Raw genomic sequence first — 144,179 nt, 5'->3', positions numbered from 1 at the left:
TTCCGCCACCACAAGATATATATTTTAAAGAAAAAAATGTTAGTATTGTTAGTGGATGTTTGCCCTATTAAAAAAATCCTATACACTCCTAGATCCCTCCTATCATGAAGACGCAGCGGCCGCCAGAGACTTGAAATCAGCACGGTCATCATTACACCCATTACCTATTTTAGTTTTCAATTTAATAATATTAGTTCAGCACTACTATATGCATTTACTAATTTATTTTTATAATAAATACTACTATATACATTTATCCTAATATGTACATCTACCTACAATGGATGGGATTTCTGCCAGTTTTGCATGGTCACCCGCAGGGCCCTTATCTATAATGAATAATGAATTTCTAATTCCAAACGATCAAACAAATCACTGTGGGGGCATCAAAGCGGCAAAAGCAGTCGTCCCACGTCTTGGGTAGCGATTAACTTTTTTATTAAGCGAATTATTAAGCAAAGAATTCAGAAAGTGATAGAGTAGGGTTGACAGGATAGCGGGAAAGAGAGCGAGCAGGTAAGGGAACATAAACTAATTTACAAAGTACTGATGAAAGGGGTACTACCACCCGCCGAGACGGAGTGTTTTTATGCATTTTCATAAAGGAGGACGATAACTGGATAGGTCCAGCATCGTCCTCCGTATTGATTTCATACATCTCCGTCTGAGCAGTGTACTGGTTTCCAAGCAAAAAGACGTGCGTACTTTTTTTTTTGCTTCCAAAAACTTAACTATGCCATTGGATCTGGTCAAAAACCATTGATCTTTCTCATTTGGCAAAAGAACGAAATCGGCTGTTACGTGCACCGCAGCACCCTTCGCCTTCAAGATAGGAAACTTTGGTGGCTGGCAAGCGGCAGTATGAATTGATGCATATAGATGCGTTCGTACTGCCACTTGCTCCAAACATCTCGCTCCCGATTTCACACAGCGTTTGAGGTGTTGTAAATGGTTCTCAAAGCAATACGCTGAAAAATTATCAAGCGATCCATGTACCACAACGTCTCCATGCACGTGATGGAGATTGTGGACATTGCTTGTCAAATGGGATCGACTATAGTGCGTCTTAAACTCCTTAACAAATTTTTTAAGGAGTCTTCCCGCTAATGGCCAATAGCGTTTATATGCCGATGATGAAAATATCGTCACAGCGCTAAAGTAGAGCAAGTAGTGATTATATGCATCCAAATACATAAAATCTCTGTAGACCAGTGATATAATGCAGGATGGACCTATATTCGGTTCCTTTCCAAAGTGGGACATGATTGAGGGACCGAAATGGTCGGTTCATCTCAGAAGGAAGCAGTGTATTCGAAATGTACATTTTGCGGCTAACTCCCAGATCAATCAGATGGAGTCGGTCGCTAATTGGAAAATTGACTATCATATCTACATTTTGCAAATCTTCAAGAGGTGTCCCTATTCCCTTATGGTGGTCCTTATCTTCTCTAGCCCGAAAGTCAGCGTTCGTACGCAATTCGGCATGCACGGAGTCAAATATAACTTTATTTTCCGGTTTGATGTGTACTCCTAGGATGGTACACTTTGTGCAACCTTGCTTAGCAGAAAATCCCATCACTGTTTTTATCAGTGGCGTCTCGTGAGAAAATGAGATGGTTGTGCACCTTCAAAAAAAGTAATACCTTCTTAGGTAAACCATATAACGTGGTTTATTAGAACCAGAACGACACGACACACGAGGACGAATTTGGTCAGGATGTTAAGTGAAAGAATAGTTTGAGGAACCGTGAATGGTCTATTTAGTTCTGCAATCTTTAATTGCTACTAAATGGATCTACATGAAAAAAAGAGTTTAACAGCTCCTCTACGATGCTCAATGTTGATGTATAAATTTACTGGTAATTTCACGCTAAATAGAACAATTGCATGAACAATCTTTCAAATGAAACTGTGTGCACCAGCAGTATTGCCCAGTCCAGCGTGCCTGCTTAGACATTTTTTAATTAGCTTCAAATTGTTGGCTATATTTGCGTGTTTGTTTCTTCGATTTTATTCCAAAGTTTTATTTTCTTCCAAATTTACTTCACGAACGTCAATATCTACTCGATAAATATATCCGCGGTTAGTCAATGTCTGTGAATCAAATTCTTATTTGGCAAGTCAGGCTCACTTCGGGTCCGGCCTGGGTACAATCTAATGTGCACAGAAAAGGCACCTATACATCGACAATTTCACATGGACGCATTCAACACATGCACGAGAGAACTAATGTGTACATATACGATTGGCTAGTGCACTGGCAGAAGTGCCCACCCGTAAACAAAACTGATCGACTTTCCAACTGGATTTTGACTCTTGCTAATAAGAAAACTAGCGCTTCTTGACCGTTCGTAATGAGAATGGTATTATGAGACTGTGGTTAAGAGAACTGCTCTTATTTGATTAAAGATGCTCGTTTGTAGCAGCGGTGCACCAGCAGAAGTGCCCAGCGCCACGTTGTAAAGCGTTAAGTAGATTTTGAACGGAACTATTGAGGGTGGAAATAACAATACCATAACTAAACAAATAATTTTGTGATTCTTTTTATAAATTCATGACTGTGCAGTGCACAGGTTGCTCAGGTGGACGAGACGCCACTGGTTTTTATGTATGACCGTGCTGGAGAATCGGCGATAAATGCACTTATGGATAAATGTACTTCTTTATCGCCGAATTTCAAGCCTCTTTCCATTAGAATGTACATTTCCTGAACAAACGGACGCAAATACTGTTCGACACTCTCCGGTTTTGTTTGCCCGCAGAAAATAGCTACGGGCATAACCGGAGCGTCTGGCAATTCTTCCACTTTTATAAGAACTGGCCAAAATTGAGTAGCCGAGCTCTTAAAAAGTGGAAGCCCGTCGACTGACACTTGGATGGTAAAATGTGATACTTGCGGGATGATGTCTCTAAAATAGTTTCTTAGAACCGTCTCCACCCCTTGATACCACAAGTTTCCACCAACAATCGGTGCTAACTGCTTTCCGACGTTGGTGGGAGTTTGGAGGAATGTTCGTGAATCGCGTGGAAATTTCAATTTAAGAAATTTCCAGCACATCACCAGGAGCAGGCTAGCTAGTTCACGGGACAAGCAAGAAATAGTTAAAAAATGTCTTACCGCTTCCTCGAAACTAGCAAAGTTATTGAGGAAGTGATATTTTTTGTCCCAGTAAACATCGCTTGCATCTTCATAATTGCTATCTACTCTAGCTTTGTTGTTATTTTCCCTATCACTATTCCCTTCGCTAGCTCCTACATTATCTTCTTGAACTATTCTATTACCACCACCGTTTAAACTACCACCATTACCACCATTACCAGTACTTACACTTTGTACAATATTTACAACGTCCGTTAACATCTGGTTCGAATCATGCTCATGATCTAAAATAAAAAGAGATAAAAGAAATTAGAAATCATTTATTCATGAGTTCGAAGACAGAGAAGTATTAAATTTCTATCAAAATTGAACGAATTGTAAAAAAACAAAATCAGTTCTTTTTTCACAATTTTTAAAAATTTCACTGAAAAAAATCCATGGTTTTATACTATAGTTAGTTGGGAAGCATAAACTTTACAAAATTGTTATTCGTTCTTGAAAGTGTATAGCCTTTCACCCGAAAAAACCGGTTTTTTTTCGCTTCACCATCGTTTTCACGACGCTTACCGTGGCCGGGCTCTTTATGTCACCTACAATAACTGACCGAATATTTGTTTATCTCTTTTACACATATGTTACTGTATGGTAGAGCACTCACAGCACTCTCTTCTGTCTTGCTTTACGACTCTCAAACAACGGTTTACAGTGTATTGTAAAATATGTACACATGTTGTGTATACATACATTTCCTTTTTAAATAAAGTTTTGTTGGTTTAGTAAGATTCATGATAAAGGTAAATAATTATTGACACATTTTATTGAGGGTGGTCAGATATTTCCAAAATAATTTGTTGAAAATATAATTAAATTTAAATACACTGTAGCTAATTAAAACGCAAACAGCTGATAATGGTAACGGGCGGAATACAGAATCTGCTATTAATAACTTCTATATTGTTTAGGTATCGGTTAGATCCATCAGCGCATCATCCTTCAAGTTTGCAAAGCCATTGTTGCAGCTCTAAAGGAATACGTTCGGGTAAGAAAACGGTTAGACACATTATTCACTGTGTAAAGACTTGGTTAATTGTTTATTTTCTTCTGGGAATTTCGTAATTTTTATGAAACATTAACTAAACTTAATCCATATTGTAGCGAAAAGTTCATATATTTGTTTTGATAAAGTTTTTTTGTTCTTTACATTTGGAGGATCTATGTGATTATGGTTAATAATATTAATGTGACGAAAAAGATGATGATTTTATGATGGTGTTTGTTTATTTGAATTCACATCATTAATCAATCGTACTATTGATGTTGCTGCACCAACGATGTGTTCGAGGATAAAACACAACAAAACGGCAAATTTGAACTAAAACGACTCAGAACCATAAAAATTAAGAAACGCTGCACCAAAAGGAAGACGAAAGGGTCGATAGGCAAAATCCCACCTTAAATTGTAACATTTTAGTATCCAGTACGATCGTTTGTCCAAATAAATAACTTTCCGAGAAGGACACGACGTACCGGAATCGAGATGCCCAAATCAACATACATCGAGCGCATGGGTCGATCGCGCATTTGTTTAGGACGAACCGAACACGTGGCATAGGGAACAGCGATTACGCAATGTACCAACGGAATAAATATGTAGATCGGCGCCGTAAACAAATCCAACATGTAAACTCCCGTTACCGATCGCGATCCTGATCCCAAATAAACATAGAAAACGGACAAAGGACATAACGCAACGATAACGGGATGTTCAGGCAATGCGTTGCATCATAAAGTGGATAGGAAGAAAAACCCAAAATAAGGATCACGAAAAATTCTCGCCACCTACCACACACATACATTTAAAACATTGTATTGTATAAGCACAAATACCATGAAGAAATTCTGGTATATAAACGGAATCAATTTTGAAATAAATTTAGTGTTAAATCAAACTCCGACTAGAGTAACCTCGTTGGTTTTTATCTCACTCACTGCCATATCCGAAAGCTTGAAGCACCCAGTCTCCCTTTCCAAAGCATAGGCCTCCACCACACGCAGAGGCAACTAGCTGGAAAGTATTAGAGTCCAGGGACTTTGACAATATGCCGGCAGAAATATAACTTCCCGTTACACACCGATAACCAAGCTAGGAGGTTTTCCTTCGCGGGACCTACTTGGTTAGAAGTGCGTTAACAATTGAATTATATAAAGTACGTCGTTCAGCTGACGGTGTGTGTTGGAGCAAATATTTTAGGCTTTCGCCGTACTCCACAACCTCTTGATCGAAAGTATTGTCAAATACTCTATACTCTAATCTGTCACTATTTGTCCAAAAGCAACAGCTACTTCGTCAAGAATAGCAGATGCATCTTGGTTTAAATTTTGCAATAGTGTTATTATTTCTGCTTCGTTGTCGAGGAACCTGGACATTTGGATGGTTCTACCATTTCTACGATCGGCTGGTGTGCTTCTTCTTGCAGACGGCTGCGATACCGTAGGTTGCGAATCAGGAGATGGTGATGTGGAACCGGTGGACCTGGTTGTGGAACAGGAGATAGTGTAGGGGGATATGGAACCGATGGACCTGGTTGTGGAACAGGAGATAGTGTAGGGGGATATGGAACCGATGGACCTGGTTGTGGAACAGGAGATAGTGTAGGAGGATATGGAACCGATGGACCTGGTTGTGGAGCAGGAGCTAGTGTAGTGGGCTATGGAACCGATGGACCTGGTTGTGGAACAGGAGATGATGTTGTACGGCTAATTTGCATTGATTGTATGTGATAGCCTTTTAATTCATCCGATGTTGCGTGATTCTCGCTTGTGTTTGGTGCTATTTCATCACAACAAATCTGAAACAATAGCATAAAAGTATTATTTTTATCTCTAAAACAACGGCCACACTGTGTTGCTTACATAATACAACATAAATACTACATAAATAGAACATTAAAGTAAATAAATATTTAACAAATGGTATTCTATTGAAACCCGAAATTAAAAATTTAAAACTTTGTTTAAAACAAATCGGTTTTTATTCGATAATGTTTTTAATGTTCTGTCAATTTTATTTCATTTTAGCTTCCTTCTAATGCAGAGGAATGGTTGGAAATATCCGAAGTGTTTGAAAATCGTATTATAGTATTGTGTTGCTAGCTGTGGTGGATGCCAAAAACAATTTATTGTATGCCGATGTTGGAAGTCAAGGACGAATTTCTGATGGTGGAGTGTTTAAAAATTGTCAATCGTATAATTTTTGCGCATATTTTCATAGATGTGAGGGGTGAAATTTTTGGATCCTCAAATTAACATACTTAATGAATTTTTTAAAATTATAAAAGTTATACAATATTTTGGGAAACACTCTCAAGTCACACTGAAAATTGCAAATCGATCCGACGTCTAGATAAAAAGTTTTTAGCCTGAAGTACAGGAAAACGGAGTCTCCCATACAAAATGTATACCCGGGTAGTCCGGTTGAACGGCTACGTAGGTAACTTTGTTTGAACGGGTGACGGTTAATTTAATGTATCCATTATAACCATCAACATACAATCAACAACCAGATTCAAAAATTACAATGAATTATCTTGGAAAGATAAAAAATTGACAAATGATTACGGTGTAACCCGCCACAATGTAAACCCGTCGCAATGGTAATCGTTTTGGTACACTTTGGAAATCACGCGTATTGTACATTCTCTTGTATAATTGTACAATACTTTTCCAACTCAATTTCACTTCACTGACACAACCAATAAACTATTTTAATACTTACCACCCGGCCTCCGAAATGTTGAAATTCCTATAGGCAAGCGAACTTGTTCCGCAATATTCCCGGCTTTAAATTCTGCCTCCATTTCCAACTCCAGTCGAGCTGATCAGCTCTGCTGCTTGCTTGGTGATTTCACGACGGTTTCTTCTCTCCATCTTTGTCCAAATCCGCCAAAAACTTGCTAAAATCTGCGAAAAAATAAAACTCGGAAAAAGTTGATTAGTCTCGGATCGTAAACAATCTGCTATGAAAACAAAGTCATACTCACCAAGCTTGCAAGCACTCAACACATACACATTCAAACACTGTGTGTACACACCGCGGCCGAATGAAAAATATTCTAACCCAACTGGCGGATTTTATCTTGTTAACATATTGTTATCATGTTGTTAGTTAATTTTTTTGATGGATAACAAGACAAAGTGTTGCACCAAAAAAGGGAGTGGGGTGCAACATGCAATCGGTTATTTTGTGGTGGTGTTAGTGTCAAACAGGGGGTTCTGAAGGTGTGCGTGTTATCCCAACTGACGGTGACATGCAACATTGCCCCGTTTCCCCACATTCCAACCCCCTTAAGTCCAGTACTGTCAGCTTTCTCTTGCACACTTTGTCTTCCCACTCGTTCTAATGATGAACCGATGTGCTAGGGGGGAAGTCACATCTGCCCTTTCACATCTTCCCTTTCAGTCTGGCACATTGCAATAGCGGAACCGATCGTGTAGCATTCCCATACTGCACAGTAACCCGTGTGTGTGTTGGTGCACTTCATGTCGGTCAATCATGTACAGAATAAAAAAGGGCGTTTGTATGAATGCCATCACGCACCGACTGTCAATCGCGACGCGGTGAAGTTTTCAGTCTTCAAAACAACTAGCGCCAGAACAGTCAGAACAGATGGTGCCCAATGGAAAACTTATAGAAGAAAAAGTGCATCTATCAACAAGTCCGCGACGGCGTCAGCTCATGGACGATCTGGTCCGTAAAACGGATGAGAAGTTTGATCGTTTGGAAGGATCTTGGAATCGGTAAGTAAACAGTGTGATAGAGCAACATCATGACCAGCACCTGGTCATTGCTGGAGACTTCAACGCATGGCATCAGCATTGGGGCAGCTCGCGTACAAAGCCAAGAGGGGTTGAACTGTTTGAAATGGTGGACCATCTCGGACTGGCAACACTTAACCGAGGAACTACTCCAACATTCACCGGTAATGGAGCGGCTACTCCAAGCATAGTGGACGTCACCTTCGCCAGCCAAATAGTGACTCTACCTGACACATGGCAGGTACTAGTGAACCGCTATTCATACAGCGACCATCGCTATATGCAGTTTGAAGTCAGCAGCGCACCAACATCGGCGGCCTGGGTTGTTCGCCACCACCAGGGAAGAACAACAACAACCAGACAGCGTGTAGCGGGGATTCGGTGGAAACAGCGCCAATTCGAACCGGAAGCGTACAAGCTCGCGCTACAGGCTAGCAACTTTCCCGAAGCAGCAAACTCTCCTGAGGGGCTAGTGTCGGGCCTCACTAGAGCCTGCGACGAGCTCATGGAGAGGAACACCTCGTCAAGTTACCTCATACGACCGCAAACCTTCTGGTGGACAGCGGAAATTGGACAATCCCAGGAGGAATGTCTCGCAGCCAGCAACCGGTTACTCTCCATCCGAGACCCAGCGGGAAGAGTCTCCGCCGAGAACCACCTTAAGGAATTGAAGAAACAACTTAGCCGTGCCATCAAGGCCAGCAAAAATGAGCAGTTCAACAGACTTATTGAGGAAGTCCAGGAAAACGTCTTCGGTTCAGGATATCAGGTTGTGATGACTCGTCTGCGAGGTAGCCGAGTACCTCCCGAAAAGGACAGAGCAGCGCTGAAATGCATTGTCAATGACCTGTTCCCGGACCATGAACCATTCGAGTGGCCCTCGTCGCAGCGCATCGCAACAGAGAGCACCGTACGGGAGGTCGGTGAGGAGGAGATCCGCGTCATCGCGTCCAACATGTCCTCCAGAAAGGCACCAGGATTGGACGGCATATCCAACGCGGCACTTAAAGTGGCAGTTAAGGAGCACGTTGGAATCTTCCGCAGCGTGTATCAGGATTGCTTCGACCGGGGTGTCTTCCCCGCCCCTAGGAAGAGACAGCGCCTGGTACTTCTTCAGAAACCCGGCAAGCCGCCTGGCGAGTCTTCGTCCTTCCGCCCTCTGGGAATGTTGGACGGCGCAGGGAAGATGTTGGAGCGTCTAATTGCCGATCGTCTGAACGAGCATCTCGAGGACTTGGAGACACCTCGCTTGTCTCCCAACCAGTTTGGGTTTCGCCGAGGACGCTCGACTGTGCAGGCCATTCAGCGGGTGGTAGACGCAGGAAAGCTTGCCAGGTCTCACCGTGCGACGAGCAGAAATGCAGATCGGTGTCTAATGGTCGTTTCTCTGGACGTTCAAAATGCGTTTAACTCCGCTAGCTGGTTGGAGATTGCCAAGGCCCTACACGAGAGGGAGGTCTCAACTCCGATTATGCGAATACTGAAGAACTGGCTCCAGGATCGCCAGTTGGTCTTCGACACCGACCAAGTCGCGGTTGAAAGGCCGTTGTCAGCGGGGGTTCCACAGGGGTCCATCCTTGGCCCCACCCTGTGGAACTGTATGTACGACAGCGTGTTATCGGTTAATCTACCGGAGGGGACGGAGGCAGTGGCCTATGCTGACGACAGTCGCCTCCCGCCGAGCAACCGCAGCCACAGAAGCCGTTAACCAGTGGATGATAGCCCACCGTCTAAGTCTAGCACCTCAAAAGACGGAAGCTGTTATGGTGTCAAAGTTGAGAACAGGACATCGGAACATCCCAGTGGAGATAAACGGCCAGCAGATATCGACACAACAGGACATTAAGTATCTGGGAGTCCGGATACATGAGCGACTATCGTGGATTCCACACATCAGGGAGGTCGGAGAAAAAGCAACAAGGGTTGCCAACGCAGTCACGGGCCTGATGCGGAACCACAGCGGACCGAAAGATGCCAAACGGCGTCTCTTGTCCGCGGTCGTCGAGTCGATATTGCGCTATGCTGCTCCCGTGTGGCATGAGGCCATGGAGACCACAACGGCACGCAGGACTCTTTGCCGGGCCCAGCGGAAATGCACTCTTAGGACGGCCGCACGGTGTCGTACAAGGTGGCTGCCGTGATAGCCACCGTAGTGCCGATATGCCGCCTGGTAAAGGAGGATGCGAGGTGCTATGCCAGGCTGCAAACAGAAGGAAATCAGATGAGTGCCAAGCAGGTTCGCGAGCAGGAGCGGATGACCACTCTCCAAATCCTGCAGGAGGAGTGGGTCGAGAAGGCGGCCAGACCGGGAGCCTCACGCTTCGTTAAGTGGACACAAAAAGCAATCCCAGACATCACGGCCTGGATGCAACGAAAGCATGGAAGCGTTAACTTCCACCTGTGCCAGGTTCTCTCTGGACATGGATTTTTCCGAGATTACCTGTGTCGCATGGGTTTCACGCAATCCCCAGACTGTCGACGATGTCAGGGAATTCCAGAGACTGCCGAGCATGCCGTTTTTGAGTGTCCACGATTTTCTCAAATTCGCCGGGAGTACATCAACGGACTGGAGCCTGGCATGCTACAGACATTCCTCCTCCGAGGACCTGAGGAGTGGAGTAGCGTGACGGAACTAGCAACACGGATCACGTCGATCCTTCAGTCGGAGTGGAACGAGGAGCGCGCCAACCTAATCACGGCACGGCAGGGAGATGCAGCCCAGGCAGTAGGAAGCTTACGAACTCGTGATAACCACCGGAATGCTCAACAAAATGAGCGGGTGGCAGCGGGCAGGGCTGAGCGCACGAGGCAACAACCATCACAAGCCCCTCTATCTCCGGGGACCCTTGCTCGCAGAGCGGCAGCTGCAGAGCGAGAACGTCGATACCGTGAGCGACTCCGGCTCCGCCAGGCTGGAGAGCAGCAGCAACACCATCAGCAACAACAACAGCTACAGCGACAGCAACAACAGGAGCAGCAGCGGCAGCATCAGCAGCAGCAGCAGCAGCAGCAGCAGCAGCAGCAGCAGCAGCAGCAGCAGCAGCAGCAGCAGCGGCAGCAGCAGCTCCAACAACAGCGGCCACACCAGCAGCAACAGCTACCATCCGCACAAGTCTCTCGTGAGGAGCGACGACGTCGTCGCGAGCTTCTGGAGCGCGTGAGACGGATTGCTCTTGCACGGGGATCTTTTGAGGAGCTATTCCTACTCACGCTCCCTACTATCGACGCTGCTGGTGGCAGTGACAGCTTGGGCAGCAGTAGAAGCAGCAACAGCAGCGACAGCGACGGTGAAAGCGGTGAAGAGGCTGACGGTTCACGCCGACGAGCCCTCATCTCCGACGAGGACGCAGCAATCACCGAAGCCACAACGTCGGGCCGCTAGCTCGTGCATCACTATCGCAGAGCTAACGTAGAGACAAGACACTGACGCCGACCAGCGAAAACAACGGGTGGCAGTATCCACAACTGGATAGGTCCGGCGGAGTCAGCGCAAGGGCTTGGCGCGAGCCCCAAGCGGGTCGCAGCGTTAAAGCTCCAGAAAGGAGCCATACACCTCCCCCAGTAACGCCTCGCGGCACCAGTTGGGGGGGATGAGGGTTGCGCCCGTCAGGTGGTTTAGTCAGTAAAAATCCGGCATACGGAGTCGCGCCCGTATCTTCAGAAGATTTCCCTGACGTTAAACAAAAAAAAAAAAAAAAACCCATTTTGCGATTGTCTTAACCCCCGAAATGTCATCAATTAAATAAACACAAACATAATCATATTTTGTTCATTATATGTATATTATATACATAAGTTAAAATTATTTAATTACCTATGCATTAAAGGCTTTTCCAGCCATGCATGCATCAGCCGTTCGCACTACATATAAAAATCAAGCCCCTGTTGTTACCCTGCATATCCGATTCCGGCACTTCGGTGTAGCTATTCCGCATGGTTGAACGTAAGTATTGGTGGCGACGCGCTGAATCTGAAAATAATACCAAAATCAATTGAACGAAGCAATCAAAATCCTAAGGAGCATTTGTATCTCACCTGACTGAGGTACTGCTAAGCCGTATGTACTGCTAAGCCGTATGTTTCCGTATGCCTTAATCCGTATGCCTTAATCCGGATGCCAGTTTTCCGTTTCAGCATTCGTGGAAGAATATGGCAAACTTGTTGAATAACATTTGGACGGATGAAATATTATATGTTGAATTAACTATTGTGTTCCCCGATTGGATTCCTGATGAAAATCTTAGGAAACTAAGGTTACTGGAACATATTACCAGCAGGCTTTAACTTCAACTTAAGATTGAAGATTAACTTCAACTTTTACAGGTAAGGGTACAAACAGAACAAAATGTTAGAGTAGGGTACATTATTAATCAGAATTTTGGGTATAAAAAGATGGGTTTGTGAGCTGTAGAACAAGAAAAAGCGACCTAATGCATTCAAAGCAAACCAAACCAAATTTCACTCTTTGTTATTGACTTGGCTTTTACGTGATGTTCAACCACTACCCTGCTTCACATTTTTACGATACGATCATCGACCTACATTTCATTGAATGAGAATTTCATATATTTCTTACCACACATGATGCTACATATGGCATGATGGAGACGCCTAGTAGGTGATAGGGTATAAGCTTCACATATAAAGTACAGAATAACGTAAAGATGCGCGCGTATGCGCAAAAAAAAACTATCATTTATTGTTACAAAACATTCTAGACTATAAGTGGGTATGCATCATATTACAATCTTTCACAATCCTTAGCGATGGCGTAAGGTTAAAAACAGAAAATTGAAAAATTTTCCAGGAGTTTTGCGAAACATTGCTTAATATTTTGTGACAATCAATTTCAATTTGCTTAAACTATCAACAATTTTAAAGCATGATAATAAACCTTTCCAAAACTGTGCTTGAAATTTGATTCCGGCCATTATTATAGGAGTTACAGACCTTCAAAGTTGATGGATTTTTTTCAATTTTTCACGCAATATTTTCACAAATCTTGACTTTGACGGGCTGTTTCTCAGAACCTGGAAGCATAGAGGCTCTAGTTTTTGGGTCATTTCTTAGTTTCATCTTGTAGTTTAAGAAAACATATCTCATTTTTCTGAAATCCAAAAATGAATTTTTGATTTTTATCCCGGCTTCGCTCCATCGTGCCGCGGTCGCACCACCACGCCAAATTCACTTAACACGTTAAGCGCTATGCCCAAATTGCACTGCTTTCCGTTCTGCCATCGATTCGTAGAAACGCCGGCCTACCTAACGGCTCTGTCGGTCCTAGCAGACCGACGCTGGCTTACGGGAAAGAACACTGTCGGCCCCACGGGGCCGACGTAGCGCTTAATCTGTTAACAGTTCTTTTTTTAATTTGGAGAACCTTGTACGAGGGCTGACAATAAAGTAAGGTCTCCAATTTTTTTTTTCATAGAAAATGACATTTATTTACAAAAAGCGATACACCGTTGGAAAGGCCAAGGTCTTGCGCATCGTGCGGATGAATTTGTCTATGCCGGCAGAATACCACTCTCCGTCCGCCTCGCGCAGCCAGGTGTTGATCTCTTTCTGAACCTGGTCAGCTGTTTCGGCACCCATCGGGCAGAAACTTTGTGATACTGCAAGTTGTTCACAAGGATATGACGGATTGTTTCGCTGCTACAAACTCCTCCAAGCTTCTCTTCCAAGTCCCTAATTGTCGCACGGCGGTTTTTGAGCATTTCTGCCTCCACTGCTTGAACAATCGCATCCGAGACCGACGGTTGGCCACTTCTCTCCTCGTCGTGAACATTAGTGCGCCCGGAATTGAACTCGCGGCTCCACTTACGTACGTTTTTAATGTCCATACACTTTTCCCCGTAAACTAGTTGACGATGGATTTCAATAGGTGTCACCTTTTTCGCACTCAAAAAACGTATTACAGAACGCAATTCGCACTTGGACACTGACGTAAGGGGTACCTCCATCGTTGACGGCTGCTCAGCCAAGACTGAGCGGTCGGAGAAGCCTCACCCAGCAGCAAAGTGGTAGTGGGGGAACCAAGGAACACGGCGGTGTTGCCAGATTTCGCCTAGCGCGTGATCCGGCGAAGTTGCAACGTTGGAGACCTTACTTTATTGTCAGCCCTCGTGACTCCCGATAATGTTCTTAGAAAACTTCGTGCTGTTCCCACGAGTTTTTTCCGACACATTACGAAAAGTTGTTAGTTGTTCCATCCTGCCATACGACCGACATCTTCTAAATCATTCAACCAAATTGCGATATTCTGCGTTCGTTCTCCAGCGAACTCTTCGACGCTATCTTCACTATCGCGTATGGAGAATGAGTTTACGTACGTAGTATGATGCACGATATCTTAATCCTCCATGTACGGTTCCTCATTTGCTGGTGAATGCATTGTTTCCTCATTAGCATTGTTGTGAAAACAACGGTCCGATAGGGCCAGTTCAAATTGAACCGGTTGGAGCCGTCAACAGATGGCAGTAGTCCCCGGCGGCAAAATCAGCATGCTTTCTCGTTCTGTCGGTATCAATTGTCAATTGGACAGAACGAGAAAGCATGCTGATTTTGCCACTAGGGGTCGTGGTGAAGGGCCGCGTCCGCTAGCTGGTCCAGATCCGTAGGGTCTATTATCCGGAAGAAAGAGACGACCAGCTGACGGACGCGGCTGATAAAAATGATAAAAGGGCTCCAGCCGGGACAATGGCCTTTTTTGTCGGTTCCGAACGGAGAAAGTAAGCACATGTAAATTTTTTAACACCACTCATTTTCGCTTGAAATAAAAATAAATTAGAGTAGAGAATAAGTGTTTAAAAAACGTGTGAGAGAAAGAAAGTAGGAATCGAACCGAAAACTGTTGCAGGACGCAACAAGCATTGACTGATCGATTCGGGTTGCTTTCCACTTCATCCATACCAGCCTCGACTAAGCGGGATGCTAAATCTTGCTTACTTCCGGTCGTTGCTAGTCTTGCTGCTTTACATTTTCGCACTAATTCCGAACGAGAGTATTCTTCCATCAACCGTACAGATTCCATATCGACGATTCACACCAAGCAGATTTCAGCGCACAGAGCGTAATCTTCAGCACGCACAGTGCAATCTACAGCGCACACAGCGCAAATCACAGCACACACAGTGCAAACCTAATAAACTCCGACGAAAAACTTCAGCGCACACACTGGACTACTTCTGCTGCTGACCTCCGTCTATATTTTGACTGCGGAAGACTCCTTACTCCAATCTCCGAAGACCGTTCAAGAACTACGCGGATGACTTCAGACCCGGTATGCTTCTTACTCTCATGACCAACTATTCACGGACGACTTCTGACGACTATCTTTCCTCAAAACGAATGTATGAATAATTCTTATTCCAAACCGAAGACTTCTTCTTGGTTGAGCCCGTTAATTTCTATTAAGATCCGATGACCTCTTCTATGGTTGAGCCCCCATGTAAGGTTTAAAGGTGTAGCTTCTATAGTCTTTATTACCTTTTCCTTCCAAACTCTGACCAAAACTCACTCTGCTACTGCTCGTTGCTCCTTTTTATATCCTACCTTTTCTATTTCCATGTCTACTCGATTACTGTTTCGCCCAACTCACATACATACCATACGATGTGCGGACCGGTTGATCTATCGGCGATGCTGGAAGTGAGTTGATTGTCTTTTTAATTTTACGTAACGATGGATAAATTTTCTGAAAATTGCACGCATGGAATAAAGTAGGCAGTATAAAATCATGAAACCAGAGGTTGGTAGTTGAAAAATTTGACGAAGTTTATGCAGTTTAATAATGTGATTGATTTTTACATTGTGCTGTTTTTCAGATTTTAACACTTAACACTAGAACCGCCGGACTTTTCAACCTTACTAGAACCGCCATATGGGACAATTTTGTCCCATTCGTTATGTATACATATTTAGACATGTTTTTTTACCCAAGGGTTTTTTGTGGTTAAATAATTAGTAAACATGATAATAAGGTATAATAAAGTCTTATTACAAACTCAATCAGTAGTAAAAAAATCGAAATCAGACCATATCAACCGCATACCAAGGGTATCTAATCCAGTTTTCTTTACATTAATAGAACGTAATAGGGTATTAAGTGATAAATGCTTATATTTATTCCTTACAGGATTGAACGACAGTAAATCTAGGCTAATAGATATAAATTATTTAATCAATCATCTGATAAGTAGGGTTTTTAAATAAGACAAATCTTTAGTTCTTATTTTTTTGGGTCTACGCGGGCGTCTGCGACTCCCTTTGAAAACCTTATGAAAATTTGATGTCAATACAGCTCTTAATGGCCAAAAGAAGAGGACAAAGCTTTTTTCGAAAGCAAAATGAAACACCTAGATTAATTGATTCAAACATCTATAATACATTTTTAGATTTCATGGTATAAGGACAAAATATTACATTGCTTCATCAGAACCTGGCTCACATGAAACGCATACGTACGAAACTCTTTTAGTACATTTTTTACATACTGGTCTGTTGCATGTGAAGCATTCGTTAGCACTTTTACCCTCGTGACAAGACATTCGAACCTGGCAGCGCCGACGAGAACCTCCAGTACCTGGCACAGGGAAGTTAGCGTTGGCGCTCTTATTTTCAACGTACTCTTTGGAAAGTTCTTCGCCTAGCTTGAAAAGAAAATCGCGTCTAGATATCTTCTCTTTAGTAAGTTCTTTGTACAAGACCCAAGCATTGATTCCCGCCAAATCCAGAATATTAAAAATAGAATGAACAGGCCATCTTCTACTGGCACTTTTCACGGAGTACTTTCTACACATTTTGTCACGAATGGAAACAAGGCAGGGTTGACACTGCTGATATTCGTCAACAAGCCGGCGCAAACTACGGTGTAGTTACACCGATTACACCGATTTAGGATTACGCCGACCCAAGGTTTGCGTATATAAGCGGGAGAATTGTAGAGGCAAGCCCCATTTAAAAGTTGTAAATCGAATAATCGTGAATAAAGCACTAAATTTGTGGCGCATCCACAAGCGACCAAAATTTATCTTTTACTGTTCCAAACGATTTGCAACATTCCACAAATTTATTGTGCGTTCCACAAGTCACAGTCGCGCGAATTAATATAATCCCGGAGAGTGTTTAATCCGCGACGAAAATCGTTCAATCGATCAATCCGTACGAAGTTCGTGTAATCCCGGAGAGTGTCGGACCGGCGGAAAGAAATCGATAAATTTCGCGCGAGAAGTTGTTATAATTCCGAAGAGTGTGCAACCCCGCGAAAACGATGGCGACGGAACGATATCAAATGGAAACCGTAGAGCAGAAGAACGCTCCCATTGCCAACCCCCCAACCAGCAGCGGACGCTGTCGCGACCATCCGCCTGGGTCACAATGCGATCGGAGCACCCGCGGACATGGTGCTTCCGAAGCGGCAACGCTAAGCTTGGCCCGGCGCGAGTTCGAAATCGAGAAACGACGATTTCGGATCGAGCGTCGCGAGCTTGAGCTCGAGATGGAGCGCCGGGAGCTGCGGTTGGCGGAACGACTGTTGGCAACGGAAAGGGGCGAGTCGTCCAGAACGGATGGCCAAAGGTGGCCAGCGCCGTGGCGCAGCGCTGAGCCAAACGAAGGTGTTACTGGGTGCGTCGACCGAGGGGCATCTAGCGCGATGGCGTCAGCTGATCGTACCGTGAGCGTTGACCACAGCGAGGATAGCGCGATGGCGTCGGTTGATCGCCCAGCCGAGTGCATCGACCGGGAGGAGCGAGGCGCGATGGCGGATGTGCACCAGCAAGACGAAGAAGGCCTCGCAACGATTTGGCGCTTGACGACGCCGACCGCATCCCGGCATCACACAGACGGCACGCAAATCACAGCACTCACGAAACACGGATGCGCGGATGTTCATCAATGTCTTCTTCACGGTGAGATCAACGACACGGGCACACGGACACGCGAACTCATCGACACACAAATCGCACCCACTAAACACTGTTACACTCATACGACGGCCAACGATGGCGTGCTGCTTCGGTACGTACCTATCACAATCCACGGTAAGGATAAACCCGTGGACACTTTTGCCTTCTTCGATGAAGGAGCTTCATCAACACTTGTCGATCAGGAGTTGATTGAACGGCTGGGGTTGAGCGGAGCGTCTAGTCCGTTCTGCTTGAGTTGGACTGGAGGGACGACCAGGTTGGAGGCGGAATCGGTGGCAGTTTCCTTGCGCATCTCCGGCGTTCACGAAACTGCGCAAATATTCACGCTACCAAAGGTGCTGATAATTGCCATCTTGGCAAGGCTTTGCTGTACCACGACGGAGGCTGGGATAAACCTACCGCGACGCAAACTCCATTGGGTTGGACGGTGTTCGGACCCTGCGCGATCGACTTCGCCAAGCCTGCATATGTGGATTCCTGCGACAAAAAACCGACTAGTGAGATCGATGCTTCCCTTGGACAGTATGAGCCCACTATCTCACTGCAGTCAGACGACGAAGAAGAGACGACTACGAGTGTCGGGCAAAAGAGTTGGCACTTACCAAAAATTGCCAGCGCGATCAGCCCAACCAGTACGACCGATCCAGCCAGCGCGATTGATTTCAAAGCTCCATGGGCGCCTGCGGCCGAAACTAGTGAAGGCTTGGACATCCTTTCATGACCATTGGCAGCAGCAACAAAAGCAACTGCTACTATCGGCACAGGATCCATGCCGCATTGCGATGACTCCGAATCCTAACTGTTATTCTCGCCGGCACTACCATCATCCACGACCGAGCGGCAGCGAGCAACCGGGCAGCCACCAGCATCACAACATGCAACTGTGCCCCACATCGAAGGCTGCAAAAAAGGATGGTTGTGAACGGATGATGCGGTCAGGCGATCGGTCGCCCGCACCTGCGAAGGCGTTGGTGTGTTGGTGCTCGGCGGCTTCGAAGGCAGGCGCGACGGTTGGAGCACAAATGCTACTGGCATTTTTTGGTTGCCCCGACGTGTCTCGTGGGGTCACTAGCTTTGTTGCTTTGTGTTGCTAGGTGCAAGGGAATCGACGTTATCGTTATCACTGGTCGATACCAGTGTCATCAATTTAGGAACTGCGACAAATACCCTATGGCAGTTGTCTAAAAATATAGGAGGCGTGTTAATGAAATTCTTAGTTAAACTACACTTACCTGTTAGGTTACGGCTAGGCGCAAAAAAATCAGCATGTAAACTTAATGTTTCCCCACGTTCCAAGATTAAAACAATAAAGTGGCACTATGTGCCACGAGGGGAGGAATGTCACGAATGGAAACAAGGCAGGGTTGACACTGCTGATATTCGTCAACAAGCCGGCGCAAACTACGGTGTAGTTACACCGATTACACCGATTTAGGATTACGCCGACCCAAGGTTTGCGTATATAAGCGGGAGAATTGTAGAGGCAAGCCCCATTTAAAAGTTGTAAATCGAATAATCGTGAATAAAGCACTAAATTTGTGGCGCATCCACAAGCGACCAAAATTTATCTTTTACTGTTCCAAACGATTTGCAACACATTTGGTCAACTACATCAACTCCGTACTTGGTCGAGTTGTAAAAAGATACAATTTCAGGTTTTGATTTTTCATCGTTTCCAGTTCTTACATCACGATGCATTGAGCTCAGCAAAACGACATTTTTTTTAGTTTTACCTTGATATACTGTAAGAGTTGTGTCGTCGCTTACGAACGCTTTGGTGAAGTAAAGTTTTTCCTTTGCTTTCTTCACGCAGATCGGCACTTCCCTTCTAGCCTTGTTGACTGTGCCAACTAAGCTAGTTTTTTTGGATTTTAAAAACTTCGCTAGTTCTAACGAGGTGAAAAAATTATCACAAGTAACGTTTCTTCCTCTGTTTAAGTACGGATCTACTAATTTTTTTACTACAAAGTCTCCGAGTCTCTCCTCCGCAGGACGGTCATCATTTTTCCCGAGATAAGGAAATATGTTGATAACATATTTAGAATCTACGTCAACAGCCATCCAATACTTTTGCCCGTACTTATCCGGCTTCGATGCCATAAACTGCGTAAATGGGCACCTTGTCTTGGATGGAAACAATTGCTCATCGACAGAAATATGAGGACCCGGGACGTAATTACTTTGACAGTTTGACACAAATCTTGAAAACACATCTGATATCAGGGCAAATTTATCGGTTTGCAATCGTTCCGATCTAGTCGATTTTTCGTCAAATCTGAGGAATTTCATGATCTCGCGAAACCTATTACGCGACATTACATTCTTGTAGAATGGAAGACCGTATTTTTCGGACCACATCAGATCAATCTCCATGCCTTTGGACTCAGTAGCTCCGCGAATGTACAAAATCGCTAGAAATGCATCCAGCTCAGCGGGAGGCAAAGTCCAGTTTTTAGTTTGCAATACTCTTCTAGCTTCAATTTCAGTGCACTTTCGAATTCGATTTAGAATACCATTATCAATGATAAGACGCCATGAACTCGAGACTACACCGCCGACTACGTATCGTTTAGCGTAAGGAGACGGACCGGGTACGTCTCTTATAACGTTTAGTTCAGCAATTCTACCTCCATTAGCATTGTTAATTTCAACTACTTTCCACTGTGTGCCATCAGGTGCCTCTACGATCGATCCAACAACAAGTTTATCTAAAGAACCTCCCAGTTTGCGGTTCGTTTTAGCTGCTACTTTTGACTGTATGTCAACTTGGTCATTTCTTGATTTTGCAGGGGCTACCCGTGGAGCTTTTCCAGCGTTAGAGTCTGCAGTTTGAGTGCCGCTGGCCCGACGAGTTTCTTTTGAAGGCCCAGTGCCGATGTCTGTGACAGATGTTTGCTTTCTTCCAGCGCCTTGGCTTGCAGATTCCTTATCTGAAATAAACATAAAATAAGATAATTTTTGTGAATAGCACATGTGTGAAAAGTTAATAAAAGTGGTTTGACAGCCAAATTACTTTTGTATAATACTTGCCTTCAACTGAGTGCTGTACTTGTTCTGGAACACAATCTTCAAGCTCGTTGTCGGATGATTCACTAGATGAGCATACCAATGGATCAAATAAATCGCAGTCAGAGATATCAGACAGAGGATCCCCATCTGATTGATCACTGGAAATGTCGTTCAGAGCAGCAACAATCTCTTTGGGTCGTAAATCAGGCTGGCGTGCCATATTTAGATACTACTGAAAGAGCACAAATAAATATTGCAACTTGCAAACACTTGCAATGTCCTAAGTCCACCAGACAGACTGGTTGCGCGGATATTGGGAGAGCACACACAACGACCAGGCAAGCCGTTATGTCGAAACGTGTTGGCTCCTTGTTCGGACCTGCAAATATTGCAGTGCTGCCAGACTTGCAAAAGCACTCCGTCACTCGTTGACAGCAGGGATACCAGTCATCACAACTTATTTTGCCTATAGGACAAAAATGTCCCATATGGCGGTTCTAGGTTGGAAATGATTTTTTAAATGTACCATATGGGATGCACATTTTTTTTCTGGGCGCATTCGAAAGATCGTTAAAAATAAATAAAAGTCAGAAAATTTCTATAGGATGTCACGACGCCAAGCGGAAATGCACGGTTTTTTCGAGTGCGATGGGACAAAAAAGTCCCATCGGCGGTTCTAGTGTTAATTGACGGTGACTGCATCATATTTTGGTCAGAAATCACCCGCCAATAAAGTGTTAAGAGAAGAAGTATTCATGCTACGACATCCACCGAGACAATCCATGAGAAACCCACCGAAATTACTGAAAACGGGCTCAGGACATTTCATCAACATTGTGTACCTTTTCAAATTCCCCCAGCATCGACAAATACCGGTAATTATTAAAATCATGATACAAAGATACAACTTTTTATTTGTGCCATTTATAAGAAAAATACTGTGTATCACTTATTTTTAGCAGGAACATGTCGTGATCTCCACGAAACATTTCTATATTTTTTTATTCTAAACTCAAAATTCGACAATATTATTCGTGCTTCTTTTCTTTCTAAATTTCATCCGCTCAATTCAACTTCTATCACAAGACTGCTCTTCGTTTGTTCTCGTTTCAATATATATACTTTTTCTTCCTTTGTTCCAAACGCAGATCTATCTCCGCTCTAGTAGGCTACAGTTCCAAATTGTCATAGCCATCTAGCTTGCGAATAATTTCACTCATTCATTTGCTTGTTTCGATCAATTATTTAATTTCTCTCTTATCTCGGCTCAATCCCTACAGAACCTTCACAACCATTAATATCATATCAGCATCTCAGCCATCGATTGCTCTTCTATCATGAGTTGCATGAGTTTTGTCGTCTGCAAGGCTTCCGTTATTACTTTACATTGAGTTTGGTCCCATTTTCTCTTTCCTAGTGTTTCGTTTTGCCAGCCCACCAGCAGTCGCTTCATGATGCTTAGATCGATAAGATGCAAACGATCCGCTACCACGACATCCTGGACTATGTAAAAAAATTAAATCTTAAAAAGGTGTAATCGTTCTTTGGTGTCCTGGATAGGCGCCTTGCCTGAATCCTCCATCAGTTCGTTGTGTCCCAGAAAATACAATGGAGCGAGTAATAAAACGCTGACGTATTGACCAACGACAGTACATTTCTGGCAACTGCTATAACCAACATGTCCTACTACACCTGTGAAAATTAAATGAAAGAACAATTAAATACATGTGAAATTGTCTGCTGATAAGTTTTGTGGTCAACCTGTTATGAATGCTCTTGCTGGAGTGTCTGCAATAATAGCTCTTACTACTTAACTTCTTAACTAGTTTAGAAAGAGAAAGATAGGACACTCAATAATTTAGGGTAGAAATTTGCGAACTCGCCTAACTATGTGTAAAAAGATTGTTTCACTTAGAAGTGACACACAACGTAGGAAACCTTCGACCAGTGAACATCGCGATCCAGAGAGAGAAGAAAATAAACACCAGTTCTTTTCAGAACTTCCAATACGGAATTATTTGTCTTCTTTGCCATCCAGCGCCGTAGCTCTGCGCATCCGCTTCACTGCGTTTGACGATCACCCAACAGTTGCAATGTGAAGAATTTAAATAAGAACATACGGCAGAAAACATAGCCGAGTGGCTTAAAACAGTTTTAGATAAATTTGAAATAGCAAACAAAATTAAGGGTCTAACAACCGACAACGCTGCAAACATGAAACCAGTTGCAACTAAATTAAACATTCCACATTTTGCTTGTTTTGCTCACACACTAAATCTTGTTGTTCAGGGAGCCATACAAAATAGCATTAAACCAACAGCTGAAGAAGTTAAACAAATAGTGATGCATTTCAAAAAAAGTTCTGCTGCTACAGGAAAATTATTAGAAGTACAAAAAAGCTATAACATGGAGATATTCAAGATGAAACAAGACGTGCTAACACGTTGGAATTCAACATTTGACATGCTCAATAGGTTTTCTAAAAATAAAGTAGCTTTGATGGTATGCACAGAGGCTTTAAAAATTGAAAATAAGCTACAAAATGAAAATCGGACTACAATCGAACAATCTTTCAGATCTCAGATTCAGATCAATCAGATTTCAAGTGACTCGTAGCAACGAAATTTACAAGAAAGCAATGCTACTTGATCCACGCATAAAAAACATTCCGTTTAAAAACGATGAAATTGGTTATAGAATACTCAAACAAACGGTTATAAGTAAAATGGCATACATATATCAACAGGAAAGCAATAATTCAATTACTGAAATAGTACCTTGCCCAGAGCAACCACCTCCTTCAACATCAATTTGTGCCGATTTTGTAAAAGAAGTTAATGAATCACGAGACATACTAAATCCAAAGGCAGCAGCAATAAATGAGTTGGGTGGTGGAAGAAGGAGGATATGAGTTATCCCAAAATATATACATTGGCTCAAAACAGATCAACTTCTTTTCGAATTTCGAACGATTTTTTTCGAAGGCGGGCCAAATTTACACAGAACGAAGAAACAGGCTCAAGCCAAAAAAGTGAAATGAAATTTCATTTGTACAACATAATTTAAGTCTAGAGGAGTATTCTTGATTTGGCCCACATTACACGTGAACTTATGTAAATCATTTGAGTAATGAAATTATGATAATAAATTGGAATTACAACTGCTTCACTCAAAGAGACCAATTTGAAGTATTTGATTTGTTAATTACAAATAACGCAAAACCCAGGAAAGAAAAAATATCACTGTGTGACTAATCATCAGTATTTAAAGCACGGTTGTGAGCCAAAATATACCTTGGCCAAAATAAGACTTGGTTGCTCGATTGCCTGAAGGGTCTTTGGAGAATTGAAAAACGAACTTTTGACGACTGACGTGCAAAACCCCGTGCAAAAACCGTTAATCACTCTGACAGTGTGGGAATGAAAGTACAGTATTTTTTATTGTCGTTTTCTGGAGGTACTAACAATTCATCACAAACATCGGAAGGTTGGATGTGAATACAGACAATACGAAAATGTTTGCGAATAAACTCACAACTCACTTTTCCTGTTGAAAAACATACAGTTGCGAGTATTGCTGCGGTATTCGGATAACCCTCACAACCGTCTGTTTTTTTACAGAAAAAGTGGTATTTTGCCAAGGTGAATAAACATAAATCTAATTTATATACCTGTAGAATTGCTTTTAGGTAGAATTCTTATTTTTATTTGTCCATAGGATAATGCCACACAAACCACGCGACCGTGCCGACTTTACTTCGACTTGCCACTGACTCATATCGCCTACTGACCCCTCTTATATTTCCACTCCCGGACCCAGTTCCGTTCCTATTTCGCATATGGAACTCCCTATCCCACACAGCCGTTCCTGACCTCACAGTCGTCCCGACTGCGGCCACGGTTTCAACGTATCCGCCGACGTCGTAGTGCACCGCTTCTACGTCATCGACGTAGAAATTATTCTGAAGAGCTTTCTGAGCAAGAGGAAACTGCCCTCCATCGACTGCTGCTAATTGATGTAGGACTCTTGTGGCCAGGAAAGATGACGGTGCTAAACCGAAAGTTACACGTTGCAATTCGTGGGTCTTCAAAACTTCATCCGATCCAAAACGCCATAAAATACGTTGCAACGACGTGTGGTCAGGATGCACTTTAACTTGTAAATACATCTTCTCGAAGTCCGCTGTTAGTGCAACCTCTCTGCATCGGAAACGTAACACCAAGTTAAATAGCGTATCTTGAATCACTGAACCGGTCAACAAACAATCATTTAACGACTTTCCACTGCTTGTCTTTGCGGAGCCGTCGAAAACTGGACGAATTTTAGTTGTTGAACTGCTCTCTTTTATAACTGGATGGGGAGGAAGATAGTAAGATGTTAAATTCCTACTATCGTTGGTTACTTCGTGCAAGTAGCCGGTGTCAAGATAGTTCCGCATTACTTCGTCGTACCCGGTTCTGATCATCGGTTCACGGTTTAGTAGCCTTTCTAACTGCATGAATTTTTTGTAAGCTGCTTCGCGTGAATCACCCAGAACATTCGCATAGCCGGGGCGCAACGGAAGCTTGACGACGTATCTCCCGTCTACTTCACGATAGCTATGCCTCTTGAAATGGTCTTCACATTCTTGCTCTTCTGCTGTGAGTGTCGGCGCAGGAAATATTTCCTCTGTCCTCCAAAACCGTTCCATGATTTCTTCCAGCTGACTTCCAAAAAGTGCATTGACTTTTCCTGACGCTACCCATCCAAACTTGGTATTGACGAACGTTAACCCGTCTTCCTCACGGAATTGTATACTCGGACTTTTCATCTGATGGACGTCGTAAGACAACTCTTGTCCAAGGAGAATGTCTATCGCACTTCGTTTGTTGAAATTCCGATCGGCCAAGCGCATGTCCCGGGGTGGTATCGCGATATTATCTGGCATGGACATGGCTGGTTGGTCGCCCGTAATCTTTGGCAAGGCTAGGAAGTTCATCGTTTTCTTATAATCACCCACCCTAGATGATATATCGGTGGTGACTACTGCTGCACAAGCCAAAGATTGGTCTCCTACCGCGCTCAGCATTACATTGGCCCTTTTTCCGACACAGATCTTCTGTTATGAGATTAGACTGCGCACCACCATCCAAAAGCGCGCGTGCCGGTAGCCATTCCCCGAACACGCCGCGAATATGCACTACGGCAGTCGTCATCAGCTGATACATCTTATTTTCTTTTGTAACTGTGGCTGATGCTGAGATTACAACGTTTAGCAGTGACGGATCTGGCGATGCACTGTCCAACTGACCAATGCCGTGCATTGCCGTATGATGCCGTCCCCACTACTGGCACCGAAATTTGGAAAAACAGTTTCTGCTGAAATGCCCCGGCGACAGGCAGTTGCTGCATAGTTTATTCTTGCGTACAATTTCGCTCTTCCGATCGCCTGGAAGATGCCGGAAATCTTCGCACTTTGGCAAATTGTGTGACTGCGCGCAGACTACGCAGGGCGGTTGAGGCTCCTTTTCTGCGGCCAGATGTACTGCCATCTTCAGCGGCTTCCGGCTGAGCGCCACTGGTTCCACAGACTTGTTCTCTTCGACCGCATGGAGAAGCCTGGTTTCGTTCTTGAGAAATCTCATAAGCTGCGGGTAAGATGATGATGGATCCGCTAGCACTAGTTTCTCCCATTCCAGCTGCGTCTTTCCGTCTGGCTTCAGCAAGACAATCTGGGTTAAGAGGATTCCCCATTGGGAAGGATCCTCCCCCAACTGAGCCAGCACCTTCACCTGCGTCTCGCAGCAATTAATAAGCCCGTCGATGGCCTCGACAGTGGTGGTTTTTATTCGAGGATACAATATAAGCTCGTTGACGTGTTTCTTTTTCAGCAGGTATTTGTTGGCATACCTGTCCACCTCACTAGATGGCTTAACACACAGCTTCGCAGCGGCCTGGCAGTAGCACTCCTCAACCTCTTCGTCCAGGTCACTTTCCTCTTCGAGCAGTGGTGCAGCTGCACGGAACTCTCCCAAGAACTTCTGTTCCAGAAGTTTCCGCCGAACTTCTACATCTCCTTCTGTGGTCGCTTTAGCGCTGGCGACCCATTTCGCAATTCTCCTAATAGACTTGGCAACTCGGTCTCGAGCAGAGATTGTCTTGCCTCTCGCCATTCCCTCTTCCTCACTTACCGCAACCTTCGGTACGGTTCGCATGTTGGAAGCCAGGGAGCTCTTGTACTGCACTTTGCCTACGATGGTCGCCGCGTCGTCATCCGAGCTCGGGAATCCGTGAAATGCGTCTTCCATTTTAATTAAGATTCAATCCTGGTCACTTCCACCAATGTTTCGTTCGAACTGCCTCTGGAAACTATCGCTCCTAGTTTCTTTGAATTCCTACGTTGCGTTTTATTACTCAATTCTTAAAATGAAAAACGCCTGCTTCTCGTGCCACAATCCAAACGCAAGAGAACTACCACGATGCTGAAAAAGCTTCCTGATCTGTGCTTATCGCTTATTAGCTGCCGCGATCTCCTCGGATAAAAAACTGCCCAAACGTAGGCGCTAGCTATCCCTTTTTTTCGCTATTTTCTCTCTTCCCCGTTCCATACATTTTGCCCGCGGCACTTTGCCCGCTACAGGGTTTTTCCTAACAATTTTAGATCAGCGGCCCGTTGCTGGCTGCAGCAAGCCGTTTCATTCTGAACAGTACTTGTCAGAGTTTGCACTCTGGTGCTTTTCTTCTGCGTTTGTTCGGTATTTGTCACCAAATGTGTACCTGTTGTCGGCTGGCGCTTTCGACACTCTTTGGCGTGGTGCCCGACATCGCCACAATTGAAACACCTAGATGTTTTTTGCCTTTCACGGATCTCCACCGTCGTTCCTTCGTGAACTTTTGTGTGGCTCTCTGATGTTCTTCTTTTCTTCGCCGTTTGCAGCTTTTCAAACACTAGGAGTTTTTCTTTAAGTCTCCCTATCGTGGTTGCCTCGTACAATGTGGAATGATGGTATTCGTTGTCGGTGACGCCGTCCACAATATACTCACACAAACTAGGCTCATCTAGCCTGATCTGTCGAGCGATCCGCTGCATCTCGTACACATAGTCAAACATCTTTTCGTCAGATCTTTTTCTCCGATTGGTCAGCGCTCGATGCACATCGTTCGCCCGCACATGAGGAGCGAATTCCTGAATTAGTGCCTTTTTAACAACGCTATAATTGTTTGCACTTTGGAGGGTGAATAGGAAGCGTCTCGCTGTTTCTGTTGTTTTCTTCCGGCACATTATCAACGTTTGTTCGTTATTCCATCCAGCTGCCCGAGTCAACGACTCCAATTGCTCGATCCATCCGACTTCCAAGTGTCGAGACTTTCCTCCATGTCTCGGAACGAGTATATTACTGACTTTGCTATTTTCTCCTTTTTTGAGGTAGAGTTCAGCATCGCTGTTTCGGACAACCCTTCATTCTCCCCATCGTCTTCTTCCTCGTCATCGCACTCATCTGGCTCTTCCTCATCGACGTCCTCAACATTTTCTAGATCACGCACGATTACACTTTGAAAGATTCGAATCAAATTTCTCATCACTAGACCGGAGGATCCCCACCGCGGGTCGACGGTCGTCCACCGCGGGTAGACGTTGCCGCTATCGTAGCCGAATCTGAACGAAATGAATCGGTTTACCGGTGAGGATGAAATATCGGAATTTCAGTCATTCTTTCAGAATGTTTGCAGAATTCACGCTCCATAGTGAATAATTCATTTTGTGTTTACAGGGAATGCGATGTCATCGGAGAAGCCGATGAGTTCTGTGCCTTGAGGGAGGTCGAGTTCAAGCAGCCCGTCATACATTTTGTTCCAGAGGATAGGGCCCAGAATGAAGCCCTGTGGAACACCTGCAGTTATGGCCATGGACTCTTGGCCTCGCTCTGTGTCGTAGACTAGTTACCGCTGGCTGAGGTAGCTAGCCAGGATCCTGCACAGGTACTCGGGTACGTTGTGCCTGCGCAGAGCTAAGCCAATCGCTTCCCAGCTGGCATTGTTGAAGACGTTCTTGACGTCGATGGTGACAATTCCGCAGCAACAATCTCCAGTCCTCTTCTTCTCGTAGGCTGCTCTCGCCTTCTCCAGTACCGCAAGGATTGCATCCACCGTGGATCTCCTCTTGCGGAAGCCGAACTGCCGATCGGAGAGCCCACTTGGATCCTCAGCGAAAACGCTGAGGCGGTTCAAAATGATCCTCTCCAGCAGCTTACCGGTTGTGTTCAGCAGCCCCAGAGGTCTGGGGGAGGGTCACCAGCAACTTTCCCTGGCTTCGGCAGGAGAACCAACTTCTTCCTCTTCCATATAGCCGGGATCTCTCCCGTATCCAGGAGCCACTGAAACGACTCTCTGAATACTACCGGATACGCCTGCACCGCAGCCTTCAGCGCCACATTTGGAATTCCGTCCGGTCCCGGAGCTTTGTCCAGCTTCAGCAGCCTGACCGCGTACTGCATCTCCTCATTGGTCACCTGCACTACCTCCGCTGACAGCACCACAGCTGTTAACGACGAACTGACCGGGGCGAAAGATCGTGGCATCATCGAGGAGCTTTTTCCGCAGCACGAAGTCTGGTTGGGCACCTTTCCGGCGGTAATTGCTGGCCCTTCAGCTTGTCCATAACGACTCGTGTTTGATCTCCCTTTTCAGGGCCGAGCTGCTTAATGGGTTGGTTCCACCAGTACTTCGGCCGACGTTTTGAAGTGGATGATCTCCTCCTTGGCATTGTAGCATCACACGCGTCCGATAAGACATCCTCCAGTTTAGCGCCACTGGTTGGTAAAGCTACCAAGGCCTAGAGCCGGAAAGTGTCCGTGTGGGAGCACTGTGTCCGCCATCCTTTAGTGACCCCATATCCGCTTTTTGATGGTCCACGGGTGTACCCCACCGAGACGCGAATGGCTTGGTGGTCAGTGAGGGTATCGTCCACCAGCACTCTCCAATCCGCTCCTGATGCCAGCCGTTGACTACAAAAGACCTGCCATTTCTCCGGATTGTACTTGCTCCACCGTCGTTGAGCAGCTGGAGGTCCAGCACCGCGAAGCACTCTACAACACTTGATCCTCGCTGGCGACCACTACTGATCCCCTCCCGACTAACTCCATCGATAGCTTGGCCAGGAACTCCTCGAATTTCACGACCGGCCAGCTAGGGGGAGCGTAAACACTCCAGCACACGACCGAGTTAATCATGGCTACGACGAACCCCTCGTGCTCACTGCAGGCGACACTCTGGATAGGGTACCTACCCCCGGCTAGGATTGCTGCCTTTCCCGTCTTGTCCACGATCCAGCTAGGACCATCAACGGGCACCTAGTACGGCTCCGTTAGCAGCGCCACATCCACTTTCTCTTCCACCAGCGTTTGCTACAAAACCTGCTGAGCCACCTCGCAATGGTTGAGGTTGAGCTGGATCACCTCCATATGCTTCTCTGTTACGAGCCCGCCTTGCAATCCGGTCCTCCCATACGATGGTTGCACCTATCTGCCGGGCATAGAGCACATTTCGGCTCCTTTCTGCAACCCCGTGCTCGATGGCCATCTTCTCCACTCTGCATGCAGGCGTTCGTACCATCCGGCTCCTTGCAGCTCCTCTGTTGGTGACCTAATCCCCAGCATTTGAAGCACTCCTTGGGGTTTGGTACCAAGCGCAGGGGGCATACGGTCCATCCAACTCTAATTTTTCCTGTCTCCATAATCTTGGAAGCAATGCTAGAAGCCACTTTGATGGTGGCCTCCGTACGCCATGCGTAGCTTCACTTGTTTCGACACTCGATGGTTTCAGATTGGCTGAGCATTTTTACCTGCCCAGCATTCCCTACCGCCTTTTGTAGCGCTTCATGACACTTCTCCTGACACACATGACGATCTCCTCTAGACTTTACAACTCGGGGTTACCCTTTACGCGACGCTAAATGTCTGCAGACGAACTATTTTTTCTGCATCCACTAGTATCGCGTCTCCTCTTTGTCTCGGATGCGAAATGTGAAAGACACTGGTTTTCTCTTTTTTCCGCCATTTTGGATCTACCACTCCACAGTTGACGCTGGGCCGGCTCCCCCACTTTTCGGTTTTTTGCTGGTTTCAATCGAGTCCTCGTGAGATCTTGTAGCACGAGGTCTCTTCACCGTTCCGATCGGAGTGGGACTCGGAGCAAACGATCCATCCCTGCCGGTGGCGCACATCTCTACGCCTCTTTTGCCAACGCCCCCCCTCTAGCGGCTCGGTAGCCGGTTTCTCCCTTTTATACGCCGTCAAAGCGACCACAATATTAATAACCATCCTTTTGATGTCCTTATTGATATTATTTCTGCCTTCGGTATACCGGTATATCGTGAAGAGCTTTTGCTGTTTCCAGCGCTTCCGCGAAATTGCTCCCATTTTTACTGACAGCGGTCGCCTCGCCCCACTTCCACTGTGGGTTTCGCCACTGGCGTTGTCGCTACCGCGCGGGTGCTCAAGGAAGCTTCTTCGATGGCCACCACGTCTGCGGCGTAGCTTGGTGGAGTCCTCCTTTCCAAGATCCTGTATGGCTATGTCAGGCGGATTTATGTGCCCGTTGGTGTTCATCTTGCGATCATCCGGGATGACAGCGCTTGTAAATGGGGCTAGAGAACGTCAACGGTCCTGCCTGTACACACTCGCACATACTACACTTTCTCAATAAGCGCGTTTGAGAAGCATCCTCCAATACAAGCCATCAAGAATTAATAATGCTAGTCGTGGTGAATTGCTTTAAGCAGAACGGATAGCATGGAGAGACACGGATGTACTCCGGAAGTATTCGTTTTTCTGTCAGCCCAGGTAGCGAGTCATCGATGCAGTGCTCTTCACTTCTCTTAGTTTTTGTCGCCCTTTTCGAGGGTTTTATCCAATGACCGCAATCATGTGGTTTATCATGCGCAGCAAGGAGTTGGCAATGATAGCGACCAAGGAGATGGCAATGAAACTCGACTTGGCAATGATAGCGACCTCCTGCTGAATTAACCGAGATGTTTGGTAGCCGTGACTTCATGAGTCACAGGTGATATAACAGTACTACTTCATTAACGTCGACAGGGGCTTTAGTTAAAGCAACACTCCTGTGCGCCAAGATCAGGCACTGGTCGACCAGGAAGAGGGTCGCATCTAATTTTTGATTCCGCTAATCGAATTTGTTTTTTAACCCGATTACCGCCATTTTACGCAATAGACCTTCTACAAAAAGATTTAGAAAGTGTAATGTGAACGACATGGAACCATCCTTGGGGTATCCAGGTACCTGGCCTCAAAAAAACTAGTTCTGATCCGAATGATATCGTTTATATCGTTCTTCTGCCGTACTATTTGCTCTGTTGAATTTTTATATTTCTGCCTGAAGAACGATGTGATTCTCTGAACTCGCAAATCTCCAACCAATAGTCTCATGATCAGATATCCGGAGGTTTGCGAGTAGTCAGTGCTCGTCCTATAAAAAGCGTATAAAATGTTTAGAAGTTCACAGCTTTAAAAAGAAAGCATATAGAATTGTTAATGTCCTTGAAAATAGTATGAAGGAATTGATTTATGAAAAAGAGATAAAATTAACGATCATAAAAAGTAGTATACAAAAAGTTGTTAAGAAGCAATAGACCTGCAGATTGGGATGCGTATAGACAACTCCAAAGTCCAAAAAAAATTCAATAAGCCGGAATTAAAACTGAAACAGGACGTCACAACAAGATGGAATTCTACATACGAGATGATAGAACGCTGCTTTTCAAAAAAGAAGGTAATAAGCTTGGAACAAAATGTAAAAAAATAAGTAGAAGAATTAAGTGGAGGGTTAGCAACGCGCTTTAGAAATTTAAAACTAAAATCTCAAATTTGGCAGTTGCTGTCATCTTACTGTCTCTCCTTGGCGCTTAATAACGTCCGTTTTAAATCGGCTGTTTCTTCGTTTTAATATCGCGTTTCGGTCCCAAACTGTTTATTTTTGTTATCATAACGACCACTGCAAATTGTGTTTTGTGAAGTAACTACGATTTTCGCCCACTTTTGTAGCGTCTGAATTAACAGGCCAAACCCTGTATGGCCAGGGTTAGGATAGAAAAGTGGCTGGGGGTCCTTGACAGCTGGTGGAAGGAGATTCGCGGCTGTCAAAGGGGCGGATCCCCAGACCAGTTTTCCAGTTCCTCTGTTCCGGAGCATATCCTGCAAGAGATCGTCAAATACAAACAACTGCATTGGAGTTGCAACGGCTGCAATGCCGTAATAACAAACCCGCCAAGCAAGAAACTTAAGGAAACGGGCCTCCAAGCAGGCTTCCAAGCGGCCCTCGCAATTGCCGTTGATTCAATGAAAAGCGTCATCCATTGACAAAAGAGCTTCGAGCTAGGTTTGCGGCTCTCAACAACACTGCCTCTAGGATTCCTGTAAGCGAACGTCGATGGCGCGTTATCTCGGCGACTGTTTGCTGACATTACCCGTGGCGATGTCAACCGAGAGGCTCCGCTTGCGGCAAACATCACCGCGGCAAACACTGAGGAAACAACATAATCTGAACGACCACAAAAAAGTCAGTTGGGCACTGTATTTATCCCGGATCGCTCCGCAGGTCAAGGTTGTAGCGTAACGAACATTGCGCTCAGTTCAAACGCCACCACGGAGCACTCGACCCACACCCCTAAACGGGCGACATAATTAGGCCCCATAATTATTTTAGAACAAGGCACCGCCTTGGCATAGTTAAGAATAAAATTAATCCTCTTCGAATCTGGACATCAAGCGAGTAAGACCTGTTTTCCCAGCGACCATCCAAAATCCGAAATCGATCCGAAATCGATCCGAAAAGGCGTAAGCCCCCAAACTGGTGACCCCGACTTTCCGAACACGAAACACCGCGATCCGAGAATATTACGTGCCGCGAGCATCCCGTATCGGCGAATAACCCGGTGATCGTATCGAAACCGCGAAAGTGTTCCGCTCGATAACGCGAACGTTGTCACCGAACCGCGAGAAATTCGTGCGTTAAGTTTTTTCGCCGAAACAGTCAGACTAGTTACCACACTACCCTTCACGCGATGACAGACCCAAATCCCGCGTTCGCGAAGGAAGAAAACGAGGATGTCGCAAATGAGGAGGTCGCAAGCACTACCACGCGAATCTACTACCCTACATTCGATGCAGAAGATGTAGAAACCTGGTTCGTGTGCCTGGAAGCCGCCTTTTATGTCAATGGAGTAAAACTCGAACGCCAGAAATTCAGTGCAATAATTGTGGCTCTCGGCACTAGAGCAAAATTCTTTCATGCCGCCATCGCGAAAGGTAGAAAAACGGAGACGGCAGAAAAGTACGAGTTACTAAAAAAAGCGGTCATAGATCATTTCCGACCGTCGGAAAACCAAAGGTTGACGAGCCTTCTCTCAGGCGTCTCGCTGGGCGACCAGAAACCTAGTCAATTGCTGTCGGAAATGCGTCGAATGGGCGGAGTAGGTTGTTCCGATGCAATTTTAGCAAACATTTGGCTACGAGCATTACCGACAACCGTACGCTCGATAATTGCAGCCATCCCATCGGCAACATTAGACGAGCAATCCACGGTCGCAGACAAAATTATGGAGGCACCCCACGGTGACATCGCGGAAATTAAGCATTCGCGCCCGCGCTCCCCAGATAAACAATCTTTCACGCATGAGAATGCACATATTGCGGCATTAGAGAGCAAAATTGATGCACTCTCCCGTCGTTTCGACGAGTATCTATGCGTACAACGACCCCGATCAGATGATCGACGCCCAAGATCCCGTGCTCGAACGAGAGAGCGTACCCGTGACTCATCACACGCACACGAAAAACCACCGCGGCGATGGATATGTTTTTACCACTATCGCTACGGCCACCTAGCCGAAAAGTGTGAGAAGGAGCATCCAAAGGACGCAGCCACCCAGTGCATTTTTTTCTGCGAGCAAATACCGGTGGCAGCCAGAAGAAAATAGTGCGTTTTTGTCTTCCACAGAAACGTACGAGATCCCGAGATGCACCAACACCATCACAACTTAGTAAAACCACAAATCCTTCAGCCGAAGAACCCATAGGCACTTACACTCATTATCACTCACCATCATTAGCACCACACACCACAAATAGCAGCACCGACTCCGAGTCATTTTCACCACAAGTTTGTCGTATCCATATCACTGATAATACGTCACACCGTCGTTTCTTAATTGATACCGGAGCCGAGATATCGGTCATCCCACCTACCTCAAAAGAACGATGCAATCCGTCACCATCACGGAAACTATATGCCGCGAACAACACCGAAATTAAAACATACGGCCAAAAAACATTAAATGTTGACCTTGGTTTATCGAGGAAGTATGCATGGTCGTTTATTGTTGCTGACGTCACAGGCCCAATAATCGGTGCTGATTTCCTCAGGCATTATGATCTACTAGCCGACGCCAAGAGACAAAGATTAATCGAAAACAAAACAAACAGAAACAACAACTTACCAAACATCTCAGCTTTAAAAACATCCAACCCATTCGTTGCGATTATGAAAAACTACGAAGATATTACAACTTTCGACTCGAAGCGAAAACCAACTAATGCGGTAGAGCATCAAATCATCACCACCGGTCCGCCAGTTTTTTGTAAGCCACGGAGAATAACCGGAGAAAAGTTGCAGGCAGCCAAACAAGAGTTCCAATACATGATAGAACAAGGAATTTGCCAACCATCGAAAAGCAGCTGGGCTAGTCCGTTACACCTAGTGCGAAAAAAGAACGGCAAGTGGCGACCTTGTGGCGACTACAGAGGTTTGAATGCGATTACCGAGCCAGACAGGTACCCAATACCACACATACAAGACGTTGGAAATATTTTACACGGCAGCGAGATTTTTTCTTGTATTGACCTACAACGGGCTTATCATCAGATCCCGCTGGCCAAAAACGACGTACCAAAAACGGCAATTACAACTCCTTTCGGGCTTTTTGAATTTTTGTTCATGACTTTTGGTCTAAGAAATGCCGGACAAACACTACAAAGATATCTGCACAGCATCCTTGGTGACCTTCCATTCGTATTCCCATATATCGATGATTTGTGTATTGCATCCGTAAACGAAGAGCAACATAAAAAACACCTCGAAACCGTATTTGAACGATTACGACAAAACGGATTAGCAATAAATGTGGAAAAGTGTCAAATTGGAAAATCCACTGTTATCTTTCTAGGTCACGAGATAACACCACAGGGAATTAAACCAAACCCCGCAAAAGTCCAAGCGATACTTGATCTTCCCAGACCAAAAATTGCAAAGAAATTACGAAAATTCTTAGGTGCAATTAATTTCTACCGACGTTTTATTCCACACGCGGCAAACAACCAGCGCATTCTACAAAGCATGATAAAAGGCAACGTGCGAAACGACAGAACCGTACTACAATGGGACGAAGAAACCGACAACGCGTTTACGAAGTGCAAAGAAGACCTGGCAAATGCAACACTTCTTGCACATCCTTCACCTGATGCAAAGCTATGTTTACACGTCGATGCATCAAACGTAGCTGTAGGAGGAGCGTTACATCAAATCACCGAACGCGGCCTCGAACCCCTCGCTTTCTTTTCGAAAAAACTCAACTCGACATTGCAGAAAGCAAGTACCTACGACCGCGAACTTTACGGCATGTACGAAGCAGTGAAATACTTCAGGGACCTTCTTGAAGGACGCGTATTCTCAATCTACACCGACCACAAGCCTTTGGTGACAGCATTTCTTCAGAGACCCGAACGCGCAACTCCTACCCAGCAACGCAGGCTTAGCTTTATAAGCGAATACTCAACGGACATAAGACACATTCCAGGAGATGACAACGAAGTTGCAGACCTGTTGAGCCGTATAGAAACCATCGCTTCACAACCGATCGACTACGAACTGATGGCAGAACTGCAAAAGACGGACGCCGATATCCAGGAGTTAATTAAAAAATTACCGAAAACCAGCACCATACGCCTGAAATCGCTCGAGTTACCATCGAAAAAGGGCATCCTTCATTGTGACGTGTCCACTGACGAGATTCGACCGTTAGTACCAGTTTCTCTGCGGAAGCAAATAATCGAAAAAATGCATAGCAACGCGCACCCTGGCATACGAGGCACAACGCATCTTGTGTCGCAGCGATACGTATGGCCAGCCATCAGAAAGGATTGCAAAGAATTCGTCTCCACATGCATTCAATGCCAAAAGAACAAGGTAACAAGGCACAATTTCACCGAAATAGAAAAGATCACGGTGCCATCAGACAGATTTCAACACGTACACATGGACCTCGTCGGACCACTACCACCATCCGATGGATTCACCTACTGCCTGACGATCGTCGATAAATTCACCAGATGGCCGGAAGTAATCCCACTGACGAACATGACCGCGGAAACAGTAGCACGTGCATTCCTAGCAAACTGGGTAGCAAGATTTGGAGTGCCAGCTAAAATTACCACCGACCGCGGCAGACAGTTTGAGAGCGAACTATTCAGGAAACTATCCGAAACCCTTGGAATAGATCACTTTAAAACTTCTCCTTACCATCCACAGGCAAATGGACAGATCGAACGTATCCACCGACAACTCAAATCAGCCCTTCTCTGCCACGATCGAACCAGATGGACGGAAGCATTGCCGCTAGTGCTGTTAGGTATGCGTTCAACTCTAAAAGAAGATCTAGGAGCGACAGTCGCTGAACTAACATACGGAGCAAATTTGCGTTTACCGGGAGAATATTTTGATAGCTCTACGAATGTTAACATAGCGACCCCAGAATTCGTAACCAACCTCAAAACGATAATGTCTAGCATCAAACCAGTAGAAACCTCAGATCATAACCCAACTAGAAAAACCTTCGTTCACCCAGGATTACTATCTTGCACACACGTTTTCGTCCGCGTGGACAGCGTTAGGCCAGCTTTAACACCTCCTTACGAGGGCCCATTCAAAGTTTTACACAAGAGAAGGAAAACTTATACCATTGAAAAGAAGGGAAAGAAAACTAACATCTCAATAGATAGACTCAAGCCAGCTTTTATGTAAAAAATTTTTAATGAAAGGGGGAAGTGATGTAGCGTAACGAACATTGCGCTCAGTTCAAACGCCACCACGGAGCACTCGACCCACACCCCTAAACGGGCGACATAATTAGGCCCCATAATTATTTTAGAACAAGGCACCGCCTTGGCATAGTTAAGAATAAAATTAATCCTCTTCGAATCTGGACATCAAGCGAGTAAGACCTGTTTTCCCAGCGACCATCCAAAATCCGAAATCGATCCGAAATCGATCCGAAAAGGCGTAAGCCCCCAAAAGGTCGACCAAGTGGTTGACATGGTGAAACGTCACCTCGGGATTGTTGACGTTATCGCACGTTGCTGAGCAAGGATATCAATCCTACGACCCGGCGGTTCCTTTCTTACAAGGTTTGGATCCCGAAGGAAAGCTTGGCACTGGCACTGTCTCCACGGACCTGGCCCCGCGGTCTGCTCTTTAGAGAGTTTACCGCGGATGGCCCTAACGCTTCACCGTACCACCACATGGATTCACTGCCTCAGCACACCTAGGCCAACAATAATCTGAACGCCACAATTGTATCTTCACGGTATTTCACGGTGGGCACAATTGTATTTCCTATATTGTAACTTCACGGACATATGTACAACACCAAAAAAGGGCTGGCTTTGACAATGAACCTAAGCTCACTATTTACTAACAAAATGTCAGAGGCTTGGGAAAAAAATTAGATGAGCTTCGCTTATCGATAAGTGACATACCGTCCGGCTTTATTTTTGACGATGATTATATGGTGTAAAGATGCGATCGTAACGTAGATAATAGCAACAAGAACACCACCACGGCTGTACTGGCTATTATCTTTCTTTCCTCTCGTTTTATATCGTCCGAGGTTTCTACATACACTACCTGCCTGGAGCAGGTATAGGCTAGGATTAAGATAGTTTGTGGTTTCCTATATATTGGTGCATTCTACATCCCTCCGGCACTAAGCTCTAATCCAAACACAATACGATAGCTTCCAATCAATCGGCGAGTGTTTGACCGATAATGATTATCAGCTGATTTTGGGAGACTTCAACTAGCCATCTCTTTCATGGCACAGCGTACATGCATCGTTGCACTATGAGCCTGAATCGCATTCTACTGGCCATCATGCATTTCTGGATTTAATCAAGCTTCACAACTTAAAACAGTTCTCACCGATAAAAAATGAACGCAGTGTGCAACTGGATCTGGTTTTATTTAGGACGTCGAACTTGGTACAACAGCATGCCAAGATAGATTGCCGAGGCTGGAAACGTTCGTGAGTTCAAACGCTTGTGTTGCCGTGTACGTTAAGTACACGTTAACAACGCAGGTTGTTAAGTAGAACCCAGTACAATTTGTAATGTCTTTTAGTTGTATATTGTCAAAATTTAATGTTTGTAAGCATCGAACTTGTCATCACGATCTCACAGATGATGATGATGAGATTTTTGTTTTGCAAATTTAAATGTAAATAAAAAAAATGGAACAACATATCTTTGAGACACGCGCGCGTAAAAGTGGAAATTTGAAGTTGATCTTTCTGTAGGAACTGCATCAGTCGCTCTTGTGCAATCACGTGGCAGGCGCCTCGAATTCATCCATTGATGATATTTTCGACGTGACCAACTGTTTCACGGATAAGGTTTGCTTAATTTGCCAATCCTGGAAAGTGGTAACTCCCCTCTACATGTTGGACACGGGAGATACCGACTACTCGAATAGGAGAGAGCATTTTTTGGCCGCGCACTCCGGAGAGTGGTTCCACGCTTTCTATCTTTTGGAAGTTGGAGATGGGACTCATCATCATATAATTCAAGCCTTGTTCCCTGCACCAGGAATAGTAATGCTCCAACGGCTTCACGGTACGGCACATCTATTTCCTTTCCGTTTGATTTTGAGGTTAGTTTCTCCAAAACCTCGCATGGTGACGACACAGGTTTGGAATTCTCCATACCAAAACGTTTTAGTATATCTTCTGGATATGCTGTTTGGTTTATACTAATAACATCCTCCTCATATTCTATCATCATCCAGACGCAGGTTCTAGCTTTACCTAAATCCTTCATGTGAAACTTGCTGTTAAATTTTGTTTTTAACGCATAGCGTACAGTCTCGTTTTTCCAAAATATCAGTATATCGTCTACATAAATGGCGAAAATTAATGTTCTGTCAGCATTAAAATAGACGCATGGGTCCTCCACTGAATCGGTCAATCCAAATGATCTTAATGCGTCGTTCAGACATGTGTTCCCACATCTGTCGTTTTGTTTGAGTCCGTACATAGCCTTGTGCAGTTTTAATACCTTTTCAGAACCAACATCATTACCTTCGAGTTGTTGTATATATATTTTTTCATCAACTGCACCTTGTAGGTAAGCGGTTACAGCATCCATTTGATCTATTTTCAAGCCTCGCTGAGCTGCCAACGCGATTAACAGTCGTATGGTTCCATATCTGACAACTGGGGAAAATGTTTCACCATAGGCTATACCATATTTTTGGCTGCACCCTTTAGTTTTCAATGGTTTTTTGCCAGCAGGAAGTTCAACCAATGACCAAATATTATTCTTCTCAAAAGACGCTAGCTCGTCTTCCATTGCCTTTTTCCATTGGTTGCCATCATGCTCACCAATGGCTTCCGTCCATGTCAATGGATCGTCTGTATTACAGTCTCGCGCAAAATATGAGACAAAATCTTTTCTTACTACTGGACGAGGAACTCTCTTGGAGCGACGTAGTGTGGTTGTTCCTGGGTTTGCATCATCTGAAGATTCTTCATCAGGATCTGTTTCAGCATCCTCGTAATATTCTTCGTCTGCTGTTCCGGTGGTAGTGAAGCGACCCAGCTGGTCCACCACCCTGCCTTCCCCTAACCCTTCCCGTCGAGGCTCGCAATCGCCATCGCCTGCACCAACGCAAGCCGTACCCATGAGCAGCGTTCAGCCAACACAACGCAAGACTCGGAATCCGCCAACCGCCACCTTCACCCGCGCTCACGCATCGAAGGCAGTAACGGTCGTATGAAGCGCATAATCGCCACCAAGGAAGCCAGACCGCCGTCAGCAAAACACCGAAGGTCGCACCATCCAAGCGGCCGCCCGAGTTAGAGAATGCACCGAGTCAGGTTACATCCTGCGCACATCGCTTTGACCAAGATTCTAACTGGAAAGGAGAATGCAGGTCACGACGCGTCGAAACAAAGCCAGACCACGCGTCAGCAAAATGCAGCCGCTACGACACCGCCTGATTATGTAATGCTCCGAGAGGCGCGAATATATGCGCTGAATGCACGGAATCCCGACAGCTTCGATTTGGGTTACATCATGAGTACGTCGCTTAGGCTAGGAACCCAACTGGACAAGATAATTCCTGTCGCGACATGTTCTGATCGGCGATCAATGCACACAAAATGATGGAAACGCTGCGGTAGCTGGTTTACTTTCGAAACGTGGGAGGCGCTGCTGTGGCCGGTTGTGCACATCGGTTATGTTTGGGCGAAGCCGGGAAGGTTGATAAACGGAAGATGGAAGAAGGGTATCGGCCCAGCGGGGTTAGCAAAATAGTATACAAGGAACCAAAACATTATAATAAAGGCTCCCAGTTTGGCGCGCAGTTTTGACCTGGAAGTCCCAGGGAACAGTAGAATCCGAAATTTGTCGACTTTTATCTACAGGTCCTCACGTCGTCAGTCCGTTTCTTCGCCGTTTTCGTTCTCAACGGTTAAAGTTTAAGGAAATCGGTAGAAGCCATTCTGCCTGGCCTTTCAGTTCGTTTCAGTAGTCTCCGTAGTTTCTATCTTCCTATTCCATGTACCCCAACCCAAGCACCTGTTTTTTCGCTGTCCGTCAAGCTATCCGTCTTGCTAAAGTCGATATACCGGTTTAAAAAAAATGGCCGTCCAAGCTGTCAGAACGTGTGGAGGTGGGCACATACGCGCACCTAGGGTTCGGACTCGCATCAGCACGGATCTGAACCCAGACCAAGCGGCTTTTTGCCACTATCATGTGGGTTCATTTTGGCTGCAATGTTGGTTCGTTCATAACCATATGATTTTGGACTTATGTATTTTTGGTGCCCCTCTCTATTGTCCCAATTTTTATGATGTGTTGTGCTTTCGTGATGTTTCTCTGTCTGTGTTATGGATGTCGTGGTTTCGAACTACCGAGGTTATGAGATACTTACGTGACAGCTGCAGAAGACCGGTCAACCATATAGGCCACAGCGGGTGCCTTGATTGACCTGTCTATTGCAGAAATATGAATGCAAGCATCTCGACACCAAGATGCCTCAATATGTATACAACGGTGTGTAAAACGTTTACTACATGGTGGTTGCACCAATTATGATTTTATTGTTAGTTTCACCAGTCTAACTTATAACTGGGAAAATATGCACATTTACAAAAATTAAATGTTTGGTTGTTTTCCCAGTTCATACCAATAATTCAATCATTAGCATTGTGTAGTTTAGTTTAGTTTTTAGTTTAGTTTAGCGAGAGTCGTCGATTGCTCAACGATGGGTATCAACGACGCGCGGGTAGGCAACGGCGGGTGTGCGAACGGTTCAAAAACGAACACATTCAAATTCCCTATAGTGAGAAGAATTGCTCGGGTCGGATAAGCGTCTCACCAAGTGCTTGGGAACTGACGTCTGTGTATCCACACAATCTTCATCGTCACTGTTGAATATGAACTGATTGGGCTCATTTTTCGATTGTCATCGCTATATGTCCATAGTGCTGGATAAAAATCTTGCACTTCCACTGGTGCAAATTTTTCCGCTGGTCGGATGAAAGAATCTGAATATCTTGTCGGTTCCCTCAAAACCCACAAACTGAATTAACTCTGCTTTAGGGCTCCATTTCGGTCTCTTTACTTTCGGGACATGAACCATAGCATTTTGCCCGAAAACTTTTAATGAAGATAGATCGACTTTTCTTCCAGACCAAGCTTGTTCGGGGCAACAGTAACCAGGAGTGCGGTTTACTGATCGGTTAACTACAAAAGCAGCATAATTTACCGCTTCTGCCCAAAGCTTCTGATCGACTTTAGAATCGGAGAGCATACATCGCGCGCGTTCCACTAGGGTCCGGTTCATCCTCTCTGAAACTCCGTTTTGTTCAGGAGTGTATGGTGCTGTGAGTTCGTGTACAATACCGTGCAACTGTTTGAATACTTCGGGTAATTCTGATTTTTCTTTTGAGAAAGATACAAAGACTTTTCGCGAAAAATCGTCTACAAACACTGCGATCCACCAAGCGACTTACTCATTGGCCCACAGATGAGGTTCTTGGGCCGACATTTTGTTTCTTGTGCGAGGCACGTGGCTGTTTGCCCTCTGCACAACTGACGCAATTTTTAATATACTCTTTGTTCCCGGAACATTTTATTTCGCTGTTCGTATTCTGCAACATCTGCAATCCGCTGTAACTGAGATGGCCAAGTTTGCGGTGCCATTTCAGTATCTCACTGTCTCGAGCAATCATGCAATTCACTTTGTCCGCTCTTATTTTGAAAACGCCGCCACTTGATTTTATTATTATCGGTTTTTGAAAACCGTTTCCAAAAATCTTACACATACCTTGATTTATTTCGATACGGTAACCCGAGCGTGAAATGCCAATATCCAATATCTATTTGTGCGGTTCCTGAGCACGTTGCATCAAGCTGCCTGTCGTCTGCCACGGTCACTTTTATTCCCGGTACTTCCGTTATATTCTGAAGCCTAACCTGGGTGTCATGTGGCGTGACGCGTGACTCCTTCTGTCCTTTTGTCCACTAGAAAGCAGCCTATTAAAACTTCGGTTTTAACCCCTCTTAACCGTGCTCCATTTCCCTCGTCCATCAATTCTACCGAGTCACCCATTTTTACTTCGCCAGACCCGATAGAGGATCCTCCTCTCCACCTCCTTCCATTACCGCGTCTATCAACGCAGTCGGGCCAGCGAGATGGAAGAATTGTCGTCGTTTTAAAGTTTACCGATTCCCCACCTCGTCCCAACACCGCCGCTTCAGGTTCCGCACACCCGGTCCTCGAATGTTCGCTCCGGCAGTTCACTTTCTAGATTCAAAACTTTGGCAACGGCAGCGATCGATTTTTCAAATCAATTGATTGATTTCCAACTGATAATACAACCGTTTACAACGTTTTCAATGCACGGTGCTAGCCAAATATGATTCTCAAAATATTTGTTGAATTTATCGTGATGCGGAAAATGTTTGCTCGCAGATCAGACAATAAGAAATCTATCATGAAATACATTTGCTTCACAGAGTAAGAAACATAACTTGAACTTGTCGCTACAAGATCTATGTTATTCACTGGAAAGTTAACCACCTTATTTGAATGAGCGGGAAATTTTTTTTTTTGTACAATTCATATCGCGTCACAAATTCACAAAAAAATGCTCGCCATTTTGTCAAATACCTGATCGATTTAATATTCATAATTTCATAAAGTAATCAATCCGAAATAGTTCGATTCACATGGTCAACGAACATCTGATCAAAAAGCACGACGTATCGGTGGGTAAAACAAAACCGATGCAGAGCTTTGATACAGCCGTTGCCACCTATGTTCAGCTCTAACGCACCGATGATTGAAATAGCTCATCAACTGTTGTCTCTAAAGCAACTGGTATTGAAATAGCTCATTGACAGTTGCCTCTAACGCATCTCATTTTGTCTCTAACTCATCTGACTATGTCTCTAACGCATCTGGGTTGCCTCAAGCCGAAAAACAACGAAAAACCAAAGTAGTTGTGATTATGAGATGTTGTAGAACTCGAAGAACAATACACATTATTAGTTTTGTATGCTATAAAGCTATTTTTATGTATTTTTAAACAGTTTTGCGTATGCTTTTCACTCGTGCATGTATACGTATGTCAACTTAGAAGGCTGCACTGTGGTGTTCAACCCGGTGGCATAAACGCACTATCTTAACTGTCAAGTGACATACATTAATCCAAGCAATTACGTTTATGCCGCCGAGTTGAACACCGCAATGCAGGCTTCTTAGTTGATACGTATGCAGGCACGTATAAAAATTAAACGCAAAATTGTTTAAAAATACATAAGAATAGCTTTAAAGTATACCAAAATAATAATGTTTATTGTTCTTGGAGTCTTACAATGCATCATAACCACAATTACTTTGATTTTTCCTTATTTTTCGGCTTGAGTGGGTTGCCTGCGATAGAGGCATAGTCAGATGAGTTAGAGACAAAATGAGATGCGTTAGAGACAACACGTCCGTACACGTCGGCGTCCACGATAGAAGAGAATGCTTTTTATTCCGTACAGTATTGACAGTTGCTCGCTCACTGACATTTCGTTCAGTTTACAATACTTAGTTGTATACTCTAACACTCCTCCTCAACTTCAATTCATTTCAATCCTATCAATCTTCGGAGTTGTTGGAGTTTCTCCCTTCCTAACGGCTTTGTTAACAGATCAGCTTCCATCTGATCTGTTGGACAGTACTTCAATTTTACTATTCCTTTCTTTATTAAATCCTTTACAAAGTTGTACTTTGTATCTTGTGCTTTGACTTATTTGTTGTCCTATCAGAAGTTGCGAGCGCAATACAACTTTGAACCATTGAGCAAACCTGTAATAGTTTTCCAGGATAACCATACAGATCTTTTGTCAGCTTTCTAACCCATAGTAGTTCTTACAAACATTCTGCCAAAGCTACATACTCTGCCTCAGTGCTAGACAGGGCCACTGTCGTATGCTTCCTGCAGGTCCATCCGATAAGACCACCACCTAACTTGAACGTTAATCCGGTGTTGCACTTGCGATCACGAGTATCTCCAGCCCAGTCCGCATCTACCAAGCATTCAAAATTATCTTTCTTTCCGTTTCCTAAGTGTAACTCGTAGTTCTCAGATCCTTTAAGATACCGTAACAGCCGTTTGCACTCTTTCCAATCTGCCACGGTGGCTGTTGTTACACGTCTACCTAGAATCGATGTCGCAATCGAAATATCGGGCCTAGTGTTAACGGCGATGTATAACAAAGCTCCTCTAAGACTCTGAAATTGTGTTTTACCCGTGAGAGTCTCTCTATGCTCCTCCCTTTGTTTTACAAAGCCGCTATTCATTGGACTCTTTGATGTCTTACAGTCATTCATACCAAATTTAATCAGTAACTTTGAAAAATACGATTTCTGGCTGAGAACATAATGATCATTTTCCTTCCTGAATACCCAAAAAATGCTTTATGTCTCCCAATTCAACGACCTTGAATTCCTTACTCAGCGTGTCTACAATGGATTTATATTCGGCAAGTGTTTTGCATGCAATCACTATGTCATATACATAAATGAGAACATACACTGAATCACGAATGTACAAACACGGATCAGCGCTCGATGCAACGAAACCAATTTTGCTAAGTGTCTGATCGATTCGCTGGTTCCATACGCGGGCTGCTTGTTTTAGACCGTATAAGCTTTTTCTTAGTTTGCATACGACATTAGAACCATACATTTCTTCTTCTAAATCACCGTATAAAAAGGCGGTTTTAATATCCAGGTGTCGCACTATCCCTTTTGCTAGCTAGCGTTAGCACAGTACGGAACGTCATCTGCTTCACCACTGGGGCAAACACCTGATCGTAGTCGCTCCCGTATTTTTGGAAAAAACCTTGGGCTACCAACCGTGCTTTGTGACGTATGATTTTCCCACTTTCGTCAACTTTCCGCTTGAATACCCACTTGCAGCCTATCGCACGGCGGTTAGCAGGCAACCCAAGTATTGTTAGCTTTTAAGGATGACATCTCTTCTAACCGCCTGCCACTTGTCGCTCTCGGGACTAGCTTCAGCATCGTTGGTTCGCCAAGCACTGCTGCAACAAAGCCAATAGCTTCTCTGAACCTCTCCGGTGGAACTCCAATGTTCGGTCTTACAGAACGACGTAATCCTTCTTGAGAATCTTCCCGTTGCTCATTGACTGGAACAACCGCATGAGCCAGTAGTGCTTCCAGCTCCTCCTGAACGGGAACTGCTTCTAGCTCCTTCTGAACGGGAACTGCCTCAAGCTCCTCCTGAACCGAACCTGCTTCCAGCTAACCGCCATCTCTAATAGCCTCCTGCCACTTGTCGCTCTCGGGACTCGCTATAGCTTCAGCATCGTTAGTTCGCCAAGCACTGCTGTAACAAAGCCAATAGCTTCTCTGAACCTCTCCGGTGGAACTCCAATGTTCGGTCTTACAGAACGACGTAATCCTTCTTGAGCATCTTCCCGTTGCTCATTGACTGGAACAACCGCCTGAGCCAGTAGTGCTTCCAGCTCCTCCTGAACGGGAACTGCTTCTAGCTCCTTCTGAACGGGAACTGCCTCAAGCTCCTCCTGAACCGAACCTGCTTCCAGCACGTCATCGCATCCGAAGTATTCCTCATCCGAATCGACATCTGGCGCGGGATGGTTTATCAATTGGATCTCTACCTCTCCTTCATCTTTGCAGCTTGAGCCTCTGTCGACTTCGAGTGTTCTCTTGTTGCTGTTACTATTACTTTTGAAGTCGGCTTCGACGTCCTTTGACTAGTCAAGTTCTTCGAACCGCAAATCCCGGTTTATGACTATCTTGCCGGTACGCATATTCAGCAAACGATAAGCCTTATGTTCTGTAGAGTAACCGATAAAAGTAAGTTTTTCAACTTTGCTCTCAAACGTCTTCCGCTTCTGAGGTGGAATCCAAGCGTATGCCGTACAGCCGAAGGTCTTCATTCCGGTTAGATCTGGCTTTCTACGAAACCATAGTTCGAAAGGGGTCTTATCGACAACGCTAGATGGCAACCTATTGTGAATAAATACTGCTGCATTTATAGCTTCCGCCCAAAAACGTCGCGGCAAGCCAGCATCCAACAGCATGCACAAAGCCATTGCATTGAGCGTTCGAATTTTTTGCTCAGACACCCCATTTTGTTGAGGCGCGTACTCAGCCGTATACTCGGGTTTGATCCCCTCCTCGGCATAGAACTTTCGAATGCTGCTGCTTGTGTATTCACACCCTCTGTCGGAACGTATGGCTTTTGGTTTTTTACCGAATTGATTTTCAGTAAATCGAACATACTCTCAAATTTTACTTTCGACTTCCGACTTTTGCCTCAAGAAGTATACCACTGTGTACCTGCTGTGATCATCCGTCAAAGTCATATAATACCGACAGCCACCAGGAGTTACGGTCATCGGACCGCAGACGTCGCTGTGTACTAAATCAAGTATACCCTTTAACTTCTTCTCGGCATGCTTCGGAAACGATGGTCTCGCCATTTTCGCCTTAACGCAGCACTCGCATGTTACTCTGACTCCGCAGTCACGAATGCGAACACCAGACGCCAAGTTCCTCCGTTCCAACTCCTCCAGAGCTGCCGGGTCTCGGTGTCCAAGCCTGCGATGCCATGTATGAAGGCAATCCTTGGTGTGTCTGCAAGCATGTTAAGATTACTCCCCCACCAGGAAGCGGATCGAAGTATTTCAATTATAAAAAATACCACAGTGTTGTACTGATGGCTGTTGCGGATGCTGAATACAATTTTATTATGTGCGACGTAGGAGCCCCAGGCAGTAACCCGGATGGCGGATGCATTCAACAGAGTAAATTTTACCAGTTTTTATTGTCCAATAATTTGAATTTACCTGACGCCGAAAATCCTCCGGACAGCAATACACCATTGCTCTTTGTTTTTATTGGGGATGAGGCATTTAGCCATAGGACTAATTTTTTGAAAACCTTTAACGGTAGGCAATTGGATAGCGAAAAGAGAGTGTTTAATTACCGACTGTCTCGAGCACGTAGAATCATCGAAAACGTTTTTGGAATAGTTTGCGCACGATTCCAAGTATTTCAATCGGCCATACAAGTTAGAAAAATAGAAAACATAAATAAGATTATTTTAACTTGTTGCTATTAATAAAATAATAATAAAATAAATATTAATAAAATAATATTAATAGTTAAAATATGGGAAGCCCGCAAAGCATTAATAGTACTAACTCTATATCAGAAGCAAAGCTGGTTCGCATGAAATATGTTGATTATTTCAACACTGTAGGTCGAGTTGAGTGGCAAGACGAAGCATTTCAAAGAGCATTCTAGGGATAAAGTTTTTGAAATCATGTTAATTAGGTTAGTTGAATTAGTTTTTTTCTTTTTTGTAGGTAAGATAGTATCATAGGCAGGGTTAGTAGTAATAGTTACTCAACTAAATATGAATTTCAATTATGTGCATACCTCTATTTCCTCATCATTTTGAATACTCGATGCACGAGGCCCGGCGCAGCTGTCGCCAAGGAAGAGCAGTTGGTCGTAATACCAAAGATTGGCTACCCCGGCGGCAAAATCAGCATGCTTTCTCGTTCTATCGGTATCAATTGTCAATTGGACAGAACGAGAAAGCATGCTGATTTTGCCACTAGGGCGGTGGCAAAATGATCATGCTTTCTCGTTCTGTCGGTATCAATTGTCAATTGGGCAGAACGAGAGAGCATGCTGATTTTGCCACTAGGGCGGTGGCAAAATGATCATGCTTTCTCGTTCTGTCGGTATCAATTGTCAATTGGGCAGAACGAGAGAGCATGCTGATTTTGCCACTAGGGCAGTTCTTTATGAGCCGCTTGTTTGACACCCGACCGGCAGAAATGTGTAGCATCGCGTGAAAAGTGTAGTGTGGCGGTCTTCAGTAGGCCGTCTTCTGATCTTCCTTGACCGGATCCCATCGGACCAGACGACAGTCAGAGTTACCCTCGTGAGTGATTTTTGCGCTTGTGTGGGTCAGTGATGGGTACCCCTCGTGTGTCCCCTATAGTGATGGTCATCATAATAATAAACCCAGCACAGTTCCAAAAAGTTTTCTTTCTTAAACACGTATATTTAATTATATTTGATTACAATAAATGAATACAATAAAATATGTACTAAATATCATCAAATAAATCGGTCAGACGGCGAAGACGGCCCTGCAGGGACCATGGTCAATCATCCCGGCAATGTTTTGGAAGTCAACATTCTCCGGTTCCACTAATAATAAGGCACGTATTCGCGTGGAAAACCGTTCGACGGCAAACACTTTTCCTCCTGCTGTTGGAGGTATCTCTTGGCCCTCTTTTCCCTTTGTGTCTTGGAATATTTTTATCAACTTTGGGTCGTTCCCACTGCTTCACTGTCGATTCACAACCCACAACCCCTGTCGAACAACAACCGATTGTGGCTTTAGCACGATGCTTGAGTCCAGATTGACTTCATTTAACCTAAAGATTTGGGAAACAAAAGTATCAGTCACACTACCATTACACGCCTCCGCTTCTTTTACGCGTTTTACCCTTCGTTACCGATCTCATCGCTCATATAACCGGACGTTTCCGATTGGCACGAATGTCCGAAATTTTGTCCATCATCGCGAGACGCTGCAACTGCTGCCTGAAGTACTCGGCCCGCGAATTGCAGTTGAATGCGCCACCGTCCACCGGGAACCGTTGGCTTAGCCGGACGTGTGCGTTCCGCTCCAAGGCACAGCTTGCGTTTTCATCGATCGTGTGCCAACTCCAACGGACGGTAATGTACGGCTGAAGGTTATACCATTGGCGTATGTAGATTTTCTGACCAAACTTCATCCCATCGACACGCTGCCGGTGAATGTCTACTAGTTCTACGGTGTTCTTAAAATAAAAAACAACACATTAGACTTATGTATGGAATTTATAAGGAATACTTATCTGTAATCGGTTTGATATCGTAGATTTTATGATGCATCGGGGAACGCCAGCAGCAGCAGCGTCCGAAGAACAACAATGTAAACAACACGATAGAACAAACGTTCAAGTGTTGTGCGAGCTGGAAGCAAAGAAACAGTTGATTAACAAATGTTAGGTAAAAGAGTAAATGAGGCCCCGGCCGCCATTTTTTCGATCGTGGCTACACCTGCTATAAAATCGAGCCCTGAAATGTATGCAATGGGTAACACACACATGCTTTTAGTACATTACGTTAGATTTAAATTGATGTGTCTCGACTTCGAAAAAAAACGGTTACGGTTGATTAATTAAAGTGATTGATCAAATGTTTTAATTTAACGCACATAAACCTTATCATGTTTAATGATGCAAAACTGTTCTACTTTTATTATTTATTCCGTGTATGCATATTATTAACGGTTGATTAATGAAAGTGGTTGATCAAGTGTTTTATTTTAAGGCACATAAACCTTATCATGTTTAAAGATGCAAAACTGTTCTACTTTTATTGTTTATTCCGTGTATGCATAATATTAATGATTGATTAATTTAAGTGATTGATCAAGTGTTTTATGTTAACGCACATAATCCTTATCATGTTTCAAAGATGCAAAACTGATGTTTCCCCGTCGTATACAACCCAACCTAAAAAGATTTACTAAATCATAACTTACCAACCATGTAATAGAAGGTCAAAAATAATTGTTCAGCGTTTATTGTTGTTTTGCTTTGCAAAATGAGGAGGTTTCTTATCAAATATGTTTGGTGTTTGCTCTATCAATTCCGTTAGCCATCGAAGTAGACAGGGATAAACTCTGATACTCTGAAACAGCAGCGTAGATGTTGGATGTATTTTCTGTGAACCGGATAAGGCATGGTTTCTAACGGTTATCTTTCGGTGGAAAATTTAAATAACTTGTTGCAGAATTTCCTGCGCGTGGTCAATTTTCATTCAAATTAGGTCTCATATAGCTTTTTAATGAAGTATTCAATGTGATCGTAATGATATGTGTACAGTTGAAATAATGTACACGAAAGAGTTTAAAAAAGATGAGACTATTTTCCAGCTTATTTCATTATATCGGATGTGATGGGATGGGATTGTTGGTGTTGTTCAAGGCAACGCTCCTACCTAACACCACAAGAATTATTATTCCAAAAATAATTCTCTTTTACATCCTTAACAGCTATTTAAAAATGTAAACTCCAAACGATGGTTTCACCCACGTAGCGATGGTTTTTCGCATATTAAGCAATATGTTGATTTCTAAACTGATGTAAAGGGCATCATGATCGATTTTCAATTTATTTTTGGGCCCACGGCGTGGAAAAACATTCTCGTTGGAAACATTGTAAGAAACCTCGCTTGCGAATGATATCGCAAGACAACCAACGAAAGGACGACAATTTAAGTACGAAAGTTCGGCTATCGAAAAAATAAAAAAAGTTTCCTGGGGGAGTATTGAACCCACACCGACCCTGGATTGAAAAATCAAATATCCTATCCTGCAATCAGTTAGGGCTATTGGCGAATGACAAGAGAGGGGCGCTAAAATAAAAATATAAACTGGGAGAGCGATGCTTGATGAACCTCTCTCCAGCCGATGTATCTAAAAATAGATTGCTTTGATCGTGCGTGGATTATGCGAGGTTGGGGCTTTCGAACAAACCCCAATCGATGGTTTCTCCTACGTAGCGATAGTTTTAAGCATGTTTAGGGATATTTTGAGGCCTAGAATGATGAAAAGGGCATCATGATCTATTTTTCAGCTCATTTTGGGGAGACGGCGTGGAAACTCTTGCGCCGCCTTGGCTTTGGTCGCAAACCTCAAGCCATGGTGCCACGGCTTGGGCTGATAATATTGTTGGCAGACCTGAATCGCTGGTTTCACCCTTGAATTAATGATTTCCTCCAAGAAAGGATCTGTTGATCTTCGAGCAAATCTTCACCATGCATGTTTTGGGATGTTTTGGAGTATAAACGGGTACCTCAAACATTAGCGTTGATTTTTGTGACACATTTAGGCCGGCGGCATACGTGCATGTCAATATGTGTCAACGCATTAACTGGGCGAGAGTGATATGGCGTGTTTCAATTTCAATTTGAATAATTAGGTCAAATTTGGTACGATATCAAGTTCAAGGTCGAGACGGATTTTGAACCCAATTTTCTGCGGTTTGTTTTGGTGCAATTGTGCAAAAACTGCAAACCGTGGACTCGGGGTAAACAAGGGGAAAAAACAACGGCAACGAGTACACGCGCTACGGTCTTCCATTGTCTTCTGTTTGAAGGAAGCGACTCACCGCCCTTTGAAACCCGCGCAGCTTGGAAAGTGCTTGAGGGGGGAAATCGTAACGGGATAAATGATTGTTCGTAAACACCAACCCATGGATTGGCGCGTGGAATGATGATTTTCTCCAGGAAAAGATCAGTCGACCGACAGGAAAATCAACACCACGAAAAATGTAGCGATGGATTTTTTTATTTTTAAACGGGTGCATAATGCATTGACATTGATTATTCGGCTTTTTCATGTCATTGTGTGCATCACCTAACTTTGATTGCAACCCGTCATCGCCCACGCATTAGCTGGCTACTTTAAATAACAAGATGAACGATGGTATAAAATCGGGCTCAGTTTTTGTAAATCCAATGTTCTTGCGATTTTTCATGCAATGTGAGGTAACCGTTGTTCGATAGATGCAATCCTAGTCCTACGGGTAAACTAGGGAAAAAAACTCGATTTTCTCAGCGAGGAAAACACGGGTGCAAGCGCTACAGCGAGGAACGCTTTACGGTGTGGGATGCTTTGTCTTGCGATTTTAAGGAAGAATTCGGAAATCATCAATAATGTTTCGCCGATATTCTTGATAACATTTCTCTTTTTCATCCCCGTCGAACACAACCCAACCAAAAAAGATGTACAAAATCATAACTTACCCGTAATTTCCTGCATCACCGTATCATAACTTACCGGTAAGTGATCATCTACGGTGAAAAATTAAAATTGCAGAATTTCTTGCGCATAAGATGCGACAATTTCGATTATTTGCAAGAAATCAGTACCTTTCGAACGTTGAACGGTCATTCATGCAACTGACCCCGTTGGATGCAGTAGATGCTGATAGGTGTTGCAAAAAATCGAGAATGGGTGAGGGCGAAGTTTGCTGATGATTTTCCTGTGCTTTCGGAGATGATTTGCTCATAACATAAAACTATCATCATAACGTCGTACATGTACGACTACGTATCGTGTTCCAGGTGGCCCTCGATTTAGAAATAAACATGCACATCCCAGCATCCCAGCTATTAGTATACGATCGTTGCCGATCGATATTCCTGCGCTTTCGGAGATCATTTTGTCATAACATAAGACAACAGGTACGACTATGTTTCGTGTTTCACGTGGCCCTCGATTTAGAAATAAACATGGGATGCACATCCCAGCTTATCCCCCGTCCCTATTAGTATACGATCGTTGCACAAAGTGCTAAAGAACTTAGTACGTTCTGAGATCATACTCCAGCTAGCACCACGAGGAGGTTGGGATCGGAGTTCAAGAATACATATTTCATAAAACATTTTATTTGTATTCAAGCTTTAGCTAGCCAAAAAATTTGTTTAGGGAACGAACGCTGGGAGCGTATCGCTTTTTCAAGAGCTAGGGACCCTTTTCTAGCTCTGGGCTATTTTGATGATGTTCAAAATAGTCAAAAAAGTATCATCGTTTCGGCGTTTGACTTCGTACTCCCTAATGTACTCCATCAAACCGGCTCGATTTGTACCTTTTTCTCTCAGAAACGGTTTCAACCATCGCCAGACATTCTCAATATTCTGCGTGTGCACCGTGGGGTCTTCAGGGTGAATAAAATACTGAGAATGGTTTATGGACTGATGGATGAAACCGTGCAAGCTTAGCCCATTGTAAGACCTCCAACAATCGGTCATTATTGTTGTGCCCGGACGGACATGGGTCACAATGAGATTGTGAAGAGTTGCACGATCACGCTTCTCCACAATCTCAACGAAAATATCGCGGGTTTCACGACAAATGCCTCCAAAAACCCACACTTGGTTGTTGTAGGACATTCGTCCCCGATGATATTTCCGCTTGGTGACGACAGATTCGTCGAGTTCAACGACGCATCCCTCGCCACCAATTTGATTTTGATGGTGAAACACGTGATCGGCACTCAATTTTCTCAATATTTGATACCACTTTCCAGCGGTCTTTCGCGATGTACCGGAATCGGCAGCCGCGAACTCTAGCTTGGTGTTACGCGCCCAAGCAAAAACCACTCGCATAAGCTGCCCCAATGAAAGGGTGGAATTATTGAATATACTGCCCGTACGGACCGTACATTCATTCCCGGGGCAGCTTCGGGTTTTTATGCAAACCCACTTGCACGAATTAGCACGCTTCGTAGACTTCAATGTCATGAAGCGGCCACACTTCTCGCACAACATGCAAGTGGCGAGCAACCCCGCCTGTTGCAGCACCTTCACTAGTTCTTCTTCATTATCAGTGATCGTTACAAGATCACTCGCACTGCGGATCGATGCCAAAACATCCATCTTCTAACACTGCAAATTTTCACTCACGTATAACAAAAAATAATGACGCAGAGTGACGGAATATGACCGCAAAACAATTTTAAATCGAGAGCAAAGCAAAACGAACTATCGTGCTTAACGTGCAAGTACGGAGTAAAGTTACTTATTTCGCTGAAATTTAAAGGTCTCTCCATCCTCTGAAATTTAAAGGTATCCCTCGCTCTGCTCACTCCGTCACACGTGAATGATAAGCACCTTGGGTCGACATCTATTACGAATTTGAATAGTTGGTTACAGTATACCAATAAATTGCGATCAATTTTAGGGTACTTAGAATTGACAACAATGAATTTCGCTTATCACTTCTTCTTTTGCTATCTTTCGACTAAGCGGCGCAATGATCGAAAAACTGCAAAAAGTCATAATTTTGCCAGCCAAACGTAAAGTTGGACACTTTAGGCTTTTTAGGTTTAATACGTGGTTTGTTGAAAAATTTTCAGAGGTTTTGAAATATGTTATTTTTGTTACATTCTATGACTGTTTATTGATGGTTGGCAACCATTTTTTCTTACTAAATAGCACATTTCTGCTCAAATTTCTTCCTATTGCTGTTATGTTATCAATTTATACTATACAATGTTTTTAATATAGTATACTGTACAATTTTGATCAAATTGGCTATTAGATTTCAAGCTGAAGACTCATAAAGATTCTTCTGAACTTTCAGGCTGATTTAGAGTAGTAACTTTTGTGTTATTCGTAGCTTATAGTGAGTATAGTTAACCGGGCGGAACTCTTAATTTTGGAATAGTCAAACTATACGTAGGCTGCCTTTTAAGTTTTGGGATATGAAAAAACTGGTGATGCAATCTGTTAACTAACAATTTTGTCGTAAAGTTTGACGTTTTTGAGGTTATACGAACTTAGAACGTTTTGGCATACGAGCGCTATTTGTGTTGTTAAAAAAATGTTAAAAGTGTCAATGTCCACCAAATTGTGAAATTGAGTCGTGGACATTTTCGTGCGATAATTTTTTGCAACTTTCGACGTGGATTAACATAGCAGTAGTGCATCAATGAACTTAATCCAACTTTTGGCGATGAAGCTCCATCAAGGATCAGTATTTATCGATGGTTTAGAGAATTACATCGTGGTCGGAGTTCTCCAAGATGAATTTCGTGAAGATCGTCCAAGATCAGTTGTTGTTCCGAAAAAGATTGATGCTGTGCGTGAACGGTTATTGCAAGATCGGCATGTGACTTATCGTGAGATAGAGACAACTTTAGGTATTACAGGGACCAGCATATACTTAATATTGCATGAACATTTAACTGTCAAAAAAATCTGTCCGCGTTGGAACCCACAGAATTGGCCCGATTCCATGGGCCACCATATGGGGGACACAATTTTTTACAACACAAATAGCGTTCGTATGTAAAAACGTTCTGAGAACGTATAACCTCGAAAACGTCAAACTTTACGATAAAATTGTTATTTAACAGATTGCATCACCAGTTTTCCTTAATCCCGGAACTTAAAAGGCAAACGTCGTATCAACAATATCTGTCAAATAGACCACTCACTGCATTGAAGGCCGATAGCGACCGACGTAAAGGATCATTTTGGCCATAACTTGCCCGACGAGTGGGAAGCAGGAAATGAGGTCTATCACGAAGATGACGTGAAGGAATCTAGAACAATAGGAGGAGAGGGGCATCAACGCTATGGAGGAGAAGGTTCGCGATGAAGAAGGATTAGGTAGTAGCGTGCCTTTGCTAAATGGTTTGAAGTCCGAACAAGTGACTTCGCAAAGGGTAGGGGGAATAGGAGATGTAGAGTCGTTTACACAACGTCCCGTAGCGAGGCGGTTAAAACTTACGCCGGACACCTTCTAGTCTGTTCATTGCTGTAACACCCGCAGGGGACCACACAACACGGGAGAATTCCAATATTGGGTGGACACCCCTCAAACAAAATGGGTTCCGTAATTCTGCTGACACGCGCTATTTTAGACCAAGTACCTTGCTCGCTCTGTCCACTACTGATTTTACGTGGTCAGAAAATGTTTGTAGATTATCCAGCCACACCGCAAGGTCCTTAACCGTAGATATCCTCGTAAGAGAAGTGCCACAAAGAGGGGTAATCGTAACGGTTTACTATGCACCAAGCTGAGAAGCCATCAAAGGATCTTTGGATAGAATGGCAGTCAAGGAAGAAAGAGGCAGGAAGGCAGATCTTAACATCATCGGCATATGGTAAGTGCCCATCACCAGGAAGGATACCCACGTAGCCGTTGACGAAGATGGAAAACAGGAGAGGACTCAGGACGCTCCCCTGAGGGTCCTAGGAAGGACCCATAAATGGTCGCCAAGGAGAGAAGTGAACTAAACAAGCTGCGTTCCACATCACCGGAAACACTCTTTCTCGCAAAGCAACTTGCAGCTCTTTAAAACATTCGAAGAGATGCAATCAGGAAAGGGAGTGAATGAGACCTCCAGCTTGGTTAGGGCAGTCAGCACCGACTCCAATGATGGTAGTAGTTAGTTGTCCCGAAATAAGTTGTCCGAGTAAGGCCCAATGAGAGGGACACCGTAGAGCTAGCGAGATCGACAAACACTTGCGAGAAGTGTGCTCACAGATCATGAAAGGGGTGGAGGCATATTCAGTTATTTTATTTAGTTGCATGTAAACCGAAATAAAACATGCAACTGCACCGATTAACGCTGTAACCAACAATTCAAATCCGCAAAAGATGTCAACATTGTCGACCCAAGGTGTTTATCATTCACGTGTGACGGAGTAGGTAGGGAAAGGTGAGGGATGGGTCCGAAAGACGGACGGTATGACGGACGATGTCAAAATAGGTCGTTGGGGACTTTTAAATTTTGGCGGAAAATTTTACTGTAATCAATGACATGTCAACCGTATCGTTTGCGATACCACGAAACCGCATCGAGTCCATACAAGCAAAATGAAGAGTACAATGCGTGACATCCCCTATTGGGGATGGGGACATGGCTATTCAACGAGCGGAAGCAAGAACGCGGCTCAAGCAAAGGGGCACCACCCATAAGAGCAAAGGGGCACCATCCGATCAAACGAGCGTGCAAATAGAAAACTGTGCAAACACATACTGCAACAGTATCAGCACTAAAAGTCCAAAATAGAACTTTTTTTCAGTTGAAACTAAATATGTTGTTTTAAACTTCATAATAACCCAAAGAAATAGGTCTGAAATGCTATGCATCACTGCATCACGCACGACCAACGAACACCAAGCAAGGAAAATTTGTACTATGGAAAATAATGTTCTTTTCTGCATGAAAGCAGTGAAGCCTTCTATCTGTTCCTCTGTCTTGATGTTTTTTATTGATTTTGTTAAAGGCAACGTTCCTACCAAACACCACAAAAATTGGAATACATTTAAAAAATTTTTCTATTTTATCATCGCAGCATGTTGCGTAGTTTTCTAAACATGTGATCAAAACGGGTTTGTGTTTAATTAAAAAACAAACAAAAAATCGATGATATGCACGGTTCACCAATAACATTGAAAAAAAAAGAATATTACCAGTTTTTAATCAGCTAGTGTGGCCTATTCGAGGGCCACACATGTTGTCTTATGATGTCGTACCTGTTGTCTTATGTTATGACAAAATGATCTCCGAAAGCGCAGGAATATCGATCGGCAACGATCGTATACTAATAGCTGGGATGCTGGGATGTGCATGTTTATTTCTAAATCGAGGGCCACCTGGAACACGATACGTAGTCGTACATGTACGACGTTATGATGATAGTTTTATGTTATGAGCAAATCATCTCCGAAAGCACAGGAAAATCATCAGCAAACTTCGCCCTCACCCATTCTCGATTTTTTGCAACACCTATCAGCATCTACTGCATCCAACGGGGTCAGTTGCATGAATGACCGTTCAACGTTCGAAAGGTACTGATTTCTTGCAAATAATCGAAATTGTCGCATCTTATGCGCAAGAAATTCTGCAATTTTAATTTTTCACCGTAGATGATCACTTACCGGTAAGTTATGATACGGTGATGCAGGAAATTACGGGTAAGTTATGATTTTGTACATCTTTTTTGGTTGGGTTGTGTTCGACGGGGATGAAAAAGAGAAATGTTATCAAGAATATCGGCGAAACATTATTGATGATTTCCGAATTCTTCCTTAAAATCGCAAGACAAAGCATCCCACATCGTAAAGCGTTCCTCGCTGTAGCGCTTGCACCCGTGTTTTCCTCGCTGAGAAAATCGAGTTTTTTTCCCTAGTTTACCCGTAGGACTAGGATTGCATCTATCGAACAACGGTTACCTCACATTGCATGAAAAATCGCAAGAACATTGGATTTACAAAAACTGAGCCCGATTTTATACCATCGTTCATCTTGTTATTTAAAGTAGCCAGCTAATGCGTGGGCGATGACGGGTTGCAATCAAAGTTAGGTGATGCACACAATGACATGAAAAAGCCGAATAATCAATGTCAATGCATTATGCACCCGTTTAAAAATAAAAAAATCCATCGCTACATTTTTCGTGGTGTTGATTTTCCTGTCGGTCGACTGATCTTTTCCTGGAGAAAATCATCATTCCACGCGCCAATCCATGGGTTGGTGTTTACGAACAATCATTTATCCCGTTACGATTTCCCCCCTCAAGCACTTTCCAAGCTGCGCGGGTTTCAAAGGGCGGTGAGTCGCTTCCTTCAAACAGAAGACAATGGAAGACCGTAGCGCGTGTACTCGTTGCCGTTGTTTTTTCCCCTTGTTTACCCCGAGTCCACGGTTTGCAGTTTTTGCACAATTGCACCAAAACAAACCGCAGAAAATTGGGTTCAAAATCCGTCTCGACCTTGAACTTGATATCGTACCAAATTTGACCTAATTATTCAAATTGAAATTGAAACACGCCATATCACTCTCGCCCAGTTAATGCGTTGACACATATTGACATGCACGTATGCCGCCGGCCTAAATGTGTCACAAAAATCAACGCTAATGTTTGAGGTACCCGTTTATACTCCAAAACATCCCAAAACATGCATGGTGAAGATTTGCTCGAAGATCAACAGATCCTTTCTTGGAGGAAATCATTAATTCAAGGGTGAAACCAGCGATTCAGGTCTGCCAACAATATTATCAGCCCAAGCCGTGGCACCATGGCTTGAGGTTTGCGACCAAAGCCAAGGCGGCGCAAGAGTTTCCACGCCGTCTCCCCAAAATGAGCTGAAAAATAGATCATGATGCCCTTTTCATCATTCTAGGCCTCAAAATATCCCTAAACATGCTTAAAACTATCGCTACGTAGGAGAAACCATCGATTGGGGTTTGTTCGAAAGCCCCAACCTCGCATAATCCACGCACGATCAAAGCAATCTATTTTTAGATACATCGGCTGGAGAGAGGTTCATCAAGCATCGCTCTCCCAGTTTATATTTTTATTTTAGCGCCCCTCTCTTGTCATTCGCCAATAGCCCTAACTGATTGCAGGATAGGATATTTGATTTTTCAATCCAGGGTCGGTGTGGGTTCAATACTCCCCCAGGAAACTTTTTTTATTTTTTCGATAGCCGAACTTTCGTACTTAAATTGTCGTCCTTTCGTTGGTTGTCTTGCGATATCATTCGCAAGCGAGGTTTCTTACAATGTTTCCAACGAGAATGTTTTTCCACGCCGTGGGCCCAAAAATAAATTGAAAATCGATCATGATGCCCTTTACATCAGTTTAGAAATCAACATATTGCTTAATATGCGAAAAACCATCGCTACGTGGGTGAAACCATCGTTTGGAGTTTACATTTTTAAATAGCTGTTAAGGATGTAAAAGAGAATTATTTTTGGAATAATAATTCTTGTGGTGTTAGGTAGGAGCGTTGCCTTGAACAACACCAACAATCCCATCCCATCACATCCGATATAATGAAATAAGCTGGAAAATAGTCTCATCTTTTTTAAACTCTTTCGTGTACATTATTTCAACTGTACACATATCATTACGATCACATTGAATACTTCATTAAAAAGCTATATGAGACCTAATTTGAATGAAAATTGACCACGCGCAGGAAATTCTGCAACAAGTTATTTAAATTTTCCACCGAAAGATAACCGTTAGAAACCATGCCTTATCCGGTTCACAGAAAATACATCCAACATCTACGCTGCTGTTTCAGAGTATCAGAGTTTATCCCTGTCTACTTCGATGGCTAACGGAATTGATAGAGCAAACACCAAACATATTTGATAAGAAACCTCCTCATTTTGCAAAGCAAAACAACAATAAACGCTGAACAATTATTTTTGACCTTCTATTACATGGTTGGTAAGTTATGATTTAGTAAATCTTTTTAGGTTGGGTTGTATACGACGGGGAAACATCAGTTTTGCATCTTTGAAACATGATAAGGATTATGTGCGTTAACATAAAACACTTGATCAATCACTTAAATTAATCAATCATTAATATTATGCATACACGGAATAAACAATAAAAGTAGAACAGTTTTGCATCTTTAAACATGATAAGGTTTATGTGCCTTAAAATAAAACACTTGATCAACCACTTTCATTAATCAACCGTTAATAATATGCATACACGGAATAAATAATAAAAGTAGAACAGTTTTGCATCATTAAACATGATAAGGTTTATGTGCGTTAAATTAAAACATTTGATCAATCACTTTAATTAATCAACCGTAACCGTTTTTTTTCGAAGTCGAGACACATCAATTTAAATCTAACGTAATGTACTAAAAGCATGTGTGTGTTACCTATTGCATACATTTTGGGTGGCCTTTGTACTAAAACAGGGGAAACCCGCAACCAGGCCGGGGCCTCATTTACTCTTTTACCAAATGTTATATACATACCTTATGAACACAACACAATAGAACACTGAAAAACCAATCATAGTTCTATTTTTATTAAAATTATTAATTTCACTGCACTGCACGAACTCCACTTTCCATGTGCTTTGTTCAAGGTGGCAGAGGTGGGGCTGTCAAGTGACAGCTTCGCTTGGCACATTGGGATGAACAATATTTATTTTCGGCAAAAACCGTTTGCTGCAAAAAGCTTTTAAATAGTGGGGGCTATCGGATACGTTTTGCTCTATCGATCGATAAGGTATATCGACCAACAAGTGTTCATTTTCAGGATACTTGGTTCACTAAGCAATCGCGAACGTTGAAAGTTATCTATCGATATATCAGTGGATAAAACGGCTGTCAAACGCGAACAAATTTGTCGAGTAGTTGCTATATCGATAGGTATTTCTATCGCGAACGCTAAAAGATGAACCCTATCGATCGATATACTATCCACTGCTATGGACCAGTCGATAGCGAGTTAAAAGATCATTTTTAATGATGGAACACTAAAAAATCAAAACGAATCCACAATAACTAACACCACTGAGCTTCACAATTCGTGATTTCTACCAAAATCACTGATTTTATTGATTATTTCCTTTCATCTGATTTCATTTGTTTATCAAATGTATCACTTGAGCAGTAAAAAAAGGATACTTGGATCCAGCTGGATGACGATTGTCTTCCATGCGATTTTTACATCCATAGAAAAGTAGCTAATTAGCAGCCAGAAAACTGGTTGCCTTATCGACCGATAAATTTATATCGACCGATTCAGAAAAAGCGTACGCGATGCAAAATTCGAGTAGATAACTTTATCGACCGATAAAAATGCATCGATCGATTGGGGAAACCTACTTCGTTCGCGATAGGCATCAGTGTTTCCCACGTTCTTTATAAACAATACTTTATGTTTTATGGTAATAAACGTTATCAAACTCAATCCTGCTCTGGAGATGTATGCGTTTATTGTTCTAAATAACGAAAAGGGAAGCATTCAGAAAATTTTAATTATTATGGCCAATAAAAAATGTGTGCGTTTCACAGTGCATGCCTTCAGTGTGGGTGATTACAGCGGCCAAACGTCAATCATCATTTGTTTATCGCAATTAATCAGCGAAGGTAAGCAAAAGTAATTTTATTCATTCTTTGATTTCTTAATTTATTAATTGCATCAATTGTTATTTTCAGACATCATCATGGAAGCTGTGTAAGTACTGTGTGAAGGTGATCATATTCCGTGTGTGCTTCTTTCGGTAATTAATGCCCATGGTGATGTTTTTTTTTTGTTTTCAGGTCGGGAAAAATCGAAGAAGCTGGTACTGTGCCAAAGCCGACATTACCAGAGACACCAAAAGTTACAGGCAATGAGGACAGGTAAAATACAGGTGGAAATGTGCAAGTTTTTTAAAATTTAATATTTGATTTTTTACTTGTTTCAGGGTAGTGGCCCCGTGTACCGGAGGGTGCGCTGCGTTGCAAACGCTGGTGTACCAAGATTGGTGCGAAGGTGGATAAATTGTACGCTGGTCAGTCGATGCCAAAGGCATCAGACTTGAGGAGGATTATGTCTCCTCAGTAATGCAGTGGTTGGCTTCCAAGATTGACCCGGCCGAAATGCGTTCAGAACAACGCATGAATATTGCGTTCCACCAGCTCCTCGACCCAGTGTTTGCAACGCAGTGCACCTGGACCGGATACACAGCCAGAAGGTAGCGGTTGGAAATTTGGGAGAAGTCCTGAAGCTTTTCAAAAAAGTGGGGGGTCCCGACACCCACGAAAGCAACGTAAAAAAATTACTAATGAAAAAATTGCAAAACGCCAAAAGTCACCTGGAGAGAAGCACAGGTGTTAAGGCACCGTATATTAAAGGGCCATACAAAAGGGCACAAAAACCCTAGCTTCTCTCCAGGTGACTTTTCATTTCTATATAGGCTAGAGTTTAGAGTTTGTTAGATTGCTAGTTAGTTAGTTAGTCAGTAAGTTACTTACGTAGTTAGTCAGTTAGTTGTACAGTTAGTTGTAGGTAATATGAATTTTTAATTGAACTGAAAAAAATGTTAAAAATTGAAATGAAATGGATTTGTACAAAATAAATTAAATAAGAATCCAGGAATTATTTGCCCCAAACTTGTACTTTAGAAGCATCCGAAATTGAAGTAGTTTTTAAATGTTATTTATAGGTAACTAAATGTTGATGATGCCCTCCACATACCCATGCATAGCCCTGAGCTGAACGATTTAAATCAAATTTCATACGAGCGGGTGTTAGAAATACAGAAATACAGTGGCGGCAGTTGTACTGCGAAGTACAGTCACGGGCGCGGTGATTGTATCGAAGGCAATTTAAACATAATCGTGCATTCTCATTGCAATGAATCGGGAACACTTTGCAATAAAATGCTCTGAATCGCACAGAGAGCATTTACGTACAGCATTTGATGCGGCTGCAAAGCTTCCGAGCCGCATAGGTGGCATCCGTTTTGTATGCTGTTGCGCTTCGCTAAAACTGGCATTCTGCTCCTTGTTTACCGATAGTGTTTCAAGCACTCGCATACGGCGCTGCAAGAAAACAATCAAACTAGCATACGTGGGACTTTCTTAGTTTGATGCGTGCTCCTCCCAGTCCCTCAGTGTGCTTGTTGGCAACTTTTTTTTCTTGTGGCATTCGAAGGTGCAGTGCGGTCACGGTTTCCTTTTTCGCAGGCGGCAATATTTTTTATTACTATTAATATTATTATTTTAATATTAAATTGTTCGCCATGAGGCTACCAACTCAACAGAGGGATAAACACAGACGAAGGGAGTAATAACGGGTACGGGATAGGCGAAAAGTATAAAGATTAGGAAACGGTGGACAAGAGACGAGAACGGAAACTGACAAAGGACATATGGTGGTCAAATAGGTGACCAGCGGGGTTAAAGTCCGACAACGCACGCAGTTACGGGTCATTATGGCCAAACAGAGACCGGCGTGTAGGAATGTCGTAGAAACGAATGGCTACGAGAAGGCCGGGAGAGCAGGGGCGGATTAAGCGGTACGCAAAGTAAACGGCCGCGGGGGACCTCGAAGCAGCGATTGTACCTAAAATTTTCAAGCTGCTATCACAAACCAAACATATCACATTTGGGGCGATCATGAAATCGTCGTTTTAAAAGCCGCTAAAATAAGCGACCGCTAAAAAGTAGCTGTCGCTGCTCGAATTGGTATACTGAGGCTGTTTTCTGTCGCAAGCAGGCGCTTTGTGCGAAGCGGTCGCTTGAAGCAAAGCGACTCGCAGTAGGCGTTTATTTCATAGAGCAGGAGATTTTGTGGAACGTTTCAACAAGCAGGTAATTTCTCGCATTTCATGCAGATTTAGTTCTGACCAAGTGTGAAGATGAATGTTTTAGCATCCTTAATGGCGGTTGAAAATTCGAGGGAAGAAGAAAACTTCAACCTAGCTATTCATGGAAGAAATTTACGCGTTAACATAGACGTATTTAATTTATCCGATAAATTATCCGTATTCTTGCATGTAAGCGAATGTTTGAAACTAAAATTGATTATTCATTTATTTATTTCTAGATTTCTTCGTAATTTCATGTTGTCGAAACCTCTGTTCTTAAATGTTCTGGACAAAATAACTCCACTAATCTCACCAAAACATAGAGGTGGCATCTCAGCTAAAGAAAAACTGGCTGCCACATTAAAATTATTGGCACAAGGATCCTATCAACTCGGCGTTGGGAACGATTTTACAATTCCAATGGCACAGTCAAAGTTTTCTGTAATTTTCAACCAAACGCTGAAAGCCATGGAGAGAAAATTATTTTGTTTTGATTTCGCTACATTGCACGGAGGAAGAATTGCGAGAGCAGCACCAAAATTTTTATGAAAAATCGGAAATTCCTGGCGTGGTAATGTGTATCTATGGTACACATATTAGAATAATTCCTCCCAAAGATGATCCAACTATATATTTCAATAGAAAAGGATTTTATAGTCTGAACGCACTAATGGTATGTTTTCGGAAACACATATCAAACTGTCTATTACATTTTATTGTATTGCAGATTTGTGACCATCGAAAACGAATAAGATTTGTGGACGCAAGATTTAGCGGTTCCCATCACGATTCATACATTTTTAGTATAAGTCCTGCATATACATATTTTGAAAACAAATACGCGAATGGAGCTAGATGTTTTAGATTATTAGGTAAATTTAACTTCAAATGTAACTGTATATTTATGGTTTTGATGATACAGTTTGTCTTATCTTTGCCTGATTAGGTGACTCCGCTTACGCGTCCAAGCCATGGTTAGTTAAACCGCATAGAAATCCGCAAGAAAACAGCCCTGAAGCTTGTGGAACAAACATTTGGTTGCTTAAAAAATAAGATTCGTTGCCTTCTCGGAGCTAGACAACTTCATTATGCACCACAAAAGTGTGTACGCATTGTAAATGTTTGCTGCGCTTTACACAACTTGTGTATCACAAATGGAATATCGGAGCCTGAGGAAGAATAAACTTTATTCCACACAGTGTTTCGATAAATTTAATGAAATATTCTGAGAATTGAAACGAGTAATTGTTAAGACTTACATGTTATTGAAAGAACAATGCCGAAGATTTGAATTATGAGGTTTTTTATGTTTATTTTTTAAGTTTTGATATTTTTATATTTTTAATGTAATTAAAGTTAAAAAAATTAAAGTTATTTGTTCAGTTTAGCTAATAGTTCGCTTTGAAATTTAAGAGTCCCTTCCACAAATAGTTTAAAAGATGCTGTAAATTCAACTAGCATCTCTATAATTTTGTTGTTTTGTTCCATGATAATTTTTTTAAAATCATCATTCATTTCTTGCAGCTCCATCTAATTTTTCCGCTTTTTACTGGAGCTCGCTGTTTCCATGTTTTCTTCGTTACCGGGAGTATCTAAACATTCAAAATCGTTGGAGTTTGGCGTTGAAGATGACATAGGTGCTACTGGGTTCTCTGAAATTATTTCACATTCTTCTGCCTCTTGCTCAATAATTTCAGCGGAAGTGGTAGGGACTCCAATACAAGCCGTAGCTGGAACGCCTTCGAAATGTTTTTCCATGTTTGTTATAGAAATAATGTTTTCGTCCAAGTCGTCAATAGCCATCAAATTCGGTTTTCCTCCTCCAGTTTTATTCATTTCCCTTCTGTTGTGCGCAATTTTTTTTCGATTTGTATTTTTTCTCTTTCCATGCCACAAATGAAAGTATTTAATTTATTTTATTTTAACATGAAAATCTTACCAATTTCCACGTATAGTGTTTTGATGCTGGTCCCATAGAGTTCAATTTCTTTGCAATATTTGTCCAAAATAAAATGCTGCCACCATTGCACGATGGAGCGAAGCCGGGATAAAAATCAAAAATTAATTTTTGTATTTCAGAAAAATGACATATGTTTTCTTAAACTACAAAATGAAACTAAGAAATGACCCAAAAACTAGAGCCCCTGTTCTTCCAGGTTCTGAGAAACAGCCCGTCAAAGTCAAGATTTGTGAAAATATTGCGTGAAAAATTGAAAAAAATCCATCAACTTTGAAGGTCCGTAACTCCTTAATAATGGTCGGAATCGAATTTCAAGTAGAGTTTTGGAAAGCTATATTATCATGCTTTAAAATTGTTGACAGTTCAAGTAAATTGAAATAGAATGTCACAAAATATTAAGCATTGTTTCGGAAAACTCCTGAAAATTTTTTCAATTTTCTGTTTTTAACCTTACGCCATCGCTAAGGATTGTGAAAGATTGTAATATGATGTATACCCACTTATAGCCTAGAATGTTTTGTAACAATAAATGATAGTTTTTTTTGCGCATACGCGCGCATCTTTACGTTATTCTGTACTTTATATGTGAAGCTTATAGTTTATCACCTACTTTTTTTATAAAATATCGTTTATTGTACGTGTATATAAGTAAGCTTACATTTCTATTTTTAAAAGTATTTACATGGAACAGTCGAGGACGTTTATGTCAATCACAGCATCATTGTTTCCAATGATGTGGATTACATAGTTAGAGAACAAACGTAAAACAGATATTCGTTTTGTCGGGCTAAGTCCACTTAGTCGTGGAAAACGAAGGTCGACGAAGGAGGACGGACACCCTGTTGCTTCTCCTCTCAGTCGCTGCTGCAGCAGGTCCCAGGCCGGAGCGACTCGTGGACACAAAGCAAATTTGTGCTCCAGGGTGTCTACAGACGCACAATACGAACAGTTGGGGTGTGTGGTTTTCCCCATTTTCAAGAAAAGCTCTCCATGTTCAACTTTCCCATGTGCCAGCATGAAAAGTGTTGTACGCTGAGTGGCAGACAGTCTCCTGCTGCCGATGTTGGCCCAGACAGGCTTCCAGCGGATTGCTGGCGCCCTTTGGACTACTTTGGGGTTAGGTAGTCTACTTATCATCATCCGACGGAGTGATCGGGTAGACATCTTCCTTCTGGTGTCAGCGTCGGCATAGGCGAGATGTTGAATAACAGTCCGCAGGCAAGGGTACGTCGATGGTACTGCTGCGATATTGGGCGGGTTTCCCGCAACCGCGATGTGCTGCGAACCAATACGCAGGTACCCCTGCTCGGCGACGTATCTGTTAGTCAACAGCGCGTATGAGGTGATGCTTGGGATGTGCAGGTTCAGCCCACCCCGGTCTCTTGGTAGAGCTAGTTGAAGCAGAGGTATCCGGATTCCTCCAGAGCCATTCCAAAGCAATGACCCTATGATGCTTGAGACCTTTGCCACATCCAGTTGTCGTGCCCCGCAGACCGATCCTACGAACCATAGTCTTGGGAGGAGAAAGGTGTTTAGTAACACAACTTTCTGGGCAAGATTCAGGTCCCTCACCCGGTGAAGCCACACTAGTCGACGGAAGTGTTGTATCACCACATCCCAGTTTTGTCCCATGGCCTCGCGGACGTTGTTGGAGAACAAAATCCCGAGTAGCCGAAGGCGCTCCACGGTGCGTAGCCATGGGACATGGATCTTGTTGGTAGCGGTGATGTGGCCGATATCGAGGGCGACAGTCTTCCCCACGTTCAGCCTTGCCCCCGAGCATATGCCAAACGCCTCTATCGCATCTCTAACCCGCTCGATTTTGGATAGGGAGGTCGTCACCACTGAGATGTCGTCAGCATAAGCATTGACCAGATCGTCCTGGTCGCAGCAAATGCCTTCGATTCTCGTGATAAGGGGAAGTAGGTAAAGTACAAACAGGTGCATGGAAAGAGGGTCGCCCTGTCTGACGGATCGTTGGATAGGAAAGGAGGGGGAGAGCTGACCATTGATCAGCAAGCGGGATGAGGAACGCTCTCCAATTGTTCTCAAAAGACTCACCAGCTGTGGATTGAAGCCCAGAGATGTCATGGTAGTCCAGAGGAAATCCCTGTCTACTCGATCAAAGGCCTGTGAGAGGTCGAAGGAAACGAGCTTGCCACTTAACTTCTTCCTCTTTAAGTCCAGAATTCTCTCCTTAATCGAGAGAACAGCTTGAAATATATTGTGTGACTTATTGCTACACTTTTGCTGTGCGGACTAGGCGTCTCCATCATGCCATACGCCGCATCATGTGTGGTAAGAAATATATGAAATTCTCATTGAATGAAATATAGGTCGATGATCGTATCGTAAAAATGTGAAGCAGGGTAGGGGTTGAACATCACGTAAAAGGGGAAAGACAAGCCAAGTCAATGGCAAAGAATGAAATTTGGTTTGCTTTGCTTTGAATGTATTAGGTCGCTTTTACTTGTTCTACAGCTCACAAACCCATCTTTTAATACCCAAAATTCCTCGGAATAATGTACCCTACACTAACTCTTCATTCTGTTTGTACTCTTACACAACATATACGTTTTGATATCATAAACATTTTGAAAAACAGTGTTTCTTGCAAGGAAAACATTAGGTATGCGTTAGAGTTCATTGAAAGTAAAGTAAGCATCAATCACACTGCGTGTAGAATAATTGAAATACAAAAAGCAGAAATCTTGCGGCACCTTTCATCTTCTTTGTGTGATTCACTAAGCGTCGTATTATTGTGCTCGTGGGGCATTGACGGATCTAGTGGACACAGCATTTACAATCAACCGTTTCATAGTTCCGGAGAAAATACCGCATCAGACAGTGATTTACTAGTGTCGGCGTTAACGCCTATCCGTCTTTTGTTCATAAGTGACGATTCAGGTATTATCTGGATTAACTTGATGCCATAAAGTGTAAGGTTTTGCAGGCCAATTGTTATCGAGATTGCGAAAGAGTCAAAAGATAAAGTAATACAAACAGTAGACGAAATCAAAAGCCAAATAGCCAGGTTAGTTCCTTATACAATTAAGCTAAATGAAACAAGTTATGTGGCAGTAAACTATTCATATTACATGAGTTTAATTGATGGAAAAATATTGGCATATTTAACCGACACTCTGTCTATGCAAACATGTTGTATATGTGGTGCAAAACCAATAGAAATGAACAGTGTAGAGCACTTAGAATAGAATCCTGAGAATTTATACTATGGAATATCTCCACTGCACTGTTGGATGAGATTTTTCAAATGCTTGCTGCACATTTCGTACAGAATTGGATTTTAAAAACGGAAGGTTACTAAAAAATATAAAAGCAAGTATAATGATCGAAAAAAAAAATGTATTGGAAAAAAAAATAAAGTAGATGAACCAAGGCAAATGGGTGGAAATAGTACGACGGGAAATGTTTGTCGTCGGGATTTTTCAAACATAGAAAAATTGAGCGATATTTTGCAAATAGAAACTGAACTTATAGAAAGCTTTCGAAATATGTTAATAGCCATCAACTGTTCACACCCTTTAAATTAAAAAACTATTAGTCTTTATTGTAAGGACACATAAACGTTTGACATACATAATTACAATTGGTAAAAAATGCCTTCTACTGTCCATAAAGTTCTTGCGCATGTAGGTGAAATCATTGTAAATGCCCCAGCTCCATTGGGATCCTTAGGAGAGGAAGCAGCAGAAGGTAGAAATAAAATATACAGACAGGATAGAAGAGAACACGCCCGTAAAATGTAACGAGAATTCAACATTAAAGACATTTTTATGAGAGCATTATAATCATCCGAATATTAAAGACATTTTTATGAGAGCATTACAACAATGCGATTCATACATTTCAACAATATCTCTGGCTAAATGGTTGAAAAATAAAGAAACAAATCCCTTACCCAGACGCAGTAAACACATTTTTCGTAGATTACAGTTCCTCAAATTGTAACAAACCCTTGCCAATTCAAAACCAAGAAGATGATGATACAAGTTAAGAATATTCAGATAGTATCTCTTCGTTAGGAGACGTTATGTTCGCGTTAGATGCTTTAAATATGAATTAGTTTCCAGATAACAATATTTTGAATGAAAGTTTGCAGTAAATTTAGTTTGTTTTCCATCAAACTAAAAAAAATCTTTAAGTTAATATAAAAAAAATATTGAAAAAAAAGCACCCATAGAAAAGTCCAAAAATATGTGGTTTTTGCAGCGCCACCTGGCGGGATTGTCCAGAAACATCATAATTTCGTGTAATATAATAGTATTACACGATATTATAATGAAAAAATTGCAAAACATTTGCTTCCGAATTTTATCCCGGCAATTTGCTCTTTTGGCTCCATAGTGCATTGTTGGATGCTGCCTCCGGATTCCCCGCTAATAGATCAACGAGGCGTTCAAATTGTTTTTTCGAGGCGCATAGTTTTGGTTTAGTCCTGCAGATATAAAATGAACATTCAGAACATTACTAAAACCATATTTCTTCACTTGACATTAGGTAAATAAAAAAAATCGATTGTGCTTACTGGCCTTCCATTTCGTATCCTCAAACGGCTGGTAACACAAACAACCTATGCAACTAGTGTTGTGTCAAGTAGCTCTTTTCAGTGAGCAGAGCAGAGCCTGCTCGCTCAATTAGATGAGCAGAGTGAGCCACCTAGCTCACTCTGCTCATCTACTGTGTTTTCCTGTGTTCCTGTGGTTATTATTTTACCCACAAACACACACACCTTTTTTTTTCAAACACAAACCTCACGTTTTTACTGCAATTCTAGGTGTTGCAAATGCAACGTGAGTGAGAAAAACAAAGGAATTCTTTAAGAATTTCGCTAGTGGAATAAACTAAAAAATTAGTCCTTTATTGCTATTGCATTTTTTCACACTGAGTCTGCCACGTCTGTGGACCCCCCTTTATATCCTTTTGCCCGTGAGTTCCACGGGCAAAATAATCTGTTGGTACTCAGCCCGATACGTTAAGCTGCTATCGTTACAGGGTTTCTACAAACCATTTGTAACACTAGGTATTCACGTTAATTGCTACTATTTCATTGAGAGAAATGCACAGTATGAAATCTACGTCGAAAGGAACACCATCTTGAAGGAGAGTAACGCAAAGTACGATGTGCATATATCATTGGTCCGTGAGCCAAGAAAACACTGGGAAAGATGGACTAACTACAATTATACTTTTCATCTAAGTTCAAAACAGCTTTTCTGGGTTTACATAAGAGGATTTTTTTATTTTAACTAACAAAATTGTACGAGTTAAACTCCCGAAATATGGTGCATATCCCCCAGCTTCAACGACTAATAGGAAAAAATGGGTCATAGTACTCATATTGCTTCTAAAATGTACTCCTCGTGATGCAATGCAATAAGCACAAAACTCGTGGGCCGTAGGTCCTTCAGACTCGTCCGGGAAAAAAATATGCGTCATCAGCAACCAAGCTAGCTCACTTTTCACCAAGCTAGCCTGCTGCAGCATCCTTTATTACTTTTGTGGCCTACAACGATACCCCATTTTGCCATGCGCTTATCTGCTGTAACTTCTTTGGAGATGATTCAAGCCTCAACAGATGGCGTCCTCCTTGACCAGCAGGTAAATCTAACAGCGAACAAGACGACGGCTACTTAGAAGTACACAGAGCTGGTAGAAGCCGTTTAATTTGTGCCGGAGTCTTCATGGACAGCAAAGTCGACGCAATCGCGGTTCCACTAGAGGCGTTGAAGGCGTTACCATCGTTCATTGAAACCAAGATAGGGAACCACGTTAGGACTCAGTTAGGGCCAATGGCGCTGCCACAGATGCTATACCAGAACTGGCGCAAGAGACGAATTTATTAGGCCTTCAAGGTATTTTTTTTTATGCCTGTCCACTTCACTGGGTTAGCATGGAATACCCACCACGATGTATGACGGTTAGGAGGTACAGTTCTGATGAAGGGTGCCAAAATCATCTCTTCTAGTACCTTCTAAGTACCGGGGGTCCGCGACAGCCGAGCGGTAGCGCCGGTTAGAAAATCGGTCCATGAGCACCGACCACCTCGACGGCGTGTGTTCGAATCCCAACCGAGACCGGACCCTCCCCTGTACGAGAGGACTGACTATCCACGTACACCAGGGAAACAAGTCTCCTAAGCCCTTAAGGATTCTCGATTAGAAACAAATTAAGCCACTGAAAAAATGTTTAATGGACAAATAAAACGATGGGCGTTGCGAAACGATGCCGTTCCGACACTTGATTGCCAAAGCCGCGAACTTTATACAACAAAACATTATGGGAGTGTGTCTTTTCGTCAGATTCGTTTCTGTATTTTTATCGATGATTAAAGTATCAGGTCCAATTTTTTTTTCATTTTTGTATTGAAAATTATTTTGAAATAATACTAAACTTCTTCAAAACATTAGTACAAGCGAATTATTTAAAAAAAAAATTTAATGTTTTGGAATCCATTGATTTTATTCTGTTTTATGTAACAAATTCTTTATTTTATTCAATTCCGTGAAAAATGCACCTTACGATGAGATTGACGAAAATAAACATTTTCACATTTAGCGTGTCTTATGTCTTGAGCTGCTGCTAGCGAAACGACCGCTAAATTTGCAATTTTAACATTGCCTACTTAGAAAACATTATGAAAACAGAAAACTTACTGTTCATCTCCACCAAGATAAATACACATACACAGATAAGGTAGCAGAATGTAGAGCATTTTGACGTCTAGACTGCAAAAAATCGAAAAATAGCTTTTAACAGTACGCTGCTACTCAAATTTGGCGGGAATCGTCCTCAGAAAGTAAGCCAACGACAACGCTCGAGAACCAAACAAACCGATTCTTCAAGATGGCTGTGAAAATGGCTTACGCTTGTTCAGTTTTGTTATGCAAAAATAATCGATATAGTGTAAAAAAACAGGTGACCCACATTTCATTTCATGCGTTCCCATATGGGAATACCGAGCTGCGGAATACTTGGATAAAGTTCTGCAACAGGGACGGGGAATGGGTGCCTTCGCCGAATGATGTGATCTGTTCAGCACATTTTAATGCGGCTAACTATCAAATGGATAAATCTCACTCACTCATGAATATGTTACTGTACGTTATTACATGGTTGTTGTTGCAGCTATTCCAACAATTCATCCTAACTCAGAGGATCTAACAACAATTCATCTACAATCAACAACAACAATCATCAACGAAGATCGGCGAAAAAGTGTAATCTTAGACTAATATAAAGAAGTGAGTAATGTAGATGGTTGTGGGAAATAATTGATCGACAATAATTACGTCCTCCGCGCGATCATGCGATGAGCGCATATCAATTATGTCATCCGCGCGATCATGCGATAAGCGCATATTGATGACGTCCTCCGTGCGACCATCAATATGCAAATCCCTTCCATGACCCGGAAGATCGTGTGACGTGCCAGACCGCGTGCTGGAATGTCAGCTTATCACCGCGTGCTGGTACGTCACAGGAGAGAGCGCGTGGGAGAGCTTTCGCTACGGGCAACGCTCCCACGCATAGGGAAGTGGAGGGGAGCGATGAAGCCTATAAAACCGTCGATCAACGGATCGACGGGCCTCTTTTTTTCTGTTTACGTTCCCGGACCTTTCGGCTGTTATCGCGAAACCGATCGAATCAATAAAGTACCGTTTAGCAAGTACGCGAAAGTTTGTCAGTTTTAGTGATAGTCAGTCAGTTTAGTCAGTTAGTGAAACAAACCTGGTACGTGCTGCATTTGCTGCGTGCAACCCTCGCTCCCGTGCGAAAGCGACGAAAGAACAGTAGATAATAATAATAATGATAGTTCATCTTCTCCAACAATTGTGAACCAGAATGCCATTTCCAGACATATCACACATGATCATGACATATCACAATACAATTACAACTAAAAGAAACCCGGGAAGGAGTAGAATCTTCTGTACTGTAATGTTTGTATTCTACATTCCAATTCAAAATTATTTTTTGCAGCACAATCAGGATGTACTTGAAGGAGGATGCAAAGAGCAGTTCTTTGGTGATTTTACGATACTTTTTGAAGTTTTATACTTTTTTTATGATGTCTGAAATTGTTAGTTTGCTAATGTAAGTCTAATTTCATGTGTTTTTAAAAACTTTTTCCATCGTTATGATGGATGGATGGATGGATGATGTTTCGTTCCAACCAAGTAGTGTGACGAATATTTCAATAAAAACTTCAATAATATAATAAATCGAATCATCCGAGAGCTTCTAACGATGCCCAAGAGTCTTCTGCATCGATAATAACAAATATCAAGTGTCGAAACTAACTTACACACCACTTTAGCTAACAAAAGTACGATGAAATATAACTGTCCGACTTTGCGATTGGCCGTCAAAATTCTGACTTTTTCCACTCTATTGTTTATTGCGCCGCTTGGGTACGATTTTTTTCACCGTTCTTTTTGCACGTACTTCGTAAGAAGGTGCACCAAGAAGATGCAATGAACAAAAATCATTGTTATCAATTCTAAGTACTCTAAAATCGACCACAAAGTCGGACGCATGCTCATTTTTTGAGCGTCCGGATTAACTTTGGGCCCAGTGTATATCGTTTGCAATAACGCTCAGTCGTGTCGTGAGCTTGCAACTTGTCAGTTTACTTAAAGACGTGCTCGTTATTACTCAATTATAGGAACGACTATTTGTCGTTTTCGATCAGAAAATGAAGCGTTTCGAAAGTGGTTCTGAAAAGCGTCGAACAATTACAAAAACCCAAGAAAACTCTTCGAAAACAAATCTATAGCAACCTAGCAACAACGACGTCAACCAAACCAGCCATAACATACAACCCACGAGCACCAGCGATAGAGATTCTAATGAGCATGGACGCAACAAACTGAAGAAACTACACATTTCGTCGATGCAAATAAAGTGGGTGAGCAGTGCAATGCAAATGATTTTTAGAGCGATTTTTGCTATGTAAACGATTTAGCCCAGATTTATGATTCATAGATTTATGGCCCAGAATATTATCAGCAGAAGCAATTAATTACGTATAGCTAAATAAGCCTGAAAACTTTAGTAGCATCCAGAATAACCAATCTATCTGCAGTGATAAAAGGGTGGTTTGTTCAAGAGGCTTGACAGAAAACCATTTTTATAGAAAAATGGTTGAAAAACGTGTATGGCTTAAGTTTTCGAAAACGAGTAAAAATGTATATTGCTATCGCGGCAAAATGTTTTCTAATTTAAATGGTGGTGAACAATTGGTTTGAACAATTGGCGTTCAATCACTCTATTGATACTCTATTAGAACAACAAAAAGAAACCGAAACAAGATACTGGCGAGAAGTGCTGAAGCGAATATTATCAACAATAAAATTATTAAGCCGGTTAGGACTAGCATTTCGTGGCCATAGCGAGGACCTTGATTCAAAAGACAAAGGAAATTATCTATCTTGCTTAGATTATTTAAGCGAGTATGCAAGTCAGGGAAAAGGTCACGTCAATTATTTATCACTTCAAATATGCGACGAATTCGTTGATCTTCTTGGAAACTCAATAAGAATGAAAATTATTGAAGAGATAAAATTAGCTCAATACTACAGCATTATAATTGATTCTACGCCAGAACAGCAGGTTTTAAAAACATTAAGAATTATCGTGGACAAACGGTTGTAATGTCTTCTTCCCCCCGAAACACTGCACGAAGTAAAGCCAGCCAAATTGTGGCCAAATCGGGACACGAATATTCAGAAAGATTTGGTTGGAAATTTCCGAAGCAAAACCGAAGTTGCCGCGGCAAAAACGAAAAATGGTGGTCCCTTTCGGGGCCCTCGCTCTTTTTCTCTTCTCTTCCTTCTACACATTCTCATGTCTCGAGCTGTTACGCGGAATCGAACCGCGTTGTTTCCACTCCGGCCTCTGCGCACCTACCGCAAGACCGTCGCTCTTTGTTGAGAACGGTGTGCTAAAGGCCCAATATATATCTACTGCGTAGTCGTTTGTATGGACTGTATGGGAATGCATCGTTCGCGCTCAACCCGCTCTAGCCATTTAATCCTCTCGCGGAGCGAATTCATATGGCCACCGCGTTTCGGTTTTTGCTCTTCATTTAGCGATCGCTTGCGCTGCGTACGTATGCATGAATGACCGCTCGCGCTGGGTATACTCGTACGGGTACCCGTACGTACGTATTCGACCGCGCTGGGTATACCCGTACGGGTACCCGTACGTCCGTATTCGACCGCGCTGGGTATTCGACTGGTCTACGATTGCTCGCGCTGGGTTTTCGATCGCTCGCGCTGGGTCTTCGAAGACCCGATAGCGCAGGGCATTTAAACTTCGTACCGTATTGCATTGCGCATGCGCACTTTGATGCACAAACCTCGATTTTTCAGTTCGGATCAGCTGCCGCGGCAACAGATGGGCGCGGTAAGGAGAGATTTCTGGCAGTGGCGGGACGGGGGAATTTCTGCGTTGGTGTAAAAGAGACAAGAATATCACCATCTCGCTCTGGCCCATTGAATTCCCTATCTCCACCCGAAGCTATGGCTGGTAGGGTCTCTTCTTCAATGACCCGCTCGCAGTTGAGCACGTTGTGCTGAGATGGCCTGGTCACCAATCGTTCTCCAGGTAGCTCGGTCCATGGCTGCAGCCCTCCAACCCCGGTCGCATCCGATGTCTCGCAGATTCTGCTCTTCTTGGTCCATCCACCGAGCTCGCTGAGCTGCTCGTCGTCTCGATAGTTTCTGGGACACCCTTTAAATAGAGACGTTGTATGACCGTATGACACTTAACTGTGCTACCACAAATGAACAGCACAGTAAACACACTGTGTGTGGTACCACAGTAAGGCACATCAAAAAGTGTTACTTGACCCAACACTAATTACACTGCGTGTAGAATAATTGAAATACAAAAAGCAGAAATCTTGCGGCACCTCTCATCTTCTTTGTGTGATTCACTAAGCGTCGTATTATTGTGCTTGTGGGGCATTGACGGATCTAGTGGACATGGCATTTACAATCACCCGTTTCATGGTTCCGGAGAAAATTTCGTTCATTAGTGACGATTCAGATATCATCTGGATAAACTTGATGTCCCAAAGCGTTAGGTTTTGCAGGCCAGTTGTGATCAAGTTTGCGAAAGAGTAAAAAAAAAACAAAAGTTTTAAATACAGTAGACGAAATCAAAAGCCAAATAACCCGGTTAGTTCTTTATACAATTCAGCCAAATGAAACAAGTTATGTGGCGGTAGACTATTCATTTTATATGAGTTTAATTGATGGACAAAATTTGGCATATTTAACCAACACTCTGTCTATGCAAACATTGTGCAAAACCAACAGAAATGAACAGTGTAGATCACTTATAAAATTGATTTACTCCAAATCCTGAGAATTCATCTAATGAAATATCTCCACTGCACTGTTGGAAGAGATTTTTTTTGAATGCTTGCTCCAAATTTCGTACAGAATTGAATTAAAAAATGGAAGGTTACTAAAAATTATAAAAACATGTTCAATGATCTAAAAAAAATTGTACTGAAAAAGATGTACAAGGAATTTGGTGTTAAAGTAGATGAATCAAGGCAAATGAGGGGAAATAGTACGACGGGAAATGTTTGTCATCGGGCTTTTTCAAACATAGAAAAATTGAGCTATATTTTGCAAATAGAAACAGAACTTATAGAAAGGTTTCGAAATATTTTAATAGCCATCAACTGTTCACAGCCTTGAAATCCAAAAACTATTAGTCTTTATTGCAAAGACACATACAGGTTTTACATACATCATTACAATTGGTACAAAATGCCTTCTACTGTCCATTTAGATCCTTAGGAGACGAAGCAGCAAAAGGTAGAAATGAAATATAAAGAAGGGATAGAAGAGAACACGTCCGTAAAATGTAACGAGAATTCAATATTAAAGACATTTTTATGAGAGCATTACAACCATCCGATACAAACATTTCAACAATATCTCTGGCTAAATCGTTAAAAAATTTAAAATACAAATCCCATTCCCACACGCAGTAAAACCCTTTTTCGTAGATTACAGCTCCTCAAATAGTAATAGTTCATTGCCAATTCAAAACCAAGAAGATAATGGTACAAGTTCAAAATATTCAGATAGTAGCTCTTCGTTAGGAGATGTTATGTCCGCGTTTTTTTTTTATGTGGCACGACATCCCCTAGTGGGACAAGGCCTCTCTCCGAAGAGAGTTTGTGTGACCGAAAGACGGTATATTATAGATCGGTGGTCAGCCGTTCGTAATACCGGGGGGTGCCAGACTCGAGATTCGATCCCACACCTGTGGCGTGGTGTTTCCTCGCGCTACCACTGCGCCATGGGCACCCCCTATGTCCGCGTTAGATGCTTTAAATATCAATAAATTTTCAGATGACAATATTTCGAATGAAAGTTTGTGGTAAATTTAATTTGTTTTACATCAAACTAAAAAAAAATCTTTAAAATGTTTATAAAAAAGATTGAAAAAATAATTCACCCATAGAAAAATCCAAAAATATGTTGTTTTTGCAGCACCACCTGGCGGGATTGTCCACATTGATTGCGGCGGGGAGAAACACCACAATTTCGTGTTATATAATAGTACTAGCTGACCCGCTTGATGTTGTTAAAAATTGGTTTAAAGGTCACATTATATTTCTTAAGTACATTAATTTCATTGTATTTACACTTCGTCGTAATAAGCTTATAGTGAGGCTGCTAATGATTATCATCCTTATTTTGTTATTAATCAAGCAGACTAATTGAATGAACGATGTTTTATGTACGCCTGGTAAGCCATGTATGACGTACATGTTAGTTTTCTAAATCGGGTTTCTATTAGAGCTTTTTAAGAATCTGCTAAGGTGTATTCTGCCCATACTCGCATATGAGTCCCATTTGCAAAATCACCATTTTGAGAAAATAACGATTGAACATTTTTACTTTAGAAATTGTTTTGCTGTTATTAGTGATACAAAATACATGATTGGTTGATCACAACTATTGCATTGTAACATAAACATTTCACTGAGAATGACGTTTTATATAAAATAAACGCTTTTGATATTAAAATGGTGAAAATAAACTAGATGGGACACGATATGCGGGTACTTTCGAAGGCGAAAGCAAAAGTACTCGCATATCAGTCCCATCTTATAGCATACTTTGTTTACCTTGCTTGTCAAAACATCGTTGTTAGGGTTTTCATTCCATACGGATATTTGCACTTTAACAGTGTATAATTCGTTAAAAACACTTGAATTACTACTATTTGTTGATTATTTTAATTACTTTACATTACAAAATTGTTGAAGTTTCAATAACTATGACTTTTCTGTATTTTAAGCAAAGAAATCATAAATGGGACTGTTATGCGGGTACTTTCAATATGGGACGCAGTCAATTGGGTATTTTTTTCACATTAGCATGCACTAAATGGCCACTTTGAGATTTTTTTTGGAAAATATATTGAAAATGAACATTAGTCATGGGTCTAACTCAAAAGTGATGAAAAGTCAAATGGGACTGATATGCGAGTATGGGCAGTATTGTCGATGTCTAATAACTGTTTGGAGAAAGTAGAAGTAGATCCTGTAGCATTTGGACGTGCCTGTTTATGCTTAGCTAAAGCTTTTCAAAATTGCTCAACAACACCGATGAGTAAGGCAAGTTCAGGTGATCTTATCAGCATAGGTGGATCGTGGCACTAAGGGAAGAGTTTGCCTGAAATCACCTGAGAGGAGAAACACAGTACAGTTGGTCTCTGCAGTACGCGAATGTTTGGGACCGAACGCTATAACGTATATCGAATTTTCACGTATTGCGGATTTCCTCTGCCATATCGTTTATACTTCGTATTAAAGAGTTGACACTGAGAGGGAATCGCTTATTTAACATATCTTCAATCCAAATCACTAATAAGTGTTGGGCGCTTCGGCCGGAACCCGACCCTTCGCGGAAGAATCCTGGCAATGGACGAGCCAGCCAGGACAGCCTTCAGGAGGCGAGAGCGTCAGCTGCTCGAAAAAATTAGGCGGCTTCGTGGGCGACAGCACCGGATGCCACCAGCAGTCTACGCGGCCACGACCCTAGCGGCAGAAATGTGTAGCATCGCGTGAAAAGTGTAGTGCGGCGGTCTTCAGTACCCGAGTAACAAAAATACGCATGTTGAACTATCAAAAGAATGCTTTTCATGGTATCATCAGAGTACTGATGGAACCCGCGAAATATGTAGGTTGCGTGACAAAAACGGCGTGACGCGATGTTTTTTATACAATGCGCGGTGTTTTAATGGAGGCGATGTTTTCAATATATTGTCATCATATACAAAGGAAAATTCCCAAGTTGTAATTTTATGTTCAAAGAACATTTTTTATTCAAAGATATTTAATCACTTTTCAGACCGTTTGTTCACTTAGAGCCGCAAGCTTGGGACCGCAAAAATCAACCATCTCCTTGCACCAAACTTTCATTCCACCGATGACACCGCGTTTGACCTTCTGGCGCCGCTGCTGCTCGCGTTGAACCTTGGAAGAAAAAATGTACCGAAATTGACACTCTTTTGGGTTCTTTCTGATTATTATCTATCTCAATAACGTTTACTTACCAAATACTAACGAAAACTGCCGCTTTATTACTCTTTTATTCACTTTTTGGTGAATAGCAATTTCACTCTGCAAGCGGTGGCAAGATCAAAACAACTCTGGTGAAGGCAAAACTTCCCAAGGCTTATAGAGCTGTAGGTTGGTTATCGTTGTCTTGTTGACATTTGGTTCAAATTCATGAATGATTGTCAAAATAATAAATCATGTTTTCTTCATTGCTTGGTAATTATGCGCGGTTTTTGAAGTGATCATTGATATAAAACTGATTATTTTGATGCTATTTTGCGCAATATTTGGATCTGGTTTACTTATTTCGCTTTCAGTCACTCAAAAAAGTGTTTTTCAATTCTCCACCACACATCTACGAATGAAAGTAACAGCTCGGTAGAATACCCATGTTTTTGACTTAATATTTTGTTTCTTTACATTATGAATCAAGATGAATCATGGTATGAGAGATGTCTAGCGATTTTTGTTGGTTTTTCGCATTCGCTGTAATCAATTAAGCCGTACACAAAGAACATCATAGCGTTACGTTATCGATAGGAGGCTGTGCGAGCGATCGTTCTTACTCTCGCAACTGCTCAAGATAAAACAAGTGCAGTGCCAATTTTGAACCTATTGATCGAGCATATACGCTGAAGCAAGAAGTTCAAGAACTTCCTGCGAAGTTTGATTTCGCCTGAGAAGCGCGTGAGAAAGTCCCTTACTGCGTTTAACGCAGCAATACATAGAAAATACTGGCAGTTACGAAAACTGATTTCATTGGTATTTAATATAACTCATTTTTTAAGTGCCTTCATTGTAGTCATGGTTAAGTTTTGATATGAATTAATTTTCCGATTCAACTTCAGGGTTTTTATGGTTTGAAAAGTTTAACGACATTTACCAAACCTTCCCTGTTTAATGCGCCTTGGTCCGAACCGTTCCGTGTTGCAGTTCTATCTGCAAGTACGGGTCGATCAGGGGTGGGATGAGGAAATTCCTCCTGATGCATCGCTTCGTCGCGGTGTTTTGTTCGCGATGTTGTGCTACCGCTTGCAAGTATAGACTCGCGGAGAGGAGCAATGGGGTAGCACTTTCATCGCCCGGGCGTTTTGTATGGAAAAAGTTGCTCCTAAACTCGCCGTCGCGCAACTTTGTTCGTCGGGCCCTGGAGGCAGAAAATGTCACGCGACGCGTAAAAATGTTGTAAACCCCGCTGCCCGACGAACAAAGTTGCGCGACGGCGAGTTTAGGAGCAACAATTTCCATACAAAACGCCCGGGCGATGAAAGTGCTACCCCAGTGCTCCTCTCCGCGAGTCTATACTTGCAAGCGGTAGCACAACATCGTTGACCCGATGTAACAAGAATATCCATGTTGCGCTGTTTTTCCGAGCAAAACACCGCGGCGAAGCGATGCATCAGGAGGAATTTCCCCATCCCACCCCTGACGGACCCATACTTGCTGGCAACATCTTCACACACGACAGCGAGCGTGCGAGCAACAGGCCGTTGTGTTTAAAAAATCATCGTGCCGCGCTGCAGCCTGAACGCGCGTTCACGCATGTGTTCGTTTTTTCGTCGGGTACAAGATCGCGTACATTCAACACAAAGCGGTCGAAAAAAGCAGGCGTACAATGGCGGTGCCCGCATCGCCAATGTTTACATTTTTACTACACTGAATCTTTCGATCGTAGAAGCCATTGCGTTTCAAAAGTGATGAACAGTTGGTGTGTAAAAACTTGGTGCCAGTGCAAGTGAAAGTATGCTCCTGCAGAATAATGTGCAAATTGTGGTTATCAAACATAACCCCATCGGGCTTGAAGTGATTTCTTCAAAGACGATCAGGATGGTATATCAAAACGCGTAATGTGTTCGGTTTATTGATGTTTGTTTTCTTTGCAGTTGGCCGTTCTATTCGAAATAATCAACGGTAATATCGTGATCAACCATACGAGCTTCACGAAAGAGGATACTATCGGTGCAGGGTATAGGAAAGTAGCGATATGGTTCGCTTGTTTACATCGAGTGGCCATAGCCTTTGAGGATACGATATATCTCGTGAAGGATGGTCTGCAATTCAACTTGTGGTCATTTGAATGCATTGGATGAGAAGCAGGTGTTTTGGGGGCTCCTTCTGTAAAGCTAAGAAAGTAAAATCTCGTTTCTTCGTAGGTTTGTGAAGAAGGATAGAATATCAGCTCTTTTATCTGCAATCAACAATACTACAATCCACCTGCAGCATAAATTAACCTACTAAACGCACCATTCAATCAAATCTAGATAGCTGGAGGAAATACATGGAAGTATTTAGCAAGGAAGCAAGTAGATTGAAGTGATGGTGTGAGCAAGCAGTGTTATACGTTTGATTGTTTTTGATTTGTTTTTTTCAGAATGTGCTGTTCTTACATATATCATCGTGCTGTACAAAATAACGACCAATGTGAAGAAGACACCATCGGTGGCGATCGCAGTAAACATGCCAACGAAGGGATTGTTTATCGGCATGGAGTGTGAATATTACATAGGTAAGCGATTTTAAAATTTGCCATCATAATTATCATATTATAGATCTAGTTGTTTGACTGAGTGTTATCACTATATGGTATTGTATGTTCTATCTAAGCCTATACATGCGAGAGTGTGCATCAGTTAATCGTTTTCAATCCCCACTACGATGTTCTCCGCGCACGTTTATCTATGCCAATGCAATATGGCATTTTTTCTATCATGTTGTCGTTCTATTTGCTGTATTGCGTGCTATTGTGTGATTTCGCTATACATACAAATGCTATTCAAAATTTCCCTCATTGCTCTACAGCTATCTTGTAGGGACGATTGATATGCAGTGCAGTTTGTTGATTTTAACGATTGTACACATTACCAAGCAAAAACCATATATGCCTATGTTAAATTACATGTTCATAGACGTAAGGTTGTAAGATGGCCTGGCACAATATCGTTTGTTTTGCTAATAACGTTACAGCCGATAACGATTGTTTACATTACAATAATGATGGCTATTTGCTCCAAAAGCGAATGCATGTGGACTTCATTTACCAATTGGGTTAGCCGAAATTTCTTATACGTATGAATGGAAAATGTTCAAAACTGTTTTCGTTCATCTTTACTTCTAAAAATCTCACTGTTAAAGTAGTTTAGGTTAAATTGCAAGTGATTGTCATTTGAATAGAAACCTAGCTTAATAGTGATTATTAAATTGTTCGATAAATATGCCATTGGCTTGACCCATTGTCAAAAATGTTTTTAAGAGAGAGATGGCTTCGCTTGTTTTCTCGTGCGAGCCGTAATTATATAAAAGGATTACTTTATGTAAAATAATCCTATCCATCATAGATAAATTATTTTTAAAAAAGATGGCATATTTTCTGTCAAAACTCTACCGTTGAAGTGCTATGAAGAAATGTGCCTGAAGTGTAAAACGTACCTGCGACTACGAATTCTTGATAGTTGAAGTGCTATGAAGAAATGTGCCTGATGTGTAAAACGTACCTGCGACTACAAATTCTTCCGGACGTCCATTCGCTTTTATGCTCTCTGTGTGATAAGTTGCAAGTGAGATATATTCGTGGTTTTACATTCATTTCGTCAGTGCAAATAGGTTTTGTGTTTGCTCAGGATATGGCCTACGTTCTGTATTCGCGCCGTTTGAGGCAAACTTCAAAAATCTACAAGGATACCGCTGCTCGGACGAGAAGAATGGAAATAGCTGGTGCCAGCGTAAACATTCGTTCTTCAACTAGTGAGCCAGTGGCTAGCACCTCAACCTACGAGCCAATACTGGAGCTTCCAGAGTTGTTGGAAATGTATGAAGAAAGTCATTGCGAAAGAAATGAAGAAAACCATGACCACCCCGATGAGTTATATGACATACAAACAACACCTATGGAAGAATGTCTGCGATTTTGGGCTCTTGAAACGAACCAAACCCATGTTGCTCTGAACAAAATTCTTCGAATTTTGCGCATAAAAACAACATTTCGACTGCCGAAAGATGCACGGACTATTCTCAAGACACCATCCATCAAAGCAAACATTGTACAAATAGACGGTGGGAGATTCTGGTACAACGGTGTAAACAAATGTATCCAGAATAGATGCCGGTAAGTCTACCCAACTATCGTTCAGCGATCCATAGAATGTTACTTAAAAATGCTAAACCGTTTTCATTCTTACTTTTAGGGCCATGAATCTCAACATCAACACGATGAGTTTGTACGTTTCGGTTGACGGTCTACCACTGACCAATAGCAGTAAAATGCAGTTCTGGCCTATTCTGATCAGCATAGCAGAATTGCCTACCGTAGCACCGATGCCGGTGGCTATCTTTTGCGGGCTAAGAAAGCCGGAGAAGGTAGAAGAATATCTACGTCCACTTGTGTCGGAACTGAATGAGTTAATGACGGACGGCATTCGCATCCAGGACAAGGCAATAAACATTAGAGTCCGGGCTTTTATTGCTGATACACCAGCAAGGGCGTTTATTAAAGGTAATGATTTATTCTCTGGCAATCATTCATCACATTTTGTACACACTAATCACGCTTTTATTGCTTCGTTTTTTTTCTGTTACAGGTGTAGTCAACTTTAACGGTCTCCAAGGATGCATCAAGTGTGTTTCTCAAGGACAAAGAGTAAACAACCGCACTATTTTCAGAGGAATTGATGCCGAGAAAAGGACCGATGCGGTTTTCCGTCAAGGAGGTTATTGGCCTGATCATCAGAAGCACCTCACCCCACTTCTTGACTTACAGCACTTCAACATCATTGACGGAGTTATAATTGCCGACAGACTTCATCTGATGGACCTGGGAGTTACCAAAAAGCTTTTAAAGAGGTGGAAAAATGGCGAATCAGGATTCCATGGAAAGCTGACAACAACGCAATACACGAACATCTCGTTGGCGTTAGAAGAAATACGGCTACCGTCCGAATTTCGTCGTCCTCTCCGTTCTTTGGAGTATTTAGAAGATTGGAAAGGAAGCGAATTCGGTGCATTCCTGCAGTACGCCGGAGTCGTCGTCTTGAGGGGAAATATTAGCGATGCTCAATACCAACATTTCATGTTATTGTTTTGTGCCGTTACAATGTTATCAACGGAAGCATACAAAGTGTATTGGGCCACGGCGAAGAATTTTTTGGATAAATTTGTGCTAGAATACGAAGGAGTGTACGGTCCAAACGGTTTAACCAGCAACGTACATAACTTGCAGCATGTCTGCGATGACGTGTGTCGGTTCGGTGCACTACCTGACTTATCTTCGCACCAATTTGAAAATTACCTTGGCCATCTAAAAATTTTGTTAAGGCATGGATACAGAAACCTTGAACAGGCCATAAATAGGCTTTCTGAATTAGACTATTTGTATACCCGAAGAGCAAGCTCGAAGACAAAATTCCCATGTTTACAAAAAAGCGGGGGAAATATCACTGCTTCTATAAGAGCCGGATTTGATCTTAAAAATAATACCAGGGACGGGTATCCGACAATTGGGTTGTCCAAATGACCACGGGAGAAATAAGTAACGAAGATATAGTTATAGGAGGAAGGAAGATTTTAGTTTGTAGGGAATTATTTTATAAGCCAATTAGTTCGTTCGCTATGAACATATCCATAGGGAATAGGAATGATTTGAATGAAGACATTGAAGAATGGACTGTATCTAGTATTAAATGTAAACTTGCGGCAATCCGCTTAGATCTATTGGAAAATTTAGTATTTATTCCTTTAGTCCATACTTTTAAAACGTAAGTGTAAATAAAGACTTGTAATATAGTTAAACATTGTTTATTTTTATTGCACCTTAATCACAAGATTTTGAATTTGACTATATTGCATATAGTCTCTTAATTTAAAAAAGGAAATGAGAAAAGTAGATTGTAGAAAAGAAAATGAGATCATCAAAAACCATCTTTTGTAAACCTGTGGGCCGTAGATTTGATCCTCCCAGTTATTTTTGCCCTTTCGACTGCATGATGTATTTTTTTTTTTAAATAATCACAGACTTCTCGAAGGGTTGGGATAAAAAATTCCGTTTTTCCTAATTCTACAAACAAATCTATCACATTTTTGTATTGCGAAAAGCATATTTTTTTTGTGCCACACTTGGCCCTTCCTGTCCAGCTGCACTTAGCTAAAAATTGCTTGTCGAAAACCACGTCCAAGGCTTGATGTATTTGGTAATACATTTCGCCACACTCAATTAACGATTTGATTCCGCCTGCTGTTTCTCTTCTGTATGCACCACTTTCATCTCCCAAATCTCTTTCTAATTTTTCAAGTTCCTCCACGTCTGCAATTTTCTGGAACACAAAAAGCCTTTCTGCTGTAGGATTTGCCCTGTTAACCGGTCGTAATATGTCCAATATATAGTTCAACGTGGTTTGCATAGTGTCGATTTTTTTGCTTAACGTTGAACAACAGCATGGTTGGTTCGTAGATCCGTTTGAATTAGCTGCATGTGTATCTGTAAAAACAATTGTTCACATATCACGTTGTTCATTTTAAAAGTAATCGTTTTACTTACGTTGCTTCTTTGCAGGTGCGGTATGGATACTTTGGGACGGCGACAAATGAGTTGATATGTTGGTGGCAGCGGAAGGATTCGTACGATTAGAAACCGAAGGAACGACTGCTAGAAGGTGTCAAAAAAGCCATGAATCTATCGTTATGGATACGTCAATGGAATCATGATTCGTTTTACTTACGTTGTTTCTTTGCAGGTGCGGTGTGGATAGTTGCCGAAGAATGAGTTGATGTTACGGAGGAAGCGGAAGGATTCGTACGATTAGAAACCGAAGGAACGACTGCTAGAAGGTGTCAAAAAAGCCATGAATCTATCGTTATGGATACGTCAATGGAATCATGATTCGTTTTACTTACGTTGTTTCTTTGCAGGTGCGGTGTGGATAGTTGCCGAAGAATGAGTTGATGTTACGGAGGAAGCGGAAGGATTCGTACGATTAGAAACCGAAGGAACGACTGCTAGAAGGTGTCAAAAAAGCCATGAATCTATCGTTATGGATACGTCAATGGAATCATGATTCGTTTTACTTACGTTGTTTCTTTGCAGGTGCGGTGTGGATAGTTGCCGAAGAATGAGTTGATGTTACGGAGGAAGCGGAAGGATTCGTACGATTAGAAACCGAAGGAACGACTGCTAGAAGGTGTCAAAAAAGTCGTGAATCCACGGACATATGCCGATGCATATTAACAATACTCACCAATAAATGAAGCTGGTGTGCTACCATCTGCTCTAACCAGAAACTCCAAGTGAGGCCCTTGCATGCCAACTAGATAAAAAATCAAATTCATTAGCAAACTTAAATCAATTGACCATATACGTTTCAGCTTACCGCTGGTTGGTGTAGCATTATCCGCATTAGTCCGTTTTGCTGCAGAATTAACATACGGAGAAGCAGATGAAGCGTGGGCCGGCGAAGGAACGGATGCTGGAATATAATCGAAAGCAAAAGGGATTAATGTACCTTTTCCCACTGATTACCTGGATAAGCCATAAAAGTAAGGGTCATTTACGGTTGGTTATGAATGAAACCGCAATAACACTTTCTTTTCTGATTTATCCGTCATGTTTTAGCTACCTGGACGTGGTGCACCACTTTTCGAGGACTTCGACGGCGGGATCTGTCCCTTTTCTTTCAACACCCGAGAATTCATCGTTTTAATTATTTACTTGTTTTAAACACAGCCACTTGAGTCAAAATTTTAGTCCGAATGATTTAACCCGGCTCGTTGGTTTTTCTACCCGCCTCATGCCGGTGCTGTACGCGTACGCTTACTTGCTCTGTCTGACTGTGTATGTTCATTGATGAAATAAACGAGACGTTTCCACTAACACAACCAAACATTGTCTTGAATGAAAATTGTACCCAACTTGAACGAAACATCGCATACCACACAAAAACACCGCGCATTGTATAAAAAACATCGCGTCACGTCGTTTTTGTCACGCAACCTACATATTTCGCAGGTTCCATCAGTACTCTGATGATACCATGAAAAACACTCTTTTGATAGTGCAACATGCGTATTTTTGTTACTCGGGTGGTTTGGCGCTGGTTTGGCGCTGGTTGTGACACGCAACCATGCATGCCTGCGCTGCGCAACTATTGATGCTCGGGTTCGCAGTACGTAGACAACATCAATCATGTTGTCTCCCTCTACCTTATGCTTCATCTCGAGGCATTTCCCTTTGAGTTTGTTCAAATATTGCACCGCCTCATCCAACTTCCCAGACTCATCCGTAATATTCGCCAGACACACCTTGTAGACGAACGCCTTGCGATATTTTAAACCCAAATCGGCGATGGGCATCAACGATGCGTTGCTAACGAAACATATCGTGTCATGTTCGATAAATACACACTTTGACTCCTTCGGACCAAGCTCGGTCAGCAGCACCCTGCCGTACGTGCCGTGTGGGGCACCCGGTGCTAAACAAACCTTTTTTGTTGGAGAATCTCGACACCCGAACTTTACGAGAAATCTGTGTAATCATGGATCAGGGCTGTAGTGATGTACTAGAGAAATTCGATGATTTGGATCTGCTGAATTGCACGTATATATGCAAGAATATATAAAGCAGTCTCCACTTACAAAAATAAAGATTTCTAATGTGAAACTCGTTACCGCCCAAGGCTTAAGAAACTTGTGCAAATCTTACGGCAAATCATCATCAGTACCAGTAAACCTCGGAATGATTCGTATACTGGATGCGTATTCTGGTGTTCATTCGCCACTCGCGGTGTAAGTTTAACGCGATTGAGTCGCGATAGTGAGTCGAAGGAACATCGACTCGCGGATCGAGCCTTGAGAGGGTCGTCCGTGAGCAAAGTATACAAATTTAATTTTTAGACAATTACCATGAGCGATGAGGAAGCCCTAATGGGAAAAATTGCATTACGGTTGTTGGGTGATCGTCAAACGCAGTGAAGCGGATGCGCAGAGCTACGGCGCTGGATGGCAAAGAAGACAAATAATTCCGTGTTGGAAGTTCTGAAAAGAACTGGTGTTTATTTTCTTCTTTCTCTGGATCGCGATGTTCACTGGTCGAAGGTTTCCTACGTTGTGTGTCACTTCTAAGTGAAACACTCTTTTTATACATAATTAGGCGAGTTCGCAAATTTCTACCCTAACTTATTGAGTGTCCTATCCTTCTCTTTCTAAACTAGTTGTGAGTGACGTATTCTAGGTGCTAGGTAACTTTCTTCCGTTAGTCACTCAACAACGGTTCTCGAACGGGATCTCGAATTCGATAAATTTTTATCGGTAGTGGTCTAGTGCTATGGAAAGTGCCAAAAAGTTCAATCGAAGAGACCTCACGGGAGTTCCAATAGTAAATTCCGATACATAAGATACACTTGAAGTAAAATATGGCGTTTTCATAATGCGAAGGTATCTTTTTGCTTTACATTGGAGAAAAAACACACACCGAACTCTTCACAAATTTGTCATTGTTTACAAAATGAATCAGCCGCCCAAGGAGCGCCAAATTGACGTTTCGACCCAAACCCATGAAAGTTCCATACAAAAAAACCCCTCCACGACGGGAGAGCTACCCCGCAACCACTCCGCCACCGTTTGACATACCCCTCACTTCCTAATGACAATCCAAATGCTGTCTGCTCTGTCGTTCCGTCCTTTTCTCTCGCGTTATGTTGCCAACAGCATAGACTTGTGTGTTTACAATTTGAAACAAGGAATTGTTTACATTTTGAAACAAACGGTCGTGCAGTGTGTTGTAAAAGCTTGGTGTCTATTTTGTACAAGAAATCTCTTGAAAATGTGGCGAATCGAATATCGATAACAACGAAACGCTCTGGAGCGTGGATATGATCTTGGACCTTATGAAAAAGCTAAGGCAGTAAGCTTACCTAAAAGTGCAAGAACATTATTGGGAACCAACCGTAAGCCATCGATCGAGATATTGGAAATAAGTGGCGGCCAGTATTGGTATCATATCGGGTGCATTTTTGAAGCATTATAATTGTGGGTGTAAATAACTAATTTTTATTTTTTTGTTTTTTAGTATTGCTACACTTATTCATGGCAACATATATCAATGGATGGATTACCATTGCATAAAATTGGCATCATGGAGTTTTGCCCAATATTATGTAATATCCGTGAGATGCCGAAAGTACCAGTGATGACGAGAACTATTTTCTATTGTAGGAGGAAGCCGACGAACGTTGAGGAATCTTTACGTCTCATGGTCACGGAGATGAACAACCTCGTGGAATATGGAGTAAACATCAACTGGAAACATGTGTCGATACATCTAAGGGCCATTATTGCAGACACTTCAGCAAGAGCATTTATAACAGGTTGACTACAAAACTTATCGGCAGACAATTTCACATGTATTTAATTTTTCTTTCATTTAATTTTCACAGGTGTAGTAGGACATGCTCGTTATAACAGTTGCCAGAAATGTACCGTCGTAGCACCATTGTATTTTCTGGGACACAAGCAACACAATGAACTGATGGAGGATTCAGGCAAGGTGCCTATCCAGAACACCAAAGAACGATGACACCTCTTTAAGATTTAAATTTTTTTACATACTCCAGAATGTCGTGGTAGCGGATCGTTTGCATCTTATCGATCTTAGCATCATGAAGCGACTGCTGGCTGGCGAAACGAAACACTGGGAAAGATAAAATGGGACTCAAACTCAATGTGAAGCAAGCCTTGCAGACGACAAAACTCATGCAACTAATGAAAGAAGAGTTGTTCTCTGATTCACTTGCCAGAAATCGATGGCTGAGATGCTGGTATGATATGTAATGGTTGTGAAGGTTGCGTTTGAAAGCTCCTGATAAAAATAAATGATACACAGTAGTTGTCTTATAAATTGCAAAAATAAAAAGTCATATCTTTGTAACGTGATTTCAATAATTACCGTGATTTGTCGATGCTGGTGGAATTTGAAAAAGTACACAGTGACGATGGAATATCCAGAGCCGGTTTTCAGTTGTTTCGGTGGGTTTCTCATTGATTGTCCCGGTGGATGTCGTAGCATGAATACTTCCACACTAAACACTTTATTGGCGGGTGTTTTCTGACCAAAACATGCTGCAGTCACCGTCAATTAAGTGCTAAAATCTAAAAAAAAACAGCACAATGGAAAAATCAAACACATTATTAAATTGCTCAAACTTCGTCGAATTTTTCAACTCCAACCTCTAGTTTCATAATTTTAAACTACGCACCTTATTTCGAGCGAGTGCAATTTTGAGAAAATGTATCCATCGTTACGTAAAATAAAACATCGTATCCATCGTTACGTAAAATAAAACAGACAATCAACAAGACACTTTCCAACATCGCCGATGGATCAACCGGTCTGCGCATCGTATGGTATGTATAATGATAAGTGTTCAATCCTCACTAACCAAACAATAAAAATTTCTCTTCAACAGCTACCACCAATGTAATCACGACCACTGTTAACCACGACCGCGACAGTAAAAAAAAAGAAAGAATATCGAATAAAGTGTGCATTACAGGTAGTGGCTAGGAGAGGGAAGAAGAAAGATAACGGAATGAGGAGGGAAAACAGACCTAGAGAGGATATTATTTTTGAACCTAGATGGATAATTTTTTTCGAACCCACCATTTTGAATTTGAACCCACCATCAAATTTGAATCTGACAGCCCGTCAACATCGCTGTCAAATCGGGTCGAAATTTACTGCGCATCGTGCCCTGGACCGACCCGTTTTCGACGCGAAAACGGGTCGGACCAGGCGCCGGAAATATTTCAAAAATCCCCTTGGGCGATTCACACCACTTTGACAGTTGCGCTTGGAAAAAAATCGATGAAAGTTTCATCGACTCGAAAGCTGCGGATAGACGGATGCAATATTTCACTGCAATGAAATAAAATTTGACAGTTTATTTCATTGCTTTCGTGTATCGAGCTGGAAACATGAAATAATTTCATTTCATTGCAATATTTCAATGATCCAAACTTGGTGGTTGAGCAACGAAAGTTTCATTGCAATATTGTGATGACATTTCTGAATTGACAGTACCAACAATATCAATTGTCTGAAGGGTTATTGAAACAGCCGTTAAATTTATTTATAATATCTATTTCATGGCGTTTTTTTTTGTTAGTGATGAAAAGTAATAGAATGTATTTTTGCAGAAATTTCCAAAATCAACTAATCAAATAAATTTCTGGTGAACAAACGTAGTAAATAGTCTATTCTCATTAATATTTTAACACGTTATCGATAGTCGATTCGACATCGATAGAATTCAACTTCTGAGAAACATGAACCATCGCAATATTAGTCTGTCAAACTCAACGTCACTAGCAAAGTTTTTATTTGGTGGATAGTTGTAAAGGTATCCAAACGTGTCGTGAAATTGTTAAATAAAATACGAAATGGCCAACAAAAATTTTCCGCGTGCCGTAAGTATCAATTGTTAAAGATATTGTACTTGTATTTATAACTATGTATTGCCAACAGCGTGATGCAATCAAAGAAGAAAATTTGCATTTGATAAGTGCTATTCAGGCACACCCGTGCCTGTGGATGGAGCGCGACAAATCGTATCGCAATAGCATGGAGAAAAATGATGCGTGGTTGACTATATGTTCCGAATTGGGGAAATCCCAGGAGGTATTAAAAAAGAGATGGCGAAATTTGACTATCCAGTACTTCGCCAACAGGAAAACATATCAAGCAAGTCATGCTACCGGATCAGGTATGTTTGATGTAATTTAGTTTCTCTGTATTTAGATAAGTTATTTAGTTAATGTTCTTGTTGTGCAGACAGTGCACACGGTATGTTTGTTTTCAATTTTAACTAAATGCTAGATATAAAACTCAACTATGGTCTATGGATAGACATGTCGGGTAATGAAAATATCTGGAGGACCCCGATTACCCTACCCCTTGGGGTCCCGGAATAGATTGATCCGCCTCTGGTTAAAAGGGAAAAAGAAAGGAGGGATGGGAGCTATTGAGAACAACATCGATCCAAGCACATCTTCATTTATATTTATTTATGTAGTTTAACGGTTTTACTCCATACGGTTGTTAAGGAATAACTCATGCGCAATGTGAAGCCTAACGTTGTGCATGTTGGTGGATATGTTTCTTCGAACCGGTAATAAATTCAACATCGATCCGGTTGGCATATCATTTCGCCATGATCCGGGTTCAAAACTTTCTTCGTCTAAGTCGCGATCAAACGTACCATTAGGTGCGTAAAATTCAGCTGAAGTTCTTTTACGCAAAAAGTTGTGCAAGTATACACAACTTAACACGATCTTTTCCGCTACTTTTGGTTCTACTTCTAGTGTGGTTCTAAGGCAGCGGAATACCGCGCTTAAAATCCCGAACGCATTTTCAACCACACGTCTAGCACGTGAATGACGGTAATTAAAAGTGCGTTCAGGAGTTCTTCTCGGGGGAAAATTGGCATAAGGTCGCAAACACCACTCCGTCATCGCAAATGCCTTATCTCCTAGAAGCATGTAGGGGACTTTTACACTGTATGGTATGCGCAAAATTTCTGGCTCGGGAATTCTTAGCCCCTTGTTAACAAATTTTCTTTTGAGCACAGTGTTCGCCAAGACTCCCCCATCGGAAATTTTACCCTGACATCCTACGTCGGCAAATATAAAATTATAGTGGGCATCCACAACAGCTAGTAATACTATACTATGAGTCCCCTTGTAGTTAAAAAACTCAGATCCAGCATTTTTTGGCGCCTTTAAGACCACGTGCTTCCCGTCGATTGCACCAATTACATGAGGGAAATTCCATTGTCTTTCAAATTCCGATGATATTTGGAGCCATTCAGATGGGCGGTTTGGAAGCTAAAAATGATAAAAATGATTAATTTGTGTTGTACAGTGTCGTACAAAATTGATTCACGTAATATATAAAATATGTTATTTTTTATTTTAGGATACGCATGACACGGAATAACGTGCAGAAGTTGAGGTTGTGGTAGAGGAGGTGGAAGACGATGAATTCGAGCAACCTCCACCTCAGTCAACTCCTTGTACCTCTAACTTTAACGGGACACCAGGGCCTTCGAAGCGTAAAAGAACGCATCAAGATGCGCGAGTGCTCGATTCCTTGGAATCGTTGGAGGCGTCAATCGAGAATATAGCGTCTATTGTGAACAACCGAAACAGCTACGAGGGCATCGGTCAGTTCGTTGCGGACACCCTTGCCAAAAATGATGAAGAACACATAACCAACGCCGAGCTAGCAAGTAAAATTTTTGAATTGTGCGCACTAACAAAAAAAAAATCCTCGATCGGAAGCGATAAAACAAATTTCCAAAAGATTGAGACAGTGCGATAGAGTAAAATTTGAATTGGTGAAGAATAAGATCCATGAATTCCTTGAAGAATGTTAATTATCCTTTCCTGAATTTTTGTTTTTTAAAGTAAGAAAGTTGTTTTTCTTTAACATCATGTTTTGGCTTTCTAATTTAGTTTCTAGTTTTGTAAATAATGGTTAATAGTGGATAACTATAAGATAGGATATAGGATAGCTATAGGTTTGAACTATAACGTATAAGGACTTTGAAATGAAATACTACAACCTTTGTGAATAAATTCACTAAAACAAAATTGTCCGAGTATTAATCGAGCCAAGTGCCCTACACCAACAAATTGTAATCTCATTGCGATGCCCTCACACTCTTCATCTTTCCTACCCTAACAGGCCACATGGAAATGACCCAACCACAGAATCCTCATATCGATCGAGCAAACAACTAAGGTCGTATTTAAAATTTCTGAACAAACTCACCTTAACATATTCCTTTAGCACGTCTATAATTGCTTCACAAACTTCGGGTATCAAGCCAGAAATAGTATGAGGAGAGACCTACATGATCAAAGTATGATTTAATTGAAGAATCTGATAAAAAATTATGTATTTTCGTCGTACTTACTCTGAAGGTGTACTGCAAGCTGGTATATAAATCTCCGGTTGCCAAAAATCTTAGTGCGATGCTAAGCCTTTGCAAAGGGCTTATCGCTTGTCTCATATTTGTGTCTTGCTTTTTAATTTTTGGTGTGACGCAAGCGAGCAGCCATTCAAAATCTACCACGGACATTCTTAAAAAGTTCCGGGTTGTCTCAGCTTCCGTCATCACATCATCCACCAGCGACTGGTTTCTATGTAAGAAAATATTTCTCACCCATTTTCGACGCAAACGGCGTCCTTCCAATTGTCGCTGGTCTGCGATAACATTTTTTAAATGTTTCAAGCGATGCTGAGCCACCGACAAAGCAAGAAGTAGTTCGAAACGGCTCATTTTCAAGCAGTAGAAACAAATTACAGCAACACAATACGATGTTTATTCAAATTTGTACATTTGTTTTGTCAACAATAACACCAATCCCCATGAAATAGAATGACAGTTGATTGCAATATTGCACCCGTGTACTTGTGTGTGTTGAAATAAATATTTCAAGATGAGAAATGACGTTTCGTTGCAAGAACTAGAAAATTTCTTTCAGTGAAACTTGCATCCGTCTATCCGCAGCTGAACAAGTGACCGTAATGCAATTTTTTCGAACGTTCGAGTCGGCGGTTTCCGTGTGATAAGAGAATTGTTCGAGTCTCGTAATAGGCCCTAGTGTTAAACTTCATGCAGCAATGTGGGATAAAAAGTCTGTTGACTATAAACACATTCAGAAAAAAGCAGACGCATGGAACACCATTGCAGCCTGTGGATACTGTTCATTAGAAAAGCTGAAAAGCAAGCGGAAATCTCTGCATGGAACGTTTAGAAAGCTTCGATCCGTCTATACAAAAAGCATAGCCTCACGGCTACGACTGCTGAAAAATAATTTTCACCCGAAAAAAACCGGTTTTTTTTTCGCTTCAGCATCGTTTTCACGACGCTTACCGTGGCCGAGCTCTTTATGGTAGGGCACTCACAACACTGCCTTCTATCTGAAGATTTTAGATGAAATTGATAATTTTTTGATTAATACGTATATCAAATAAACGTTCAATATTTGGTAGGCTCGGTGATAATACGCACCACGACAGAACAGTTTGCTTAGATTTGAGCTGTCAAAACATTTTCACCCTTTTTTCGCTACCATTTTCGTGGTCCATCCACAGATTTTGAAAAACTTTTCCGGCACTCACAGTCGCGAAAAAGTTTTTCGCCTCTCGTGGCCGTGAGGCTCATGGTTACTGGCTCGGGAAAATTAATATTTTCTACTCTATTAAAGTGTAGCTTCTAATTAATTATTATACTTTTCCATCCTCTAGCGATGATCGCTAACGCAGAGATTGCTCAACTGTACAAATTCAAAGAAAAACTTGGAACGGACACTGCGTACACCGATGATATTGTTGACCAGCAGAAGATGGAAACCGGGCAATGCGATACGAATACATGCATTGCACGTGTGTTGGATGCCTTCTTCAATCGGAAACTTTTCGGGGCCTGCAGCTGGACATGGGTGGGAAAGACTGATCGTAAGATCGCATTTTGTTCTTTGAAGAACAAACTTGTGTTGTTGCGGCGGGTGGTCGGCACATCCGGCCGTCAGGCACCAGCGGAAGCAGTGGAAAAGGTGGCACGCAGCCGCAGGCCATGCCAAGGCCAGGTTAACAGGTAATCCGGCCAGGAAAGCTTATTGCCACCTGAAATCGCAAGTCAGAAACCTTCTGGTGACTATCATTCTGATTACTGTAATCAGCACATAAAAATAATGCAGGAACAAGAATAACAAGCTAACTTTTTCCTTCAGCTTCCGCTCGCGACCAACGACCTCCGTCATCCTTTGGCGGTGGTGGTTAATTCTAACCTTAACTTTGATCAAGTGAGGATCTTGTGTATTAAATCTGACACTTATTATTGATGCAATAATGAAATTCTTATTACATTTAAATTTTATTTAGCCCCGAGATCCACTAAAGTCCGTTGAATCGGTTGAAATAGATGATCATCTGTATTGTCAATAAAAGGAAAAATTGAGCTACTCGGCATGGGGGTAAGTTGCGCAAGGGTTATCCAATTTACTTTCAATCTTTTTGCCAAATTTTTTTTCTTGGTTGTTTACAGGTTTACACTCAAATTAATGAGATACCTAAACCTAATGTAAACAAATTGTATATTTAGAACCAAACATGAATTAAAAACGTGATCATACGTGTATAAATGTGAGAAATAGTGCTAACAAACCTAAAAAATATTAAAACGCAATAAATTGGTTGGCCCTCAATGCAAAACTTTATGCAAAACTCGAAATTTCAAGTGGGCACTTTTTCTTGTCACTGTTTTTTTAGATACTTTTTTTATTATTTTTTTTTCAAAATCAAAATATGTCTGTTTTCGCTTACTCATTAGTTGATCTTATATGAAATATGTAAATCAATATACGAAAAATACTTGCAGAATATTTAGTTGGATTGAGAAAAACATATTGAGCGAAAATCAACAAAATTCGAAGTGGGCAGTTTTTCCTGCCGGTCACTGTAACAAAACGTGTGTTCAAACATTAATGTCGCTGATAAACTGTATTACAAAACTACATGTATTTAGTCCAACACGCTATGATTAGTATCGAGGATGCCCCAGTCCGAACTGGCAACACATTTCTCATATCGCTCTTGCTTTCCAAAATACGTGCAAACAATGACATTGCAATACCAGTTGCTTCATCTGGAATTGGAGCTGGAAATGGAGGTAGAACGATGCATTCATCATTTAGGCTACTTCTAAACATCAATAGGAACCCAAAAGCCGTTTGAAACATCAAAAATCAATCACTCATGGCCTAGGTCATGCAACAGCAAAAAATAATTATCTGGGAAGAATGCACCATGGCAAAGAAGCATTCTCTTGAGGCGCTGTACAGAACACTCAAAGACGTTAAGTGTAATAAAGATTGTTCCAGTAATACAGTGGGTCCCTGCAGTACGCTTTTCTCGATATACGCGATTTTTTACAACTGACAGCTCATAGGGATGCTCGACTTCTGATTAGTCAATTTTACTTTGTTTTGGTAGAATGAGGTTTTTAACATGCACTTTTTAACAGAGATATAATGATACAATAGAAAAAATGGAACACTTATTTGTTGAAACTGTTTCAACAGAATAAGAACACGTTATTTTAAGACCACTTGCACGAGCGAACTAAAATTTTCGTGCATTTTTTATTCTTTTTATTTTTATGCCGTTGCTTTGTTTTGCAACACTTATTAGTGATTTGGATTGAAGATATGTTAAATAAGCGATTCCCTTTCAGTGTCAACTCTTCAATACGAAGTATAAACGATATGGCAGAGGAAATCCGCAATGCGCGAAAATTCGATATACAGTCTGTTCTCGAGTTACGCGGTTCTCGACTTACGCGGATTCGGAGATACGCGGTTTTCAAAGTTTGACAGTAGATTGGGTTTATTACATCGATTTAACCTTCAGATCTACAACCGCCTACCTGGGTAAGTTTTCCCCTTTTATTTTGCAATTACTTCGAATTGAACGGTTATATCGACTCGAAATTCCTGGAATGCCTCAAGCAACATGTTCTCTATCATTCTGCCGAAAACCGACTTTTTATTTTTATTCTAAGTAATTTTTACACCATTTTACGATTTATACCCCTTAAATCTACAACCGCCTACCCGGGTAAGTCATACGTTTTGTACGAGAGTTTATATTTTTCTGTACCAAGACAACCCACCAGTAGGTGAAAGGAGGTGCCCCTCGGGTTTTTCTTTTTATATTTATATTGAAAACAACCCAAATTTATCTAAGACACACTATGAAAGACTGTTTTACTCCTCGAACTCCTCGAACAATTAGTAATGAGATAAACTCAAAGACGATCTACAAATATGCAAATTATGCTACATTTTGGACCACACAGCGGCATCGAAAGCATTCTAGGTGAACTTTCATCATTTGCTACACAAAATAATAATTTTTTAATTGCAAGAAAATCATGATGCAACGGGTTGAATTAAATACAAAAGAAACTGTTATCGTTTGAAACAAAACGATCGAATTTATGTATATGAGCTAAGTTTTAAAATGTTAAGGCTTAAATATCAGATGTAACAATGTATAATGAAGAATTTCCTCCAGATATGCCACTGAATTTACTGAGGAACATGAACATTTCCAAAACGTAAAATTTAATAGAAAAATATTTCTACATCTTTGAAACTTCAATTTATAAGCAAAAATGTTGAAGGCACCAAGAAGTTACTTCACCAGAAACTTAAGAAGTATAAACAAACACAATAACTTATTGAAAATGTATGGTTTACAGAGTTGGCGATTGTAGATCTATGGGATAAAATATATTTGAATGAAAAAATTACTTACTTATCGAATTTTTAATATTATTATTTGAATGGGATGTGTTAGAAAACATTCTTAAGTATCGTTACTGAAAATTTCAACTCACTACGGCATCTAGAACAAAAGATATTAGCTTTGAAGCACAGCAAAATGCAAACCCCCATACAAAACGTATGGCCTACCCGGGTAGGCGGTCGTATGTTAACGTAGGTATTTTTGGCCGTAGACCTGAAGGTTAATGAACAAAGAAAATTTTTGAATATTCTATGATACATGTACACAAGAGCTCGATCTCTAAACTCCTAGTATAAACTATGTGTCAAGCAATATTCGAGATACGCGGAAATTCGAGATACGCGGATTTCTCTGGTCCCCATAATCCGCGTAACTCGGGAACAGACTGTACGTTATTGCGTTCGGCCCCAAACATTCGCGTACTGCGGAGACCAACTGTACTGTGTTTCTCCTCTCAGGTGATTTCAGGCAAACTCTTCCCGTAGTGCCACGATCCACCTATTCTGATAAGATCACCTGAACTTGCCTTACTCATCGGTGTTGTGGAGCAATTTTGAAAAGCTTTATCTAAGCATAAACAGGCACGTCCAAATGCTACAGGATCCATCAGCTTCTACTTTCTCCAAACAGTTATTAGACATCGGCAATACACCTTAGCAGATTCTTAAAAAGCTCTAATAGAAACCCGACTTAGAAAACTAACATGTACGTCATACATGGCTTACCAGGCGTACATAAAACATCGTTCATTCAATTAGTATGCTTGATTAATAACAAAATAACTATAAGCTTATTACGACGTAAAAAGTGTAAATACAATGAAATTAATGTACTTAAGAAATATAATGTGACCTTTAACCCTTTCACGACCAAGGGAAATATTTTTCCCATCTACAAAACTCGCTACTGTTTGTGCAAATATTATCAAAACGATACTTTTGAAACGAAACATCAACGAAAACATTATGTCAAAGGCCTCAAATGTCTTTCTGAATGAATAAACAAAAATGAACTGTCAAAATTAATTGCTCCAAAACCAAACCATTCGTACGTTCAACCAACAACAAAAACTCAGTATTTGGCAAGTTGATGAATTCATTATTTTTTTATAGCAATGGCTAAGATCTTTTTTTTAGAATTTTTATATTGTAATTTGTAGTGGAAAGCAAACAAAACAAATTCCGATATCATAATCACAAATATTTCCCAAGAAATTATAAAAAACCTACACATGCTGCTAGACTTTTCTGGTGATATTCTCTTATTTTATACCCCAAATAGCCAAAATATTGTTTTGTATTGCCAATTTTAGTCTTGAATAGCTTACGGTCCTGAACGGGTTAAACAAATTTTTAACAACATCAAATGGGTCAGCTAGTTAAATATAAAATGTAATGTGTAATTTGGGATGTTTATTCTCTTTTAATTATCAAATTTAATTATACCTTTCAAACAAAATTAATCGTATTGATTATTGACACTGCGTTCGTGGGATTCTTAAAGTAACTTATAGCTACTAATTTTAATTTCATATCTTTAGGTCGAACTTCGGTACAATCGGTGCGTTTTGTCCTAATATGCAAATCATGTTTGGTGTAATGCACATCAAACGTGTATTACTTCAGGTGTACCGAATCTAGAATGAATAAAAATTGATAAATTACCAACTTTTTTGTTATTATAGCTCGTATTATATTTTGAGGTAGTGGTATAGGTAGATGTAGTGTAATCATAAGTACGAATAATACCAGCTTATGTAAAACAATCCCGGAACTTTTGACAAGAGAGAACGCGGCCTTTTTTCGGCGCGCCAATTTTACTACCGATAACGGCAAAGTTAAACTTAACAAGCCCAAAGAGCTTCCTAACGATGCCAAACAAAAGCCTTGCGCGTGCAATTGACTGCCTACTACCGGCAAAGAGCAGCTTGATACGATCGAACTGACACTAAAAATAGTGTAATGGTGGTGCATCTGTTGCACAATTCAGTTTGAAGAAACCCGTTCCATTAGCAGGTGAGTAATCAAATCTTCGTTAAGCTTCTTCTTAGCTTAACGACCTCTTGGTCATGCCTGCCCGTTAAGGGCTTACGAGACTTGTTTCCCTGTTGTACGTGGATAGTCAGTCCTCTCGTACAGGGGAGGGTCCGGTCTCGGTAGGGATTCGAACCCACGCCGTCCTGGTGGAGGGCCCCGGTGCTCATGAGCCGATTTTCTAACCGGCGCTACCGCTCGGCTGTCACGGACCCCGCGGGGTAATCAAATAGCTAAGTTAGTTTTGCTTCATAGTCAGACATGCAACCCTTAGAAATTGGTCATTTGTTTACGTTTATTATCAATCATGTCCGATTTGTTTACGTTTGGTACAATTACGTTCGGTTATGACAATTAATTATCGATGATTGTGTTCAATGTATTAATGTTCATGTGTTAAGGTATTTTCAAAATACACACAAGTGTAAAAGAAAAATATCGAATATTTAACGAGTGGGCATGTTTTTCGTTGGTTTTCTCAATACACTTTTTAATTGATATGTGTGAGATTCAGTCATTTTTATCACAAGTTGAATTGAATAATCACTGGATGAGATTTTTCGAATGCTTGCCTCACATTTCGTACAGAATTGAATTTAAAAAACGGAAGGTTACTAAGAATTATAAAAACATGTACAATGCTCGAAAAAAAGTTGTATTGGAAAAGATGTACAAGGAATTTGGTGTTAAAGTAGATGAATCAAGGCAAATGGGGGGAAATAGTACGACGGGAAATGTGTGTCGTCGGGCTTTTTCAAACATAGAAAAATTGAGCGATATTTTGCAAATAGAAACAGAACTTATAGAAAGGTTTCGAAATATTTTAATAGCCATCAACTGTTCACAGCCTTTAAAAATAAAAAACCAATCCCATACCCATACCCAGTACAAACATTCTTCGTAGATTACAGCTCCTCAAATAGTAACAGACACTTGCCAATTCCAAACCAAGAATATGATAATGAATATGATGATAATATGATAATGAATATGAAGTTAATGTAAAAAAGAGATTGGAAAATAATGCACCCATAGAAAAGTCCAAAAACATGAGGTTTATGCAGCGCCACCTCACGGGATTGTCCAGAAACGTCATAATTTCGTGAACAGTTGATTCCGAATTGTATCCCGGCAATTTTCTCTTTTCGCTCCATAGTGCAGTGCCAAGGTAGCAAAACTCCCCTACAAACGCAAGCTTCAGGTTGAAGCTGGAAATCAATGGGCAAGAGCGAGATGGTGTTAGCCTTGTCTCTTTTACACCAACGCAGAAATTCCCCGACGACAAGCTGGGGAGCAGTGTATCAGTGGACGGCGAGGAGGCTCGGCTAGCCAATCACAAGCCTCGATTTTTCAGTTCGAATCGGCTGCCGCGGCAGCAGATGGGCGCGGTTGGAAGAGCGCGGTTTCTGGCGGTGGTGGGACTCGGGAATTTTTGCGTTGGTGTAAAAGAGACAAGGATATCACCATTTCGCTCTTACCCATTGAATTCCAGCCTCAGCCCGAAGCTTGCGTTTGTAGGGTAGTTTCATCGCTACCGTTATTAAAATTTGAGCATTCGCTTAGTGAACATGATTGGATAATTATGAGTTTTGAATTTCTTTAATTTTGGATAATGTTACTGACTTCTCCTCCGAAATGTCTTTTGTAACTAAATAAAAGTGGTTTTCAAGTGATCAAAGTGAAGAGTGAACTCTAAACAAACGCAAACATTAATTATACTACTTTTGGATTAAATTTATGAGAAGTTTGGTTACTTAGAATTAGAAGTTGTTCAGATTCAGTCCTGCACATTGTTGCTAACAAAAAATGAATGCCATACATCCCATCTCCCATAGTTCTGAAATTGATGTACCCCAAAAAACTACAGAGTTGAACACTCTAAAACAGTGATGTCAAACTCAGTTGACCTCGTGGGCCGCATTAGCTAAAAAATAGGTTTGCGGGCCAAAAAGTTATATCAGTGTGTTTCAAACTTCACAATCATGATTTACACTTTTTCATTTATGGTGAATATTATCTCATATAAATTGGCTATGAATCATATCCAACTTTTCTTTATCACGCCGACACATGGCGGTGGACAGATCAAAAAATTTGACACAGATTTTTTTAAGGAAACAAATAAATAGTATCCATGGAAAACAAAGCAACTACAAAAGCACTCTAAATGAAATCACCAATAAGTCTTAAGGAGAAGTTTACATAAGTTGGTTAAAAGCGCATTCTGTAAAAACGTATTCCAAATTATTCAAATTGTAATTAAATTCGAAGCAAATATTTTATCGATGTTTAGGGTACGGCTTTTTATCTTGAGCAATTTTTTTAACAAATGAATCAAAACTAAGATCACGGATAACTAACGATCATATTTGTTGCATCGAACGCAGATCGAAAATTAATAACGCGAACTTTGATATGATATCATTTGCACGTCAAGTATAAAAACGCGGTCTGGCCCCGGTTTTCGTCACCAAACGGGACTTTGACAGCGACGAAAACCGAGGCTAGCGGACTACAGTTCTTGTGTTTATAAGACCTACTCCTGACTTGACTGACACAAAACAAACGTTGGATGTATACATTCTTCTCGTCTGAATTTTCAGTGGTTGATATGAAGGTGTTCTTCAAACTATAACAAAATGTGTGTGTTTTATCATCAAATCAATGGCCATCAATCGTTGTATGTTCTATTATACTTCTTTGGTTTCCATGCCGTATAGGTTTTCAATAATACATTCAGTGCTTCAATTGGAAGACATTTTTGATTGAGCAAAGTAGTCTGAAGCCAAGGTGTATAAATATAGAAGGTGACTTTATGTCGCTTTGGAAGGGGTGCCATATTTGAGAAGACTTATGTCAAAAACCCAATCGTTTCCCGATACCCCCCCCTCAAAAACAATATGAATACCCCAGAAGTGTTATGTCAAGTCATGAAATGTCATTTTACACTGGAAGACTTCACCTTCTAATTTATACACCTTGGTCTGAAGCAGAAAACCTGTACCACTTGTTTATGAGTCCATGTTCGGATCTTCTGTCATACAAAATGCATTGAATCATTGAAGTACGCGACTATAAACCAGCTTCGAACGATTTGTCAAACGACGAAAACCGGGGCCAGCCTGTATTTGACAAAATTTATTTGTTCTGTTCGCTTTTGCAATTTATTACCAGGATTGAGTATTTAAAAAAACATTCTCTTGATCACAGCAATTCAGGTTTTTGAAACGTTGCTGATTGTCGGTGGTTCAATCCTCTTGCTTGTATGAAGTCCACAGCTCGTGAAATCATATTTACATGACACGTGTGACACAAAAAGAGTTGGACAGTTATTTAGCTGAGCCTTTAACACATCGAACAGATGACCCCCTAGAATGGTGGAAAGTTCTACACCAAGAAACAAAAGAAACAAAACGAGCCAACTGGGTCAGGTGCAGCAGAAACAAGTCAACGCTGGCCACATCTGGAGCAAATGTCTTTTATGAAGGAAACAATTTCGTCGAGGAAAAGAGTTCGTAATTTGCAAGCTACGGAAGGTATGATAAAATAAAATTTATAATGCTTGTTACAATATATTCTAACAAACAACATATGCATCCATTTCAGTACATTTGGAAACGTCGTGCTTAGATGAAGGAGAGGAATTTGTAGAAGTAGAATACTTGGATGACGCAAACGAACTTTCTTTTGCAGTACCACAAAAAAAAAACAGAAAAACAACGCATTGTTGGAGGATTTGATTCAAACCGAAAAGGAAAAGACAGAACTGATGAAGGCATTGTTGGAAAAAAAATCAAGCACGGAAAATTTTTCGATGAGCTGCGAGAGCCAATAGAGCAATTACCAATGTGTAAAAAAATGATACTTAGAATAGATATAATGGAATGTATAGCTGAAGCAGTTGAAAAAACTAAAAATAATTAACTTTAATATCGATTCCTTTTTCTGTTAACGTGCGTTCTCATCTGAATTGATTGAAATATACTATTACATTATTACCAATAGATTTTTCGATTTGACTCACCAGATGAGATAAACAGGCGCGCGTCGGCAGCAGTCACCGCGGTGAATGAGTGGATGGTGGCACATCAACTCAGCATCGCGCCGCTGAAGACTGAGGCGGTTCTTGTTTCGAAGCGGGCCGGTGGCAACTCAGTCCCCGTTTCCATCAACGGGCAAGTAGTGACTGCGATCAAGGAGATCAGATATCTTGGCGTGCAGATAAACGAAAAGTGTTTCCGATAGCTTCTGGTGGATGGTTCAGCTTAGACTAAAATACATTTATTGATGTAATCTTACAAGATATCTTAACGCTAGATCTTATCTCACAAACACTTATCACTTATCTATTACTAACACATCTATTACTACTAGCATCTAAGGAACTGTACTACACGTAAATCCTTTGCATAGTTTACGGCGCGGACAGAAAGCTTTCATGGTTTCCGCACCTTAGGGGCGCTGCAGAGAAGGCACAACGAGTCGGCAATGCAGTTTCCAGACTGATGAGGAACCATAGCGGCCCCAAAGTAGCGAAGAGGCGGCTGCTTGCGTCAGTTGTTGAGTCGGTTCTACGCTACGCGGCTCCGGTGTGGCATACCGCCGTCGAGAAACCGGGAGTGCAGGTAATCCTGGAGCGAGAGCAGCGCCAAGTGATTCAGAAGGCAGCCACGGCATTCCGCACTGTATCCTTCAGCGTAATCGCTGATGGTCCTTCCTTCTGCGTAATCGCGGGCATCGTGCCAGTCTGGAGGCTTGCCAAGGAGGACGCCAAGTGCTACGAGCGCCAGCATGCAGGAGCACGCGACACCAGCGCCAAGCAAATCCGGGAAGAGGAGCGAGCTGCAACCATCCGCTCGTGGCAGGTTGCAATGGGATGCAGACGCGCAGGTCGCCAAGATTACCTCGACGACACGCTGGACGCATCGCCTGATCCCCGACATCGCTGCCTGGCTGGACAGGACGCATGGCAAAGTGAGCTTCCACCTTTGCCAGCTCCTCTCAGGCCACGGCTTTTTCAGGGCTCACCTCAATAGGACGGACCACGTCCCCTGTCTGCGGTTGGTGCCCCGGAACGGAGGAGACGCCCGAGCATGCCATCTTCCGTTGCCCCCGATTTGACGACATTCGCGAGGTATTCACTCAGCTAGGGGAGAAAGTGCCCGTAACACCGGACACCCTTCAGGGGCACCTCCTCCGCGGACAAGAGGAGTGGAGCCGTATAACCGAAGTGGTGCGACGGATTACGCAGGTGCTCCAGCGAGAGTGGAATGAGGAGCGCGCCCGCCGTGCCAGGGAGCGACGAGCAGTAGCTGAGCTGGAGGCAACCAACTCGACAGCGGCGGATACTGATTCCGACGGTATCAGTAGCCTCCATGCTCGGACTGATCCACTTGGCTACACCCGAAGTAGCAGGAGAAATCGGAGAGCAGATATTGGCAGCAGCACCAGCCATGGTCCTAGGAGTCGCAGAAGCCAGGCTGCAGATACCACCATCGCCACCAGTGCCCCAGCTCGCACCGATCCATTAGGCCGCACCCGCAGCAGCAGGAGGCAGCAGCGACCTAAGAGTAGAACCAGCGAAGCCGCAGTACGGAGTCACCCGCCAACAGCGCCTGCAGTTGATGACGTTGGCAACAGCAGCACGCATCCTCGCGACCACCACGAGGCCCGAAGCCGAAGCCGCAGACGACCAGGGAACGGGGTTGTGGAGGACAGCATCCCCACTCGTCACAGGAGCCGAAGTTCCCATGCTCCACGGGAGGCGACGACCGACTAGCCGTAGTCCTATGCCGTAGTCCTATGACGGCGGCCGAGGAGGCGGCGGTTTCGGAGGCCACCACATCGGGTCGCTAAACAGTGGCAGGTCGTGCCGTAGGTGCCCCACGGCACGGATGGTGCGCAGCCGACGCTGTCGGACAGTACCTGTTACGCGCAAGGGCTTTGCAAAAGTCCAAGCGGCTTTCAGGCGTATGCTCGACTCATAGAGCCAGGCCCCAACCAATGACCAATACCTCGCGGTCACGGGCAGCCCCCGATCTTTTGAAGATTTCTTTTCTTTTTTTGTTGTTGATTTTGAGCCAAAGAAAGCGCGCTACTGTGGCACCGCCACAAAAAAAAAAAAGTGGCGTCAGCCGGAAACTAATATTTTTAATAGTATTATTAACTAGTAATAATGAAGTTGTGAAAGTTTCAGACCTGTACTATTGTTTTTCGCTAAATGCCGTATAATGGAAATCGAACGACCAAAAATAAATCCGCACAAATAACTGGAGCGCCGGTGGACAGATTGACAAGGCCTGGAAATCTTTACTTTTATAAATCTCAGTTTCAAAGTCCCGTGATGAGATGAGGCAATTAACCCTACAATTTTACAGTGCACGTGAAGCATGCCTTTTTACAATCTGACTCTAAGTGGAAACGGGACTCGAACACGGGTTTACCAAGAGCGAAGCCGTAGTCTTGCCGAGGAACCATAGCACAAGTTAGAAATGGTGAGGAAATATCGCTACTTGAATAGCAAACGTAGATTTTGAAGAAAAATTTTATTTCGTACCATAAAAGATTTCCCCAATCGGGATTCGAACACCAAACCTCTGATGCAATGCTCGAGCACCACTACCAGTACACCAGTTGTACGAATGGATTCCATAGGGAAAATACAGGTATATATGGCTATGTGAATAAATTGATCTACCAAGCTTTAAATTTAATAATGGTTATGATAATTTGAAATCTATGTATCAAAATATGATCGGATTTGAAAAAGTACATTAAATATCTAAAAAAAATCATGAAAAAATATTTCCCAACCGTCAACAAAAAAGTTTTTCTCAGCCTAGATTCGAACTCCGATCCTCCGGAACAACACCCATGCACTTAGCCCCCTAGACTATTGATGAAAGAAAATTTTCGCGTGATATCACAGCTACTAATATGTATGTAGGCAAACTAAATGTAGCATAGAAAATGAACCAAGAATAAAAACTTCAGTCACATTTTTCCTGCCCGAGCTTCGCCGGGGCTTCGAGCTAGTCCATAATAAAAGCAAAACAAGTGCAGTGGGGGCGATCGTTCTTTCGCTCTCAGAACGCCAACAAGTGCAGTGCAATTTTTTTAACCCGTGAATAAATTGACGCGTTCCTGAAATTACAATGAAAGTTCTTCTTGGCTTCTGTGGCTTCTGGGAAAGAAAGCGCCTTGCCGCACGAGGTGCAGCAATACAGGTTGTTCCATCAATCCGAAGTCGCAACATTACCATCTGTTGCACTATATCCCGAAATGGAATAGTTACTTATGAATATGCAGATCGAGCATTCAATCAGCATTTGTTTCTTAATTATTTAGATAAACTGAAACAAGATTTTGCAACACACAATATCAGCGAGCCAATAATTATCATGGAAAATGTGGCTTTCCACAAAACCGGAATCATTAAAACGTTCTCAGAAGAAAATAACATTAGGCTCGAATACCTACCACCTTACTCACCTTTCTTAAATCCAATAGAAAACATATTTTCTAAATTGAAAGAAAAAGTCGGAAGAGCAAACCCGCTGAATGATATGGAGTTAATGCATGCCATCAAAGACGGGGCTAATTTAATATTGAGAATAGTAGATTAAGTTGTATGTGGCACGACATCCCCTAGTGGGACAAGGCCTCTCTCCGAAGAGAGTTTGTGTGACCGAAAGACGGTATATTATAGATCGGTGGTCAGCCGCTCGTAATACCGGAGGGTGCCAGACTCGAGATTCGATCCCACACCTGTGGTGTGGTGTTTCCTCGCGCTACCGCTGCGCCATGGGCACCCCTAAAGTTAGGTTGTATACTGTGCAGAATTAATTGACAAAAATAATAAAAACTGAACTAGTTGAACTCGGAGCTTCACTAAACTGAACAACTAAACTAAACACTTCACTAAAATACTATTTTATCTTAACATTGATAAGTGTCTAATTATTTCTGTGCTGTACCAAGCATACACGCAGGCGCAATTACAAAAAGTACAGATTAAGATAAGCAACAATGAAACAATTAACATTTCAAGCTCCATCGCAGAGATTAATCTTCCAAGCAAGTTCTAAGTAGAATACAATGTAGAATGCAATACGGCATGCAACACAATTGAGAGGCAAGATAAAACGCAAAGATGCAACGTAATCACAATCAAAGCCAAACAGGCAAGTACGCATATTGTAACCTGATATTGTTTACCGCTAACAAATTCAACCACGAAAACACCAAAATAACTTTGCGCAATAAACCAAATGTTAACGAAGCAATGCATGCGTAGTTGGGAATGCGTGTTCCCACGCTTTCAAGTGCATACGCCCTTAGGCAGCATACGACTCGTCTCAATATGACACTGCGAGATAATTCTCACGATTTCGGGTGCACATGCAATTGCGCCAATAAACAACATATTAAGTTCAAGGGCAAAAAAAACGTTTAGAAACACATCAAATACAATGTATGGATTCCCACACTTTCAGGTAAAATAATGAACCCCAAATTAGGCAAATGAACATGTTCAATAGGCACGTGTAGGATCATATTAACCAAACTAACCAATCATAATTTAGTAAACAGGAAGTAAGCCAGACAGTAAATCGATATCAAATCTATAAACGACCAATCAAAATTCAGACAAACGAAAGCGTTAAATTCAATATTATTTTCTTTATCAAAATTCTTAGAAATTTAGACATGAACCGTGGGAACCCATTAGAAAAAATCCAAAAAGAAATGTTGAACTTAAGGAAGAAATTGTACTATAAATAAAGGGCCAAAGACTGATCGAACAAGTCTCAGTTCAATAGAAGTCTCAGTAGAGGAGAAGCCTCAGTTCGCGACGCTCAGTTCCGTCCCCGTTCAAGGATGGAGTTACAAACAGCAAAGAAGTTATAGTGAAGAATAGACAAAAGGCACAGTTCGATCAGTTTAGGCAACTATAGAAACGAAACCACACTTGTGTTTTATTTCGGGACAAAGTCTCGAAAAGGAGGAACGATGGGTTTCCTACAGGTACATAGTGATCAGTGAATTCCACCACGAGTAAAAGGCATTCTACAGTCAGCAGTGAGGCTGCTAATTCGAAGTGATAGAAGGAGATAGATAATATATCATGGCAACCGTGATGCCGAAAGTTCACGTGTAGATATATTATCATTAGAAAGTGAAGTGAAGAGAACTACGTAATATATCATGGCAACCGTGATGCCGGAAGTTCACGTGTAAATATATTGCCGGAACCGTAATGCCGGAAGTTCACGCGTAGTCTTTACTTTTATAAATCTCAGTTTCAATGTCCCGTGATGAGATGAGGCAATAAACCCTACATTTTTACAGTGCACGTGAAGCATGCCTTTTTACAACCTGACTCTAAGTGGAAACGGGACTCGAACACGGGTTTACCAAGAGCGAAGCCGTAGTCTTGCCGAGGAACCATAGCACAAGTTAGAAATAGTGAGGAAATATCGCTACTTTAATGGCAGACGTAGATTTTGAAGAAAAATTTTATTTCATACCATAAAAGATTTTCCCAATCGGGATTCGAACACCAAACCTCTGATGCAATGCTCGAGCACCACTACCAGTACACCAGTTGTACGAGTGGATAGCAGTGGGAAAATACAGGTATATATGGCTATGTGAATAAATTGAACTACCAAGCTTTTAATTTAATAATGGTTATGATGATTTGAAATCTATGTATCAAAATATGATCGGATTTGAAAAAGTACATTAAATATCTAAAAAAAACATGAAAAAAAAATTAACAGCCGTCAACAAAAAAGTTTTTCCTAGCCTAGATTTGAACTCTGATCCTCCGGAACAACACCCATGCACTATTATCGGATTTGAAAAATTACATTAAATATCTAAAAAAAATCATGAAAAAATATTTCCCAACCGTCAACAAACAAGTTTTTCTCAGCCTAGATTCGAACTCCGATCCTCCGGAACAACACCCATGCACTTAGCCCCCTTGACGATTGATGAAAGAAAATTTTCACGTGATATCACAGCTACTAATATGTAGCGCTAAAATTTCCTTGCTACCGGAGGCAACAAACTAAGCTTATCACCACGTGGAGAATAATTGTTGACGAGCGTCAAGGGGGCGGAGGATGATCAGGCAGAAATTGACACATAAACAAAACGCACGTAAACAAAACATTGCATAAGCCATTATGGCAATTACGGCCATAATTAATTTATGGGGCCGAACCCGTAATGATAAAAAGGGGAACTAAAAGGAGCTAGAAAAATATTATAAAAGATAGTGGCAACAAAAAATCTCTCTCTTCCACCAAAAATCACCCGGGTAATTATAATACGCAGCTGAAGCCAACCAAAAAATATCCCGAAAGAAAAGTCGCGCAAGAACACGACCTATACAAAAATAGTTGGGGACCGATATGCGACTACATAGATAAAGAATGCTTGACAGCATTTACAAACGGCCTTAGTAAAAGTGATTTTGCGTTTTTACAGGCTTCAAACCCAGAATCCGCATATTCAGCTCTGTGTAAAGTTCAAAACACCTACGAAAACAATAAAACGGCCCAACCTCGTGCCACTTATAGCAATTATAACCAAGCCGGTGATAAGCAATTCTCAAAAAATGTTCCTTACGAACAAAAGGCTAGATCTGATCGGCAAAAACCCATACCGATGGAAGTCGATTCGTCGATTAGGTCAAGATACAATACAAATACGCATACAGCCAAAAGTGAAATCGAAAGCGATAACTGCTATTAAGGGGATGGGAAACGAAGCGTAATCGCTAGCGTAATGGTGGTATTCTGCTGGTCAATCCGTCAAAAAGAATTTTGGCTCACCTACCCTATAATCGCATGCGTAATCTTGTATATTATAATATTACACTGCGATTTAAACCCCCTCACAATTTCGCCCCAACCCGACGAGCAGTTTTTGTCGTCCGTTTCTATTTTCGTTGTGCGACGTTTATTCGTAGTGCACATGCTTCAAAAACACGTTATTACTTGTTTGTGCATTTTTATTAAGTTAACACAGTTTAATTATTGATCTAAAAAAAGGATGCTTTGAGCTTTGAAGTGGTTAACAAGCACGAGAGTAACGTTCTTTGAGCAACGTAGTCGGAACGATAAACGTAGCGAACCTCGCATCGAATATCACATATTGACTTGTCATTTTGCGTTTACCTCAGCGGATCACGCTGAGCGGAAACAGATGCAAAATTGGAGAATGATGTTGTATTTTAGTTGAAAATAACTTACACGATTTTCGAATATTTTACTATCCACAGTCATAACATTCTTCTTCTTGGCGTAACGACCTCTCGGTCATGCCTACCCCGTTAAGGGCTTACGAGACTTGTTTCCCTGTTGTACGTGGATAGTCAGTCCTCTCGTACAGGGGAGGGTCCGGTCACGGTTGGGATTCGAACCCACGCCGTCGAGGTGGTGAGGTACATTCATAACATTCCTTGACATAAAAATGATGAGTTTTGCGGAACGCTCCACGCGTACCGCATCTCCCGATCCCAGTACCATCTGCGCGTATTTAAATACGCCGCGTCCGTCTATCGCAGTTACAACCGCGTGCGTCTTAGGACCCACATCTGGCGCATCCAAGGGAGACTTTACACCAACCCTCGGTCGTTCTGGCGGGTTGTTAACCAGCGCAGAGGCCAATCCCGTATCCCTTCCACCATGTCCCTGGGCAACCGCTCGGCATCCTCTCCACAGGCGATCAGCAACATGTTTGCTGCGCATTTTGCCGGTCTTTTTGTCGACCCAGCTCAATCCACGGCGTCTCTCTCGTCGGGGGTGGCGAATGTCCCGCGCGATGTAATCAAAATCGAGCTTCCCTGCCTTGTGGTCGTCAGCTTGGCTGGTCCCGGTTCATAAGAGGGGATGTCGCACGTCCGCTTCCAACTATCGAGGCATTTCCCTCCTTTGTGCAGTCTCTAAAGTCCTCGAATCTATCATCCACTCTGCCATATCTCCTCTTGTAAACACTGTTATCCCATCCTTTCAATATGGCTTCATGTCTAGACGCTCCACCGTAACCAACCTAATGTCTTTAGTACTCGATCTGTACCCGAATATGGTGGGCTGGTCGATGTTATCTACACCGACTTTAAGGCAGCATTTGACTGCTTGCACTGTTTCTGCACTGGCTCCTTCCTTACAGATCGGACGTATAGGGTCAGGGGCGAGGGGTCCCTCTCCGATCCGCTCATCGGCCAATCCGGTGTACCTCAGGAGAGCGTTCTGAGTTCCCTCCTTTCCTCGCTTTTCATCTCTGACTGCGTCTCCACCCTCCCCCCAGAGGGTTGTCTGATATACGCCGATGATGTCAAGTTTTACCTTCCTGTGTCCTGGTCTTGCAAAACTTTGCGAATGCTTTCTCGGCTTGGTGTGTGGCGAACGGTCTTGTTCTTTGCGTGGATAAATGTTGTGTAATCTCGCTTGGTCGTTCTCCCGACAAACTGTTACACAACTACCGTCTTAGCGGCCTGCCGCTTCCGAGCGTGACTGTTGTCAAGGACCTTGGAGTATGGTTGGACGATCGGCTGACTTTCAGGGCCCACCTGGACTCAGTCGTCGAACGCGCTAGCAAACTGCTGGGACTCATCAGTCGCATGGCGTCGTAGATTTGTGACCCCCTATGCCTGAAGGCACTGTACTGTTGCTGGGTATGACCCATCATTGATTATGCTAGCGTTATCTGGCCACCTGCCGGCGACACCGCGATGGATAGACTGGAGGGGGTGCAGAGGAAATTCACGCGTCTTGCCGTCCGGCGATTCTTGAATGACCCCTCTGCCACCCTGCCTCCCTATCCGGTCCGGTGACGTCTGCTGGGGCTGGTTAGCGTGAAGGACCGTCACAGCCATGCACGCTCTATGCTGATCGCCAACATCCTCAATGGCAACATTGACTCTTCTACCCTTCTTGCAGCCATCCCTTTCTACGTCCCATCCTATAGGCTACGTGTCCGCCCTCCACTCCACATGCCGACTACCCGGTCTCTATTTGCTCAGAACTACCCTTGGGTGCGAGCGCTGTCTGACTTCACCGTTGGTCACTTGTTTGACCACAACATACCCTCTGTCAGTTTTCGTCCTCGTTTCTTGTCCACCATTTCCTAATCCTCAACATATTTCCTCTATCACTTACCTGTACTCATTTCCTCATTTTCGTCGTCTGTGTTCTCATGTTCTGTCTGTAAGGTTTAAGTTATGGACTTTGAATAGCCTACATGACAAACAAATTTTAATAAAAATAATAATAATAATTAAAACCGCAAGCGCAACAATCGAAAGTGAAAGATGGAGAGCATAAACCAATGTGGTTCGCTCTGTTTATTGTAGAAACGAATGTGGTACATCTGTTTCACAAGGTCGCCAAGTAACAAAAAAGTTCAAGTAAGGTAAGTAAGTGAATCATGTCCAACTTAAAACGTGCGCGTGAAACGGGCAACTTGTACCGTCGAGTGGATAAATGTATCGTAACGAATGTATAGCAAACAAACACATGTTCGACACTATGTATATATTCAAATATTATCAATATTCAAAACTTTAATATAAATATATCTCAGCGATACAATGATTATCGCATTGATTGAATCAATGATCTCTAACGCCAATTATTGCGAGGTGATTGGCGTTTGGGATTCTCGTTCGCTATTTTATATTAGTAAATAAGGAATTCTTTTCGAGTTTTATCTTCAGGCGTGAAAGATGTCCAAAAGTAGGAGGTTAATTTTTAAACAATCGACATCTGCTGTCATTATACAGATTAGTGATGAGTCCGTCCCTTGAAGAATCGATTCCGACCCGTAGGTGCAACGAGTTCTGGTCCACCCGAACCAACGGGTCGAACTCGCATATGGACAGCTGCACCTACTGGTTAAACCGGAGTCGTTGCACTTACGCTTGACCCGAACCAACGGGTCGAACTCGCATATCGGCAGCTGCACCCACGGGTCGACCCGGAGTCGTTGGAATCGGGAATACGACCCGAACCGCTCCGGGTCGCTTACGGATCGCTCCGACCCGCTCATCACTAATACAGATCAAATCTTTTGTTCTTATCGCCGACGAAAATTTGTCTTTTTTTTAATCTGTGTCTGTGTTCAAAGGTGAAATACAACGTAAAAAAAGTAACGGTAATCTTTGTCTAGCAGTGATGTTTTTATATCAGTGTTACCAACATTAAATAAACGAAACCATTTTGCACACAAAAATAGGTTTTGATAAGATCTTTACTAGCTTCCAAAAGACGTAATCTCATGAAACAATCAAATGTTACACAATAAAAAGGCGATACGACATCGAAATCTAAAAAAATCATAGAAACTTGCAATGGCTTGAGGGTAGTGAATGTGGGTAAGCTGTGCAATTATTTTTAACCAGATTTTGGCATGACCTATCTTTGTAAAGGATGGAAGTTGGATAAAAAACTCTCAAGCTCCTTTGCTACCACCAAGATACTGCGCCAAGGGGATGGGCTTGCCTGCATACTCTTCAACCTAGCGCTAGAGAGGGCCATCAGAGATTCGGAGATGGAAACTTCGGGGACCATCTTCTATAAGTCAATCCAGATCCTCGCATACGATGATGATATTGATATTATTGGTAGAAGACTCTCGTATGTAGCAGAAGCATACCAAAGGATCGAGCAAGCGGCGAATAAGCTCGGACTGCAGATAAACGAGGGAAAACCCAAGATGATGATGGCACTATCAGCGGCTCTGCCAAAATCTGGCGAAAGCCTACGCGGGGGTGACGTACAAGTAGGTGAACGCACTTTTGAAGTCGTCCAAAATTTCACCTATCTTGGGTCAAAGGTCAACACCGACAACAACATGAAATTCGCGCTAGGGTGCTGGCAGCCAACCGGTCATATTACAGTTACCAGTTAAGCTGGGACTATACCGGACATTTACTTCATGAGGAACATTGCTTCATGCCTATGTATGAATGAAAAGTTTCAGCTTTGATCATTTGTATTGCTCTTTGCCCCGCATCCACATTCGTTTTGAATGTTCTTAACGTAAAAAGCACATTTTACACAAAAAACATGCAACTTTTTGGAGAACATTATCAATCGCTTGCACTCTGAAACCGCACAACACATTTTGGTCTCTTTGATAGTGCCGACAGTACACTGTGCCTTGTTGCCTAGTTTATTTTGAAATTTAAACCAAACATTTTGTGGTCATATTTTTGTACCTTTATTGCATGTTAAAAATGTTACGAATAACTATGAAGAAAACACAAAGAAATTCCATGCGACTATGTATATTTAATGCTGCGCGAAGAAATAGCAAGCAAATCATACGGTGCGATCGGTTGTCGCCACACCATAGTGTGGCATAACCAGAATCAAATGGTTCTTGCCAGCGCTTCTTTTTACAAGGTCTATACGTGTGTGTCATACACATGTGTGTACCAAGCGACGCGTGCGTGTACTGTCACACAAACACCGAAGCGATCAGATTTTGATCGATGGAAAACAAAACCCTAGTTAAACCCGAGGGTGTACCAGAATCTCGGTGGACTACGAGAATAATTTGAGGTTAAGATCCCAAACGCTTCGGACTGGCAAAATCAAATGGTAAATAAATACTTTAATAACAAGGAAAAGTATATACACATTTCTCCCTCAGGCAACATATCAACTTACAAAACCGAAGGAACGGCGGAACGTTTAAATTGCTGTTTACGATAAAATTATTCTTTGTTGCGAAATAATGTTTTTTCAAAATACTATTTCTGGAGAAGATGAAGCAAAGCAGCAGTTAAAAAAGTATAGGATGAATCTTCGATATAATTCTGATCCTCTTGCTTTGACCGATACAGCATAAGAGATTGTTGTGTGTTGTGTGTTTTGATGATCACTTCAAATATACTGATTTCATTACAAATTTGTGGAAAACTTCCTGATATTGAATGCCTTTTTCATGGATTTACTCGATGGACTTGGCTCTACAATTGACCCCATAAGATCACATGGGATATCAAAGCAGGAGAAGCTGGCAGCTTGCATGACTTTCTTTGCATTTGGCAGATACCAGTATGGCGTGGGAAAAGTTGTTCATGTCGCGATGGCGCAGACTACTATGAACAAAGTTTTACGCAGCACCCTGAACCCACTTCATTCGTTGGTATCGGATTGGGTAAACATCCGTATGAACCAGCAAGAACAGAGAGAAGCAAAGGACCATTTCCTTTTACAAAGCAGCATCGAGGAAATAGTTATGTGTGTAGATGGAACGCACATAAAAATTAAGAAACCAAAAGATCGTCCTCTGCTCCACCTAAATAGGAAATCATATTGTAGCATGAACGCCATGATTGAGAGTATAAAATTTAAAAGCTGCTTATAGTGTTCTATTTGTAATTTGTAATTGTATTCATTTTTTTTTATTTATAGGTGTGCGACCATAAATCGCGTATATGAGCAGTAGATGCATTTGCTGGATCCCATCAGGATGCACATATTTGGAAGGTGAGCACTGTAAGGAATTTCTTTCGAGATGTACAATCTTTTAGGTGAATTTTACAATCCTTGTTCTTGAGCGGTTGCTATATTTCTTGACGATTTGTTTAAGTTTACAGGTGATGCAGGTTATCCATCGGAGCCGTGGTTGGTAAGGCCATATAGAGACCCCACGGAAGGATCTGTGGAATCCAATTTCAACAAAAGGCACTCGTCAGGGCGCATCATTCTTGAGCAGACGATAGGTATTCTGAAAACCAGGTTTCGATGTCTTGCTGGAACAGGCAGGTCACTTAATGAGTGTGAGTGACTGTTGGCGGTTTTTTGCGTAGCTCTACGTTTTCGGATATTTTTGTTCAGTTGAGGGCAGATTTAACGTTTGTTTTCACTGTGCAAATGTGTCCGAAGTGTCTGTTTAGTGTTTGGTAGAGTTTGTTTTTGATCGTGGTGCATCGTTCGGTGATAGCGGTTGGTTTTGTTCTCGGCGGCGTCGCTTATCAGTGACGTTAGCTGGAGCGATATCCATATCGCCTGTTATCGCAACGGTGTGCTTGTAGTGGTTTGATAAAAAGCATAGAATGTAAACAACTATGCAATTAACCAGAAGGTACGTGAGGTGAAACATCGACACATTTGGTCGAAATGCGAACAAAATGAAAGCAATTGAAGAATTGGTTTGTTTGGTTCTCAAGCGTTGTTGTTTGTTTATCTTCTAAGGACGATTCCCGCCAAATTTGAGTATCAGCATACTGTCAAAAGCTATTTTTCGATTTTATGCAGTCTAGACGTCAAAATGCTCTACATTCCGCTACCTTGTATAGAGTTTATTTATCTTGGTCTACACGAAGTGAAAAAAAACACACGAAAAATGATATTTGCGCCTGTATTTTCAGAGTTTTGCGCCTCGTGTAAACTAAGCATTACAGTTAAACAATCAAATCAACACTGAACGCGCTGACATCTGCATCGGCTCACGAATACGCACGTCTACACGAAGCGAAATACAGCGACAGAAAAAATGATATTTTCACCTGTATCTTCAGAGTTTTGCGCCTCGTGTAAAGCAAGCCCTGCTGGAAAAAATTACGTTAACAAGCCCTAAACACACCCCTTACATGAATATTTTTGTTAAGGGAATTTGTTTGGTTGTGTGCGTTGTTGAGTGACTTTTTCCCCTTTTTAAAGCTTCCCGACTCCCCTTCCATACCCTTATAACCATGCTCCCTTACCCGAGCCAATGCCCGGAGCTGAAATGTCATCAAACAAACGAAACACTAAGCTTACATCAGGTTGTTGTACTGAACCTTGAAACAAAAGAAAAGACAAGCAAACACATTTTGTTAATGCCTTGAATAGGCAATTATAATTGTGGTCCAGCATTCATGGTAAGTGTAGTACAAGGTGTTGCTGGAGGTATTAAAGATTGCTGTTAGGTATTAAAGATTACTGAATTTTACTTACCTATTTTGGTTTTTTGGTAGATTTCTTACCACATTTCAACAACAAACACACTTTTCTGTACATTTTTTTGCACACCCTTCGACATTACACAGTCATCAGCACAACACAGTAATGACGTTTTGATAGCTTATACCAACGTTGTTGAACTCAAGGTTATGTGGTAAGTGTTGAAGCAAACCGAAATGTGAAAACCATTCGTGCGAATCAGATTCTTTGCTATTATTAGCCAAATGGATAGCCTAAATCCTTGCAACAAAAATTTGGGATGTATTTTTATTTATTTTGCATCTAGATTATTCAATGTTTTCTGAAGAAAAACTTTATCGACAAAATATTTGCATGGTTAAAAAACGTGGACAAGAATCCAAACGTAAAAAAACTTGGCTTTCGATACACCTTAAGCTTCAACTACTTTGTTTGAAGCAGGAGGCGGAATTCGGAATAAAGGAGAAGATAGTGTGCGTAGCTGCCTACTGCGTTAGATCGTGGACGGGACAGGCGAAGTAAGGGGAAGTGCATGAAGTACAAGAATGCGGCATACATGCTTGTGGACCAGAGGGGTTAAACAAATGGCGGAAGAAGTGTGAAACGGGTGGAAATTAAGGGGAGGTGAGTGCCGTTTCCCGCGGGGAGATGGAAGAATTGTTGTCGTTTTAAAGTTTGCCGATTCCCCACCTCGCCCCAACACCGCCGCTACAGGTTCCACTCCCGGTCCTCGAATGTTCGATCCGGCAGTTCACTTTCTAGATTCAAAACTTTGCCAACGGCAGCTATCGATTTTTCAAATCAATTGATTGATTTCCAACTGATAATACAACCGTTTACAACGTTTTCAATGCACGGTGCTAGCCAAATAAATTCTCAAAATATTTGTTGAATTTACCGTGATGCGGAAAATGTTTGCTCGCAGATCAGACAATAAGAAATCTAACATGAAATACATTTGCTTCGCAGAGTAAGAAACATAACTTGAACTTGTCGCTACAAGATCCATGTTATTCACTGGAAAGTTAATCACCTTATTTGAATGAGCGGGAAATTACTTTTTTTTACAATTCGTATCACGTCACAAAATGACAAAACAATGCCCACCATTTTGTCAAATACCTGATCGATTTATGAATATTAAATCATAAAGTAGTCAATCCGAAATAGTTCGATTCACATGGTCAACGAACATCTGATCAAAAAGCACGACGTATCGGTGGGTAAATCAAAACCGATGCAGAGCTTCGATAAAACGCTGTTGCGAACGAAACGCTGCAGCGACTGCAAAGAAAAAAAAGCGAACAGGCGAAAGCAAAACCGCACGCCCGCTCTCCAGTGTGTATGTTGCAGTTTTAACGGCGGGAGGAATCCACTATCAAATAGCCTAACCGGTAGCGCGCTTTACTCTAGAACTTTTCACACCCTCCCTGGTTCAAACACTCGATTCGTATCCAAAAAATCTCAACGGTTCACGAATCTTCAAGAATCATGAAACCCGTCTTGGCTAGAGCTTGAACAGAAGCAGCAAAAAAATGAGCGGGGACGTGTTTTGACTAGAGTTTGTGTGTGAGAATGTTCTACGTACGGCTTTTGCTTGCACACCGGAAATGAATTTCGTCGTTTACGCCTCGGTCAGCACGGTTAGCTTCGTGCGCAGACCCCGTACGTTCTGGTAATATACATTCAGTGAAGCTCGATCATCCGGCTGGGGTCAGGGCAGGGTCCGGATAGTAGGAGAGGCTGGCATTACGCAAACAGACGCGGGACAGTGAGTGCGTGTAGTTGATCGCTATTCAGGAACAGGATCGGTAGCAGGTGAACGTGTGGCAGTCTCAGTCCTGGCGTGATCCGCTCGAATTCTCTTCTTGAGAGCCGCTAGACTTTCAGGTGGTGTTCGCATTTGGTTCCTCCGGGATACGCCACTCGTAGAGGCGACAGCGGAGTCGGTGGGACAGTTGGCAGAGGGGACAGCGGGCAGCGTAGTGACCACGATTGGGGAGGGAGTAACGGGGTCGGGGTGAGTGGAAGAACACGCGGACAGCGAGCCCGATCCCGGTACAGCAGGTAAATTACTCGATAAGGTATCTTCGAGCGAGACCGTGGCCGCGGGAGGCTGATGTTCCCGGAAGATAAATTCGCGACTTTGAAAGAAATAAAGTGCAGCGTGTTAGTGTCAGTGTCCCGTTTCACGAGCCTTCGTACCGTAATTTCTTCCCTTTTCAACGACAAACACGTCGAGACCATGGTGATAACGTGGTCTTCTGTTACGGTGGGCGCAAATAATATTTATACATAATATTGCAATGAATAAAATGTTTCCTACAAAGGTTCCAAAATGTTATTTATGATCTGTTATTTGTCTTGTGTTGTAAAGCTGTAGCAGCTCGTAGAATGTTTTTGGCGATCACAAATGGCGGTTTGTTTAAATGGTTTTGGAATGGCAAAATTTGGCAAGTGTCCACAGTGAAACTGCATCGTTAGAGGATGATCGTGAAGCGTAAAAAAAAGAACCAATCGATGTTATGTGTTATTAATAAAAACCATTGAAAGATTTGAGGAAAATCTTACGTTATTCACAAGTTTTAAATACTTTTTTTTATTATTTCGAGACTGAATTCGGACAAATTGAACATGGAAATCAAATACATATTAATATATTGACGGTACGCAGCATGCTCTGAATCTAATGTGATTACAAACGTTTCATGCAATATGTCAATATCGTGTACCTGTCGATACTTATTGGGTAAAAAGCTGTGGATTATTAGTTTAAATATACTTGTTGGAAAAGTTTTAATTTAAGCAAAATTCCTCGTAACTTTATTTATTAATCGAAATCGTGCTATGCGGCGTTACAAAAATTAAACTGTCTCTTGTCGCCTTTTCCAACAGAATAGAAGCGATGTTTTCTTGCGACACCTTTTTTATGGCTTTCTTTCGCTCTTTCTGTTGGACTCATTTCGCGCGATCCTATCCGTCCAATTTCGAACCCCCCCGACTGTCACTTTGCCATCGATCGCGAGCATGTTAGTAAACAAAGTTTACAATACTTGTGAAAATGGATCAATCAAAACGGTACAAAAAAAACGTAAGTTAAACAATTGATACATGATTTAATCACAACACAAAACTACTCTGGTGTATACGTTGAAAAGTTTCAGTTTTTTACGGAATATTAATACCGTTTCCGCGAAAACTTTAGTTATGTTATGTTGTTAACTTTTGGAAATGTTATTAATTGAAAGTAGTACCCGCTTGAGCCGGTAAAAACGTAACAAATACTCCAACTGGACATTTTCAACTTATACACCTAATTACTAACAAAACTAATACTTAATTGTATACTGCAGCCAACTCAAGACACCGAGGACATTTTGAGCCTCATAGAGCTGGTCAAAACCTACCCTTGCCTGTGGAAGGATAACGATCGCCAGCATAAAAATAGGGAGCTCCATTAAGAAAAATTTATTCATATTCTTTCTACCACATTCGTGTATACACTTGATTTTTAGTTTGTATACGAAGATTGTGGTACAGTCAGTTTCCAAGTTACGTCTTCTAAACTGGATTTCGCCACATTTATTTCAATATTTGTTATTGTTTTCTTCAACAAATTTGTGATAAAAAGGACAAAAAAGAAGACTGCAGATTTAAGGGGTCCGCTGGGTACATCTAGGGGACCACCTGAATGTGAAAATACAGTTCATAGCCACAATGTAATAACATAATCATAATTAAATTATTTCTTATACTCTTCGCGGTAATGGATCGGTAGCAAAAAATGCCGTGCCAAATGGTTTCGCATATTATGTAATGCTCTTGCTGGTCTTAATGCAACAGCTGAGAATGGTAAAATTGAAGGGGGAGATGCTTCATCGTTGAATTGTTTGAATTCCATTAATGTTGTTTGTGTGTTTGTAGTGGGAGGAAAAAATTCGGTGGAATAATTATATAGTGTGCTGTCGTCGAAAATTGTGCAGCGTTACAGCGGCAAGAACTACTTTTTCAGCCATTTCTGGTTCCAGGTCGATGGACTTAGCTAAAACCTGGAACACTTTCGCCAAAATTCCAAAAGCGTTCTCTACAGTACGGCACGCTCTTGAATGTCGATAGTTAAAATTCCGCTCCATCGACTCTGTGGCATGCATTCCTCCATATGTTCTGAGGCAATATTATTTCATAGCAAATGCCTGATCACCTAAAAGGAAATATGGGACTTCAATGCTGTATGACAAATTTAAAATTTCGGGAACGAGTATGTTCAGCTCCCGACGTTCGAATTTTTGGAAAATGGGGCTATTTTGAAACACCCCACCATCTGAAATCCTCCCCTGACAACCGACGTCGGCAAAATTGCCGATTGTATAACCACGCTCCGCTCCCTAACGAAGACGGTTTCTGCTGCAAACGCTGCTACCACAGCAGCCGCAGTTGCACCGTTATCGCGAGCCAGAAATCTGGGTAACTTTGTAGAGACTGAAGTTCTCCCTTTCGAGCAAAATAATCCGGCGTTCTGCAGCCGACTGATCCGTGGGGTTACTTCATTTTTAAATGAAGAAATCCAAAAACTCTACGAGATACAGCGCTTTAGTCCACGTCACGACCACGACTATCTGTAGTTGTAGCGAATGATGCGAGCGGTTTTAGGAAATACAGAGAGCAGATTTTAGCAGGGTGCAGGCCAGATAAATTAATAAATGATATTTAAAAAAAACAAAAACCAGATAGCCTATATCTTGCCTAATAGCAATAAATGGTTCAAAATATTAAAGCAAAATAACGTGTTTTCAAACTAGATGAATTAATACCATGCCCTGACATATTCCTTCAACTCATTGATGATATGAGTAAAAACTTACTTTGAATACGAAAGCCAAGGATTCATATGAGTCGCCTGTAGCCAAAAACCGAAGCGCGATGGCGAGCCGTTGCTTAGGAGATATTGCTTTGCGCATTGTCGTATCTTCTTTAGCTATTTTCGGCCCAACCAAGGACAATACATAATGAAACTCCTCGCGATTTAGTCGGAAGAAGTCATTATAGCGGTTGTTTGGGCCTTCTCCATCAAAAGCCTCGAACAGCCAGCTACAAACATCAACCCTTTCCAGGAAAAGGTCCGTTATACAGCAGCGACGTTCCGCTTTCTGCTCCTGTTCCTCCTCCCCTTCTTCAATTACTAACTGCACTAATGTAGCCAGTTCTTCAGCTGCAGCAGTCAAAACTGTGTTGAATGCCATTTTAATAATATTTTTTTTAACTAAAATACCACAACGAACTCAACGAACAGCACACGGCACAACGCACTCAAACCACTACTCATAAACACAACAAACCTTCATTTGGCATTTGCAACTGCACATCTGCGGTACCACACGATTGACAGCAACATCTGCGGTACCACAGAAGCCCTCCCAAACGTGACATATTTATCTGTGGTCGCCATTACGGAAAGAACAAAGGAAAAGCTGTAGCCGTCAAAGATCTGCATAGATTAATATGTAACGTCTACATCCAACTTTAACGGTAAAATGCTGTCAGATGGGCAGTCAACTGAAAATCTGTTTTTCGGTCGACAAATGAAAAATAGATTTGCAAAAATTTGCGCACCATGTCCATCGCCTGAAACTCCGCCCTGGCCACCATCATTGACGTACAGAAAATTGTAGTCCGCAGCAACTAGCACAACGGTGCTGTGAAATCTTTTGTAAATGAAATATTGCGATCCGCTATGATTCGGAGCTTTTATATGTGGATGTGTTTCCCATCAATCGCTATGGCGTGAGGAAAATTCCATCGCTCCTCAAACTTTCGTGAAACATCCAACCACTCTTGTTTGTTTGACGGTAGCTGAATATATAGTGAAAAAGTAGTTGTAATTAGCGAAAGTAATGCAGTTTATGAATGCTGAACCTGTCAATGCCAAACAGGCATCAAACTCGACTCCACCTGCCTATCCCATTCCCGGACCTTCCAATCCTTGTTCCACTTGCCCATCTCCGCTGTATTCTTCTAACTCTACTGTCCCAACCATTGAACAATCCCACTCCCCGATGCCTGAAGACAACGGGCACAAGAACACGAAATTTTTATACTATTTTGGTAGTACGCCTTCGGTTTTGCCTCAAAATAGGCCTCAGTTTTGGCGACCACCTCTTCATTGCAGCCAAATTTTTTCCCTGCGAGCATCCTTTTGAGGTCTGAGAACAAGAATACGGTGGGTGGGGAAGCAATTCGAAGCCCAATTCATGAATTTTTGCCATCGTTCTCAATGACTTGTGGCACGGTGCGTTGTCTTGGTGGAACAACAAGTGGCGTTCACAATAACAAAAGTTGCTTGACAAAAGACGCTCTGTCTCATAAACTAATTGACATACAGACGTCAAATTTTGACACGAATCATTTGAAGTTTGGTACCAAGATGATTAAATACTGAATAGATGACTTTTTAGGAGGTATTTTTTTAGAAAATGGCGACCGTGGCTTTTGACAGCATGGTGATAAACAGCATAGAATGTAAACAACTATGCGAGTAAAGAAAAGGTACGTGAGGTGAAACTTCGATACATTTCGTCGAAAAATCGGTGACCCACTTCGGCCGACGGCTTCTTAAACATTTTCCATGCGAACAAAACGAAAGCAATTGAAGAATCGGTTTGTTTGGTTCTCGAGCATTGTTGTTTGTTTATCTTCTAAGGGCGATTCCCGCCAAATTTTAGTATCAGCATACTGTCAAAAGCTATTTTTCGATTTTTTGCAGTGTAGACGTCAAAATGCTCTACATTCCGCTACCTTATATAGTGTGTATTTATCTTGGTTGGTACTATATAAAAATAATATGCATTTAATACTAGCGGTGCCATCTATGTGTCAGACCGGGGATTTATCAGCCAACCTGTTAACGAGTCACCATGTGCAGCGGACGTCATCAATGATCGGTGGGAATGTTGCTGGCTGGATTGAAAGCTTTGATAGCACAGAGCAAAATTTAGCGATTGGTATTACAGACCATCAAACTATGCACAACATTGAATCCGATGTTACCGAAAGAAGGACAAACACCAGGGGACACGGAACACAGTGAAGCGAGTCACTTTTAGGATTTTCTCTTTAGTGTTTTAAGTGTAATTAGATCAATAAATTATTATGAATTATAAACTAAAACATAAATCAATTTTAATTATTTTCACATGCAACGTTACCTTCACATAATCGTGAAGCGCGTCCATAATCGCATCACATATTGGGTGTACAACTTGAAAACCGGAATGTTTTAGCGAAATTTTATGCTTTATTGTGGAAAGTCTTACAATATATTTTTTTCAAAGTATTGCCCGTCAGAAGCTATAACATTTTCCCATCTTTCAGGCAATTTATGAATTCCATCGCAAAAAAATCGCGCCGGCTTGCCGGCCAAAAACGAATCTATCCAATTTCGGATGCCTTGCTCTGAAGTGAAGCGTATTCCGGTGAGGACGTTTTGCATCCGGCGGCTTTCAAACGTTTCGAAATGGCTTGCTGAGTCACTCGTCTTCAAACTTTTTTGGTTGTCCTGGGCGTTCTTTGTCCTTGATATCAAAATCGCCACTTTTGAAGCGTTGAAACCATTCAAAACACTGTGTTTTCACGAAAGCATCGTCGCCATAAACTTCTACAAGCAAACGATAACTTTCCGTAGCAGTTTTCTTTGCAAAAAAAATTACCCAACAGAACCTCCCGCAAATGCTGTCTTTCTCTCCCATTTTTGAAGTTATTCATCGTGAAAAATAATAATGATGCACACAAGATAAAATTGTTTTGTTGGCTGATTTTGATAGCTGTACCTTCAAAATGGCATATATATAAAGTTCGAGCTTTCACCATATTTGTTACTACGGACATCTAGCGTCAAATTCCGGTCATTAAGTTGTACACCCAATACTTCTTGTACCAGCTTGTTGATCGATGATTTTGAAAGCTGTAAATACAAGTATGTAATAAAATCTACGTCGAAATAACAATTTAAAGCTATATTACCCGAAACAATATATCTCACTAAGCTCACAACACAGCGGCTCATATGCGTAAATCCATGACTCATCACGAGCCCAAAACTAAACAGCAATCGCCTGTATGACTGTTTCAAGATGAGCAACAAAAGTTGTCGGCGCACGAAGTACTTCCGAGCAAATGGTCGCATGTTTTTTCGGAAAAACTGGACATATCGCAACCATACCACTAGAACAACGCAGAACAGTCTATTCTGAGTGGTACACAACAATGTATTTGCCAGTTGTCCTTCAAGAAATCAGGAAATTGAACCGACGAAGACGGACGCCCCTCACCACGATAATGCAAGCTCTCACACATCGGCTCAAACCCGCTAAGCAGCTCAAAATATCGTGCTAAAAACATCATACGCGCGGAACAAACGTCCTACATTTTTGTATGGGGGTGAAACAAATGCAGTACGTTTTCGAGCAGTCGTCCTACTTTGTCCTACTTCCCATATAAAACTGCTCAATGTTTGTTTCATTTTAGGACGTTTTTAGAACGATTGCTCGAAATCGCCTAGCGGGAACAACAGCAGTTTTGAGCACTCAAAACATCGATTTGATGAGTCATCCGCCATATAGTCCTGATCTAGCAAATGACTTCTTTTTATTCCCGTACATAAAAAAAACTGAGAGGTCAACGTTTTTCAACACCTGAAGAAGCGGTTGCTGCATTCCAAATCCATGTTTGGAGATGGGGAGTATTTTGAAAAAATAATAAACTGATTTACGAACACAACTATTTGTTTTTGTTCTCAAATCCCGAAATATAGAAGGCAACCCTCGTATAATACAGCACTTGGAAGTGCAAAGCGTTAACCCGTTCGCGGAGTACCATTCGGAGAAGCGGTCGAGGGATTCTTGAAGGAGTAAGAAGTCAGAAGGAGAGCATATGGGCAGGAATGATTTGACATCGTCAGCATACAGCAAGTGTCCGTTTGGAAGCAGCACGCTGACGCGATCATTAAGGAAGAGGGAGAAAAGGAGAGGACTGAGGATGCTTCCCTAGACAACTCTCGACACACTGAACTACGGATGCGAGAGGGCAGCCCCCACCCGCACAGGGTAAGATCGTCCGCTAAGGAATGATCTGGTCCAGGAGTAAAGAGCCCCCCGACCCGAGGCGTTCGAGTTTACCCAGCAACAAGCCATGAGCCGTCAAATGCGGTGTAGTCAACCCAGAGTACAGATTGGTTTAAACCACGGACAGTAAGGTCATCAAATTGTTCATAGGTTTGTAGAAATGCACGGACGCACGATGGAGGAGTGAAGAATGGATTCGAGGACTTTGGAGGTGGCACAGAGGAGGGAGATGCCTCGATAGTTGGCGGGGGATGAACGGCATCTCTTCTTGAAGATTGGGACAACTCAGGCCTATTTCCACAACTCAGGAACCTCTCCATCGTGGCGGCTGCGCGAAAAGCGACGCGCCAGAATAGGGCCAAGGGATGTTCCGTATCCGCGTATTACTGTTATCATCAAAAGTAAGTTTTACCTAAGAAATATGATAATAAAAGACTAAAATTCTAATTTACAATGTATACAGATGGAAAACAACCGAATGATTATTCCGCAGAAGAAGGAACCAACCCTGAGCGTGAGTATCATATTTACAAACCCAACTGGATATATGTTGCTGGATGTGGGATCCGCCGTTGGTTGATTTGACCACGCAAAGATTGGTCAACCCAAAAATTCTCGCCAAACTGAAACTTGGTGCTGCGTCTTCAGATTGACTCGGATCGGACGTTAGGTTTTTTTTCTGGATATCTAGGATTACTTCCTTTGTTATCACTGAAGACACTTGTGGACCTCCGCTCAACTCGTAGGTGTTGTTCGGCCAGTTGTAGTTTGCAGTAGTGGCTAACGGCGGATCGATTCGATAGTTTGATGTTCGCTGGTCGTTTCAGTTGTTTCTTTTTAGAATTTTTGTTCGCTTCCACTTATTGCGTAGGTTCAGAGACGTCCAGTATTGTGCAACAAACAAGATGATAATTACAAAAATAGTACGAAGCAGGACCATTCTTGGCGCTCGACTAGCGAGGATATGGGCCTAGATGTTTCCTTGCTTAAAACCAAATGAAAACATTTGAATGGAACAATGGAAGAAGGTTGTTGAATTTCGCCAAACTGGAGCAGGTAAGAAAACGATTGTGACATATTACATTTTTAGCCGCAATCCTAATCTATAAGCCAAGTACCCTAAAGCAGATGCTTAAAATTCCGAAAGCAACTTCAGAAGACAGTCGGTAATTAAATACAGTTTCCGGACATACTGCAGAATCAATACCCCCATGTGGCCGTAGGCAATATATAGAACACACGACGCCTTGTCTCATCAATGTGCCGTACATTTTGTTGGGAAAGGCGTTGGTTCCGGAATGATTAATTCGTTCCTTTTGAATTTTTGATGAATTTTACTGTTCCGAAAAAATCCTGAGCTAGACACCCCTCCTTTGCCTCCAATATCAACGTATACAAAGTTATAGTCTGCAGCTACAATACCGAGCAGAACAATACTAAACCATTTTTATAATTGTAATAAACGCTATCGGATTTTTTCGGTTTTTTAATTTGGATATGCTTTCCATAGACAGCACCAATAGCATGGAGAAATTGCCACTTTTCGTCAAATCGATCTGATACTTGTTTCCATCCATTTTGGGTATCCGGTAACTGAAAAAAGAAAAATCTTTCTAAATCAAATTTATTTTATAATGTTACGTGTCATTCTCTTTTGTAGATAAGCCAGGCCCGGAAGCATTCGTTGATACACCGGCGGTCGCCAATTTACCACAGTGCTTCCCTGGTTCAAGGCCCCGTCGCAGCCGAGCGAAGATCACCGGTCACAGGCCTATCGGTTGAGCAACGTTCTCCGGCCCTAGTTGCATCAGGCGAGTGACGATCCCCGGTCGCAGGCCCATCGGGTGCGCGACGACCCCCAGCCCTAGCTGCATCAGGCGGGGGTCTCCTGCCCCAGGCCCATCGGGCTTGCTAAAAGTTCTCCATTGCCAGAACAGAAAAAACTCTTCAGTCCCAAGATTGCAACAGCGTGGTACATGTACTTGCTAGCAGTCCAGACAACCTCGGCAAACACGTTTTGACAGTCGGATAATGAACGTTCTTGACAGCTTGGAAAATGTTTGCCGTAAGATCGAGCAGCGTTTTGCTATTTCTGGATTCTTAGAATCCCTAGCATATCGATTGCAAAAGAAAAAGCAGGACCAATTATTACAAATCCTAAGTGTAATTGAAACGGTTGTGGACAGCATCGAAGATGCTGAGGAATTTGTAGAGCCGCAATAATCGGTTTCCAGTTTTTTTTTACGTTCGTTAGAACGGCCTTTGAGGCGAATTAGACTCGCCAGGCTCCGGTGGCCTGGCAATGCCATGCGAATGGCACCGAACGACCCAGGAGAAGGCGTGGTAGGCCTAAATTGAGGTAGAAGAACGATGTAGACGAAGCCGCCAATAAAGCCAGGATACAGGATTGAACCAGTGTGGCAGGCCAAGACCGCTCAGCGCCAGATAAGTAAGGAAATGGTTATATATTCCATTTCGAATATTGCAAAGTTAAAGCAAACCAAACCACATTGAAACCAAAACTAGATCAGGAACATGTATAGTAGTGTAATAATACAACGGGTTTGTATGGCTTAGAAATAAAAACAGGCTGTGATAATACAGTAGCCATTAGGTACGGTCACACGAGACGAACCCTGCTCGAATTTCGACGCTCGGCGAACCTTTTTTTGAATGCGTTAGTGAATCGAGCAGAGTTCGCGAACCTTTTTCGTGCAGAAAAGGTGAGCCGATTTTGGCGAATAGCACGAACATTTTGCGCGAACCTTTTGACAGATTCCGTTTAGGGCTCTTTCCACACAGCGAGTATGGGACGAGTTTGTTCTGGCGAGTTTATGAGTCCTGTCAAAAACTCGCACTGAATTTGACCGAGTATTGAGGGTATTATGATCCGGTTCCGCGTTATTGCTCGAAAGTTTCCGCATATTTGCTCGAATAGCACCCTGGGTATTTATACAAGTATTCCAAGGTATATAAATATATAGTTTTTAACAATTTTCGAGCACTTTGATTTTTAATCAATTTTCAAAACGATCGAGTTATTGGTGTGTTTTATACTTTGGCTAAATGGCTAAATAAATCAAAGTGACTTGTCAAAACACAACGTTGATATCAAAGGGGCATCCTGAATTATCATGTTCTTGGTAAATACCAAGATCTATAGAAGCCACATATACCTCGGAAACATACGGTCTATAGAGAACCATCGACCAGGAGGTGCTTGAAACTGCTCGACGATAACGACGCGCGTCTTTTCGTATCCGCGCATCGTCTCGACAAGTAGGCGGCGTCGTTTTGGATCGTCGAGACGGCCAGCCATTTTTTCGCTTTTTTCAAAGTGTTGTTTACCTTTTGTATGGGCCAGCGTCGAGAAGTTTGTCGTTTCCGCGCTCCCAATCATAATACCCTCATATGTCTCCGTGTGGACGAAGCCAGGCGAGTATGGACAACATGGTGCACACACAGAATGATATCCATCGCTGAATAAATTCTTCACTTTATACTTTCGTGTCTTGAATAAACTTAGTTTCGCCAATTTAATATTAGCTTTTATTAATAAAAGAGAAAACGATGAAAAACCATTCGGTTGTGGACGTTAAATATACATTAAAAGCACTAGTACGGCTTAGAACTTGAAATTTAGAATGTGCTAAAATTGGCTTTGAAAGCGCCGGTCAGTGTAAATTAGCAAACAACTGATACTGGCCATGAGCAATTTGGCCCGCCTACACGTATTGTGGAGAATGCGTCGAGATCGCTTACGACTGTTTTGGAAAACAGAATAGAAGAAACAGTGGTTCAATTTGTGCGCATGTCGAAAGTGGATTTCGACCATCACGCACCTTTGAACGGGAAATACGAGCAGACCGATAAGAAATAGCGTCTTCCCGTAGAATATTTATAGGTTTGCCGTACAAAGACGCAACTATAATTAAATGGAAGCATTCCGGTCAGAACACTGGAGGGAGATAACGCTCCGTGGTGGTCGAACCGAATATTTGGCTACGGGGGACGCATACACTAGCTTGCCATTTTTTTGTTCAAGGTGCGTAAAGATATTTCTGAATTATTGATAAAGCTGATGTTTCGCCAGCTGTTGAAGCGCCTATGAAATATGATATGGTGATGATACAGCTGGCATCTGTAAACAAAATTAGAAAACAGCTGAGTCTTGTTATATAACCCTATGTATTCACAAACATCAAAGCTCAAAAATGTGTAGTATGTGCTCAATCGCAGTATCTCTGTCGTTTGATTTTACAGACAACGAATTTGAGCTAAAATGGAATTTTCCTCACGCCATCGGGGCCATTGACGGAAAGCTTGTGCGGATTCAAGCACCAAAAACCAGTGGCTCAGAATATTATAATTATAAGCACTTTTATAGTATTGTGTTGATGGCAATAGTTGACGCAGACGAAACCATCGTATCGATACGAAAATCTATCAAAAATTTGAGAACAACACACTGAGAATCGCTGAGCTAGTTGTTTTGAGGGTTCCCTACACCATTAAAGTTCCGTACATGCTGCTTGGGAATAAGGCTTTTGCTTTATCATCTTACTGCATTCGGCCTTTTACCGGAGCGCATCCTATCGGATTTCCTAAGCGAGAATTTAATTATCGGCATTCTCGTGCCCGGCGGACGGTAGAGAATGCGTTTGGAATAATGAGTTCAGTATTCCACGTCTATTCTCGCACTATTTTACAAACCCCAGATGTTGCGAGGAAAATTGTACATGCGACTGTATGTTTGCATAATTTTCTGCGAAAAAGAGAATCCCACAACACTTATTCGTCATCGGATTTGGCAGACAGAGTTGTGGAGGGACAGATAGTAGAAAGATCTTGGCGCAATACATCGACTATTGCCATGCAAAGTCTTGGACAAGTACCATTAAGATCATCGAGGGAATTGGTAGGAGCTACGGACCACCTAGCCAGAGATTTTGTAAATGACAATCAAATTAGATAGTACGTTCTATAAATTAGAAAATCAGCCTATAATTAAGTTAAATGATGTTGATTGAATATAAGTTAATGAATAGGTTAACTAATTTTATGTAGGATTAGTTAGTAAAGAAATAAGCATTAATTAGTAATTTTAGTTTGATTAGTTATGATTTTGAGCTCATAATTACACCAACGTCCTCGCTATCCGTTTCCTGTACGTCGTAAAACTCCATAGCGTCATAGGCAAACCAACTTGGCCGCAACACGGATCTCAACCGTCTGAACCTTCCACGCAGGGATTTCCATTTGCTTTTCAGCTCATCCACTGAAAAGCATCCAGAGGTTGCAAGGCTGTTCCATGCGTCTGCCTTTTTTTGTATATTTTTATAGTCCACAAACTTCTTAACCCAGATTGGTGGATGGTGTTTTACACCGTCGATGAACAATAGCACTTCCTCATCGCTCATGGTAATTGTCTAAAAATGAAATGTAGGGTAACGGTACCAATAGTGGTGTACTTAAATGTTAAGAACACAATATTTTACATATTTGTACCAATTATGATCGAAACAGTTATTTTCTACAAAACATAATTTTTTACCGTAAACCATTAAAAACACACGTAAAAAAAGCGTATGTTACTTCCGAGTTGGTTGCTCCTATCATGGTGGTATGGTTCCTATAGTTGTGGTATCGTGTTCCTCTGGTGGTGGTAGTACTTAGAAATGACTGAATATATTTTGACTGTAACTTATTTTTGAAGCATATTTAACACTAGAATCCGAATTGGGGACATTTTGACCACAACGCAGTTTTCGAATTTGTAAAACGCTATAACTTCATTGTTTTTGGAAAAATTTTCAAATCCGTAAACTGTTACTTTTTTGTATATTAACTATCTTTCTATCTATCTATCTTATCTTATCTATCTATCTTATTATCTTTTGGTTTTTCGATGCATTTCTTCATCATCCCGCTAGCTCGGTGTATAGCAAAAACGGTCGAATTTGTGTTTTTTCAGCATTTATTCATTCAAAATCTATGATGTAAATCTAGAGAAAAGTGTGCGCTAGAAAGTTAGTATGTTGAGCAACATTTCAAAAATAAAATCATATTTTTGCCATTACAAATTACTCCATAAATTGGCCTCAAAGATTGAAAATAACGCCAATTCCCATAGTAACGCATCCCGCATAACGCTTCGAAACGCCATCTCTTTTTAGCGTGTAGCTCGTCATCGTCTATCCCGCTCATCTGTAAAAACCAACGTTCTGTCGGATCCAACCCGGGTGGTATAAACGTAACTTCCCGTGTCTGGACACAGCGATTCAAAAATTTGTCTGTGTTAGTGGAATCTTGCGTGGAAATACAGTGAAAAAATGACAAGTTCGAGAAGCCGGATCAGTATCACAACAAGAAGTGAGTTGAACACACGCGAAAGCGAAGCTAATCGTGGTAATTGTTTTAGTTTCAACCGATTTGTAATTTCTTTTATAGTTATTCGTATCCAGAACATTGTTATCTTCGGCTCGATGGATGGACACTCAACAGAAGTAAAGAAAAAAGCAGCAAAGTCGGGGTCTAAAGTTCCGGCACAATTGGTGTCGCCAATCCTGGCCTTGTTAAAAAGGGTAAGCACAAGCATGCTCGTGATTCATTTTTGGTCGTTTAATTTCCATTGTACGGCATTTCGCGAAAAAATAGTACAGGTCTGAAACTTTCACAACTTCATTGTTACTATTTACTAATACTACTAAAAATATTAGTTTCTGGCTGACGTCACTAGAGGCCACAGTAGCGCGCTTTCCTTGGTTCAATTTAGTTATGTTCAATAAATATAAACATCATAGTGCAAACATTTTTTTCTGAATTTACATGATACATTTTGAAAGAATAAAATAATCTTTTTTTTTTTTACACCGAGCTAGTAGAATGGTGAAGTGGTACATCAGAAAATTATTAAAAACGCGAAAGCAATGTATTCTAGTGTTTAGCATATATGAAGCAAATTGAACGGCCAAAATATTCATAGGCCAATACGTTGTCTTGGTCACAGACCAATGCATTGGCCTCAAAGACCTCATAAACCAATACATTTTGTAGTGATTTGTAGCCTTAAGGAAATCATGACATACCTGATAAATTCTTTTAAAAATCCAGCATATTAGTACAACCTGTCTGGAAATAATTAATTTTGGAGCTTTAATTCATTATGGGATAGGAAGATTCAACTTTTGAATACTCCGCACATGATCGAAGAACATCTGAAGATAGAAGAACAAATATCTCCATTGTATTTATTTCGTCGTAGAGCTAGAATTTTATTCCACTACATCCACTATTGGTACTAGCATCACTATAGGAGCACTTACCCTAGCACATTAGTAATATTGGATGATTTTGTTCGTCTGGTCAGCTTGTTCTCTAATTGATTTGATACTTTAATGAACGCAGGCTGGGAGCTCAGACTGTATTTGTGGCCATATTTATCCGTGGAGAAATTCACGCGCCATCCCTGCTAGAGCTAGTTGAATTCAATTCACCAACTCGACAACTGCGCTCTACTGACTTTTTAAGGATAAGATTCAGCAGGACTCCATATCCTCTCTTTTCTTCACATCTGTCGACACATTTAAAGCCAGGGCCAGATTGTAATTATTGTAAATTAGTTCTCAAGACATTCATTAGGACCTCGTGTAGTCCATTGAATACATAAATCTACTATATATTTTAGCTTTTTTATGTATAGTTCTATGTACACTAAAAACACGAAAAATATTGAACTGTCAAAGCTGAAACTTTTCACACATATAGTTTAAGCACTGCAGATGTTGTTGAAGGTTTGTTTGATCACTATTTTTCTATAAAATCATCTAAATTTTACAACTAAAACTCAGTTTTACTAACACAAACAACACAAGCATGTAAACAAATGTCAAGGTGTATATATCATAGCTACAACTAGGTTTATACAACACGGGGAAATTGATGAAATATCAAACATTTTAAATATGCCGTTATTGTAACTATTAAATTAAATCGAACTTTCAAGTAACGAGTAAAACCATGACACTTTTCTGAACCTCTTCTTCACCAAGCTAGTAAATAATAATAAAAATAATAATACTGAGGCACGGATGAGAAGGCGAAACGAAAGTTGCCAGAAGCGAAGTTTAAGCGGCATCACTCCTGACATCACTTCTAGGCACATATTTCAAAGAGCTAGTCAAAGAAAGGTTCCACGATTTGCGGACTCTTTTGATATGCAGTCGCTGCTGTGAGATATACTAAGATCTTAAAAATTCGAACACAATATTCCTATCATTTCTGTGAGGATTTTACAGTTTCACGATTCAAATATGCATTATAGCATAGCATCAACTCTAAGCTTAAAAGTTTGTTGTACTAAATTTTGTTTTCTTCGAATTGTTCTGGAAATCAATCTATCAAAAACTCCAGACCTTCTGTTGCAGCAGTGAGTTTGTTTCGTTTCGTGTTTCTCTTAGTGATTGCAATTTTTAAGTGAATTTTAGTCGCTTCAGATAAATCTTTAACGATGGATATTTTGGCATCGGTCCGCAGTGTTGGTGAACAAGCGGGGTTACTTGCACAATCTGTGCTGTGTGAGTATTGTGGACGATTTATGCTGTTGCGGTCTACAAAGCGCGCGAATTACAGCAAATGGATTTACAAAAAGTCCCCAACTTGTCGCGGAAATGAGAGGAGGAGGGGAGGGACGTCGATGATGATCAACCAGCAGTAGACAGCCATCGGACGAAGACCATTCCAGTGGTGAGCCCGCAGACGACGGTGTTCAGTTTTGTGCTTTCCTCCAACGCGTTCGAGGCATGCATGCTCCGACGATCGCCTCCTCAGCACCGTTAGTTCACGGTTCATCAAGTTTTTATCGCGCTATTAAGGATGTCCAATCTCCACCCTCAAACGACACCGTCGACTCCGGTGTGCCAAGTACCAGCCGGCCCGCCGTTCGTCCAGTGCCAGTGGGAGATGACGGTACCGCTACCGATGTTCGATGGCAACCCGTTCGAGAGGATGGGCTTCAACACGGAATACAATTTTTTGACGCGAGCCTACAACATCAGCAACGAGACCAATGTTCGGCGGCTGTGGGAAGCGCTCAAGGGCGTCCCGTTTGCCTTATGTACGGCCTGTTCCATCAGAATTGGCCGCCAATTGGCCGGAATTGGAGATCATGGACATGCTGCACCAGAACTTCGACACCATCAACCGGCTTTTTCTCATCCCTGCTGCAGCGCGTGTACGACGCGGCCGGCGACACCTCCGGAGGCCCGCTGCACCAGCTGCAACGCTTCTGCCAAGCGCTGGAAGTGCTGATACACAACACCGCCGCGTACGGGGTAGCGAACGTCATCTACAACGCATTGCTCACGCGCTACATCGCCCGTTCGCTACCGTTTTGGTTCTACACCGTCTGGGAGCGCTTCTACGCCTCGGACGCCAATCTGTACCTGCTCCATTACTTCACGCGGGAACTGATTGGGGTTTTCATACAGCTGGGTATCGGGGTACCGCAACCGGTTCCGCCCAGCATTGCGCCCGTTGCAGTACCGCCTCAATAATAACGCACGCGACGGTAAGCCGCATCAACAGCTGAAGACTACGGGGTGGTTAGTTAAACCCTTGCAAAGGGGAAGAATCAAAGCTAAAAACGTCAAAACACCATCATATACTCATCGAGTGCAGTGAAAAACAGCCAAACTAGAATTATTTGCCAAGGTTTCATATAGCAACTCCATGTGTTCAAACTAAAGGAGGGTAAAATCCCAAATGAAGCCCCCCCAGCCGAAATCGCTGTTGTGGCTACACCATTTGTGAGCGGATGCACCGTAAAGGTATGCAATTGGTGAAACGTGCCGTTGTGTGAACCGTTTGAATTGAATTCTCGTTAAATTAAAGATGATGATTATACTGGAAAGGATGTACAACATAAACTCCCTCATGCATTACTTACATGAGTGTATCAAAATTCGGCTACGCCATCAGTCTAGGGGTGCGGTATGAGGGGGGCCCACGGGCCCCCCTTATTTCACAAATTTATAACAAACTCCCTTTTTCGGTAGACCTAGCGCAGTCCGCTCGCTGCGCTCGCTGCGGGCGCGCCGCCGTTTCAAACTCATTTCTTCAGTCCAACTCATTGGTTTATGATCTCCATCTTGCTCAGTTTTACCGATTAGTTCAAGTCATTACAGTTTCTAACGGAAATTCAACTGTTCAAATATTCAAACTGACTTGATGTGCCACCTATTGCATACTTTCAGGCGCACATGTGGAAAAAATGACGACGATGCGGCGACGGGGGGGCTTCATTTGGGATTATACCAAAAGGAGAGTTGTTCGATAGTTTTTAATATCTTGAAAGTGAAAAATCATAGCTAGAAACGTCAAATTACACAAACACTTTCGTTGCCGCAATTAGTTATTATTATTTACTCGTGGTTGCAAAATTTTGCTACGTCAAAGAAAACCATCGGAAAATGGTACAAGCTGCTGAGGCAGCTTAGTTCAAGCTATATCTACGACCATAAACCTCAAATTGGTGGGGTCGGATGCGTTGTCGAAATCGACGAGTCTGACATCACCAAACGAAAATATCATCGGGGAAGAATGTCCTTCAACAATCAGGTGGAGGCATTTGTCGCGAAACTCGCGATATTTTCATTGAGATTTTACAAAGACGCGATTCCCAAACGTTGATAAATCTGATTACGACGCACGTCCTTCCTGGCTCCACAATTATGACGGATTGCTGGAGAGGTTACAACGGGATTAGTTTGCATGGTTTCCCCCATCAAACCATAAACCATTCGCAATGTTTTGTACACCCGGAAGACCCCACGGTGCACACTAATGATGTGCGCTCTGAGTGAGAATGAGTGAGTGATTCGAATCTTAATATTGAATGAACGATTTAAATCATAACAGATAGTTTTTGTGACTCCCTTTGATTTGAATTCTTAACTGGGATTCGAATCCCAAAAGAATGAACGAGTTGGTAAAAGAGTCGCTAGTTTGTTTACGATAGTGGATTGTGTAGTGAAATACTAGTTTTTGAGTTATTTTGTGTGTCTTCAGACATTTTAAGTACAAAAACGTTTGAAGGACAACATATTAAAAGCACCGCAACTCCGAACATCAAGTCTGGTTGCCAATCGGATTCCAAAACAGTGTGGCATCGGCATCGGATCACTCGGCTCGATATCCCATATGTCCTGGCACTAAGTTTTTATCTGTCCTGGCTCAGCTCGACTTAACTCGTGAATGAATTAAAATGAAACAAACCGTCCGTATACAAATCACCAACGGTTTCATATTCATTACAAAACCAATGATTGTTGAGCATTACCGAGGGCCTTCACACACGGGCAAGACCAAGGCAAGATTTTTTGACACTTCCGAGTAGCTTGTCAAGTATTGCCTTGGTCTTGTCTTGGCAGGCCTTGGCGACAGTCTGTAGGCACTTTAACAACTTACAAAGTTCTTGACACGTACCATAGCAACTGTTTTTACATCCATGTACTACACAACAATGTGCCTTTGACTTGCTACTGAGTATTAAAAATGTTACTAGCTTGGTCACAAGAAGAAACTGCTTCATAGTCAATGCCAAATTTTTGTGTAAATCCTTTTGCCCCGAGACGTACCTTGTATTGTATAATAGTGCCATTATCTTTTGTCGCTTTAAGCAACCACTTCAACTGGTTAATGCCTTTCAGGTTTTATAACTATTAAATCCTTCATTTAATGTTCCATCAAAAATCTGCATGCATCCCCATCCCTGGTTGAAAAAAAAAGTTTAAAATTAGCGTCAGTAAATACTTCATGTGTTTCATTTACGCGTGCTAAAGGTCTTCCTAGATGATGAATTGCTGATATAGATTATAACTAATCCAGTATGAACTGATTCGTTGGTTCAGAAAGTTCAATTTCCGAGAGATTTGTTTTTGTTTCCGGTCCTTGCTCCCATTTTGTTGACGAATGTGACATCACTTCTGATTCACTTGCGCTTTATATAAACTAGCTCATTTGCCCGGTTACACGGGCTGCACTATGTATTTTGTATGTGCTTTCACACCTCACATTTTTTATGTGCTATCTAGGAGGTGAAATGTGGAATTTCAGTCAAATGTAACATTCATTCAACAATTTATTCCAAGCCCAGTTGAGTCACTTTCAAACCGTTGAAATCGGTACTGTCCGACTTCATGTTAATCTTAGGAAGCTTTGAAACTATTTTTGCTAAAAACTGTCTATCAAACATCTCCTTCAATTTTCTCGTGTTTGTCCATCGGAGTGAGCTCTGGATTTCGTTATGGTAGAATTCTATATCATGGCGATATTTTTGTTTTGTGTGTGACTGTATTTTATATGAATTTGTGTTTTGCATGTGTTTCGAATCACTTGAAGAATCGTGTATTGGAGAAAACAGTTCTAAGGAAATTCGCCATCACTTCTGTTGGTGTTGCATTTTTTTTTTCTTTTTTTTTTTTTTGTTTAATTATACCATTGCTAGTTACTATATTGCTAGTACATATTATAAGACCATTGCTAGTTACCCGGTGTCGAGTATTTTTTTTCACTTGACTCTATTGAACGTATTTCATAAGGCCTGGGCCCGGGCCCGGTGCCGCACGAAAATTTTTAATTGCTTCAAAACACAATTTCAACATGAATTTTTTTTTTGATAATCCAAGTATCTTAACTCTTTCCCAAATCAGCTGGTTGCTATAGCAATCAATGCTATGTAACTGTCGGTACTTTTTGTCAAAAGCAAATACGCTTCGATATTTTTGTTCATGCTTCATATTTGTGGACAAATTGAAAATACTAAACATCCGTGGCAAGTTAGCGACTTCAAACCGAGAGCCAAGCGCATCAGGACCGATCATGAAGACGCTATTTCAGTTATTCTGTGGCGGGATTGTTGGTTTGGATAGTTTTTCCTATTCCAGCAGCAGGTTACTGGTTGCATAGCACACTTGCATGCAACTTGAGATTGCGTGCAACATGAGATTGTACAACTTGTAAGCGCACTTCAGTTTGAAGTAAGCAAGTAAGTTTCAGTAATTCAGGAATGAATTTCTCCAATCAAAAAAAAATTTTTTTTTCTTTTTGTTGTAAGTTGGTTTAGTGCTACAAGCTGTACTAGGAGAAAGAACGCTTCAAAAACATTTTTGTCCTAAATTTGCTTCAACGCATTCTGAATAAGTTGTGCGTTTAACAACTTCAGTATCACCACAAGTGATAAGATGCAAATTTTCTTCTTCAAGAGTTGTTTTCGATGCGAAAACTTCAGTTCGAAAAGTTTGTTCCATAGAAAAGTAATACACACTGAGTTCGATCTTCTTTTAGGGAAATATTTGTTAACTTAACCCTTTCAGGACCGTAAGCTATTCAAGACTAAAATTGGCAATACAACACAATATTTTGGCTATTTGGGGTGTAAAATAAGAGAATATCACCAGAAACACCTAGCAGTATGTGTAGGTTTTATATAATTTCATGGGAAATATTTTTCCCTACAACAATATATCCTATATATATGACACAACAAGAAGCTACAGTTGGCAGTAGAAAAGTATCCGTAATAACAAAACACAAAATTACAATGATATTCCACCAGGTGATCTACCGACGTGCATCTCAACGGAAGCATCCATATCAAGTACCCAAATGTTGGACCAGCAGACGCCTCTAGGAAGCTAGGCCCA

At 42.0% G+C, this 144,179-nt stretch overlaps 1 protein-coding gene and 3 pseudogenes across 1 annotated transcript; 2 read left to right on the top strand and 2 right to left on the bottom strand.

The window, feature by feature from the left end:
* Positions 1-54,342: 54,342 nt before the first annotated feature.
* On the bottom strand, positions 54,343-55,242 carry LOC131293818 (uncharacterized). Its single transcript, XM_058321873.1, has one exon. It carries the CDS (start codon positions 55,240-55,242, stop codon positions 54,343-54,345), a length of 900 nt encoding a protein of 299 aa, XP_058177856.1.
* An 8,070-nt stretch (positions 55,243-63,312) lies between these two features.
* Positions 63,313-66,625, top strand: LOC131293817 (putative nuclease HARBI1; annotated as a pseudogene).
* Positions 66,626-68,599: 1,974 nt separating this feature from the next.
* On the top strand, positions 68,600-120,224 carry LOC131293816 (putative nuclease HARBI1; annotated as a pseudogene).
* A 4,878-nt stretch (positions 120,225-125,102) lies between these two features.
* Positions 125,103-135,896, bottom strand: LOC131293815 (uncharacterized; annotated as a pseudogene).
* Between the last annotated feature and the right edge of the window lie 8,283 nt (positions 135,897-144,179).

This window comes from Anopheles ziemanni, chromosome 2 (assembly GCF_943734765.1).
Source record: "Anopheles ziemanni chromosome 2, idAnoZiCoDA_A2_x.2, whole genome shotgun sequence".
Taxonomy (NCBI): Eukaryota; Metazoa; Arthropoda; class Insecta; order Diptera; family Culicidae; genus Anopheles; species Anopheles ziemanni.
This window is presented reverse-complemented; position numbering and strand designations above follow the sequence as displayed.

What these genes read in the sequence shown, in the direction of transcription:
- LOC131293818 (XM_058321873.1), bottom strand. Translation starts at nt 55,242, where the DNA reads ATGGATGTTTTGGCATCGATCCGCAGTGCGAGTGATCTTGTAACGATC.